The sequence below is a fragment of the Caretta caretta genome, chromosome 10 (genome assembly GCF_965140235.1).
Source record: "Caretta caretta isolate rCarCar2 chromosome 10, rCarCar1.hap1, whole genome shotgun sequence".
Lineage (NCBI taxonomy): Eukaryota > Metazoa > Chordata > Testudines > Cheloniidae > Caretta > Caretta caretta.
In genome coordinates this window covers 39,252,975-39,381,415 of record NC_134215.1, presented here as the reverse complement: position 1 = coordinate 39,381,415, position 128,441 = coordinate 39,252,975, and the positions used below count along the sequence as shown (strand labels likewise).

Here is a 128,441-nt window from a genome sequence, read left to right as displayed (position 1 = left end):
AAAACCTTGAGCAACACAAACCTGTTGTTCTGTGTCTCCATCGAAGCAGTTTGTTACATGGGTACTGCCAAGCTAAAAAAACAACCCTGGGCACCACTCAATTGAAGTCAGTGATGGAATAAATTGATGCATTTATGCAGATTTACATCTGCTGGGCACCTAGATTTCTTTATCTTTATTACCCCGTAAGTCATTACAAATGTCATGGACTTTTCACCATTAATTCTATTAGTTTATCCTTTGCATTCTCTGATTGGGACAATGAAAATAAAGTGGTCAGTTTCATTTATGTAGTAAGTCAGTTTCTAGTCCAATGGTTCTCAACCTGTTTACCACTGTGGGCTACATATGCATCTATATGTTATATGGGCCTCATCCACACAATATGTATACTACCTGTATGCAGTGGTGAGCTGGAGCCGGTTCGCACCGGTTCGCACGCGCCAGGTGTTAAATTTTGAAGCAGTGTTAGAACCGGTTGTTAACCCGCTTCCCTGCAGGGGGCGCTGAGGCTTTGATGGGCTCCGGCCCGGAAGTGATGCAATTCCTCCTCCGGCCGCCGGGGGCGCTGCGCTGCGGGAGCCATGTGGGCTGCCGCCTGGCCCTGGGCACGAGCCCTGTTGCTGCTCCGGCTGCTCCCCGACCCCTGGCCCTGGGGCTCCTGCTGCTGCCTGGTGGGTCCCTGGCTGCTCAGCTGGGCCTGGGCTGCGTCCTGCTGCTCGGGCTGCTCCGAGCCGCTCTCCCCATGAGTACCCACCACCCTGCCTGCAGCCAGCCCCTGCCTCCAGCCACCCCCGCACTCCCTGCCTGCAGCCAGCCCCTGTCTCCAGCCACCCCCGCACCCCCTGCCTGCAGCCAGTCCCGCACCCCCTGCCTGCACCCCCTCCCTTCAGCCAGCCCCTGCCTCCAGCCACCCCCGCACCCCCTGCCCGCAGCCAGCCCCTGTCTCCAGCCACCCCCTGCTGATCCCACCCCACATCCACTGGTGCCCTGCAGTTCCCAGGGCAGTAACCCTGCACACCTGCTTCAATGAGGGGGGTAGGGAGCAGCAGGGACCAACACGTGCACACCCTAGGGTGATCAGACAGCAAGTGTGAAAAATCAGGACGGGGTGGGGGGGTAATGGGACCCTATATAAGAAAAAGACCCCAAAATCGGGACTGTCCCTATAAAATCGGGACATCTGGTCACCCTAGCACAGCCCCAGGGAGTGGCGGGGACCCACACATGTGAAACGGAGCTTGTTTCTAGTTCAGGCCCATCTTTTAAAAAAAGAACTTTAGGCAGGGTTAACATACAGCCGTATTTTCCCGGACAGGTCAGGCTTTTTGGTTCTTAAATCGCCGTCCGGGAAGAATTTTTAAATTTTAAAAATACGGACGTATGGTATGGAAAATACGGACGTATGGTGACCCTGTTGGTACAAAAAATACATACTGTGGCACATCCCTTCTATCAGAACTTTTTATAGGAGCCGGTTGTTAAGATTTTGGCAGCTCATCGCTGCCTGTATGGCCCTGAGGATGTCACATGGGCTGGAGCTGTGTGCTGATTGCGCCACAAGTGCCCCACAGGCCCTGGGTTGAGAACCACTGTTCTAGTCAATTCTACCTGCAAGAGTCCAGTATACCAGCTTTTAGATTGGCAGTGCTGCTGGGGAAGTTTAACTTTAGGGCTGTTTAACATTTAAATGTTACCTCTGCATTTGGACCCATTTCAATGGGTGTTTTGGTCTATGAAAACTAGTTTACAAAGACTAATTCTGGGCCAAACTTGACCTTACAGTGACTATTTAAAAAGAGAGATTTCTGTACTAGCATAGTGTTCCATAAGCAAAATACTACAGGGGAGGGTCTTCTCTGCCTTGCATTATTGTGTCATCATTCATGCCTGTGCTAAGCTGGTATAAAATGTTGAGATCATTTCCAATCACACTGCACAGATGTACACAAGGTGTAAAGCAATGGAGAATTGGGCCCTAAATATAAAAACCTCACAATCACCCCTCTAACTTTTATTTAGAAAAGGAAACTTTAGAGGCAGGGAAGAGACAGCCCACCCAGAAAAAAATAAGACACCCCTGTAATGATGCTGCCTCTGGCAGGACACAACTGAGAGTATCAGTTCAGGACAAATTGCTTAGAGCAGGGCAGTTACAGCCCAAAGCTGGAGTTCCTTTACTATTAAGGCAAACCAAACCAGCCAAACAGAGAAGACTTTGGTTTTACCCCACTGGTTAACCATAAGTCACACAAGCAATTCCTGCAGACACTCCAGTTTCCCAGTATCACCACCAGCAGCCACTCGTTATGGGGATGAATGGTTATGAAAACCAATACCCCAGTAAAAGAAAAAAGGTTTGCCCGATCCCAAAGGACCAAGCCTCAGACCCAGGTTAATATACAAGTCAGATCTTACCCACAAATCACGCTGTTGCCAATCCTTTAGAATCTAAAATCTAAAGTTTTATTCATAAAAGGAAAGAAATATAGATGCTAGCTAGAATTGGTTAAATGGAATCAATTACATACAGTAATGGCAAAGTTCTTGGTTCAGGCTTCTAGCAGTGATGGAATAAACTGCAGGTTCAAATCAAGTCTCTGGAGTACAACCACAGCTGGGACAGGTCATTCAGTCCTGTGTTCAGAGCTTCAGTTTGTAGCAAAGTTCCTCCGGAGATCAGAAGCAGGACTGAAGACAAGGTGGAGGAGATGCAGCTGCCTTTCAAAGTCTCTTGCCATGTGGCTTGTGCTTTCTTTGTTCCAACCACAAGCTACCCAGCACATGGCATGGAAAAACCTTAGAGTTCTGTCCATAGGCATGTCCCTGCATGCCTTGCTGAGTCACAAGGTGTATCTGCCTTCTCTCAATGTGTCAGTTGTATAGCTGATGGTCCTTAATGGGCCATCAAGCAGGCTAGGCAGTGCTGATGTTAACTGGTCTGGGGGGTCACCCAGAAGCATAGCACAAGTTTGAAATACAGACAATATAGAGCCAATATTTATAACTTTACATACAAAAATGATACATGCATACAGATAGCATAATCATAACCAGCAAATCATAACCATGTCTTAGACACCTCACATGACAGCCTTTGTACAATATTTGCTGCAAATATATAACAGTGGTTGCAACAATGATCTATACGGTTACAGTTTATGTCAATAATGTCACAATTCCACCCCACCCTTGCTTCTAAACCCGCTACCTGTCTCTGTTACTGACCTTTTAGGAAGGTTATGAAATATCTGATTTATTCCCCCATATGTTTCATTTCCATGCATTGCTGTATTCTGGCAAGGCTCAAAAGTCCACAAGAAAGCATGCTCTGGTTCTGATCCAAAACCTAGTTCAGTATCATTACAGTCCTTGTCAATCAGCCCAAGCTCGAGATGTCTCAGACCTCACTGAAATTCAAAGCTCCAGAACCCATTTAAGACCAGGTTAATAATAAACCAGCTAGAGTGTTCTGGGTCCTTGCCAAATTCCCTGTTTGGGGATGCCAAGGTGAATGATGGAGGATTGGGCCAAAAGAAATCTGATGAGGTTCAATAAGGATAAGTGCAGCGTCCTGCACTTAGGACGGAAGAACCCAATGCACCGCTACAGACTAGGGACCAAATGGCTAGGCAGCAGTTCTGAGGAAAAGGACCTAGGGGTGACAGTGGACGAGAAGCTGGATATGAGTCAGCAGTGAGCCCTTGTTGCCAAGAAGGCCAATGGCATTTTGGGATGTATAAGTAGGGGCATAGCGAGCAGATCGAGGGACGTGATCGTTCCCCTCTATTCGACATTGGTGAGGCCTCATCTGGAGTACTGTGTCCAGTTTTGGGCCCCACACTACAAGAAGGATGTGGATAAATTGGAGAGAGTCCAGCAAAGGGCAACAAAAATGATTAGGGGTCTGGAACACATGACTTATGAGGAGAGGCTGAGGGAGCTGGGATTGTTTAGTCTGCAGAAGAGAAGAACGAGGGGGGATTTGATAGCTGCTTTCAACTACCTGAGAGGTGGTTCCAGAGAGGATGGTTCTAGACTATTCTCAGTGGTAGAAGAGGACAGGACAAGGAGTAATGGTCTCAAGTTGCAGTGGGGGAGGTTTAGGTTGGATATTAGGAAAAACTTTTTCACTAGGAGGGTGGTGAAACACTGGAATGCGTTACCTAGGGAGGTGGTAGAATCTCCTTCCTTAGAAGTTTTTAAGGTCAGGCTTGACAAAGAATCATAGAATCATAGAATCATAGAATATCAGGGTTGGAAGGGACCTCAGGAGGTCATCTAGTCCAACTCCCTGCTCAAAGCAGGACCAATCCCCAATTAAATCATCCCAGCCAGGGCTTTTTGTCAAACAGCCATCAGTCAGTGTCTCCCTGAGGGACCCCCCTTCCCAGGGCTGAGTGCTGGGGTGGGTAGGATCTGGCAGCTGGGGCTGCAAGGGAATGGATGGGCCAATCAGTTGTGTATGCAGAAGAATGGACCTCAGGAGGTCATCTAGTCCAACCCCCTGCTCAAAGCAGGACCAATCCCCAATTAAATCATCCCAGCCAGGGCTTTTTGTCAAACAGCCATCAGTCAGTGTCTCCCTGAGGGACCCCCCTTCCCAGGGCTGAGTGCTGGGGTGGGTAGGATCTGGCAGCTGGGGCTGCAAGGGAATGGATGGACCAATCAGTTGTGTATGCAGAAGAATGGACCAATAAGCTGCAGACCAGTTTTGGTTAGAATGGGAAAGAGGCAGGTCCCTAATGTGTCTCTCCACTGCCTGTCTTCCATGGCTGAATCACCCCAAGGTTATCACCTCAAGGGTTCCTTGGCAAATTATTGCCACTGATTACAAAGCAGACATTGCATTAGGAATCAGACCACCCCACACCTCAAGACCTCAAACACCTCTGTATCCTTGTCTGGGGTCCCTATTTTGAGAGCTGGTAAATAAATAAACTTGGGCTACATGCTCAATCCAGGAGATCTGTGTATGATACTACAAGGATACCCATTAGTGTGCAGTTCAGAGATGTCCATAGTAGACTCTGCTCCTTGCTTCTGCATGGGTCATGGCTTTTGCTCCCTGTGTTCTGGGTTGTAATTGCTGTCATTGAGATTGCTGCAGTTGTAGAACTGATCAATGAAATTGTTTTTGATTGGTCACTTTATTAATATAACTTCATAAGCAAAGTTTTATGAATGAAACAACATTCATTCATAAAGCTGGTTACCCCAATAACTGGCTAATTGAGTTTCACTTTCAATCCAATTGCTGCTTAAATCGCTGAAACTTGCACTGTTACAACATTGTAACTTCTGCTCACTGTCTGTCATACATTATACTTGTCTATATTGTAACTTCTGTTCACTGTTTGCCATTCCTTACACTTGTTCATACTGTAACTCAAACTCCATTTTAACTTGTCCCAAACTCCATTTTAAAATGCTCACTCCATTTTGTAAAAGCTTGCTGCAACCTTCATTTTTGCAAAACCCTGCTGTAATCTTATTAGTTTAGTTCAGATGTGTGAATGAGGTATGTATGGATGGTGGAATCAACCTCCAGCCCCAGCCTGTCCTGATGAAATAAAGTGGTGTAAACACCCAACAGTTGAAGATGCAGACAACAGCTCTGACAAAGTAAGAGGAGTCCACCCTCAAAAGAAAAGAACAAAAGTGCAATTGAAGAAACATTAAAGCCAGGTCCTAGGCTGAAAGTCATGTCTGTAATTGATGGGTGATCAATCACACCGAACCCAGAGGCAGCGTGACACAGCAAGACCTATAGACTCTGGATTCAAACTAAAGCCTACAAAAAGGATGGGTGAGATGGAAGACTTTGGAGGGTAACATTCTGCTGCCAACATGGAAGGGCTTCGGTGCATGTCCAACAGAGACCCGGCTCTTCCTTGTGCCTGGCTTTCCTGGCCAGCTAGCCGCCACAAGCTATGAACCCAAGCCACAAACTCAAGCTATATTCAGGACTGGTAACTATACAGCAGCTGCAGAACCTGTGTGTGTGTATGAACGAACGTGTGACTGAATGTGAAACTGAATGAAATGTTATAGCTATAACTGACTGCCTACTACGATTCTTTTTGTATTCACAATAAATGTGACATTTTGTCTTATCCCCTTTAATAAGATCCTGCTGGTTTTTATTTCATTGGTATAACACAGTGTGGCTTTACAAAGAGGAGAGTCTTGCAACACACTAGGAATAATGACAGGCTTTGGCGTGGTCTTCCTCTGTGTGCTTATTCAGCAGTTGAACAACTCAGTGGAGAAAGCCTCACCAAGGACTCCACATTGGGCACTGTCAACTGCATTGTTCCAAGGGAGAACAGCTGTCTCGGTGAGATCAGGATGGAGAGGAGGTCTCTGATGCAGCTGGTCCCTGGCCATTCAAGTCCATGGCCTTGAATTGGCACTGAAAGCAGATGTTGATCCACTGGAGAGCAAGGAACCCTGGTGTGAAGAGTCCTGTGCTTCCCTTCCTTAGCTAAGGAGATGGGCTCTGCCTTCTGCACAAACTGGAGATTCAGCGTGGTTTCCATATGTAGGCCCAGCTACAGCACAGTGAGTTATCATAGTCCAGCCTGGAGGAGACCAAGGCACAGTCCCCATGGCTGGATCCTCGTTGCAGAGCAAGAGGCATCATTTCCTGCCAAGCGGAAGCAGCTACGATGTTGGACAGGATTAGTGATGATGGGCCCGAGACCCACACTTAGGGTAGGAGGGTGAAGCACTTTGATGGCAGAAGAGGTCAACATTTTGGCAGCTCTTTGGAGCATTTCCTCATTCCCCCTGCACCACTCCAACCTTCCCTGCAGTCCATTTGAGCTCGTTGCTCTCTGTGCAGGTGCTAAACTCTTATAGACAATTTGCACGTCTCACACAGGTGACATCTCTGTTAATCTCTCATATACCATGGCGATGAGGGCCACACAACCCCATGGAGGTGCCAAGAAGGAGCTATAGAGCTACAGAACTGTGTGTCACCATGATATTGCTCACAGCAAAGCCCACAGGATCTCACCTCCTCTCCAAGAGGCCTCAGAAAGGAAGGGAAGAGAGACTAGACAACACTGAATGGAAACTAATGCATGGTTGAATACTGAATGCGACTGCAGCATACCCCGTTGGACTCCTCCAGCAGGTCAGTGCCTAGTGGAACATTTCCTACAGATGCCCCAGGCCATCCACCCAAAACTTTGCATAGAGGACAGGACAAGCTGGGTCTGCAGCAGCACTGGCACAGCTGTGTGAGGGAATTATAGACGTTTAGGCTAACCCCGTACCAAGATGCAGGATTTATTGTGTCTGAACCATCCAAGACAGATGGCTATCCAGTCTTTTGAAAACTTTCAGCGAATAAGCTTCTATGACCTCCCTAGGCATCTGTTCCATGGTCCTACTGTGCTTACAGCTAGGAAGTTTTTCCTCAGATTTAATCTATATCTGCTAGGCTGTAGTTCGAACCCATTGTCTCTTGTCCTGCCCTCTGTGGTAAAAGAGACCAACTTTTCTCCACCTTTTTAATGGCAGCCTTTCTAGTATTTGAAGGCCGCTATTATATTCCCCCTCAATCTCCTCTTTTCCAAACTGAACATACCCAGTTTCTTCAGCCTTTGCTCATATGGCTTGTGTTCCATCCCTCTGATCATCTTTGTCACTCTCCTTTGGATCCTTTCCAGTTTCTCTACATCCTTTCTATATATTGGCGACCAAAGTTGGACACAGTACTCCAGCTGAGGCCTAACCAGCATTGAGTAGAGTGGCACTATCACTCCTGTAACTTGCATGATATGCCTCTGTTAATACAACTGAAAATTGCATTTGCTGTTTTTGCAACCGCATCACAACTCCCAGATCCTTCTCAACAGTGCTGCTGCCAAGCCCCATTCTGTATTTGTGCATTTGGTTTTTTCCCCTAAATGTAGCACCTTACATGTGTCTTTGCTGAATTTCATTTTGTTGTCTATAGTCCAGTTCTCCAATTTGTCAAGATTTGCTGAATTTTAGCCCTATCCTACAAAGTATTAGCAAGTATTGGTATCCTCCAGCTTTGCGTCATGTGCAAATTTGATCAGTATGCACTCTATACCTACATCCAGGTCATTAATAAAAATGTTGAAGAACTCTGGACCCAGAGTTGGGACCTCTTGGACCCCCACTTGGGACATCTCTCCAATCTGACATCATTCCATTAATAGTTACTCTTTGTTTGCCTTTTTTAACCAAGTATGTATCCACTTAACAGGGCTGCCATATCAGGCCCTGCAGCAGCATTGGCGAAGCTGTGGGGATGTGTTTAAGGCTGTGATTCCCAAGGCAGAGGCAGCACGGGGACAGCTGTGTGCACTCTTCCTAGATCAGGGGTTCTCAAAAAATTTTGGTGGCCTCAGAGTGCAGCCACCAACTCTTGCTCGTGGCCGCACTGACACTTTTTCCTAAAATACTTAAATAACTTTCGGAAAAAAAAAAAGCTATGCATGGACACACACCCAAATCATTGTAATTTATTTATGTAGGGTTTTTTTTCCATACTCAGAAATAAAAATAATACTGTGAAAAATGATATTTGTATGTTTGTTAATATCACTTTTCACAGCAAGGCCTGGCAAGTTAAGACTTGGATGGAGAAATGGGGGGTGAGGCAGCAGTGGCCAAGGAAGATGGATGGAGGGGTGGGTGAGGCAGCAGAGGCAAGGGGCAATGTATGGGGGGCCCCGCCATCGCGTGATTGGGTGTGTGGGTCAGCACCTGGGGTTGGAGGTCAGTGCCCTGGGCCAGCACCCCCTGGAGCCTAGTATCGATGCCTGCAGCTGTGTGGCCAGGGCTGAGGATTTGCGCCCAGGGCTGGGGATCAGCACCCGCTGCCATGCAGCTGGGGGTCAGCATCTGGAGCCAGCACCCAGTCCTGGTCCACGCCTTCGGGTCCACGCCTGATGCTGCCCAGCCAGGGCTAGGAGTCAATGTCCTGGGCCAGCACCCACAGGAGCCTTGGGCTGACACCTGCTGCTGCGTGACTGGGGCTGGGGATCTGCACCTGGGGTTGGGGATCAGAGTCCATGGCCAGCATCTGCCAGAACCCACAGTTGACATCCAGGAGCAGTGCCCGGGGGTAGTGGCCAGGTCTGGGGGTTAGAGTGTGCAGCCAGGGGTCGGCTGCCGCCAGCGTTGGGGGCTGGCATTTGGGATCTGTATCCAGAGCCAGCACCTGCCAGACCCCAAGACCAGTGCCGGGGATCTGCACCCAGGGCCAGCAGTTGCAGCTGGGGATCTTCACCCAGGGCTGCCAGCCACTGGAACCCCAGGGTTGGCACCTAGGGTCAGTGGCCAGGGCTGGGGATTGGGGCCTGAAGCCCCATGGATGGAGCCCTGGTCTGCAGCCAGGTTCCCTAAGTCCCCACTGCCCAACCACCTCAGGGCTGAAGTCCACGAAGCCCCCGTCCCTCCCCAGTTAGAGAACTCACTTTCTCCTTCAGTGTTGTGCCCCACCTGCCTCTGGAGACATGCAGAGCAGTGCATCCAGGAGAAACAGGGAGGGAGGGGGAGGAGCCAATGCGTTCCCTACTCCACATCACCGCTTAGGAAGTTGTTGTGGCCAAATGCGGCCATGATGGCCGCATTTGAGAAATGCTGTCCTAGATGCACCCAGGGCTAAAACCCTTCACTCTTCTGGTCCCAGTCCTCACAAAATATCAGTCTTCTCATAGTGAACAGAGGGGCCCAGCCCAGTGATTCCCCCAGTTTCTGAATCTGAGCAGCCTTGGGAGCTTTGGGGCTTGAGGATCATCCTGTTGGTCCCTTGTGAGTCTCCCAGTCCTCCCAGTCCATTTCACACCTGTTTCTCTCAGAGCATCACCTGTGAGACAGCGCCAGATGGGTGCCTGAATAATAAATTCCATTTGCTCCCTGCCTGAGCCGCCACTGGGAACCCCACTGTGATTGCTTCAAGCTCTACTTGAAGGACATAAAGTTTGCAGGCAAAAGGCAGTGTGTTTTACATGCACAGCCTAGCTCATCTGGCTGGGGATTGAAACTCAGTTCAGATGGAGAATCCCTGCACTGACATCCCCCGCCTGGACTCTTCTCCCAACAAACCCCAAACTCCTTGATCTTTCTTCCCTTGGCCCCCAAGCAGACTCTCCTGCAGGCCCTTACCCCAGAGAGAAGCACAGCACACTGCTGGGTAAACAGGTGCAACCTCATTCACAGTAATGGTGTTATGCCTGCTAAAGCCAGCCGTGAATTTAGTTCAGATTCTCTACTGATTCCTGCTCCCCCCACACCCTCTCTCTGATCCCTGCTTCCCCACTCCAGAACTTCTCTCACCCTCTGATTTCTGCTCCCCCAAGTCCCTTTCTGATTTCTTTTCTTCCCAGATACCACCCCCCTCTGTTCTCTGCTCCCCTGACCCCTCTTTCTTTGCTTCCCTCAGACCTCCTCTCTAATCTCTGATCCCCCAGACCCCATTGTGGCACTGCACCCCATATTCTTCAGAGTGATATTATTATGATATGATTATGACATAATTATGATGCAGTTTGTACAAGATAAATCATGTGACATATCATTGGAAAAGTTTTGATTTGCTGAATATGATTATCGTATTTGTATGCATGTATTATTTTTGTATCTAAAGTTATGAATATTGAATATGTATTTGTATTTCAAATGTAGTTACACCTGTGTAATGCCCACTAGACAAGATGCTTTCAGTCTAGATAGCTGGCTGGAAAGGGCCTATTCAGGGCAATGAGCCATTAGGGAGAACAAAAGGCTTTAGGAGAAGCTTATCTCCCACCTGGTGAGCCTTCCTGAGAACTCCACAGACAACCTGTGAGTGATGGCTGCTATGACTCTACAAGGATATGTGACCAGGCCACATGACGCTGGATTCTATCTTGGGATGTCAGTATTTTTCCACAGATTGGTCTGGGATCCAAGCTTATATGCAAAAGCTATATAAGGCAGGGGAGTGACATCATCAGGGTTTTTCACTCCCCATACAAGAAGACTCCTGGAAACACCTGAGGAACAAAGACTGAACTGGGGGAAGTGCTGCGCCCATGCTAAAGGGATTTCTAGCTTACGCATGAAGACCTGAGAAACCCAAGTTGTAAAGCTAATGCAGCGTGTGCCTTAAGAATCTGTAGCCTGCTCGTACCATCAATTAGGGTGAGAATCTGCTATTCATAGCCAATCTATTTAGTATATTAAGTTTAGTTTGCATTTTTTGTTTATTTGCTAGGTAATCTGCTTTGATCTGTTTGCTATCCCTTATAATCACTTAAAATCTATTTTTTTTGTAGTTAATAAATTTGTTTTATGTTTTAATCCAAAGCAGTGAGCTTTGACTGGAGTGCTTGGGGAAAATCTTTGCTTGGTTACCACAAGTGTGCATTGTTTTCTTCACATTGAGGGAGAGGCGGACCGGGTATTAAACCCATATACTGGCCAGATTTGACCAGGGCAGGATGGTACTGCTCTGGGGTCCCAGGCTCGGAAGCTGGTGGTTATAGAGCCTGCATGTAACTGCAGCTGGGTGTGTCCCTACCTGTGTGAATGCTGGTGAAAGTGCAGGCTGGAGGGCTTTGCAGCTTAACACAGCAGCACAGTGTGAGAGGGAGCCCAGGCTGGTGGGTCAGGGGACTCAGTGGTACCCCAATTCCAGGTGGCACCCCGGGGGAACCTGTCACACCCATTTCTTCTCTGCTGCCCCCAGAACCTCTTTCTCCTCTGCTTCCCCCAGATTCCTCCCTATGAACTTTGCTCCCCATCCCTTCTCTCTGTGATCTCTGCTCACCCATCCCCTCTCTCTCTGTTCTTGGCTCCCCCAGTTCCCTGTCTCTGACCTTTGCTCCCACAATCCCCTCGCTCTTATCTCTGCTCCCCCCACATCCTCTCTATGATTTCTGCTCCCCCCACATCCCCTCTCTGATCTCTGCTTCCCACACATCCTCTCTATGATCTCTGCCACCCAGACCCCACCTCTCATGGACATCTGCTTCCCCTGACTCCCCCTGTCTCCTTTCTCCCCTTGTACTTTCCCATACTCCCCAGATGGATAATACTTGCTGGTTTCATCATAAGAACATGAACATAAGAACGGCCATACTGGGTCAGACCAAGGGTCCATCAAGCCCAGTATCCTGTCCTCTGACAGTGGCCACTGACAGGTCCCCAAAGGGAATGAACAGACAGGTTATCATCAAGTGATCCATGCCCTGTCACCCAATCCCAGCTTCTGGCAAACAGAGGCTAGGGACACCGTTCCTGCCCATCCTGGCTAATAGCCATTGATGGACCTATCTTCCATAAATCTATCTAGCTCCCTTTTGAACCCCGTTATAGTATTAGCCTTCACAACACCCTCTGGCAAGGAGTTCCAGAGGCTAACAGTGCATTGCTTGAAAAAATACTTTCTTGTGTTTGTTTTAAACCTGCTACCTATTAATTTCATTTGGCGGCCACTTGTTCTTGTATTATGAGAAGGAGTAAATAACACTTCCTTATTTACTTTCTCTATACCACTCATGCTCCCAGCTAAAAAACAAAGAATGTGTGCTTTAAAAATCTCCTTCTGAGATCTTTGCTTCTGTTTAAAATTTATTCCACCTCTATCAGTATGTCAGGGTTCCCCCACGTACTCTGAACTCTGATATACAGACGGGGGGACCCGCACAGAAGATCCCCAAAGCTGCCAACTTATGTTAAATTCTGCCACCTTATGTTAAAATTTCCCCAGAGACAAGTTCTTTTCCTTTTCCTTGGATGGTACTGCTTCCACCACTAAATGATTAACACAAAAATTCAAGGAAGGGCCACTTTGAAGCACTATCTCCCCAAAATATCCCTTCAAACCCTTTCCTAGGGAGGCTTGAGAATACTATACCAACCAATTGCCTTAGCAATGTGAGCAGAGACCACATCCTTTGTTTTCAGGGCACTGAAATCAGTCAGGTTCTTAAAAGAAGTACTTTATAAAAAAAAAAATCACATCTGTAAAATCACAATGGAAAGTAATTTTAGAGGGTTATAAAAAGATTTTAAACATAGACGATTCCCTTCTGGGTTCAGCTTCACACTTACAAACACAGAAATAAGGAAAATTCACAGACCAAAACAAAAGATAAGAATGCATTTACTTGCCCTACTTAGTTCTGTGGTTTTAAATGGATTATTCCAGGTATATTTTCAGGAGATGTTATACTGTTTAACCCTTTACAAGTAAGGCAATCCACTACAGCTACCAAGGAAGGATTTTATGTTACTGCATAGATAAAGGCTGCTATCCCCCCCTTATATTGAGGAGATCCCGTCATGGGGCCCTTTTGTCCCCATCCGATGAAGTGAGCTGTAGCTCACAAAAGCTTATGCTCAGATAAATTGGTTAGTCTCTAAGGTGCCACAAGTACTCCTTTTCTTTTTGCGAATACAGACTAACACGGCTGTTACTCTGAAACCTCCATACACACTGCCGCCAAATCACTGTGCTCCCCTCAGGGCATCATGAATAGAGGGGGGGGGCCTAACTAGAAGGACCAATGAGAAATATAGTTCATATACATAGTTCATATGCACGTCCATCACAACTTGTGTTCCATTCTACTGATGAAGTGTGCTGTAGCCCACGAAACCTAATGCGCAAATACACAAATCAAAATTCATGACTGATGATTTCAGATGACAACTTTCTCTGAGAACCTTCATACTAAATCGGTTGAATTTCTCTAATTACCTTCTGAAAGAGATGGACTCTTAGAAATTAAAAACAAAGCAAAACTTATTGCTGGTGGTAAAGTTCTCAAGGAATCTTGATCCTATTGTACTTATACTTCTGTACTCATAATTTCCAAGCGATAGGTTGTTGAAAATAAGAAACAAAAGACTTTTATCACTGAATATCGCTTGTGACAAATTTCTCATGGAATCTTCGTCTTAAAGACCTTCATTTCGGTCCAGATCATTTGGAAGAGAATGGAGAACGTGAAAATTATTTTTAAAAAGTTAAACTCGATTTTCTGATTGCTTGGAAAAACTTTCTCTTTGAATCATTTTAAAGCAATTAGGATACTGTCCTGAGCCTTAGGTTAGTTGAAAAGCTCATCACTGATAAGTTTGTGACAACTGTCAGAGGGACACTTCATGGTTATATAATGAGGATACTGTCCCAATCATTATTTTCACTAACCGATCTCTTCGATATGAAAAGACCAGCATCCTAACTTATTTGGAATTGAGATTCTTCGAGTAATGTGTCACCTGAAATTATGTGAAACGTGTTTTGCTTTGTCTGTGCGGACAAATATCTTCCAAATTATCAGGAAAGTACCATAACTTCTTTAAAATGAAGGTTCCATGAGAAACTAGCCAGCAATGATAAATAACGAGATTTGTTTTGTAATTTTTGATCGCTGATCTCTGCCGAATAATCTCCACAGTATACTTTTGGATTTAGGAGAACGATTACCTGAGAAATTTGCCACAACCTTTGACTAAAATTTTAACTAGCAGATTTAGCCCAAAAGCTGAGGATAGAATTGCTTTATTAATGAAATAAATAAAAATTATAAATATAAATAGAATAAATAAAATAAAATAAAATAAAATTTATAAATATAAATAGAACTGCTTTATAAATGAAGATCTGAGAAATTGTTTCCCATCCATGATGAGTAATGAGTTTTAATTTGCTGGTAATTTTCACAGTCCGATCGGTCCCACACAGTATCTGAAAGGCTTTAAGATGAAGAATCAATGACAGATTTTTCATAGGCACTGATCAGTTATGTTTTCCTTTGTCGGTAATTTTTACCAAACTCCCTGCCCTCAATCTTTTATATATGAAAATTCCATGCGAGATTTGTCACAAGCAGTGATCCGTCTGTAATTGAAGAGTATCATTTTCAATTTTTATATTTTCCATTATATTAGAATCATGTAATTGTCAATATAAATATTTATTTTTATTAGTATCATTTTATTATCAGAATAAAAACCAAACTGCTATAAGAAAAAAAAACTGAAATCCATTTTAAAACATACTTTGTACAGAAAGCCATACCCTCAGTTTCAAGATGTATAGTTCTTTTAAAAAAACGAGCAATATATTTTCTTTAAAAAAAAACACACCCATGTTTGCACAAGCTGAGACACAAACTCTGGCACACGCAAACCCCAGCAGTTTAAAACACCAAAAAAATTTTTAACACCCACATTTATGTCTAGCTTAGACCCCTGAATCACTTACATTTAAGCGAAGTCTTTTAAGAAGATACATATCCCCATTTAAAAAACCCACACCTCTTTTCTTTTTGAAGAATAAAAAGAAAACTACTTTTAAAAACGAATTTTTAAAAACCATTTGTATAGTAAAACACTGTTACAATAAAAGACACCATTTCACAATTTAAATATTACAACTATTAAAGAAAGCACATGCTTTAGGTTGTGGGGGGGCTGTCTTTAAGCGAGGACTGGCCTGTCTCCCAAGGTCTGTGCGAGGGAGGGATCGTCCTTTAGGATAGGTTCTAGGTCCTTCATGATGCGCTAGAAAGGCTTTAGTTGGCAGCTGTCAGTGGCGGCAAGCTGTGTTCTGTTACTTTGTTGGGCCTGTCTCGTAGTAGGTGACCTCTGGATACCATTCTTGTTCTGTCAGTCTGTTTTTTCACTTCACCAGGTGTGTATTGTAGTTTTAAGCCTTTTCAAAATAGGTTCCAGGTACTTTAAGAAGCTTCAAAATCGTTTCTGTGGAATGAGGATAACCCAGAAGTTTTCAAACAGATTTTAAAAGTCCGTAGTTAACAGGTTTATTCACTTACCACAATTTCGAATTAACAAATACTTGAGGACTTTCAGGTACCGCTCCCCTAAGAGTCCCTTTTGTTGATCTTGGAGGGGGCCCTAGGTGGTGTTGGGGCTTCTTTGTTTGTTTTTTAAACATATTTCAGTCATGTTTAAACTTTGGAGGTTGACATTTAAATAAAATAGGTATATAACAACCATAATACCCATAGCTTTTAAATGTTTGATTGTCAGCAGAGCAAATGCATGTTCTAAGGTGTGGTGGAGATTTGTGAAGCTTGAAACATTTCACTTTTGGGTTAGATCCTTTTTTATTTTTGTAACTCTATTTTAAACTTTTAATGATTTTGAGTTGCTAGACACCTTCACCCATAGAGGTCAATCAACTTATATTTAAACTGCCAAATAAAATTCTACCAACTCCTGGTGTTACATTTAAACTGGTCAATAGCGTTTGCGAACTTCTGAGAGTATATTAAATTTCATATTAATTAGAGGTCACCATCCTCAATAATCCATGTCCCTTCCTGTGGACCTCATGGTCCCTTCTGGCTTAAAACTGGTGTAGGTTTGGTTAAGCCTTCCTTGAAGCTCTCCTTATTACTTCTCATCCATGCGACTCGGAGCTCCCACAATTTCTCTGACTTTCTGGGTTTTCTTTCATCAACAATTTCACACAACACATGTAACTGCATGTTAGGATTCACCTTTCTTGGAGCCTTTTGGCCTATGTGATATTTCAGGACATGGTTTGACACGTTCTTACGTTGTGACATGATTTCCACCCATCAATGGCAGTCCGTTCACAATTACAGTAGAAAGAACCAGGAAATCAATTCATTGATTATATGTAATAATAGGTGTTAATTAGAGCTGAACAAAACTTTTCATTTTAAAAGTATTTTGAGGAAATCTTTGTGTGTGTTAAAACATTTGAATTTTCTTGACTTTTTTTCATTATTACAAACTTTTCAACAACACATTTTATTTGGGGGCTATCATCATGTATTGTTTATTGGACTCTTCTCTAGAAAAGAATATGTCGTTTCTTACTCTACACATCACTATATATCAGAATTCCTTCTACTTTGCCAATTTTGAGCCATCAGCTTAGTCACATTACTATATTGGTAATATGACTGTATTAGTAATCATTTTTCTAAAGTTCCAGTTTGATAATAAAAAAATAGTTAAGGCAGCGATACGCCGATTTTTCCTGGGTAGGTAATGGCTCCCACACTGGTCCACGTCCCAGATCCTCTACTCAGGAGAAAAGCTGATCCAGCCCTTCCTCCTGATAGACTCTCTGCTGGCCACCCACACAGCCCAGGCTGGCCCCACTTCCCAACCTCTACTTCCCAGCAGTATCTCGTCGTCGTGAACCCTTGAGAGCTCAGCACCCATGTTTTACACTCAATCCTGTCAAGGTTGTGAGCCACGTCCTGCTGCAGGCCACCCCATTTCATAGAGTCGCCGTTTGTCGGACACCACGGGGCTGACATGAGCTGTGTCCGGATCCAGACTCACAATCGCTGCAAAGAGGGGCAGAGCGTCTCCCAAGATCTGTGAGAGTGAAGGATCATTTTTCAGAATAGGGTGTAGACCTTTGATGATGCGCTGGAGAAGTTTTAGTTGGGGGCAGAAGGGGACAGCCTGACAGTAAAGTGAGTGCAAAGCTCAACAAAGGTCCGATAAAGCCCCCGACCTGTTTTACAATTAACTTTTTCCTTTTATCGGTCAGCTTTTTAATAATCCCCCGTTTTCTTTTTAGGACGCTTATTTGTCGGGGTTTCAGAGGAACGTTTCCTTTTAAAGTGTTGAGCGCTATTTCTGAGATGGCCGCTACTAGGTCATCAGAAGCTGAGCAGAGAAGAGCCTTCCTTTGCTGGGGCTTGGCTTTGATGAGAAATCTTAAAAGAGCCAGGTTTTGCTGCACGTAGCTAGACATGTTTGTCAGGGGGAATGCTCTTTTTTAAAATGGAAGTTTGATTAAAAATAAGTTTTTATGGTTTTTTTTAAGGAATATACAGAGGGCCAGACGGGGAAGGGGGGAGGCCTGTTCTTAAACTGAAGGCTTCACGCGCTGAAGCGTTTAAAGCCACCAGCAGATACCTATAGGGTTTTTTAGTAGCGTCCTCAAAAGCCTCCAAAAAGAATTATGTTTTACCAGGGTATATTTGCTGGGTTACAGTGCAGTTTATCGCAGGGAGGGTTAAACAAGAACTGTACACTTACTATTGAAATTAATCAGCATTTTTTGGTCTGACAGAACAGGTTTTGCACATAATACTTAGGTTTCTGTGGTGTACATATTTTGTAAAGGCTTTTTCAGTTTCGCCACTTTGACAAGCAGACACCACTAGATCATCTGTAATAAACATACTCACTTTTTTTACTAGGAAATAAATGTTCATCATAAAATGTATTAGGTAAACCTTCCAAAACCTTAATGCATGGATATTTTTGCAGCAACTCTATACAATGGTTACCAACAGCTCTAACACCACACAAAATTTTCAGCCAAGCCCAATAACACCTTATTGTCATTTTCTAACAACTGCCTTATAAAAATGGTTTTCTAGAATTTGAAGGACCAGAAAGCAAACAGGAAAAGGGGTGAACAAACTGAACGTGGCTTTTCATCCAAGGGTGCCGAGAAAGTTGGCTGATGTGATTGCAGAGCCATTGGCCACTATGTTTGCAAACTCGTGGTGATCGGGGGAGGTCCCAGATGATTGGAAAAAGGGGAACATAGTACCCATCTTTTAAAAAAAAGAAAGAAAATCCGGGCAACTACACCCTCACCGCTGTCCCCAGAAAAATCATGGAGCATGTCCTCAAGGAATCCATTTTGAAGCACTTGGAGGAAAGGAAGATGATCAGGAATAGTCAACATGTATTCACCAAAGGGCAAGTCATGCCTGACCAACTGATTGCCTACTATGATGAGATAACTGGCTCTGTGGATCAGGGAAAGCAGTGGACATGTTATTCCTTTTTAGTAAAGCTTTTGATATAGTCTCTCACAGTATTCTTGCCAGCAAGTTAAAGAAGTACGGGCTGGATAAATGGATGAATGGACTATAAGGTGGATAGAAAGCTAGCGAGAGTGTCAGGCTCAATGGGTAGTGATCAATGGCTCCATGTGTACTTGGCAGCCGGTATCAAGTGGGGTCTCCAAGGGTCAGTCCTGCGGCCGGATTTGTTCAATATCTTCATTAAAGATCTGGAGGATGGTGTGGATGACACTAAACTGGGAGGAATGGCAGATATGCTGGAGGGTAGGGATAGGATACAGAGGGCCCTAGACAAATTAGAGGATTGGGCCAAAAGAAATCTGATGAGTCCTGCACTTAGGAAGGAAGAATCCCATGCACCGCTACAGACTAGGGACCGAATGGCTAGGCAGCTGTTCTGCAGAAAAGGACATAGGGGTTACAGTGGATGAGAAACTGGATATGAGTCAACAGTGTGCCCTTGCTGCGAAGAAGTTTAACGGAATTTTGGGCTGTATAATTAGGGGCATTGCCAGCAGATCGAGGGACGTGATCGTTCTCCTCTATTCAACATTGGTGAGGCCTCATCTGGAGTACTGTGTCCAGTTTTGGGCCCCACACTACAAGAAGGATGTGGAAAAATTGGAAAGCGTCCAGCGGCAATAAAAATGATTAGGGGACTGGAACACATGACTTATGAGGAGAGGCTGAGGGAACTGGGATTGTTTAGTCTGCAGAAGAGAAGAATGAGGGGGGATTTGATAGCTGCTTTCAACTACCTGAGAGGTGGTTCCAGAGAGGATGGCTCTAGACTGTTCTCAGTGGTAGCAGATGACCGAATGAGGAGTAGCGGTCTCAATTTGCAGTGGGGGAGGTTTAGGTTGGATATTAGGAAAAACTTTTTCACTAGGAGAGTGGTGAAACACTGGATTGCGTTACCTAGGGAGGTGGCAGAATCTCCTTCCTTAGAAGTTTTTAAGGTCAGGCTTGACAAAGCCCTGGCTGGGATGATGTAATTGGGGATTGGTCCTGCTTTGAGCAGGGGGTTGGACTAGATGACCTCCTGAGGTCCCTTCGAACCCTGATATTTTATGATTTGTTTTAAAGTAAGACGGATTAGACGGTGAGGTTGCTAAAGAAAATTTATTACTCTCCTGGAGAAGTTGTGAGTTTCGGAGGTGTCACACCCTTATTTCAGTGTATTAAAAGGCACCATAAAACTTTGAGTAGAAAGCAGGTTGCACCTTAGCTTGAGGATCAAGATGCTTACACTTTACAAAAACCGTCTAGGATTAAATTTAAAAGGAATGAAATGGTTGTGCCTGATGTGGACGCGCAATGGTAGGCGGATTTGGTTGCCATGACCTCCTATTCTAACCACAATGACCCTGCAGTGACCAGATGGTTCCTGTCCCTACAACCTTTCCAATTCACCACACAACACCGGGCTGAAAGCCACCATGGCAATGCAGAGACTTGTCACGAGTACACTGCCTGACGTCCAAAGTTGCCCAACCCCGTAGTGTTGAGTAGAGGGGGGGATATGTGACAGGGTCGGGCCAGATGGCTATAGGAGAGTAATAGAAGGCAGATATATTAGCCCCAGGCTAAGTAGGTCCCTTCTCCCTGGGTAAGGTAACAGGGAAGGTTGCAGAACAATCAGGAACCTTCTGGAGACAATTAAGACAGACAGCCTGATTAGAACAGCTGCAGCCAATCAAGAAGCTGTTAGAATCAATTAAGACAGGCTAATCAGGGCACCATGGGTTTAAAAAGGAGCTCACTTCCGTTTGTGGTGTGCGTGTGAGGAGCTGGGAGCAAGAGACACTAGGAGCTGAGAGTGAGAACGTGGACTGTTGGAGGACTGAGGTGTATCAGCATTATCAGACACCAGGAGGAAGGTCCTATGGTGAGGATAAAGAAGGTGTTGGGAGGAGGCCATGGGAAAGTAGCCCAGGGAGTTGTAGCTGTTGCACAGCTGTTCCAGGAGGCACTCTAGACAGCTGCATTCCACAGGGCCCTGGGCTGGAACCCAAAGTAGAGGGCGGGCCCGAGTTCCCCCAAATCCTCCCAACTCCTGGTCAGACACAGAAGGAGTCAACCTGGACTGTGGGTCAGAAAAACGGCCAAGCTGAGGGCTGCCATGAAGCTCCAAGGCGAGCAAATCCGCCAATAAGCGCAAGACCTACCAAGGTAGAGGAGTAACTTTTTCACAGTATTGAAATAATGATGGATCAGAATAAACACATTTTATTTAGTTTTGGGAAGGTGATTGTTAAACTACATTTGCGCCCCAGGTTGAAGAATGGTGACTATAAAAAACTACCGGGATCCCTTTTTGTATAGGAACTACTACAAGGCCGAGGCTTGTTATGGCTTACCGGGATATAAAGGATTACGCATCATGTACGGAGCTGGTTTAGGAGGGATATTCGACAATCTTTTTAGAAAAGCCACTTTTGAAAAGGGATTTTGAAATTATTAAACCCCACATGAAAATAGCCGCAAAAAATATAACCAGAGACGTAGTGAACCACATGTTTAGCGCCGTTATAAACAAAAATAGGAGTGCACATGCCACAGGATATTTTAAAACATTAAAAACCCTTTAGCGGTGATGAGGAGAAAAAGAACAGTGTCGCACCAGCCATTTCAAGCGCCTCCTAGGCCCTTAAGAAAAAAAGCTGCCAGAAGACGCCTCAGTCATAAACCTAAAAGGCACCCTAAGAAGAGGTAGCAGAGCGTCGCCCAGGGTAAAAGGGATATCTTTTAAAATAGCTTTTATTCATCATGGCGCTGACAAATGCACCAAATTAGAACTGGATTTATTTCAAATAGCCCCAACACAAACCAGTAACGAGAACAGCTTTTATGTAGCGGTGCTTCCTTTGGCCGCTTTAACGGTGAATGCCCCTCTAGCATTTTGTGTTTCAGGACACTTAGACCTTAACAACACACAGCTGTACATGTGCTGCAAGCTGGTAAAAGAAGATGGGTCAGACATTGACAACAATGCCAGTGTTACCCTAACAAACTACCCCATCGCCACCCTTTTTAACCAGCTGGACATCACTCTAGGCAACCATCTTATCAGTCAGAGCAACAATTGTTACCCTTACAGAGCCTTGATAGAGCTGATTCTGAACTACAGCCATGACACCCTTGCTATGCAGTTTTCGACAGGAGGGTTTCATAAAGACACGGCAGGGGCCCACGAAAGCACTGTTTTGGGTCGGGGTTGGTAACAGGGGTTTATGCGCAGGGCCAGACTAATGGCCGGCAGCAGGAAGCTGGATTTGTTGGGGCCTCTACACAGCAATTTGTTTTTTCAAAAAAAACTATTGCTGAACGGCGTGGACTTGAAAATTAAAATTAGCAAAGATGGTTTTTGCCTCACGAGCGGGAATGCCAACCAGAATTATAAAGTTCACATTATTACAGCATCCCTGTTTGTAAAACGGATGATAGAGACCCCGGGGGTCCGTTTGGGGCACGCTGAAGCTCTAATGACCGCCAATGCTAAGTACCTGGTAGACAGGATGGACATAAAGGTGTTTAGCATTCCGGCCGGCAGTCGTGTCAGTATCATAGAATCATAGAATCATAGAATATAAGGGTTGGAAGGGACCCCAGAAGGTCATCTAGTCCAACCCCCTGCTCAAAGCAGGACCAATTCCCAGTTAAATCATCCCAGCCAGGGCTTTGTCAAGCCTGACCTTAAAAACCTCTAAGGAAGGAGATTCTACCACCTCCCTAGGTAACGCATTCCAGTGTTTCACCACCCTCATAGTGAAAAAGTTTTTCCTAATATCCAATCTAAACCTCCCCCACTGCAGCTTGAGACCATTACTCCTCGTTCTGTCATCTGATACCATTGAGAACAGTCTAGAGCCATCCTCTTTGGAACCCCCTTTCAGGTAGTTGAAAACAGCTATCAAATCCCCCCTCATTCTTCTCTTCTGCAGGCTAAACAATCCCAGCTCCCTCAGCCTCTCCTCATAACTCATATGTTCCAGACCCCTAATCATTTTTGTTGCCCTTCGCTGGACTCTCTCCAATTTATCCACATCCTTCTTGAAGTGTGGGGCCCAAAACTGGACACAGTACTCCAGATGAGGCCTCACCAATGTCGAATAGAGGGGAACGATCACGTCCCTCGATCTGCTCGCTATGCCCCTACTTATACAACCAGGAAAACCTCCTTTTGTGACAGTTACCCAAGCAGCTCATAATCAGTTTTATAGATAACAAAGCCTTCAGCAGCAGCTACGTTAAAAACCCTTTTAACTTTAAACATAACATTAATTTTGTGGCCTTGTATGTGGATGGCGAACAGGTGCCAGCAAAACCCCTACAAACCAATTTTGAGAATGGAAACTGTGTGAGGGAGTAAATGCAGCTCATGCAGGTGACTGGGAAATATTTAAAAGACCAATCGCTCCTGATTGACCACAGTGAATTTTCCCAGGGCTATACACTGTACATCTTTGATCTGACCCCCGGACCAGGAGGGCGCCAATCCTTATTCTCTGATTAAAACTGGAAACCTGAAAGTGGAAATTCAATTTGCAATGGCACTGCCCTCTACAGTTAACATGATAGTGTATGGGGTGTTTGATAATATGCTCGAAGTGAACCATAGAAGAAATGTCCCGTTTGATTATATGTGATTATAAATACTGGGCAGCTAAGGTGTATTTTATCAAAGGACGCTTCTTTTTCAGATGTTTTTCCTAGCGACTTGCTCCCGAAGGGTTTTGTGTCTGGAAGACCTTTGGGGCTTATTGTTAACAAGCACCCCCCATGACTTACCCAGGGAACACTGGCTGGCTCTCTATTTACCAAAACAGGGGCCTGGTGAGTTCTTTGACTCCTTCAGATTTCCCCTAGACAGTAACTTTTTTCTAAATCTATTATGACTTTTTTAAACTGTAACTCTAGTAACGTTGTGTTTCATCAGAGACAACTACAGGACCCTCTAGCTATAACCTGCGGTTATCGTTGTATTTTTTTTTAAGCAATGTAGTAGGGGTTTATCTTTTTATCGCATTTTAAATTGTACACCAATGATTTACCAGAAAATGACCACCTTGTGGTGCGGTTTGTAAAAGGGAAGAGACCAGCCATGCCCAGACTTGTCCCAAACATGTGTAAGCAGAGTCAGAATGAGCTCTACCCTGACATCTGGTGGTGAGCTGTGGAAAAGGACTTCAGGGGCTGATCTCATTTGCATTGGCACTCTCGTTTGTATGGGCACACCCACCCTGCCTAGCATGATGGACCGCTTGCCCAAATGGTCACTTTGGCTGCTGTGGGATCTCCAGTCTCTCTGTTATTGGGGCAGGAGTAATAAAGGGTTGTTATCCTGATTATGTGAATCAAGGACAGTAGAACTGTACTTGGCATTTTATGACGGAGGGACTCGCCCTCAACCAAGTAGCACTCGCTAGGCAAGGGACATGGGTTCCAGGTATGTGTACCTGGTAGTGTGGGCCCCTTCTGAGGCTCTAAACACTATTTTGATCCTGTCTCTCTTCACAGTGTAATAATGAGAGCTAAATTTGGCTCCATTAGGAGTCTTGTTATATTCTGCAGAGCTGAAATCACTGTTGCCTAGGTCTAAGCATTCACTGTACTTTGGGCTAATGGTGCATCAGCACTGAAGTGCTCCCTACTACCTGTTTAAAAACCACTGAGAGCTGAAATCACTAAACAGCTGACGTTGCTGAGAGCTGTGTTATGGGGGGACCTGAGGACAAGTTGGTGAGTGGACAGCAGGACAACTAGCACGGAGAGGATAGCTGGGTGGCTGGCAGAGAGGAGTGGACAGCAGGACAGCTAGTGGAGAGCGGAGTGGAGCGGATAGCAGGGCAGCTGACAGAGAGGTATGGCTGGTGGTGAAGACTGCAGCAGAACCCCACGGAGAGGGGTGGTACTTGGTTGTCGACCCGAGCAGCGGAGCATGTAAGATGCCCCCCATACCTCCCTCCACTTCCATCCAGGCTGAGAGGTAAACTCTGCAGATGAACTTCTGAACTCTGGGGGACTGCACTGACCAAGGACAGGAAACTGGGGAAGAGGGGGGGTGACTATTGGGTTGCTGGACTTAAGACCCTGAGGGGAAAAGGACACTGCCAAACTTATTTGGGGGTGGGTCTTTTGCTCATAGTTGGTGTTATGAATTCTGTTTGTGGTGTTTCCCCAACATAATTCTGCATTGTTTCCCTCCTTTATTAAAAGGCTTTTGCTGCACTCAGACTCTGTGCTTGCTAGAGAGGAAGTATTGCCTCTTGGAGGCACCCAAGGGGGTGGTATGTAATTGTCCCAGGTCACTGAATGGGGGCTCAAGCCGGTTTTATACTGAACCCGGCCCTTGTTGCTGCCAACTCTGATGGGCAGAAGGGTTACACGTTTCAACTTGTCCAGACATGTTTGTCTTGTCGTGAGTTTAAAGAAGTGCATCAATAAAGCACACATTGAAATTTGTTTACGTCTTTTATTTTACACCATTAACCATTCAATTTTTCGTTTTCTAGCCAGTACATTTTTAAAGGGTTGATGCTACTTATGGTCTTGGCAGGCTCTAGACCTGTTTTTAGATGTTCTAAAAACTCTTTATTGGTAACATGCCCTACAATGGACTTAGGCACATTCAGCTCCGCCAAGGCTTTCATAAAAACATTCCACCCTTTCGGAGTCCTATTGTTAGCAAAAGAATAAGAGCTGGTTACCCCCCTGACTAAATCGAGCATGAGAGACCCCTCAATTGCTTCCCCCCAGTACACAAAACTTCCATTATTGACCCAAGAAAAAACAGCTTTACGCAGTCTGAGTTTATTTAACAATATATCAGCTTTTTTCTTATAGTGAGGATTTACCCCCTCCATTACCTCCCGAACAAGAAAGTCCAATGAACCCCCCCTCCTTGACTTCAGGAGGTCGAATTTCCTCTTGTTCCTGCTTGGGGAGAATGAGGTTTATTGTGGTCTTTTCCATTTCACCATGCTTGGCCAATACCAGGTATCTTTGCAGGACCCCTCATAAAGTTTAGCCTTCTTGTAGTCAGATAAACCAGATCTTTGAAGAATGTCTTTCATCTCTGAATCCAATTGGTGAGTGGTTGTGGTTCTGATATTTTCTTCACCACTAGAGGCACGTTTTATTTGTTCAAACTGATGGCTAGGAACGAGGTACAATTTTTCAGCGTGTTCCACTATCTGTTAATTAAAAGGACTGACAGTAGAAAGAGTGCAAAGCTCAACAAAGGACCAATCAAGCCCCCAGCCTGTTTTACAGTTAGCTTTTTTCTTTTGAGGGATAGCCTTTTATCGCTCAGCTTTTTAATATGCTTATTTTTCAGGGTTTTAGAGGACCATTTCCTTTTAAAGTGTTGAGTGCTATTTCTGAGATGGCCGCTACCAGATCGTCAGAAACTGATCAGAGGATAGCTTTCCTTTGCTGCAGTTTGGCTTTGGTGAGGAATCGTAAAAGAGCCAGGTTTCTCTGCACGCAGCTAGACAAGGGGATGCTCTTTTTTAAAATGGGAGTTTGATAAAAATAACTATTTTGTGGGTTTTTTTAAAGGTGTATACACAGGGCCAGTCTGGGGGGAAAAGGCCTGTTCTTAACCTGAAGACTTCAAGCATTGAAGCATTCAAATCCACCAGCAGGTATCCATAGGGATTTTTGGTAGTGTCCTCAAAAGCCTCCAAAAATAATTGTGTTTTACCAGGGTACATTTGCCGAGCCAGAGTGGTGATTTGCAGTTTCTCGTGTGGGTTTTTTAAAAGAACCATATACTTAGTATTTAAATTAATCATTCGGCTTTTTTTCTCCCTGACAAAACACGTTTCGCACAATGTACATAATGCTTAGGTTCCTGTGGTGCACGTATTTTGTAAAGCCTTTTTCGATTTCACCGCTTTCAGAAGCAGGCTCCATTACATCGTCTGTAATAACCATATTCACTTTATTACTAGGAAATAACTGTTCATCATTAAAAGTATCAGGTAAACCTTCCAAAAACGTAATACATGGAAATTTTTGCAACAACTCTTTATACAGTGGTTACCAACAACTATAACACCACACAATATTTTAGGCATCCACGATAACATTTTGTTCTCATTTTCTAACAATTGCTTTATAAAAAATGATTTTCCAGAATTTGAAGGACCACAAAGCAAACAGGAAAAGGAGTGAACAAACTGAATGTGGCTTTTCATACTAATCAATACCCATATGGCAAGGTTTTAAAATCCACCTCGAGGGCTCTTTTGTCGTAAACGACTTTCTGTTTTTCCCCCCCAGAGTTCGCATGTCTAACAACCAGTGCTTTTTTACCCCGAAGGTTCCCTGGCTGCTGTACCACAATTCCTTTTGGGACCTCTCCCGTGGGGTAATCCCAGACAAGTTCTTTTAAGCTTTCAAAATTAATTTTATTGCTATTCCCTGAGTTGAGCATGATTCCTTTTACGTTCATTCAGATCTTACCACTAGACAGTTTGTATCCATAAGTTTTAGGCCCGGCAGACACAAACTCCGCGATGTGTTAATCTGGTGGTGTTTCGCTGGTCAGATCCCCTAAATAATCCCCTAGAGGTAGGCTCCATGCCCCTTCTTTACTCACAAAAATCACAGAATCCATATCGTGGTAAAGACACCGCTCCTGTAAGAGATTTAACAGACGGTAGAGCTCTAGACTGGCATAAGCGGTGGTAAAGCATGCTATAAACACATTAGTGTTGCTGGAATGGGTGCAGTGTTCTTTTGCGTACTTCCAAGACACCACGGCTGTGTCATCGTCGATAAACTCTCACAATGACACATCGTAATAAGGTACAAAGACGTACTTGAAGAGCTCGTCAGTGTCCGCCACTATACTGGTGTTAGTCAAATTTGTTCTCTGACCAAATTTTCCCCACAAGGAATTTAAAAACAGCTTTGAGATTTGTGGAGGTTACCTTAATCTTGTTTAGACGCAGACACATGCCTTCTCTTTCACGGTACTCTTTAACGTACTGGTTTTTTTTTTTCAACTTGTCCGTACACCAGTGAGGGAAGCCCTAGGCCTCTTGTTTCTGTCTCAGGTGCGTTTTAATGTAGTCTGGAAACGGAGCATCTTAAGAGCAGTTAAAGTGCCAGACTTCATAAATCTCAGCGACCCTGTACCCGTTGTCTAAAGCCTCTGCCAACTCTATTGTGCACCAAGTCCCTGTTAAAGCCTGCTTCTCCTGACTGTGCATGCAGGGGTCCTTTTGTCTTGTTTCTGCACAAAGGGCACACAGAGGGAACATTAGTTCACCACCGACTCTGTATGGTAATACGGGGAAATACAGGCTTCTTGGAGGGTACACTTTAACCTTGGCGATGCCAAAGTACTGTCTGATATCCCCAAAACCCTCATACACAATACGGGGGTGCCCCACAGGGTATTGTTTAGTCTTGTTAACAAAAGGGTAGAGGCTGGTAAAATCATAGTAGTGCATCTGCTCCCTGGGCTGTGGTTTGTAACAAATCCATGTGAAAGTTATATTAAGCTTATATTTACTTAAACAATTTTAATTTTTGTGGCATTATCAGACTGGTTTTGGTCTTAAATGTTTGCAGACCACGGACTGAGACACAGATACATGCTTCTGTGTTTGTTTTGTGTTTAGAAGCTGTATTAAAAATAATGCATAGCCTTCCATTCATGGTCCTTACCTCAAACCCCTGTCTTTTTAGACATTCAGCCTTAATCATGGTTCGGTTGTAAAGTTGTCCAGAGATCGCATTAAGCAAAGGATTGTAATCATTTTCACAATAGCAGACGGGGCAGCCGTGAAAAAAACAATGGTAAAATTCAAAGGCCATAGGTTTACCTGCTATGTCGGCATAAATGTCCAAAAAATAGGACCCCACTTTAAACTCCCCACCCTGCAAAGCATGTTGGATGTAAATGTTCTGTGTGGGCTACGTACAACAACCATTGAATGGCCGGCGTGGAATATCTCTTCTGCTGTTTGTGGTAATTGTCTAATGGCAAAAGGGCTGTGGTTCGCAGTTTTAAAAAATTAAACCGGTACATGGCCATGCAAATCAAGGTTAATGTAAGGTACTGAAAGAGGTCTATACACTTAGTGGTCACCTCCTCGTCTTCCTGTCCTGGGATTTTAACAATCTGCTTTTTTGTCATTTTTATGAGTTTTCTGAACCAGTCGCAAGCCTCTCGAAAATGTCAACATCTTTTTGACAATAATAGCGCAGTTCTTTCTGGCGATTGTGTTGGTACCAGTTCAGAAATTCCATTTTTTCTTCAGACATCATGTATTCTACTCCAAAGTACTCTATCCCGGGCATAGACCGCACATAGTCCTGATTTTCAGCAGTGTTAAAAAAGTGCGGAAAGTACCCCTTGACTTCCTCAAACCCCATAGCTTTGGGTAACTTGCTGAGTTTCATGGGAAGAAAATTTAAAGAATCTATAAATCTGATGTCCAAGTTCACCACCATTATGCACATTAGTTTTCCGCCTTGCGTTACGGGGCTGATTTTTTCTTTAATCAATTTTCTAAGGATGAAATAACAAAAGTAACTTTTAGCATTATGAGCAATAAAAGTGTATCCCTTAAAACGCTTGTCTACAAAGGTTCGAACAAATTCACTGATGCATTCTTCCCCCTTAAATTCCCAGCTGTTTTTTTTAATCTAAGTGCAAGGCATAAACATAATTTGGCATGTGTACCCCCATTTCTTGCATGCATTCAAAATCATAAAACACATAATCCTTCCTCTCTTCTGGAGACCAGATATTACACATATTACACTCATGACCATCTATGATATCGGTCTTCTGAGAACACTGGGGACACTTTTTGCTTTTACACCTGTGATTTTTAACTTTGTAGAAGTCGCACTTACTGCAAAGACTTCTGTTTTTACAGTCAACTTTACCGTCTTTTGCCAGCGTGCTGTGCCTTTCTAAACAGGCCTCGGACTTGCAAAACAGCTTACAACCGGGGCGTCTCTTTTTTTCCCCTTGGCCACTTCAATGCACTCTGCACTATTACACATACTGCAGTGGTTTTTACAGGCGGGCTGGTGTTTGTGGCTGTATGTGGCGTGACAGTAGTTGCACAAATATGCTGCTCCTAGAAAGGCTTTAATATTTCGGATGCCATAATAATGTTTGTCATGTAACACAACAAAAACAGTTTTGAGGTGATGTACACCAGCTGTTGGAAAAAAGCGGCAATTCCCATTTTCATGATACATGATTGTAATAGTCACACCTAAGCACTCTTCAAAAGAGCTCACATCTGTAAAGCTAATCATTTTTTGGTCTGAAAGCCCCAGCTCCTGTTGGAGATGTCTGGTGCGCTCTAATAGTTGGGCATCTGTCAGTTTTTCATTTGATAAGAGACCCAGCATGCTACCGGCAAAACACAGGTTGTCACCCTGGTTATTTAAATCAATTAAATGTTTTCTTTTTTTTCGATGATTCTACTATATGTGATAGTCTTTAAGGGTCTTACAGAGCCAACTTCACCAGCCCTGCTTCTAATAATCATGACAACCAGTCTTAGAGTTCCGGAACCCACGATCTCTGCGTTACTCTGCAACACCGTAACCAAGTTATTTAAAAAAATCAACAATGTTTAAATCTTCCCAAGACCTCTGCAGAGAAAAGAGCGGGTGATTTAGCCCCAGGGCATCTAAGCATAGCTGAACAAAATCTTCAGGCCCCACCTGATTATTAATATAATCTAGCAAATTTTGAATAGCGGTTTCAACAGCCACCATGGCTTCTGTGAACCCCATTACTCTGTCCAAATTAGCGAAACAAAATTCTTGAAAATATTCATAAGTGTTAAACTCTCTTCAGGGTCTTATCTAGTGTCTCACATGTTCCAAATACACCTGAGGAGGTGTATTAGGAGCAGGAGAATCTGTACCTTCAGAAGAGGGGGTTTGGGGGGTCTATGTCTATTTCCCTTTCTTGGTTGGGGGTCATTTTCATAAAAAAGCTCTGGCTTTTTAAAGTTTCTTGGCCAAAAGCCTCCTCAATCTTTTAGATTTCTTCCACTTTTTTCCCCAACCCCTCTTTACGTTGTTAGGTATCATGTTTAGTCACACCCTCCCTTCTCCCTTCAAAACGCTTTCCACCTTTTCAGACAGTGCACATGTATCTGTTACTTTTTGGTCTAAAACCACCCTTTCTTCTGGAGAATGTTGCTTTTGAAACACCTCAAGAATTAGCTTCGAAAACTTTTTATCTATTAAATGCTTAAGAGATGTACAAACACTAAGCAGCTTATTACAAACAGCAACTGATGCAGCAAGACCTGCAGGTAGGTTGTTATTTGTAGCAACGGTTCTTCAGCGACCAGAATCAGGGGGGGCTGACCCCTTGACCCTGCTCAAGCCCACTCCTGGACACTGTTGCTGCTACAGGGTTCTTTGCCTTTACCCTTTTTAAAGCTGAGTCCTTCTGGGCTATGATGGCATACGGTTCCTCAGAACTAGGGGCTTTGACCACTTCGCATCGCTTACCAATGTCCCTGGAAGCGGCAGAGGTAGATTTCTTGGCTCTGGAGGGGCAGGGCTGTTCAAAATCGGGGGGGTCTGATCCCCTTTTCCCACCCCTGGAAACTGTCACTGCTTCAGGGGAAGATTTCTTGGCCATTTTTAAGGATGGGACCCTTGCTTTCAACACTGGAAATTGCAGCTGCCTCAGAGGGAAATTTCTTTGCCCTCTTTAAAGGTAGTTGGCTCTGTGTAATGAAGGTTTTGGATGTGCAGGGCTGTTCAAAATCAGGGGGATGGATTGCCTTGTTCCAAACTGTAACTGATTTAGGGGGAAATTTCTTTCAACCTTTTGCTCTAAATGTATCAAAGTACAAGCACATGACACTCCCCCTCGTCAAACATAACATTTTTTCAAAATGGCCAACGGCGCCAAACTTCAGTGCCAAGGAAAATGAGGATGGAGAGTGGGACATAAGCCCTAAATGGGGCATGGAAACCTGTCAAAAATGCATTATGATGAATGCTATCGAGCCGTATACTACTGCCATTAACAATTTTCATGAAAAGATTTTCCTTGAATAATGAGGGAGATTATCTGAGAAGTTTGGAGATCTGAATTATCATCAGTGACTGTTTGCAGTTAAGGTTATTTGCAATGAAGGCTTTTCATGAACGAATGTCTTCTGAATTATCAGGAATGATTTCTAACTGCTTTGCAGTGTAGATACTCTGAAAAATTTCTTGCCCTGGAGGATTAGCATTAGCTTCTTGTTTGGCTACAAAGAAGAATTTTCATGAACCAAACACATCTGAATGGTCATGAGAAATTTGTAATTAGGTTCTAATGCTGATTTTCAGAGAATCATTGTTCTCGTTGTTCTTTTTGTTTGCCGAGACGAATTTTCACTATAACTTCTGCCCTGAAATGTGAACAGCGATTCCTAACTGGTTTGCAATGTAGATTCTCTGAGAACTTTTCTCCCTGAATGATTAGGAGTCACTTGATTTGTTGCAATGAAGAATTTTTACTAAGCAATCTCCCCTGAATGGTCTCCGGAAATTCCTAACTGCTTTGCAATATAGACTGTTTCATCCTGAAAGATTAGCAGTGAGTTGTTCTATTGTACCAAATGAAGAATTTTCACAACAGCTTCTGGGAAATGCTGCGGAGTGGGGCTCGGGGCAGAGCAGAGAGAAGACATCTCCCAGGCAAGCAGTGCCACTCCACAGCAAAGTCAGTGCCTCCAATCGGCAGCTCTTCTGGACTTCTGCTGCTGGCAGTGCCACCCTGACGGGAGCTGGCAGCAGCAGACACTACATCCCCCACGGTGCCGTGGGCCCCATGGGGTGGTAACAGGGTGGATGGTGGGGCTTTTGGAGTGGAATGGGCAATTGGGATGCTGGGGTTGGTGGTAGAGGTTGGAAGGGATTGGGGTGTGGGGGCTGATTGGTAGGGATCTGAGGCGGACTAGCAAGGTGCTGTGCGGCCGGGCATGAGGCAGAGGCAAATACCTGGGGGAGCAGAGCTCAAGCAGGTTAGAAACCACAATTCCTGTGATGCATTGGTTCATTGATGGAGTGGCTTGCTGGGGGATGAGAGGGAAGGAAAACAACTCCCATGATGCACTGGGACTGAAAAGAGCTGTGTGCAAAATGGTTGTCCCCACCCCTCAGGTCACCCTTTCATCTCAGTGTCAGCCCGCACCACTTCCTCTTCCAGTAACTTCCGCTTCCTGGCCCGCAGAAATAAGAGGCACATCCTCAATAGCATCCAATGGAAAACAAGAGGTGTGTCCTCAATTGAAGGATAAAGACGTTGTGAGAAAAGAAGTCAGAGAGAAGTGAGAAAATAATGGATTGGACAGGACATAATATAAATAAATTGCAGATGTTTTTAATTAATGCATTCCATAAAAGAGTATAAATGATGGTGGCTTATTGTTTGTACTTTGGAGAAACTGATGCTCTCTGTCAGCTGTATTTCTTCCCTGGCAATTGCCTGAAATAAAGCTGTCTTGGATTTTGTTGCATTCCAACCTGAGAGTGAGGATTTATTTTCTTCCACACCTCCATATGACAGGTTTCAGAGTAACAGCCGTGTTAGTCTGTATTCGCAAAAAGAAAAGGAGTACTTGTGGCACCTTAGAGACTAACCAATTTATCTGAGCATAAGCTTTCGTGAGCTACAGCTCACTTCATCGGATGCGTACTGTGGAAACTGCAGAAGACATTATATACACAGAGACCATGAAACAATACCTCCCCCCACCCCACTCTCCTGCTGGTAATAGCTTATCTAAAGTGATCACTCTCCTTACAATGTGTATGATAATCAAGTTGGGCCATTTCCAGCACAAATCCAGGTTTTCTCACCCTCCGCGCCCCCCCCCACACACACACACACACAAACTCACTCTCCTGCTGGTAATAGCCCATCCAAAGTGACCACTCTCTTTACAATGTGTATGTACAATCACTCTGGATAAGCTATTACCAGCAGGAGAGTGAGTTTGTGTGAAACCTGGTGAGAAAATCTGGATTTGTGCTGGAAATGGCCCACCTTGATTTTCATACACATTGTAAGGAGAGTGGTCACTTTGGATAAGCTATTACCAGCAGGAGAGTGAGTTTCTGTGTGTGGTTTTTGGAAAAAAAAGGGTGGGGGTGAGAAAACCTGGATTTGTGCTGGAAATGGCCCACCTTGATTATCATACACATTGTAAAGAGAGTGGTCACTTTGGATGGGCTATTACCAGCAGGAGAGTGAGTTTGGGGGGGGGGGGGCGGGGGGTGAGAAAACCTGGATTTGTGCTGGAAATGGCCCAACTTGATTATCACACACATTGTAAGGAAAGTGATCACTTTAGATAAGCTATTACCAGCAGGAGAGTGGGGTGGGAGGAGGTATTGTTTCATGGTCTCTGTGTATATAATGTCTTCTGCAGTTTCCACAGTATGCATCCGATGAAGTGAGCTGTAGCTCACGAAAGCTTATGCTCAAATAAATTGGTTAGTCTCTAAGGTGCCACAAGTACTCCTTACCTCCATATGAATAATATTTTGGAATAGGGCATTTGACTTTGCTAGATAATACCTTCTTATGTTGTACATTTGACTATGAAAGATAGTTCAAAGATTTATATTAAAAATTATGCCAGAGACAGGAATATTAACCAAACCTTGTATTTTTTAAAATTTTTAATATATATTTTTATAAACAAGTCACGTGATAAAATAGCACAAGAAACACATACCAAATATAAGATTATATCTTCAGAATATACAGAAGAATGAGGTCGTATGTACAGTAAGAAAATGTTTTTCAGATTTTTTTCTCTCCCCATCTATTTTCGTTCTATAGTAATTTGAAATATCACAATGTCAGAAACTTCAGTAATACTTTGGCCCAGTGGACACCTAACTGGGGTGCTAAAGAGCTTGAATCAGAACCAAGCCAGTGACAGAACCCTGTAAGGATTGGGATGATCTGTGTCAGCCAGTTTAGGAACATTGGGACAGATCCTCAGCTGGTGTAAATCTGCATAGCTCCATTGCCAATTTACACCAGCCCATCAATATTTCCTCCCCTGATTCTTTTAAATATTATATTTTTAAACTCATTGTTCCAATTAGAAATTAGTTGCTTTTCTCTTGAATTCCCTCATTGCCTCAGCACTGTGTTCAGGCTCATAAGAAAGCCTTGGTTCTTTTATGATTGGTGTCAAACACATTCTCTGACCTCACAGGTTTTTGAAAAAGTCACCCAACTAAAACATCATAGTTGCTTTGCCTGGGTGAGTAACGTCTCTTTGGAAAGTTCAGAATTAAAAAAAACAACTGGAAAGGGTCATACTGTTGGGAATAATCTTGGGACGTCTCTCCAGCTCATAACCTGATATAAATCAGTAAGACCATGATGTCATGCCAGTTTACACCAGTTAGGGATCTTGTCATATAATGTGTATAACATAATACATATAATGTATTTCTGTAAATTATTTAAAAATCAAAAGTACTTTCTACTGCAGAATGCTTCCTGGTTTTTGCGTCTCACACTGCTTGGACAATCCAATTGAACTCGTTTCCCTTTCTGTTTAAAGTCAGTTTCATTCTCTGGTTCTCCTGCCTTAGTACAATGCTCTTGTGTTGAGTCTTTCAACACTGCAGGAGACAGTTTAAATCCCAAGCTGCCCCCCCCCCTTGGTCCACCCCTGCAATTGGTTTCTTGTGCTCCCCTTAGTGCACAGACTCTGTTAGGTGCTGACACTGATCCTAGTCACTCCAAAGAAGGCAAAGAGGGGTAAGGGGGGCGTGTTATTATGCCTGCTCCTATTGCACTACTGACTACATTGTGCCAAAACAGTTGTGCTTCCCAGAACTCTGGTAGGCATTGTGCCTGATTAAGAGCCAATGCTTCTGGCAGCTCCTGCACTATAGGTGTACCACCGCATAACTCCGAGTCAGAGGTTGCCCTAAACGCACAGTGTAGCCCATATAGTTTTATAATTATCCTCTCCCCTCTTTTTTAAAATAAAATGTAATAGCTTCTCACACCCTTTAGAAGCAAGACACTCTCATTGTGCTCAGTGCCTCATGTAACAGAGCTCCTGTGTATCAGCTGTACCATGACTGCAAAGAAAGGCTTTTCACTTTGCAAATCTGCATCTCTGTGCCCTTCCAAGGTTGCCCTCCCTGCAGAATACTAACTTCTTGTGTGACACTCCCAGTTTGGAGGCCTAGCCACCGGTAAAGTTCGCTTGATTGTAAAACCACAGTGGAAGCAGCAACCATACTGTTTGCTTCACTCCGATGCTGGGCTGCCACACAAAGTCACTTTGTCAGCTCCTTAGCCACCAGCAGGAGGGTAAAGACGTGCCACATTTTAAAATCTGACATTTTATTTTCCATCTCAGCTGAAGTTCCCCAGGATAAGTTTTAAGGGCAGTAAAATGAATCACCTTCTTGGAGGCACTATGAAATGAGTATGGAAAGGAGAGAAGCATAGAGTCAGGCGAATAAATATAGTTACTAAACAGAATGATCATAAGGGTTAGAGGTAGAAAAGACTTAGTAGTTGATCCAGCCCATCCCCTAACACAGGATAGCAGGGGAAGACTGGCTGACACCCATACTATAGAAGTTCCAAGATCCTGTCCTGATTCTGCTCCACAACGTAAGGAAGGTCCTGTCACACTCAGGTCCAAGAGCCAACCTCATGAGTTCTCCTTTCCCTTAGAAGAAAAAATACACCATTTCTTTCTGAAGACACGCTCTGCTTGCTGGCTTCTCCAACATGCCCAAGCCTTCCTCACAACCCCCTTCCACTGTTGAGAACTCCAGTGAGCAGATGGAAAACTCTGGACAACCTGATGCATCAGATTTATGGGCAGGACTAGCTTTTGGGTGTAAGGGGTGGGAGAGTCCCATTCTCAGAGTTTCATTCAAAACCCCTGTGCATGAGGCTATCTTCTACCTGGTCCCTGTAGCAGTATCACTCCTGAAATGATACATAAAAACCATCTGCAATGGCAGATTGGTGCCATGGAATCTATGCCACAATAGCCTCTTGACCACGTTATAACATGGTTTGGTCTTGCCTGCACAGATGGGACCAAAGCATGGTATCATCACGTTACAGCTCTGTATAGACCAGAGGCCAATTTCAAATTCAAATTGACGTCAATGGTGTTGCACTAGGGATGAATCTGGTACATAATGTGATTAAAAGCAAATGAGCTTGTGAGATTAGCACAAAGTTGCTGCACTGATCAATTTCTACATCACTTTGCCAGATGGATAGGCCCTTCATTTGGCTCTTAGTCCTCAACCATGACCTCATGCTCAGCCATTTCCAGTAAAACTCGAGCTCCAGGAGAATGGCACTAACGCAGAGGGGAAGCATACAGGGTCCTACACAAATAAGAGGCTTAATCATCGCAATACAGAGAAGCAATTGCTAGCTCAGTCCCCAAAAGGAACCAGCCTAATCCACCAAAGTGCCAACTGCCCTCAACTGCAATTGAAGACAACAGCTCCGCTCAAACAACTACAGGATTTTAAGGATCGGGGACCCAGCCCACACCAAAATATATTTCAATAAGACCACATGGCCAAATTAAGCATTGTAAGAGCTCGTGGTGGAAAGACAGCTAATGATAAACTAATCTGGGAAAGAGCTGGAGAAAATTATAGCAATACTATTTATAACAATTTACAAACCCAGAGAAGAACAGCCAACTCTCAAACTGATGATCTTCTGGGTCAGGAAGGCGTTTACCCTTGCCCACCTTCACAGGCACCATTGCACAGTTAGCCAGGCACATTATGGAGTCCCCTTCTTTGAACCATCAGGTTTTAGTTGCTGTCAGATGCAGAATATTGGACTTGGAGCAATGGTCTGACTGAGTATGGCAAATCCTGGGTTCAGATAACTGCAACCTCCTTGAAGATGGAGTGTCATCCAGTGGGTAGAGTACTGGATACAGATTCAGGAGACCTGGGTTTTATTCTCTGCTACTGATCTGCTTTGTGTCCTAGGGCAAGTTACTTCATCACTCTGTGCCTCAATTTCTCCTTTGTCTGCCTTGTCTGTTTAGATTATAAACTCTTTGGGGGAGGGATTGTCTGTTACAATATACAGCATCTAGCATGTTGGGGCAATAGCAGTAATAATCCTTGTGTCCTTGTGGGTTGTCACCTTTGTCCCGTGCCTGCTCACTTACGGTGAATAAGGTAACACATAAAGCTCTCTACTAACATTGAAGAAAATGGGAGTCGCAGGGGCTCAACACCTGACAGGATCAACTCCATAAAAATGCTTAACCTGTCTTCTCTTGCCTATCCTTCGGCCAACAGATCTCAATTTACATGTGCAAAATTTACCAGCTGGGTCTGGGACAAAGTTTAAGCAAGAAGGGAAAAAACAATGGATTGTAAAGTGCGGGCCTCTGGGCTGCTCCAGTTTACCAATCAGTATCTGAACTCAGAAGGGAAGAGAGTTAAATATAGATCATGGTGGATGACGCCATAAGTGTCCCAGGGCAGACAAGTCTGTCTGAAGAGAACCTGAGGAGCAGGAAATAGTTCAAAGGGCAGGGAACTCCTTTAGACATCTCCATGGACAAGTAAACTCTGAAGGTGACCTCTGGATTCCTGCTTGATCAAGTACACAGAAGCAGTCAGAGCTCAGTGTGGGAGGCTGCCTGCAACAACCTGTGTGATCTGATGGCTTATTAACTGAGCAGCAGTGAGATGCCAGGTACTGTTGACATCCCTGTCCTAGCAGTAGCAGCTTAGTAGGGAAAATGTAATTGGGGTGGAGTTGGGGGGATGCAGAGATTCACATGGTCCATAGTTGCACAGTGAGTTCAATCTGCAGGTGGCTGCAGGGGCAGCTCTAGAAATATTGGCACCTAAGCAAGAGAAGGCTTTAATACCCTCCCTAAAGTCTTCCTGCTCCCTTCCTCCCTCCCGCCGATCCAGCTCTACAGCTCACCTTTCTCCAATGCAGTCTCTCTTTTCTTGCAGAAAGAACGAGGAATACTTGTGGCACCTTAGAGACTAAAAAATTTATTTGAGCATAAGCCTATCTTCCTACTGTATTTTCCACTGCATGTATCTGATGAAGTGGGCTTTAGCCGACAAAAGCTTATGCTCAAATAAATTTGTTAGTCTCTAAGGTGTCACCAGTACTCCTCGTTCTTTCTGCTGATACAGACTAACACGGCTACCACTCTGAAACTTCTCTTTTCTTGCTCATTCATCTGCACTAGGCCCTCTTTGTTTCCAGACATGCCTCAGGACCCTCTGCACTTGGTTGCAGTGTTATTTCTGAGGAGGATCGGGGCTTCCAGGCCCCGTGTAAGAAGCAGAACCCCGTGTAAAAACCCATCACCATACAACTGAGCAGAAGTAGCTCTAGGAATTCCTCAGTTAGAGAAGACCATCATGAGAAACAAGCCTCTTGGGGTGATCCCTGAGGTTCCAGGCCTAGCCCAGCAGCACCTTAGACCTGCTTACCCTATGTCCACAGCTGCTCCTCTTCAGAGGCCTTGGGAGTGGGTATCCCAGCAGGTGGGCTGGCATAGCTGTTAGTCCCTGTGGATTTCCTGGGAATGGTCAGAGTTTTCCAGTGTTTCCACTGGGAAGACTGAAAATGTCAAATGAACAAAGCTCCAGCTGTCTAACCAGTGGTTTTGGCAAGTTGAGCAAAGGACCTGCCTATAGTGCAATTAGCAACCAAAGCTACAGCTTAGCCAAGTTAGTGGCTCCCCTGTCATGCCCCTCATACACCCAGAAATCATGCAGTAACTGAGAGGGCGGAGGGAGGGAAGGAGAGGCCAATGGAGCAGGAAGTTGCAAAATAGCCTAAAGATCGATCACTTAAAGCTTACAAATCTTTATGGCAATGAAAGTTTGTAATAAAAAAGTGATTACTAAATCAGTTCTTTCTTGTCCACTAAGAAAGCTGTGTCCATACATATTTATTAGAAACAATTAAACCAGTTCATTACTGAGCAGCTGAGCTGTAGTCCGAGGTGTTGTGGGTCATCTCCCCTCCTCTGTGGTGCAAGTTGTGCAGTTGCACCAGGGCCCAAAAGGTTATGTGGCCACAACTAACCCAGGGAAAGGGGGTAGCCCGTCCGGCCAGAACAACCGTAGGTTCCAGGTGGGAGCAGACAGCAAGGGTGTGTGGAGAAGGCATGAGGGAACTGCAGCATGGGGGACGGAGATGGGTAACACACTGTCCCAACTCTCCATGCTGCACAAGGTAAAAGCATCAGCTGTTTTGCATAGGGCTGAAAAGTTGGGGGGAACTGGGGATGGGCAACTAGAGGGGCTAGGTAGGAACTGGGTGGAGCTAGGGGGCTGGATTGGAACTGTTAAAAGGAGGGGGTGTCAGAATGGAGCTTGGGGGGGTCTAATTCAGAGCTGGGGAACAGAGGGGGGTTGGAACAGAGCTGGAGGGGACCAAGGGAGGAGCTGGGGTGGCTTGTGGGGGCCTGAAACAAGGTGGGGTGGATCAGGGAAGTGGGGGGCAGCAGGGAAGCTAAAAGGGCCTAGAGGAATCATTGGATAAGAGCTGGAGGAACTGAGGGCTGGACTGAAGGAGGATGGAGGAAGAGCTGGGTGGGAGGCTGGATCAGCATGGAGGGGAATGAGGGGGACCGTGGAGGGATCTGGGGGCCTGTAGGGGGCCATGAGCGAGCTGGGGAGTCTGAGGGTTGGATGGGGGTTAAGGGAGAGCTAGGCAGGAGCTGGGAGGTTGGATGGTAGGGATTGAGGCTATGGGGAAGATGGAAGGGACAGATTTCAGAATCGGGAAAGGGGCCCCTAACCTTTTTTTGGCACCAGCAGAGAGTCTCCTGGCTTTGTTCAGCACATGAGAAAGCCCAGTGGTCTGGGATCCAGACCGCCCTGCCTGCTGCAGTGTCTGGTACCAAATGCATGTTGGGAGTGGAAGTGGATGTCATAGAAACAGCATAGAGTCCAGGGGCACTAATCCCAGCTAGTAATAAAGACTCCATGACAAGCCCTTCCAGTTACACCCCTGGCTTCACCTAATCAGCAGCTGTTACCTACTGCCCTATGCTGAAACCAGGGTGCCTATTAACTGCTAGACTGTAAGGGCCTTAGGGCAGGAACCAGGTCTAGTTTGCAAAGCGCCATGTCCATTTATGGTTCAATACAAGAGCTTCTAACAGCAACAGGGCAGATTGCTGCTGAGCAATGCAAGGCACTCCTTCCCTTCTTAGGCTGTGTGTGCTGCCTCCTACAGAGCTCCTGGCCCTGCCTGCTCGAGAAGAAGGGACTGAGATTAGGACTGAAAGTGTCTAACCACGGGAACCTTCAAACAACTGCTGTGGTCAGCACCCTTCCCTTCAGGCCATTCCTGGCTGAGGTCAGGGATGAGGCAGTGTAGAAAGTGCTGATGATGTTGGGAGGACTTGTGAGAAGAGACACAGAGCGGTCACTGCCTGGACTCTTTCTGCTGGTGTCTGGGAGATGGCTTTAGATGCTGGAATAGCTACACTGGCATTAGGTCCTGGGGCTGCTTCTCCTGCATTGCAGACTCCATTTTTCCACACCACAGGAGATGGATTTGCTCTGGCTTTTGATTACAATGGGACAGGAGACTGTCAAGGCACCCAGGAACTGTGAGTCAGCCACAGGGTATGAATGAGTGACGCTCCTGACACCACCCCTACAGAATCCCAATCTCTTCATCACACGTTCCTGCATCCATCCCTAGAAAACAACATGCTCCTCTCTCCAGCCCAGGAGCTCCACCCAGCTGGCTGTATTGCCATCAACTTCCTTCCTGGAGGAGAGGGGAGGCCCAGATGGTGACTGAAGAGGGAGGGGGGGCATCCCTCCAAAGCAGTAAATTCAGTCTGTTGGGGGACATGCATGGGATGAGATATATGCAAGTACATGAAGCTGGGAGTGGGCTTCCTCCAACCTCACTGCAAGCAGTAAATGGAGCAGAAATGCACCAGCACAAGAATGAGCAGTGATGGGAAGAGAGCCTGGCTCCCCACAAGCTGTTGGCTTTCCCTGGCCCTCACTTCCCCGCAAACAAAACCAAAACAAAAGAGATTTCATCCCCAGAAGACTAAAGAGCCCAGCTGATGAGAGCTGGTTTGGGCTGTGGACAGTACAGCTGAGCCGGTCTTTCCTCTCTCAGATCCCCCCTGCCCCTCCTGGACTGGGACCTGAGTGCAGCACAGGGGACATTCTCCAAGCACCCAGGTGCTGCTCAGGCACTGGAGCCCTAGCCACCTCCTGATGCATCAGGGGTAGGGGACTCTGCTGGCAGCTTCTGACGGTGGGTAGGCCACAGGGAGATGTAAAGGGGTCCTTTGAGCCAGGGCCCAGCAGCAGGTCAAAGTGGTAGCTGCCTGAAAGCAGCATGGGAAAGCCTCCCCCTTGGAGCCACAAGTGGTCTGGAGGGCAGAGTAGCAAGAAGGGAAAAGCCAGTATCTAGGGTGACCACCCTGTCCTGAATTGGGCAGGACAGCCCAGAAATGCAGAGTTCAAGACCCGGTACTGGGCTGAATGACTCTGGGACATTTGTCCTGGATTCCCAGCAGTGCTGCTCTGCCCCTGCCTGAGGTTCAGGGGGCAGTGCCAGCCTCTTCCCAGGAGCTGAGATGGGCCTTAGCCCCACCCCACCGTGACGTCCCGCTCCTGCTCCTCCTCTCCCCCCCGCCCTCTGAGGCTCTGCTGCTGGCCAGGCTGGGCAGTAGTTAGAGCCGTCCAGGGAGTCTGGGCTGCTGTGGATTCCTCTACCTGCCCTGAACTGCATGCCCCAAGGAGGTGGGGACACAGGCCCAGGGCTCCCCACAGCAGCCCAGGTTGCCTGGGAGGCTCTTACTACTGCTTGGCTCTGGCTTCTGGCCTGCCCAGGGGGTGGGGCCTCAGGGGGAAGAGGAAGAGGAGGGGCTGGGGCCACTGAAGGGGGTGGGACCCCTGCATGTGTTCCATTGTTGCATTTTGAAAAGGTGGTCACCTTCGTACAGTAGTCTCAAAACTTTTTTGATTGCATCGCTCCTTACTTGGTCCAGGGCCCCCAGGGGGTGGGTGAGTGAGGCAGGACAGGGGAGGGGAAGCCATGCTCCGGGGGTGGGGAATGAGTGGAGCAGGACAGAGGCGAGAGAGCCATGCTCTAGGGGTGGGGGTAAGTGGGGCAGGATGAAGCAGGGAGAGCTGTGCTCTGGGGGTGGGGAATGAATGGAGCAGGACAGGGGTGTGGGAGCCATGCTCCGGGGTGGAGGGGTGAGTGGAGTAGGACGGGGAAGCCTCCAGTACCTCTCTTGGCTGGAGCGGGTGCTGAGTGCTCCTCCAGGCTCCAGTAGCAGCTGCTACTCTTCCTGCCTCCACAGCCCCCCCACCCCCCAGTGGCAGAGGCTTGTTACTGTGAATAACCTGGTAACCCTAAACTGGGGCTGGGGGCTACAACTGGGGCTGGGGCCTGGGTGGGGCTGGAGATGAGCTGGGGACAGAGCAAAGGGCACCCTGGAAGTTCCTCCGCACCCCCCTGGGGACTGCACCCCACAGTTTAGGGCCCACTGCCTTCGTAGGATTCCAGGCTGGTCTGATTGATGTGCTGCCAGCCTTCCCTCTGTCCTAGAACTGAGCTGGCCTCGAGGTGAGCCTGGGGAAAGATGCTGCCAGGCATACGGCATGCTGCCACAAATCAAGCCCAGTAGGACGCCATAGCTTTCTCACCCCTTCTCGAGCCTGCAGCTCTAGAAGGGAGATAGTTGAAGGAGGCTCAGGCTGGTGAAGGAGGCGGAGCTGCTTTAGGCTCCTAGCTCCCACAGTTAAACCTGTACTCCAATAAATGTATGTGGATTGGATACAAAGCCACACCAGCTTCACACTGGAAGAGAACTGGAGCTGGGCAGAGGGCTGCCCCATAGACCCTCCCAGTCCCTACGCATTCCAGAACCTACCTTACCACAAGACTGAAGCAAGCTAGCATGCGAAGGCTGCAGGTTGTTCTGAGAAGAACATCTTATTAACAAAATGAAAACAGCAGTAGGCGACCGTCTACCCCAGATCATGTGACCTTGGGGCTATTGGGTTTTCAGAGGATTGGGTGGGGAGTTGGGTTTGTTTGTTTCTCAGGAAACTTGCTCACGGATCCATGTTTTCAATGAAGACAAGACGATCATGGACAGCATATCAGCTCCATCTTCGGGAGCAGAAGACACCCCGCCTGCCAAAAGCCTCAGAACGGGCCCTGTGCTTCTCTTTCACAGCGTTGGTCGGTTTATTTTTTAAAATGTCTCCAGCGTGGCAGACCCTGCAGTGTCCCGCTGAAGTAATTAAGAGACAGAGCAAACACATGGCATCAGGAATTTCATCCTTTCTCCTTCGAGTCTCTCTGTCCCTCAGGATTCTCCTCTTTTCTTCTAAGCTTTCTGTCTCAGCTCCTGCCAACATATGCCATGATGGAAACACAGAACCCAGAATGGGGAGGGGCTCCAATCAGGCCCCTCCCCCAGACTCACCGCCAAGACCCCCAGAAGTGTGGGGGGTCTCAGAAGGAACTTCTAACTGCTGTGACATGAGACATTGGGCAGAAACCACATGGGATCCAGCACTGAGTGGGACACCATGCAGGACATGAAACCGTGCCAACCCACCCCAACTCTCCAATCATGGTCATTCATTTGCTTTGTTTTGTTTGCTCATTTTTTGTTGGTTTTTTGTTTGGCTGTGTTTTTTAACTTTTTTTTTTCAGGACAGACCATTACAAAGAAGATGAGTGATGATGGAGGCGTGGAAAATTTACAAACTTTGCAGAGAGATTCTTGCAGGAGGTTTTGTCTTATGGAACAGATGGGTGCCCATCTCTACGGAGATCGCAAATACCCCTCTCTCTAGGTGTCCTCATCCAGTGCGTTGATGTGATTAACTAGCTCTTGATTGCTGTACACATGGTGAGTGGTTTAAATCAACATAGTCGTTAGCATCTCTCCCAAAACATAACAAAATTAAAACAAAATGATAACTCTGGTTGGTTGACCAGTGTTGGGTTGGGATTGAAGGAGACAGCTCCAAAGGTTGGCCAATCCTTGGGGCTGCTTATTCGATTACCATGCAGTGCGGCAGGTGCTGGGAGAAATACTTGAACAGCTCCGGGGTGGCACCAGGACAGTTGGTCAGCTCCAGCTCCTCCAGATCTTGAAGTTGAACAAGGCCTGAGAGCCCAGTGGTGGTCAGCAGGGGGCAGCCTGAAACCAGAAGGTGGAAATGCCCAGTGAGCAAGAAGCTATGATGTACGGTAGACATGGAAGAACTTAGCCACCCCTCTGCTTTGTGGGGTGTGGGTTGGATTGCTATCAGTCAAGCCCATCTCAAAATACCAGCTGCAAAAGGGAGAGTAATGCCATCAGGCTCCATCACTTGTCCCCTGCATGTCGGCCCTGTTAGGATCATCTGGGTGTATCCCACTAAATCAATTTCCTACCATCAAAGGAGCTTAGGGCAATGGTGAACCTCAGTCCTTCCTATTCTCTGACTTGGCACACAATAGTTCAGTCTCCTGAGGGCTCCAATGATTTGATCTAATGCTGGTTGCTGAGATTGGTGTGCAGGTGCTGGAGGGTGTTGGTGGCCTGTGAAAGACTGGAGGGTGGGACAAGATGATCTGGGGGTCTCTTCTGGCCTTAAACTCTAGGGGTACGTCTACACTGTAAAACCCCCTCACGGCAGTGAATCTCAGAGCTCAGGTCAATGGACTCGGACTCGTGCTACACAGCTAAAAATAGCAGTGTGGACATTTGGGCTTGGGATGCAGCCTGGGCTTCAAGACCCTCCACCCTCACTGGGTTTCAGACCCTCCAGCCTGAGCCCAAACATCTATACAGCTATTTCGAGCCCCACAGTGCAAGTAGTCTTTTTTTACAGTGTAGACATACCATATGACAGCAGAGATGTCTGTCGGGGGAGACAGCCTGAGTCTCTGGGGCTGGGGAGGGCTGCTGTATCATGCTCTCCCATCTGCAGGTAGCATGACCAATCCACCCAATTAGACCTCCTCAGCAGCACTGCATCCATCCACTATAGGACATAAGGCCAGGATCTGATCTCCTTTATGCTGGCATAACTCTGTGGACATTAATGGAGTCACTCCTGATTTGCACCACTGTAAGTAGCGCAGAGACCATTTGTCCCCAAGTCTCATTCAGAAAGCCAGTAAACTTAAAGTGACTAACAGGAAACCTTTTGTGCTATTTTCTTATTCAGTCATCAGGGTTTGAATGATGCTCAAAAGTGCTGCTGCTGTTTTGATTCAGAGGGAAACATGTTTTTTCTCTTTGCAGAAACCAGCAGAGGAAGCAGTCAGGTGAGCCATGGAGTAGGAATAGCTCTGCTGAGAGCATAACAATGGCTCCATGATCATACCTCACAAATGCCCTCTTGACAGAGGCCAGCCCTTCTTTTGGACCCAAATCTACCATCATCTCACAACTAAACAAATGATCTAATCTCACAATGGTTATTTTAAGTAATTTATATTAGAAAAGCTGATTCATGAATGTGAGATGCAAGCAATTATTGTTGTGCCAAAGAAACTGACCTGCGGTTGTTCCTAGCTTCCTAGCACGATTATCTCAGTATGAGTCTTTAACTTATGCTGTCCTCCGCATCTGGGTCCTGGGCAGGTTGAGCAGTAGCTCTGTTAGCAGAGCAGAGCAAATGAGGACATAAATTCAGTGAAGGGGCATGAGTGGCATAAACCATGAACAGATGGGAGGGCAGGTCACTGCAGGGTGGTGTTGACACAAAAAATGTCACATTGCTATGACGCTCACTGGCGGGGAGAACAAGCTTGCACGAGGGTTAGCACCAGTGGGATGGACTAGGTGACCTCTTGGGGGCCCTGCCAGCCCTAATTTCTAGTATTCTCCATTGACTTGTAGCCTATGAGAATCTTTAGAATCCATGGGGTCTGCTCTGAGATGCTCATACTCCTGATTGACACCAGTGTCAGAGTGAGGAGAATGAAGCTCAAGCTTCTCCATCAGGCTTTCCTTGATAATGAAGGAAAGGTCTCGTGATGGAGCAGGGCAAACACAATTAATTCACATTGGTACATCCATTCCAGTCAAACACTTTCAGGCAACTCAGAACTCTTTTGAAGAACCAGGACTCCAATTCAAGCTGCTTGGAAAGGTGGTGGTAAAAGTCATGCCTTGAAGCCTGAGGTGGGTAGCAAGAAATGAAGCCCTCTGGCTCAGTCCCTGCCCTGTGTGGAGCTGTCAGGAATTGTAGTGACTGGGCGCTCTGCAGACCCTAGGGTGGAATTTGGCCCTTTGGGTCTGATTTTCAGAAGTGTTGAGCACTTCTTCACTTGATTTCAGTCTGACTGGTGGGTGCTCAGGACTTCTGACAACCAGGCCCCATGAGTTCAGAGAGAACTTGGGAGTGCTGCTGTCCAGAGTGGGAGATGGGCTCTAGCTGGAGTATCCCAGGGAAAGAACAAACAGGACACTAGATAAAGCGAGTGGGGTGACAGTAATTGACACAGCCAGTGGGAGACAGCATGGAATGTCCAGGTGAAGGAAATCCTCCAGCTGTCTGGACTGGCTTCCTCCACTGTCTCCTTTCGTCAACAGAGAGAGTAGGAGGACGGGTCTTCTCCTTGCCCCTCTGCTTTTTACAGGGGCTGACCTGCTTCCTGCAATTGCCTGTCACCAGCCAATTTTACCCTCCACAAAGGGTAATTCCAGGCTGGAAGATCATGCTGCCAGCCCACCATTGTGTCATGGCCCAGAAACATTCTCCCATGACATCCTAGCGGTCATTCACGAGGCTGTGACATGGCCAGGATTATCCCTTGTGTCATGGCCCTGTCCCCAAGCTGAGGCTTCCCCTTCTTTCAGAAACCAGTCTATCATCTCAAGAATAAACCAGTGTTTGGATCTCACCAGCAAGAGACAACAGACGCAAACTTCTCATGCCCAGGAGATGCTTCAGACCAAAGTCTTGCACCTAAAATGACAGAATAGGGAGGAAGGCATCCTGGACTGTCAATACAGAACTAGAAAAATGAACTCTACTTTGCTTTTCACAAGCAGCTAAGCACTGTGTACTCACCTCTCGACTGGGATCATTCCCCTTTGACTGATGGGGAAAATTAGGCAGAGAGGTTATATGTCTTGACCAAAGTCAGAGCTGAGATAGACCCCACATCCCCTGACTCTCAGTTCACTGCTCTAATCAATAGACACCAATACTCGCTACTTGCTAACTTACTGAGTATCTACTTGCAGTGAGCCATTTTGCTCTGCATCAAATGCCATGTATTCTACAGGCTCCACATGCATTCCCCGGAGAGGTTTTGGGTAGCTTTATCCACACTTGATAATAATAGTGCCCCAGGCAAGTTGCTGTTATCTTCACAATCATGTTACTTATCACTGACACAGCATTTTTCATCCATTGATCTCAAAGCACAGTAGCTGAGGCAGCCATTGCAGAGAGAAAGCAGAGGGGAAGATTTAATAGCAGAACCATGTTCCAGTGGGTTAGTCGCTTCCTACTGGGGAGATGCTTCGAAGGAGATGTAACCCTAGCATTGCATTGTCCTTTTCTGTTCACCTACCTGGCAGCACCAGCGGAGGTACAGGCTCCTAAGGGATGACATGGTGGATAAGTAACTGAGTCCAGTGTCTGTAATCCGCACACACCTGCAGACAGAAGCACAGTATTACAAGAAAGATGCCAGTAGGGAAGGGAGGCGGAAACCTAACATCTACCCCAAACAATTCATACCTCCTGAACTGGCTCCTCTGTGTTACTAAGCAAGAGGGGTCAGACAAATGGAACAGACACTCCCCACTAGCTTTCAGATGCACAGGCATCTGGTGGAGAACAGAAGTCCTCCCTGTGTTCTGATGCCTAGCTAACAGCAAGGCCTTCAGCCTCAGATATCCTCAGTATCAGGTGCTTCTTCCTCTTCCTTCACCTCCTGCACCTCCTACCCTCTGCTTAAAAGAATTACAGGATTGGGGGAACTGGGGGTCTTAATGAGCCTTTTGCCTCTAGCTCACATCACCTACAATACAGATCGTAGATGACTGTTTGGTGGCCCTGGGTAAAGTGAGTCTCACACAGAGGTGTCCACTTCACAAAAGCTACCACCGCAATTGTCAGCTTCTTTGGCTGTCTCATAAGAGAAGCTCAGATGGGCTGTGCATAGAGCCTGAACTTCATACCCATGTCACAGTGGTGTCAGTGATGTTCTCCTGGTATTATCTGGACCGGTGATCTGCTAGGATGCCAATCCTCGACTCTGGGAGCCAGCCTTACCCTGCTGCGCTGTGAGAACTCCCACTCCTGGGCTGTTCACGCACAGCCTCTATCATGTAAGCTTCTCCCAGCTAAGTGAGTGAGCACTTTTGGCCAGCTGCTGCTTGGATTGTGCAACCGAATGACATTAGCCAATATCTCCTGTCCCCAGACACAACCCTAGAAACCTCTGTCTTGCAGTGTCCAGTTATGCCCACTGGACGCTGCAAGCTTATATGAATTCATCAATTTAACAAAGAAATAGATATCTACTAGGCTTGTTGTCCTAAGGGGAGTCTGACAGGCTTCAAACCAAACACACTGCTTCAGGTAGAATAAACAGAAAGATTAATTAACTACAAAGATAGATTTTAGGTGATTATAAATCAAAAAACAACAAGTCATATTTGGTCAAATGAAATAAAAGCAAAACGCATTCTAAGCTGATCTTAACACTTTCAATGCCCTTACAAACTTAGATGCTTCTCACCACAGGCTGGCTGGTTGCTCTTCAGCCAGGCTCTCCCCTTTGATCAGCGCTTCAGTCACTTGGTGGTGGTGTCTGTAGATGGAGGTGGAAGAGAGAAAGCATGGGAAACGTCTCTCCCTTTTATCATGTTCTTTCTTCCCTCTTGGCTTTGCCCCCCCCCCACCACCACCTTCAGAGTCAGGTGAGCGTTACCTCATCATAGTCCCAAACTGACCAAGGGAAGAGGGGTGACTCACTTTAGAGTCCAACAGATCCTTTGTTGCTGCCTAGGCCAGTGTCCTTTGTTCCTGTGAGGCTGGGCTGGGTTTGTCCCATACATGCCCTGATGAGGTGTGAATTGCCCCTCTGCTCCTGGAGAGTTTTGCCTTGTTTTAAGCCATGAGGACACATTTTCAGCCTCATAACTACATATATGAAATTACAACTTATAAAATTACTAGAACAATAATGCTCAGTGCATCATGAGCCTTCCGAAGACACCCGACATCACAAACTTTGCATTGGATACCACACAATCATATTATAAGGATGAACATGGGGATGCAGAGTGTTCCCCCGAGGTACAGAGTGCCACAATGTCTACAGAGCAGTGACCAGGCAGTGTCCAGGGAAGGTTGCACTGATGATGCCCATGCCCTCCCCAATCTGTGGGGAAACAGAGAATTCATTCCCAGGGCTCTCTAATCAGCACTAGGCTCACAAAAAAAAAAAAAAACCACCACTAGTCAATAGCAACCTCAGTACTGGTTGGCTCTCTATGGTCTCCACATAAGGAACTACCTGAATTCTACTTCTCCAATGCTGGGGAAAAGCAGGATTCTATGGTGACATATCCACTGGCACTTGAGGGCACACACACTGTGAGACACAGAACAGGAAGAACAGCCATGACTGTAGAGGGAGGGCCAGATCCCCAGGAAGTATAAGAGAGTGTAGCCCTCTGACTTCACTGGTGCTATGCCAGTTTATGCCAACTGAGGATCTGGATTAGAGAGGCTGTTGGAGAGACTCTATGACCCAAATCAGGTCAGACCAGGCAACCACAGCAGGTGCTTGTTGTTGCAGGATGACTGGTGCCTTTAAGGAGAGATGGGACCCACTATTAGTTAGCTGCTTCTCAGTTTGAGTGGGCGGGACCTATGAAGGGTCAGATAGTAGTTTACGGGACACCTGGGCCTTATAAAAGGACTGAGAGAGATCAGTTTGGGACCTGAAACCACAGGGAGTAAACAGGGGTCCCCTTGAGCCAGGGTCTGAGAATGGTACTCCAAGGGAACCAGCCTATGTGCCTAGTGCTCTCTCCCAGAGCCAGAAAGACTCACAAAGGTAACTCAGAGGGCAGGTTGAAGAGAAGCCCCAGTGCCCAGAAGAACCTTTTGTTTGTTGGGACTTTTACATTTAGACTTTTGCTCTCTGGGGAGGGAATAAGTTTGTCTGGGACTTGGCCAGAGAGCTAAGGCATATCCCCAGCACAGACCAGTGCATGGAGAGGTGAGAAGACCTATCTTGGGAGAAGGAAACTGAGGCAGGGAGTGCGGGCAGTGCCACATTCAATAGCTGGGGGCATTTTGGAGTAGCCACACCCTATGATAGTCTGGCATTCTTTACTTGAATTTTCTTCCACTATACTTACTGGTCAACACACTCTTCTCTGCCCATTGTCACCTGCATCTCCCTTTGGAGATGAGCCCTCCATTCAATAGGAGATCCTTTCTTTCTTTGAGATACTGGCACTGGATGCTTTATACCATCAGGACTGGCCCATTTCCTGGCTTAAGGAAGAAGTCTCCAGGAAGCATCCCCGTACAAGGGAGTCCTGTGGCTAGTGGGAGGAGGAATCAGGTCAGGTTGGGCCTCCAGAATGGGGCCAATCCTAAACCATCCTGCTTTCACTCCCCGGCAGGGACCTCCTTCCTGCCTCAGAGGCCTGTGCCCTTTTCCCCTATGTTACACAAGAAAGCAGCAGGGGATGGGTGGCTCAGAGAGCAGAGACTGTGAGAGGTAGGGAGCATGGAAGATGTTGCATGTGGAAGAAGAGGCTGGCAGGATAGGTGTGGTGGGAAAGGAGCATGCAGCAAGCTGCCTGCTGAAGGCTTCTGACATGACATAAAAGTGAGAACGGAAGAGCAGGGAGGGAGGAAGGAGACTGTCCAGCACATATAAACTTGCTCCCATCCTTCACCTTAGCAACCTCAAGTCCAGATCCTCAGCTGTTGTAAATCAACAAGGCTCCACTGAACAGTGTTCTGATAGCTTACAGCAGCTGTGGATCTGGCCCCGGAGCTCCAAGGATCAATGGGATTGACAACATTATGCAAGGCACCGCATAGTGCTCTCAGCATCATGCACAATCTGTTTAGCAGAGGTGGGCTAGTGGGTGCAGAGCAGATGCAAACCAGGCAACTGCACGACTCCAAACAAACCCAGGAGGTTCAACAAGTTTGGTTCATTCCCCCTCCTCATCCCACCACTTTTTCATCATGCTCTTTGCATTGGCATGAACTAATGCACAAGAACTCCATGAGGAAGGCTCTTTAGATACTTCTGGCCTCAGAGCAAGATAGCTAGTGAAGATAGCTGTGCTCTTTTTGAGTTTCCAGGTCCAGGTCTGCTGGCTCCAGAGGAGGTTCAGAGAAGTGAGGGTTGAGCCTTCACACTTGGAAAAGATGGGGATCAATATGAAAATTGAAAGGTGAATAAGGAATTGGTTAAAAGGGAGACTACAGCGGGTCATACTGAAAGGTGAACTGTCAGACTGGAGGGAGGTTACCAGTGGAGTTCCTCAGGGATCGGTTTTGGGACCAATTTTATTTAATCTTTTTATTACTGACCTTGGCACAAAAAGTGGGAGTATGCTAATAAAGTTTGTGGATGATACAAAGCTGGGAGATACTGCCAATTTAGAGAAAGACTGGGATATCATACAGGAAGATCTAGATGACCTTGTAAACTGGACTAATAGTAATAGGATGAAATTTAATAGTGAGAAGTGTAAGGTCATGCATTTAGGGATTAATAACAAGAATTTTATTTATAAGCTGGGGACGCATCAATTAGAAGTAATGGAGGAGGAGAAGGACCTTGGAGTATTGGTTGACCACAGGATGACTATGAGCTGTCAATGTGATATGGCCGTGAAAAAAGCTAATGCAGTCTTGGGATGCATCAGGCGAGGTATTTCCAGTAGAGATAAGGAGGTTTTAGTACCGTTATACAAGGCACTGGTGAGACCTCATCTGGAATATTGTGTGCAGTTCTGGTCTCCCATGTTTAAGAAGGATGAATTCAAACTTGAACAGGTACAGAGAAGGGCTACTAGGATGATCCGAGGAATGGAAAACCTGTCTTATGAAAGGAGGCTCAAGGAGCTTGGCTTGTTTAGCCTAACCAAAATTGAGAGGAGATATGATTGCTCTCTATAAATACTTTAGATAAGCTATTACCAGCAGGAGAGTGGGTTTGTGTGTGTGGGGGGGGGGGTGAGAAAACCTGGATTTGTGCTGGAAATGGCCCAACTTGATTATCATACACATTGTAAGGAGAGTGATCACTTTAGATAAGCTATTACCAGCAGGAGAGTGGGGTGGGAGGAGGTATTTTTTCATGCTTTGTGTGTATATAAAAAGATCTTCTACACTTTCCACAGTATGCATCCAATGAAGTGAGCTGTAGCTCACGAAAGCTTATGCTCAGATAAATTGGTTAGTCTCTACGGTGCCACAAGTATCCCGCTTTCCCACTTACCTCAGGGCTTTGGTCTCCTTCCCCCGGTGAACCTAGTTTAAAGCCCTCCTCACTAGGTTAGCCAGCCTGCTCGCGAAGATGCTCTTCCCTCTCTTCGTTAAGTGGAGCCCGTCTCTGCCTAGCACTCCTCCTTCTTGGAACACCATCCCATGGTCGAAGAATCCAAAGCCTTCTCTCCGACACCACCTGCGTAGCCATTCGTTGACTTCCACGATTCGACGCTCCCTACCTAGGCCTTTTCCTTCCACGGGGAGGATGGACGAGAACACCACTTGCACCTCCAACTCCTTTATCCTTCTTCCTAGAGCCACATAGTCCGCAGTGATCCGCTCAAGGTCATTCTTGGCAGTATCATTGGTGCCCACGTGGAGAAGCAGGAAGGGGTAGCGATCCGAGGGCTTGATGAGTCTCGGCAGTCTCTCCGTCACATCGCGAATCTTAGCCCCCGGCAAGCAGCAAACTTCTCGGTTTTCCCGGTCAGGGCGGCAGATAGATGACTCAGTCCCCCGGAGGAGAGAGTCCCCGACCACCACCACCCGCCTTCTCCTCTTGGGAGTGGTGGTCGTGGAACTCCCAACCTCAGGACATAGCATCTCATGCCTTCCAACCAGCGGAAGTATGGGCTGGATGAATGCACTACAAGGTGGGTAGAAAGCTGGCTAGATTGTCAGGCTCAACGGGTAGTGATCAATGGCTCCATATCTAGTTGGCAGCCGGTATCAAGTGGAGTACCCCAAGGGTCGGTCCTGGGGCCGGCTTTGTTCAATATCTTCATAAATGATCTGGAGGATGGTGTGGATTGCACTCTCAGCAAATTTGCGGATGATACTAAACTGGGAGGAGTGGTAGATACGCTGGAGGGGAGGGATAGGATACAGAAAGACCTAGACAAATTGGAGGATTGGGCCAAAAGAAATCTGATGAGGTTCAATAAGGATAAGTGCAGGGTCCTGCACTTAGGACGGAAGAACCCAATGCACAGCTACAGACTAGGGACCGAATGGCTAGGCAGCAGTTCTGCGGAAAAGGACCTAGGGGTGACAGTGGACGAGAAGCTGGATATGAGTCAGCAGTGTGCCCTTGTTGCCAAGAAGGCCAATGGCATTTTGGGATGTATAAGTAGGGGCATAGCGAGCAGATCGAGGGACGTGATCGTTCCCCTCTATTCGACATTGGTGAGGCCTCATCTGGAGTACTGTGTCCAGTTTTGGGCCGCACACTTCAAGAAGGATGTGGATAAATTGGAGAGAGTCCAGCGAAGGGCAACAAAAATTATTAGGGGACTGGAACACATGAGTTATGAGGAGAGGCTGAGGGAGCTGGGATTGTTTAGCCTGCAGAAGAGAAGAATGAGGGGGGATTTGATAGCTGCTTTCAACTACCTGAAAGGGGGTTCCAAAGAGGATGGCTCTAGACTGTTCTCAATGGTAGCAGATGACAGAACGAGGAGTAATGGTCTCAAGTTGCAGTGGGGGAGGTTTAGATTGGATATTAGGAAAAACTTTTTCACTAAGAGGGTGGTGAAACACTGGAATGCGTTACCTAGGGAGGTGGTAGAATCTCCTTCCTTAGAGGTTTTTAAGGTCAGGCTTGACAAAGCCCTGGCTGGGATGATTTAACTGGGAATTGGTCCTGCTTTGAGCAGGGGGTTGGACTAGATGACCTTCTGGGGTCCCTTCCAACCCTGATATTCTATGATTCTATGATTCTAAGTACTCCTTTTCTTTTTATCAGAGCGATAAATACCGGAGAGGGAGAGGAATTATTTAAGCTCAGTACCAATGTGCACACAAGAACAAATGAATATAAACTGGCCATCGGGAAGTTTAGACTGGAAATTAGACTAAGGTTTCTAACCATCAGAGGAGTAAAGTTCTGGAATAGCCTTCCAAGGGAAGCAGTGGGGGCAAAAGACCTATCTGGCTTCAAGATTAGACTCGATAAGTTTATGGAGGAGATGGTATGATGGGATAACATGATTTTGGCAATTAATTGATCTTTTAACTATTCATGGTAAATAGGCCCAATGGCTTGTGATGGGATGTTAGATGGGGTGGGATCTGAGTTACTACAGAGAATTCTTTCCTGGGTATCTGGTTGGTGAATCTTGCCCACATACTCGGGATTCAGCTGATCGTCATATTTGGGGTCGGGAAGGAATTTTCCTCCAGGGCAGATTGGAAGAGGCCCTGGGTTTTTTTTCCTTCCTCTGTAGCATGGGGCACGGGTCACTTGCAGGAGGATTCTCTGCATCTTGAAGTCTTTAAACCATGATTTGAGGACTTCAATAGCTCAGACATAGGTGAGAGGTTTATTGCAGGAGTGGGTGGGTGAGATTCTGTGGCCTGCATTGTGCAGGATGTCAGACTAGATGATCATAATGATCCCTTATGACCTTAATATCTATGAGTCTATGAGTCTATGCGTGGGGTGGGATCCCTCTGAACTGAATTCTAGAGGGTGTAGAGACGATCCTGAAGAGCAGAGTTCTGATCCAGATTTCCCAAAATTTGGGGGAAGGAGAGCAAGAGCTTGGATCTGGGAATTTGGTTCAGGCCCACCTCCAACCTCAGGGCCAGAAGCAGGATGTATCTTCCCCCAAAGGCTGGAAGGTATAATACCTCACCTTCCCTTCTCGCTCTTTTCCCCACCCTTCTCTCTTTGCCATTTCTCTCCATTTCTCACATTGCCCAGGAGGAAATGTTACATTGTGAGAAGAAACCATGTTTGGAGTCTTAATGCCAGTTTTAGTTCACAACTTTCCAAATGCTTTTCCATGTGCCACCCTCACCCTCTGGTGGGGACTGAGGGTTATCCATAACCGAAACACACCAGTGACATTTCCTTATGGTTAGGGCCCTACCAAATTCATGGTCCACTTTGGTCAATTTCACAGTCATAGGATTTTAAAAATTGTAAATTTCATTATTTCAGCTATTTAAATCTGAAATTTCATGGTGTTGTAATTGTAGGGGTCCTGACCCAAAAAGGAGTTGTGTGTGTGTGTGGATGGGGGGGGTGTCACAAGGTTATTGTAGGGAGTAGGGGTACTGCTACCCTTCTGCGCTGCTGCTGGAGGTGCTGCCTTCAGAGCTGGGTGGCTGGAGAGCGGCGGCTGCTGGCTGAGAGCCCAGCTCTGAAGGCAGAGCCGCCGCCAGCAGCAGCACAGAAGTAAGAGTGGCCTGGTATGGTTCTGCCACCCTGACTTGTGTGCTGCTGCTGGTAGTGGCACTGCCTTCAGAGCTGGGTGGCTGGAGAGCGGTGGCTGCAGGCCGGGAGCCCAGCTCTGAAGGCAGAGCCGCCGCCAGCAGCAGCACAGAAGTAAGGATGGCCTGGTATGGTTCTGCCACCCTGACTTGTGTGCTGCTGCTGGCGGGGCACTGCCTTTAGAGCTGGGTGTCTGGCCAATAGCCACCACTTTCCAGCCGCACAGCTCTGAAGGCAGCATAGAAGTAAGGGTGGCAAGGACCCCCAATTAGAGAAATGCTGGTCTCCCCTGTGAAATCTGTATAGTATAGGGTTAAGCAGGGGTTCTCAAACTGGGGGTCGGGACCCCTCAGTGGGTCGCGAGATTACATGGGGGAGTCGCAAGTTGTCAGCCTCCACCCCAAATCCCGCTTTGCCTCCAGCATTTATAATGATGTTAAACGTATAAAAAAGTAGTTTTAATTTATAAGGGGAGGGGTTGCACTCAAAGGCTTCCTATGTGAAAGGAGTCACCAGTACAAAAGTTTGAGAACCACTGGGGTAAAGGCACACCAGATTTCATGGGGGGAAACCAGTTTTCACAGTCTGTGATGCATTTTTCACAGTCATGAATTTCGTAGTGCCCTGCTCAGGGTGGGAAGGGAGCACAGTAGCATTTCTGACCACAACTGTGTGACGTTCTGTACCTCAGGGGAACACCCAGCACCCACATGTTCATCTTTATAATATGATTGTGTGATATCTAATGCAAAGTTTGTCATGTTGGGTGTCTTCAGAAGGCTCATGATGTACTGAGCATTGTTACAGTAATGTTGTAGGTTATAATCTCACGTATATAGTTATAAGGCTGAAAATGTGTCCTCATGGCTTAAAGCAAGCCCAGGCAAAAACTCTCCATGAGCAGAGGGGCAGTTCACACCTCATCGGGGCATGTATGGGACAAACCCAGCCCAGCCTCCCAGGAACAAAGGATACTGGCCTAGGCAACAACAAAGGATCTGTTGGACTCTTGAGTGAGTTACCCCCTTTCCTTTGGTGATTTTGGGACTACAATGATAATGCTCACTTGACTATGAGGTGGGGGACGACAAAGCCAAGAGGGACGAAAGGACATGATAAAAGGGAGAGATGTTTGCCATGCTCCTTCTCTTCCACCTACATCTACAGACACCACACCAAGCGACCGAAGGGCTGATCCAAGTGGGGAGCCTGGCTGAAGAGCAACCAGCCAGCTTGTGGTGACAAGCATCTAAGTTTGTAAGGGCACTGAAAGTGTTAAGATCAGCTTAGAATGCATTTTGCTTTTATTTCATTTGACCAAATATGACTTGTTATACTTAGATTTTAAGTGATTATAAATCAATCTTTGTAGTTAGTAAATCTGTTTATTCTACCTGAAGCAGTGCATTTGGTTTGAAGCATGTCAGAGACTCCCCTTGGAATAACAGCCTGGTACATATCAATTTCTTTGTTAAATTAATGAACTCATATAAGCTTGTAGCATCCAGCGGGCATAATTGGACACTGCAAGATGGAGGTTCCTAGGGTTGTGTCTGGGACCGGAGATATTGACTAGTGTCATTCGGTTGCACAATCCAAAGAGCAGCTTACATGCCAGAGGTTGTGCATGAACAGCCCAGGAGAGGGGGTTCTCACAGCAGAGCAGGGTAAGGCTGGCTCCCAGAGTCGAGGATTGGAGTTACCTAGCAGATCACTGGTCCAGACAACACCAGAGGGAAATGTCACAGTGGTGCAGCGAGCAGGGTGTATGTGCAGCTTGTTACTCCAAGTGGAGTTCACATTTTAAGTACTGATATTTTTGATTTTAAGTGAGTCTGAAGTGCAGTGGCTAAGAACAGTCAGGAGGAGGTCACAGTTTTGTTATTTTCTGTTGCTTATTTTAGGAAAGGAAACTAAGAACAGGACAGCAGGAAAATGAGTGAAAGCTGTCCTCAACACAGAAACCCCCCCAAGCTATTGAAACCTATCATGTTGGTTTTGTGAGATTAGCCTCTGCAGAACCAGACCTTGAGCATGTTAAGGTTGTCGAAATTAATGGCAGGGAGTACTTGGGGCAGAAGGATACGGGGGCCCAGATCTCGCTGGTTAAGCAGAGTGTGGTCTAGAGGCCAGTATGCTATCTGGCCAACTGGCAGAGATTGTGGGGATGGGCGAAAGCAGATTCCTCATACCACTAGCTAAAATCCATGTGGTGTGGGAAGGTTTGGAAAGTGTTTTGACTGTGAGGGTAATAGAACGCCTCCTGTTTGACCTGCTCCTTGGTAATGATTTTTTCCATGTAGCTCAGGTTAAAGTATTTGCCTGCAGCAGGAGGGAGCTTTATGCTGGGACCCCTGAGGGAAAGGGTAAGGTCTCAGGAATTGCTGAGAGAATGGGAGAGAGTCTCCTTGATTCTTCTGCAGCAGGGAGAAGCCACATGCTTCCAGGTGGGACAGTGGTTGAGACCAACTCCTGCATTGCAGCTGGAGGCAACACCACATCAGGAAGGGATGGGAGTGTAATGCCTGCCAGGGAGAGAACTGTCCAGGTTGTAATGCCAGCAGGTCACAGCTGAACCAGAGGCAAAATCAGCTCTAGGGAGCTTAGAGGAATGTGTCCCAGAGGAGAGCCCAGAGAAGGGGCAGGGCATCTCAGAAACCACTGAGGTGGGTGAGGATTCCTGTGATTCTGTAACACAGGGAAGTGGGGTGCTTCCGAGTATGGGAGGGGCTGAGACTAGCTCCTTTCCAGCAGAAGGCAACATGCCCTCAGGCGCAGGGGCAGGAGAGGTGTTGTCAGTGATTAAGGAAACTGTCCCAGTTGTTAGCTGGCAAAGTTTTGCAGATGAACAAGAGATAGAGCCCTTCCTAGGGTGCACAGAGAAATGTGTCTTAGGAGGGGGCCCAGAGGGGGAAACTGGGGAAGGAATAGTGGGGGTACAGGAATGTCTCCTCACTGGTCACTTGGGACAGGATGCCCAGGACACTAGGAGAATGGCTGAATCAGCATCTGTGCACCCAGGCACTCAGCCTGTGACTCAGGTTTTGAGAAGGAACGGTGTAACTGACCTCCTGGAGGGGAGCAGTCACACAGCTGACTTCTCAGGGACAGGGAAAGGGATGCTGGAGGGTACCCCAATCCAGGTCTCCATTTTTCAGGATGCTATTTCTGATAATTTTTTGGAAAGTAACTGTGTCTCTTTAAATCAAGATGCAGCTCCAATGCCTGTGACAGGAGAGGAGTTGGGACCAGGAAATTGCCAGGGTGGTAGTTTGCCAGAATACAAATGACCCAACCGGCAGAGAGGGGGGTGTTTTCTTCCAGGCTGGTGAGACACAGAGAACAGTTATGGGAAAGCTGCTGGGAAAAGGTGCATCTGATCAAAGAGTAAACACACCTTGCCCACAGAGCACAGATCATAGTCCTCTAGGAAAAGGGGTCAGGGAAGGAGTCAGTGCTGGGAAGGGGAAACACAGGGTAACCCCCAAAGGGAAACTGGATTTTCTGCATATGTACAGTCCTGGGGTTGGGAGACTGCTCCACAAAGGGCCAGCCAATGTGCAGGATCCCCCTGAACACCTATCTTGCCAGACCCTGAGGCACCAAAATTCCAGAAAAAATGATTAAATTAAGAGCCCACAAAGATGGGAACACTGGAGGGAAGGAAAAGCCAGTGACTGATTACATGGGAGAGAGTCAAAGGACACCATGGGTAATGAATAAACCACCCTCAAACTACACTATCTGAACAGAGGGCGTGGTGTCATAAAGATACTTGTAAATACCATCTGTGATAAAAATGTTGGTATTAATGTTAAGTTTTGGGATAAGAATTTTGTTACTGATGTTAAATCTTATGTTAATGCTACTTTTCAATTAATATCTGTAAACAGGTTTAAAGCTGATCACAGCAGAGAAACCATAAAAAACCTGGTTTGCTGTGTCTGAATGGGGAAACTGAGGCACACCGCCTCATGGCCTTAATGGCTGGATGCCAAAAGAACTATAACACAAACTTTGAAATAGTCAGTGACTAAACCTCTTGCAGTAAACTAAGGGGGAGGGATAGTTCAGTGGTTTGAGCATTGGCCTGCTAAACCCACGGTTGTGAGTTCAATCCTTGAGGGGGCCATTTAGGAATCTGGAGCAAAAATTGGGGATCGGTCCTGCTTTGAATGGGGGGGTTGGATTAGATGACCTCCTGAGATCCCTTCCAACCCTGAGATTCTATGATTCTAAGGGGGGAGGTGTGATGTTCTGTACCTCGGGGGAACACCCAGAACCTCCATGTTCATCCTTATAATATGATTGTGTGGTATCTAATGCAAAGTTTGTCATGTCAGCTGTCTTCGGAAGGCTCATGATGTACTGAGCACTGTTATAGTAATGTTATAGGTTGTAATTTCATGTACATAGTTATGAGGCTGAAAATGTGTCCTCATGGCTCAAAGCAAGCCCAGGCAAAAACTCTTCAGAAGCAGAGGGGCAGTTCACACCTCATCGGGGCATGTATGGGACAAACCCAGCCCAGCCTCCCAGGAACAAAGGACACTGGCCTAGACAGCAACAAAGGATTTGTTGGACTCTCGAGTGAGTCACGCTCCTTCCTTTGGTCATTTTGGGACTACGATGAGGTAATGCTCACCTGACTGTGAAGTTGGGGGCAAAGCCAAGAAGGAAGAAAGGACATGATAAAAAGGAAAGACGTATGCCATGCTCTTCCTCTCTCTTCCACCTACATCTACAGACACCACCCGCCAAGCGACTGAAGTGCTGATCAAAGGGGAGAGCCTAGTTGAAGGCCTGTGGTGAGAAGCATCTAAGTTTGTAAGGGCACTGAAAGTGTTAAGATCAGCTTAAAATGCATTTTGCTTTTATTTCATTTGACCAAATACGACTTGTTATGCTTTGACTTATAATCACTTAAAATCTATCTTTGTAGTTAATTAATCTTTTTGTTTATTCTACCTGAAGCAGTGCGTTTAGTTTGAAGCGTGTCAGACTCCCCTTGGGATAACAAGTCGGGTACATATCAATTTCTTTGTTAAATTGACAAACTCATATAAATTTGTAGCATCCAGCGGGCATAACTGGACACTGCAAGTCAGAGGTTCCTAGGGTTGTGTCTGGGACCAGAGATATTGGCTAGTGTTATTCAGTTGCACAATCCAAGGAGCAGCTTACATGCCAGAGGCTGTGCGGGAACACCCCAGGAGTGGGGGTTCTCACAGCAGACCAGGGTAAGGCTGACTCCCAGAGTCAAGGATTGGAGTGACCTAGCAGATCACCGGTCCAGATAACACCAGAGGAGAACATCACAATTCTTGCTTCTCAGCAGTGATGAGAGGCAGCTTGCTGCTACTCCAGCCCCAGCCTCTCCCATCAGGAGGTGCTGTAGGGAATGGAGCAGGATCTTGAGCTGTATTGTCCTCATTTCTCCCTCTATAGGGGAGCTGACAGCTATTCTAATCCCAGCCTTTCCCAGCAGCAAGCTCTGTAGGGAATGGTGAGCAATGCTAGTTGTGCTCCCAGCTGTTCCTGTCTCAGCTCGACACAGTAGGGGTTATCAAAGCTACCCACCTACCTGTCAAGAACGAGCTCCTCCAGTTTATGCAGGTCACAGGCGATATACTCCAGGGCCATGTCAGTGATCCGAGGGCACCATGAGAGATCCAAGCTCCTCAGCTTCCGCAGGTTCTCAGCCACGAGCTCCACCCCATCATCAGTCACCTTGGAGCAGCCAGAGAGGCTCAGCACGGTCAGGTTGGGCAGGCTGTGCACCATGTTGACCACCCCATGGTTGGTGATCTCCCAGCAGGAGCTGAGGCGCAGGGTGTGGGTGGTATAGCCCTGCTTGGCAGTGAAGTAGGCTAAGGCTGTGTCCGTCACATGGTAGGCCTGCAGGTTGAGCTCAGTCAGGTTGGGAAGCAGCTGGGAGATGGCGGCAATGGCATCATCAGCCACATTGATGCAGTCGCTGATGCTTAAGGAGGTGATGCGAGCATTCAGGCTCGACCACAGGCCGGCTTCTGTGAAGTCATTGCAGCCAGAGAGCTCCAGGCGCACCACACCCTGCATCTGCTCCAGCATCACCTGCCAAGAGACATGCTGTCAAGCCCATGGGCACTGGGCAATCCCTCTGCCACACTTCATAGATTCATGGAGTTTAAGGCCAGAAGGACCATTACATCATCTAGTCTGACCTCCTGTACTTCACAGGTCACTACATTCTACCCATGTGTTGAGCACAATAACTGGGGTTAGACTAAAGCTTTTCAGTTCTCAGGAGACTAAACTACTGTGTGCCACGGGTGCACCAGTGCTCAAGGCCCCAGTAATGGTAGGGAATTGTTTAGGTGTGACATGCCTGGATGATCCTAGAAAGCAACACATGCCCCACGCTACAGAGGAAGGTGAGAACCCCCAAGGTCCCTGCCAATCTGACCTGGGGGAAAATTCCTTCCTGACCCCGACCTGGAGATCAGATGGACCCTGAGAATGTGAGTGAGATACACCAGCCAGCATCTAAAAGAGATAATTTTCTGTACCACCTCAGAGCACTCTTCCAATCCACGTGGCTGTCCCATCCCCGGCTGTGGCCAATCCCTGCTGCTTCAGAGGAAAGCACACACACAAAAAACTGCACCCCAAAACCCAGAACACACCTGGCCAATTGTTCATCAAGCTACAAATCCTTCCTGAGCCCTGCAGGTGACTGGCTGAAGGCCTCAAGTATGATATTTCTCCTGAGCGGCCTCTGAATCTCAGTTATATGCTGCAACATAAAGACGTGAAGATCCTAGCCTCTCCTTGGTTAGTCTCCAGCCCACCTTCTTCCCTCCCGCCACCCTTCCATGCTCAATTCCTGCCTTTTCTTTTCCTGTGTCACCTGTTGTTTGGCCATGGAGCCAGGCCTGTCCTGTTATGTATCCTCTTCAATTAATATGGCTCATATGGTCTCAGACATACAGTGAAACCTAGTGAAAATGAGCCCCACTGAACCAATGCAAACACTTCCCCCAGGACTCAGGGGGCTACCCTCTCTCAGAGCCTCTGCTCTGCTGGAGACATTAGGCACAACAGATTAACAGAGGACCCTGCCAGCAGTCCTGGGTTCTGCCCCCTGTGAGATCCTTGAGACCTAAGCTCTGCTGGAAAGTGATACGCCCCCTCAGCACATCCTGGTGGAGTTTGTAACACCTAACTTTAGGAAGACCTGTGTCGTGGGGCTCATGGTGCATACAAGCTCAGGCAACTATACCAGTGAAGTTTATAACCTCTTGGGGCACTCTAACCCAGGCTTTCTTACACCAGAGGCATGCCTGAGTCCTGTAAGAACTGCACGTGAGGCACAGTGGGTGTTCTAAGCACCCAGAACAGCACGTGGAACTTTCAATTTCCATGAGTGCAGCTGACAAAAAAAACCCTGGTCTCCACTTAAAATGTAGGACAATATAACTATGGCCCTCCAGGGTATGAAAAATCAGTGCCTTTCAGTGCTGTAGCTACATGGACCTAACCTCTGGTGTACACACAGCCACTCTAGGTCAATAGAAGAATGCGTCTGTTGACCTAGCTAGTGTTGCTCGGTGAAATGGTGTTTCTACAGCAAAGAAAAATCCCCCTCCATCTCAACAGAAGCTTGTTAAAGTGAGAGAGTATGTTGGTAATGCTCACATGCTCACAGATGTCTCTCAGCGACAGTGAGCTCTGTGGCCATGTCTACATTACCGGGTTATACTGGCATAGCTACAGTGACATAACTAAGCCACTATTGTCTCCATAGTGTAGACATTGTCACAGAGGTCACTGCAGCTGAAAAATATCTGTGAGCATGTGAGCATTACCAGCATACTCTCTCCCCATTTAACAACAGCTAAGAAAATCCCCAGACCAGCGGTTCTGACCCTGCGGGCCACATGCGGCCCAATTAGCACATAGCTGCGGCCCAGACCAGCTGTGTGCTAAAGTCTGGTCCACATTTCCTGGGTCTGCCAGATTCCTCGCTGGCAGGCATGGGGGGGTTCGGGCTGCCCTGCCACCCAGTGGGGTTGGGGCTGCCAGCTGGCCCCGTGGGGTTAGGGGCCTGAGGTATGGGGCAGCCACCCAGCCCCGCAAGCTCTGGGGTCCAGGGCAGCCACATGGTGGAGGTCTGGGGTCAGGGCAGCTGGCCGGCCCTGCAGGGTTGAGGGTCCGAGACTGCTGGGTCCCATATGGTTGAGGGTCCGTGGTCTGGTGCAGCTGCCCAGCCCTGTGAGCTCCAGGGCAGCTGCCCGGCCCCAGTCTGGGGCAGTTGCGTAGTGGGCATCCAGGGCAGGGGTCCAGCGCACCCCATGTGGCAGGGGTCCGGAGTCAGGGCAGCTGGCCCACCCCGTGTGTGTGTGTGGGGGGGGTCTGGGGCTGCCGGCCCACCCCGTGGGATCCAGGGCAGCTGCCTGGCCCTGCAACCTCTGGGATCTGGGGCAGCCAAGCAGCGGGGGTCCAGGGCAGGCAGCCAGCCAGCCAGCCCTGAGTGGCAGGGGTCCGGGGTTGGGGTCCGGGCTGCCGCTGCCTTGCCACCCAGCCTCTGTGGCCTAGGAGGTAACACTTTGTGACCCACATATGTGGCCAACAATGTGTAGTAAGTTGAGAACCACTGCCCCAGACTAAAGCTCTCTGTTAAGGCAGAGACACTGTCAGGAATATATTGCCTTCAAAACAACACGTAAAACACAAATGCTTGATGTACACACCTGAGCCTCCAACATAACATTAACTCTGCTCCTGGGTCCCCACCCACATGCCACCTAGACGTCACAGTCCTCTTCATTCACACTTCCCCTGTTGGCTGTAGCTCACCACCATCCCCATCCAGACACTAAATTCTAACCAGCAAACTATCCATCCACCACTCAGGCTAGAGCATCACCTTTCTCCAGCCTGCCCTCCTGCTACAGCCCAGATGTGAAGCCTTGTCACACCTTGACCTTCCCATGTATCCCAGTGGTCACACCCTGCCTCACCTTGCCTACCATCTCTGCTCTGCAGTCAATCCCATGTGCTTGAGGGAGGGATGGAGGGAGGGGGAAGGCCTTCTTGGGACCTCCAGCAAGATGTCATTTTGATGTCCCCCTTCCTCCTGTATCCCCTCCCTTTGGGTTAGTCACCAAGTCACATGATGCAGGCTTAGGGAGCCAGGATGCAGCCAAAGGATCTCCCCTTCCTCTGCCTGGGTCCTGCACACTGCTCTGGCAGCAGCCACCCTGGCACTAGGGGGCACCAGCTTACAAATCTGGGGGACTCTTTCCAGCATGGCACTCATATCCCAAGGTTTACCATCTTGTAATCCACCCTGACACCCTCCTGATGGGTGGAAGAGATTCCCTGCCCTGTAGCTGATGAAGGCTGGAAGACTGGGAATGGGCTTTACCAGCACACATCTACGGAGGGCTCTGCTGGAATGGATACACACAGCAGGGTGGACTTTCTGCTTATGGAGCATTGATGAGGAGTCTCCCGGCTGGAAGGGCAGGGGAAAATGGGGTTGAGTTAAGGTTAGCCTTGGAAATGTAACTACACCTTTCCTGTGTGTGTAACAGCAGTGTATAGAAAGATGATAGTATCCCTATCCCTTCTTGTGGTGCTCACCATGCTCTCCATTTTAGATGCCACCAGAAACCAGCCAGAGCAGCAGGATGGACATAGCTAGGCCCGGCATGCTTGTGTATGGTTATTTGGAACCTAACTGTGTGTCTGTGTTTGCTTTATATTATTCTTGTTGTGTAAAGAGCAAAAGACACAACAATCCTGGGGGCATTGAGAATTTTGTCCAGTGGTGCAGGTATTGCGCCAAGACTCTGGAGACCTGGGCTCTATTCCCAGTTCAGCCCCTGGCCTTTTGGATGACCCCTGGGCAATTCACTTAACCTTTCTGTGTCTCAGTTTCCCCATGTATAAAATGGGGAGAATAATACTTGCCTCCTTTGTACAATGCTGTGGGATATGTGGATGAAAAGTCCTGCAGAAAAGCTAGGTAGCAATATTATTATGGCCAGATTGTTTTAAAGGGCAATGGAGTAAAGGGTCTTTACTCTGCGCTGTCAAAGGTTTGTGCCCGGGGACAGATTTCACTTGGAATGCAGCAAGGAAGTGGAGGAGAAGATGGGGAGTCATAGAGTTTAAGGCCAGAAGGGACCACCAGACCATCTCGTGACAATCTGACCTCCTGTCCATAAGTCCGCTGACATCACCCAGCACCTGCACACTAAATCCAACAACTGAACTCAGCCCAAAGGATTACAGCTCATGGGAGACTAAAGGATTATGTGTCACAGGCAGAGAAAAGTGGGGACTGAGGTGTACCAATGCACAAGGCAAATGGAATGGCAGAAAAATGATTAAGTGAGATGCATCCAGATAATCCTGCAAAGTGACCTTCACCCACATGCTGCAGAGGAAGGCAAGCACTTCCCAAGGTCACTGCCAGTCTGACCTGTTCGAAATTCCTTCCCAACCACACACAGGGTGATCAGCTAGACCCTGAGCACATGAACAAGAACCAGCCAGCCACACACCTGAGTGAAAGAATTCTTGGTGCCACCTCAGAGCCCTGCCACTCTGGCTAGTGTCCCATCTCCAGCTGTGGCCATCAATGATACTTCAGAGGAAGAAGATCAACTCCCCACCTCAGCATACATTGGAAGGGAAAAAAAATCCTTCCTGGCCCCTGCAGGTGCCTGGCTAAAACTCTGATGCATGAGCTTTTAGGAAGATAAGCCAAAAAAACCAGAAGTGAGTCCCAGGGCTGTTGAGTCCTGCCCCCTGGGGAGAATGAGGGGACCTCAGCATGGGGGCCTTGCTCACCTCCTTAATGCAGAAGTGCTGCTGAGTGCGGAGACTAAGGAGTGATGAGTCTGTGCCCTGTCCATAATGATCCACTCAGGCTGACTCAGTTGCCTGGGGATGAATGTTGTATCATATCATGCAGGCTTTCTCAGCTGGATCCCAGACCTCAGTAGGGGGCAGCGAATCTAGTATTCCAACTCTGAGGGAAGATAGTGAGGCGGAACTATGGGAATGGCTAAAGGAAGCAATCTCTTTAGCTGACACAGATCTGTTTAACAAGCTCCCAGCCTCCCAGGGAAGGGAAGAATCATGGGAATTTGTAGCCAATATATTTGGATACAAAGCATTCTGTCTAGACTGTGGCTACAGAATTAAAGGAGCATGTTTTCTCTTGCACTGCACTGCACTATGGCAAGTGAGAGTCCGGGCAGCGTAGGCAGAGAATCACACCAGCAATCAGAGTGGTGTTAGGCTGATCTTGTGGGTAAGGCACTGGCCTAAACCTTAGGTCAGGTGGATTCAATTCCTCGCTCCACCACAGCTTTCCTATGTGATCTTGGACAATTCACTTAAAATCCCTCTGGGCCTCAGCTGCCCATACATAAAATGGACATAACAACACTTCCTTCCTGTCTCTTGCCTGAGATTCTGAGCTCTTTGGGGCAGTGATGGAGTATCTATACAGCACCTTCCACAATGGGGCCCTGCTCACAGTTGGTACCTGAGGTGCCACTTCTGTAATAACAACAGCCCAGCTGTGGTGCGACTGACCCAGAAATACCACGCTTAGCTCACCAGAGAGAGATTGGATGGAATTCAGACCCCCAAAGAGAGGTAGGATTGTTTCAGGGTCACAAGGAATAATGGGATGGAATTCAGCAATGGCAAATGAAGTGAGTTCTATGGGGCTGTGGAAAAGGCTTCCTAGGAAGCACTGGGAGCACCATCATTTGAGACATTTCAGACCAGACTGGAGAGAACTCTAGAAAACATCCTATCAGGAAGAACCCTGCCTTGCTCCCGGGAGCTGGACTGCAGTGAACAGGAGTCTTCCATCACTCAGCCGCATCTCGGTGGTTCCCGGTAGCCAGACTGGGGGCAGGAGACCTACCTCGAGCCCTGCGTCCGTGATGGTCGATCTCTTAAGGCTCATGGACTTCACCCCTTTCTTGGACAGGGGGTAGTTGTCAATGAACTCACAAATGTCCAGGTCTGAGACCCCCACCAGACAAAAGCTGTCAAAGCCCCGGACAGCAAAGCCCTGGAGGTTAACAAACTCCTTCTCACCGCTGGGCAGAGTGTTGTAGAGCTCTTTGGTGTGCAGCACTGGTGTCAGGCCTACCCAGAACTTGGACTGGTACAGGACCCGCCTCCACACCTTACACACCTGGGCCAGGACACATTTCTCACAGGCTGAAAAGTACCAGAACAAGCGGTTGAGGATCTTTTCATCCACAGCAAGCTGCCTTTCCGTGGGGGAGCCAGGGAGCCTCTCTGGGGAGGGGTGCTCATTTCTCAGGGAGGCTTCACTCAAGTTCAGTCCCACCATGGAGGTGCTGGAAGGGGACGGCACCCCTGCCAGAGTCGCCAAGGACAGTGGTGATGCCAGACTGGGTATGGGAAGGTCACTGTGATTGGGTAAGGCTGGGCTGATGATAGCAGGCACGGAAGAAGGCTGGCACAGCCGGTTTTTCACTGCTGGTGTCCCTTTGGTGATGCTGGCAGAGCCAAGTCCATTGGGCTGGGTGGGGATCTTCACCAATCCATTCCGGGGTAAACATGGGGGCTTGGTGTCACCAGTACTCTGGTTCGACATCTTCTACAGTCACTCTGGAACACAATGGGGAGAGGTTAGGGGGCAGTTCTCTCTCCCGGGTGCCTCTCCGGAGACCCGTTGGGAGAGGGAGGAGCCTGAGATGTACATGGAAACCAAGGGCAAAGCTGAGATGCAAGGCCAACTGAGTCTAGAGGTGCTCTAAGAATCTCACCTTGTCCTGCCCCCTCCCTGTGTACTTACATCTCCAGAAACCCCCACTGACCCTGGCCTTAAATGCTCCATCTGGTCTGCAAATGGTGGGGCTCTGGCCCAGGGGGAAGTGTCATTCAGTGGACCTGCCCCTCAAGGGCAGTTGGGATATTAATGCTCCAGGACTGCAGTTACCTGGCTGAAGCTCTTAGTTAAAAAAAAAGGCCTGAACATGCAACTGATGCCCAAAGGAGAATGGTTTTGTAGGTAAAGGCTATGGCTGAGAGTCTGGAATTCGGGGGCCCAGTCCTGCCCTGATTCACACAGTGTGCAGCCTATCTCAGATTTCCTATGGCATCCATCTCAGTGGGCTCTAAGCACTGATTTGAATTTCATTGGGGTTGCAGAGGGTGTAGATTAGGGCAGTCCATGTATCTGAGAATGATATAGATCAACAGCTTGACCTTCGCAGCTGAGAAAGCAGTGTGGTCTAGAGGTTTGAGCACATCCCTGGAACCACTGAGGTTCAGGCCAAACACTCTCATTTTGGTCTTGAGCAAGTCACCTTTCTGCCTCAGTTTCCCCCTGTAAAACTGAGATAACTATAACTGGTAGGGATGTATCTGATTCTGGCCCTCTGTCACAGTAATAACAGGCATGTTTCATTTTCACAGCACTTATAAGATTCACAATCCACCCAGAGAGGTACAGGAGTGTTATTATCCCCTTTCTCAGAAGGGGAAACTGAGGCAGAGAGGTTAGGTGATTTCAGAAGACACCAGTGTGAGTGTCAGGATTAGAACTCAGGTTAGGAGTTCTGCCAGTTGACACCAGCCCTGGATCTGCCTCCACAGTGCTAGAACCATAACATTTCAGCTGCGCTACATCAAATAACACTGTAAGTTGTCATCTGCCCATCACCTCCCACAAAGCAAGGTGGCTCCAAGACTGTCAAAAAGGAAGTGCTGCAGAAGAGCTAAGGTCATTAGAGGGATGAGGGGACGCTGACCCTAGATAACACCATCATCACTCATTGCAGGAGGCCCCTCCATCAAGAAGGAACTTTTTCTTTCTGTCCCTTCCCAGCTGCATCACTCACTTGACCATCAGCCCTACAGTGCGAGTCACAACTCTGCAACAAAAGGAACAGGGATTCCATGACTGTAACTGCACAGTGTAGGGATCCCTAGAAGGAAACATGACGCCTTGTTCTATTTCCACACATAAGGGGAGCTTGGGTGGGAATGGGACAATCCGTCTTGCAGTTTTACTTTCAAACTGCAGCAATCCTGGGTCTCCAGACAAGCCAATCTTCTCTTCCTGTGGCAAATGTTTATCCCAGCATGTGCCACTAGAGGCCGCCATTCTCCTCTGTATATAAGCAGACCCAGTGCAATTCAAAAGGCAAGGATGGGACAATAACATGAATCTCTAAATCTGGTGTGTTTGTAGTGGAAGGGGTGAGGGCAGGGGTGTGTGGAACTCTGAAAGGCCTCTCTCTCTCTCTTTCTCTCTCCTTACATGGTCCTCCTCACTGTCATATCTGGAACCAGCACACTGAAAACTCAGGAGCAGACTCTTTCTTTCGCTGGCAAAAGCCATGATATTCAAAAGAATGCTTGCCTCACCATCCTCAGCTCACCTCGATGAGACCACACAGCTCTTTGGCTCTGCACCAGCACCACCACAGCACAATGGGGTGTAATGCTGGGTGCAGAGGGGGTACTGCTCCCTCTGCCACCCTCAGGCAACCTCGCTGACTCAATGGGATCCCTCAAGAGGGGAACTCAGGGCAGAATCTGGCCTAAAATCAAACAGTCTTTCCTTCCTCTTTACAATCAATGGAAGGCAGCACTTTAAATCCCTTTAAATAGCCCCATGAATGCAAAGCATCAACATCTTCCATTGATGTAAACATGGCCTTTGATCTTCTTGGGTTGGAAAGCAGCACCCCTGTCTCTTTGTTATATGTTTGTACAGTGCCTTGCATACCAGTGCTAAGGACTACTGTAGTCCACACAATAAATAATAGCATTCTGAAGACTTCATTCCTGGTACAAAATAAATCTGTAGAGGAATAGGGATAGGGTTAGCACAGTTTGATGCTCTGGAGGGTGTGGGGTGGGCTGTTTAACTAAGATCTGATCCTGCTCCAACTGGAGACACTGGCAAAACTCCAATTGGGCCTGATTCATCTCTACCAATGCACAGTAGGTGTAAAACACTAGAGGTGAAATCCTGACCCCCACTGATGTCAATAGGAGCTATGTCATTGACATAATGGGCTGGGATTTCACCCTCTATCCTGAATTATTATTTAACCCAAGGCTCTTCACACCACTCTGGACAGTAACCTTAACGTGGGTGTGAATGGAACTGACCCCACTTTGCCCCTCTAGAGCAGTGTCAAGGGGCTTTAGTATAGATGAGAAGCTGGCCCTATCCTTCTAATTTGGTAGCATTTTACACCTATCTTACAATGATATAAATGCCTGCCCCAGGTGCGGGGGCGATGGAGAACTGGGACCATTGACGTATGAATGTTCATAGTTGTATTAGACACAATGAAAATGTATATGGGCTATGAACCATCATGATTCAGGGCACCAGCTGAGTCCCAGTCATGTTAATGCATAGCTGTCCATCAAGAGCTTTCTTGCACCTTCCTGGGGGCAGCTGGTATTGGTCACTGTCAAAGAGTGGATGTTTGGTTCGATCTGTTATGACAAGCCCTATGTTCACTGGGCGCAGGACGGGGGCTGGATGCTGATCCCAGCCCTCCTTCATTGTAGGAATGTGTGTGTCACAGGAGAACAGGAGCAAGAACCCAGGGCAGTTGGATTCTCAAGTGGGGCAGCTCAATAAGATGAAGGCTGGTGAGTAGCAGCTGGTGAGGGAGGACTGCAAACTGAACCTTGTTAAAAGGTATGAGAGTGACTGCTGATGCATGTGCTCCTAGCACCTGGAGGCATCGTGCCTGCCCATTGTTGTAGGTGGCTAAAAGCGGCAGTGGAGCCCGGAGTTGGCTGCCTGTAAGGTTTGCCGAGTGTTATTCTGCATGCCAATCATCCTGTGTGCATTACAAATGAATAAACAGGTATTCTGTTTAAAAATCACATGATTGCATGGCTAAGGTGCCAGACAGTGCTTGGGAGAGGGGTGAGGACAACATGGCAACAACACTTTGTTACTAAAAATTGTTGTTTCCAGCCAAAATCTTACTTTAATTTGCCCGCAATGCATTAACATGGCCAGAAGGGAATTTCCTTCCTGACCCCAAGCGGCTAATACAACTATGAACACTCCAATGTCAATAGTCATCGCCCCGCACTTGGGGCAGGCATTTACATCATTGCAAGATAGATGTAAAATGCTACCAAATTAGAAGGGTAGGGCCAGCTTCTCATCTACACTAAAGCCTTGTCTACACCACAGTGTAGATAAAAAGTTATGCTGCTTTAATTAAACCACTGCTGCCTGCCCACACTATGCTCCTTGTGTCTGGAGCAGAGCACATCCACACTAGCAGCTCTTGCATCAATACAAATGCACTCACTGTGGGTAGGTGGCTATTCCACTGTGCAACTGGCCACAGGGTGGTTTGGGAAGGGTTTGCAATGCCTCATGGGACAGTACAGTGTAACATGATGCAGATTTCTCAAACCCATCATTCCATGGGCTGTCTACTAAATTGTCAGCCACTTTTCAACTAAAGTGTGTCCGGGGAGGGGGAGGGAGGGTGTGATAGGAAGTGTGTGTGGGGGGGGAAGAGACGGCAACAGAATGTGTGTTGGGGAAGTCTGTGTATTGGGGGAGAGTGTGTCGGCTTGCTGTCTCTTTAAGTTCAGACAGCAGCCTGAGCAACCAATCCTGGGGGAGGGGACACTCCCCCACATCAGCCCCCGGCTTTGCACAGTACAGCAGTTTCTCCCCCCTTCCTTCCGCCCTCCCTCATTCCACCCACCCCCTGCAGCAGCAGCCCACTCTGTCTGCATATGGTTCTGTGATTCCCTCCAAGTTCTCCCACAGTCTCCTCAGCTGCTGGCAGTGGCATCCTCAGCAGCTCTGTGAGCCCTCCATGCTGAGGAATGTCAAAGCTTCCTGGAGTTTTAAAAGAGGAGGGGTATGTGACAAGTTCACCCCTCCCCGCCCCCGGTGCCACCTGGAACTGGGGTACTGCTGAGCCCTCTGACTCAGCAGCCTAGGCTCCCTCTCCTGCTGTGCTTCTGTGACAAGCTGTAGACATGTTCCTAGTCTTACACTTTCACCAGTATACACACAGGTAGGGACACACCCAGCTGCAGTTACATGCAGGTTCTCTGACCAGCCACTGCATGTGAACCAACCATAGAGAAGCTACAGCCAAAATAAGCCCCAGCTTTCCAACCAAGGACCCCAGAACGATATCATCCTGCCCTGGTCCAAACCCCAACCAGTATTAATTTATTATTCAGTTCTCCTCCCACACAGTGTAGAGAGGAATATGCAACAGCCCCTCTGAAGTAAGATTCCCACAGACTTCACTCCAAGCTCACTGCTTCAGATAAAGCAAAAACAAGTTTAGAAGATAGATTTTAAGTGATTATAAGTGATAGCAAAGAGATCAAAGCAGATTACCTAGCAAATAAACAAAAATGCAACCTAAGATTAATATACTAGATGGACTGGATTTGAATTAACAATCTCTCACCCCAACTGATTATACAAATGGGCTGCAGATTCTTAAACTCAAGCTACACTTGCTTTGTAGCTTGCAATCCCCAGGTCTTTCATACACCAGCTAGAAATCCCTTTAGCCCAGGTCCAGTACTTTCTGCGTTCAGTCTTTGTTCCTTGGATGTTTCCAGGAGTCTTTTTGTGTGGGGAGTAAGGAACAGATGATGTCACTCCCTGCCTTATATAGCTTTAGAATATGGCAGGAACCCTTTGTTTCAAAACTTGGTTCCCAGATCAGTTTGTGGGAAAATACTGACTTCCCAAACATGTAGTCTGGTCCCATGCCCTTGCAGTGTTATAGCATCCATTGCTTACAGGTTGGCCAAAACACCCACAGGAAGGTTAAGCTATTCCACAGTCCATAGTCTTTGCTGATGGGCCATCAGCACTGTCTGGCTTCTTCACTGTTGTACCTGAGAGGCTGGCTGTGGGTGTTTTCCAGAGTAAGCCCATTTGAAATACAGATCCCTAGTCAATAGTCATAACGACAGATACAAAAATGATATATGCATACAAATAGAATAACCATATACAGCAAATCAAAACTTTTCCAATGACACCTCACGTGACTTATTGTACAAAATGCATCATAATTATGCCATAACCATATTATAATATTACTATGACAAACATGGGGTGCAGTGTCACAGGGCGCATGCCTGCAGAGCAGCTGAGTTCAAAACAGTGAGTAGAGGGGGCACAATGGGCATCATGGAATACTGGGGAGGGTCAGTTATGTTGACATAACGAACGGTAGCGTCTACACTGGCTCTTTGTTGACAAAATTTTTGCACAGAAAGCTCTATGCTTCTCGTCGAGGTGGTTTCATTTTGTCACCAAAACTGAAGAGTTTTTTTGCCAAAAGTGGCATTGCAGTATGTACATCTCCACTGTTTTGCCACCAAAAGCTGCCTTTTGCCAACAAAACTCTGCAGTGTAGACAAGGCCTTAGGTCCCTTGACACTGCTCTGGAGGGGCAAAGTGGGCTCAATTCCATTCACACTCACGTTAAGGTCACTGTCCAGAGTGGTACAAAGGGCCTTGGTTCAGATGATAATTCAGGACAGAGGGTGAAATTCCAGCCCCATTAAGCCAATGACAAATTGTGTTCTATACAGCCAGGATTTTGCCCCTAATATATTACACCTACAGTGCACAGGTATAGATGGATCAGGCCAATGGGAACTTTACTACTGACTTAAGTGAGAGCAGGATCAGGCCCTATATGGATAAACAAGCTCAGTAGCTCACCCCACCTGCTGTGCTCATGTCCGTTTTTAATTCGTTTAGCACCAGATGGATTTTGTAGCAAGCAAGGTTCAAAGAGGATGGAGCTAGGCTGTTCTCAGTGGTGACAGATGACAGAACAAGGAGCAATGGTCTCAAGTTGCAGTGGGGGAGGTTTGGGTTGGATATTAGGAAACACTATTTCACTAGGAGAGTGGTGAAGCACTGGAATGGGTTAACTAGGGAGGTGGTGGAATCTCCATCCTTAGAGGTTTTTAAGGCCTGGCTTGACAAAGCCCTGGCTGGGGTGATTTAGTTGGGGTTGGTTCTTCTTTGAGCAGGGGACTGGACTAGATGACCTCCTGAGGTCCCTTCCAACCCTAATCTTCTATGATTCTATGATTCTAAGGTTATTAGCATGAACAAACACAGAATCAGGGCGGTTTGCACCACTGTGGGACGAGTGCATCTAGAATTTGTGATCACAAACTTATTTTAGGCTCATCCATTCAGGGAGCAGGACCATTCAGTGGGAGTTCCAGCTCCACCCAGCTTGGAATTGCAGACATGCACTGAAGCACTCACCAATGAACATGGACCAAGAGTTGGCCACAGGTATTAATGAGAAGTGCTGGACACTGGGTAGACTAGAGGCAATTGGGATCTGCTCATGGACACTTTGTGGAATAAATCAGAGGTTCTCAACATGTTCTTGTGTGACCCCCCCTCTTAATAATGAGATTGACCGGTGCAACCTGCTCCCATCATTGGGCATGGCCCCACCTCTGTTCCCATGCACAGGGACCTGCCTCCCTCCAGTTCTTCATCCCCTGGCTTCACCTTCTGTTTCCTTAGGATTAGTACGGCTGTGTTAGGCAGCATGATCCAGGTGATGGAGGAGGCGTCTGGAAACCAAGAGCTGCCTAAGCCTAATCCTGGCCTGTGGTGTTCAGTCATCAACAGTTTCAACTAGCTCTTCCCAGAGCCTATTAAAGGTACAGTGCTCTACATGGCGCTACATGCTGCATTGAGCAAGTCATTCCTCCCTGTGGCTCATAAGAACATAAGAACGGCCACACTGGGCCAGACCAAAGGTCCATCTAGCCCAGTATCCTGTCTTCCAACAGTGACCAATGCCAGGTGCTCAGAGGGAAGGAACAGAACAGGCAATCATCAAGTGATCCATCCCCTGTCGCCCATTCCCAGCATCTGGCAAACAGAGGCTAGGGACACCATCTCTGCCCATCCTGGCTAATAGCCTGTAGCGGGGTAGTTACCCCGCTCTGGTGGAAAAAGCATAGGCTGACTGGGGAAGCAGCCAGAGCTGGGGCCATGCCCCAATCAGGCCACACCTGGCCCCGTTATAAGGGCTCAGGGAGGAGCTGGGCAGAGTCTCACTCCAGCCTTGGAGTGGGAAGGACCTACCTGCCTGGGAGCACAGGGTACCTGAAGCAGTGCAGTGCTGGGGAAGGGCAAGAGGAGCTGGGGAGCTCCAGCCTGACAACTCCCCAGGGTGAGGCCTTGTTAAAGGCCTAGGGATATACTGGGGTGGCAGAGGTGCAGCCCGGGGATAGGCAGAAGCAGCTGGCCCAACCCCATTGCCTATGCTGAGTGGCCATTACAGACTGAAGTTTTCCCCAGGGAAAGGGGGCTAGATGATGACTGGCAGTGGCCACTGAGGTAAGGTGGGCTTAGGGGCAGGAGGTACCCTGATAGGGGAGACCCAGAGTGTGGGGGTACTGCTGGGGCAGAGCCCTGAAGTAAAGGGCACCAGGGTCCCGGAGGGGCACCGGGGCCTGAGGCAGGCGAGACACCGGCCACCAGGAGGCGATCCGAGTGTTGGATGAGCTAATTCCCAAACAACCAGCAGGAGGCGCCACGCTGGTGAGTCTTCACATTGCTACATAGCCATTGATGGATTGATCCTCCATGAACTTATGTAGTTCTTTTTTGAATCCCGTTATAGTCTTGGCCTTCACAACATCCTCTGGCAAGAAGTTCCACATGTTAACTGTGCATTGTGTGAAAAAATACTTTCTTTTGTTTGTTTTAAATCTGCTGCCTATTAATTTCATTTGGTGACCCCTAGTTCCTGTGTCATGAGAAGGAGTAAATAACACTCCCTTATTTACTTTCTCTACAGCAATCATGATTTTATAGACCTCTATCATAACCCCCCTTAGTCGCCTCTTTTCCAAGCTGAAAAGTCCCAGTCTTATTAATTGTTCCCCATATGGAAGCCGTTCTGTACCCCTAATAATTTTTGTTGCCCTTTTCTGAACCTTTTCCAATTTCAAAATATCTTTTTTGAGATGGGGTGATCACATCTTCATGCAGTATTCAAGATGTGGGTGTACCATGGATTTATATAGAGGCAATATGATATTTTCTTGTCTTATTATCTATCCCTTTCTTAATGATTCCCAACAGCAGGCTCAGTGTGCCTGAGTGTTAGAGTGGCACAGTATCACTCATGGGATTTTGGGAGGACTGTAATGTGCTGTACAAGCAGGAAATGAGACATGATAGAATGAGCATCAGGATCTAGGGTTGTCTCCATTGACAGGAGGTGATGGCCCTTTCTCCATCTCACAAACAACAGAGACATGCACCTGCAGTGTCAAGTGTGCCAAGCAAATAGGCAGTAAGGTGCCCAGAAGATAGGATGAGCTTCCCCCTGGGATCAGATCCTCCTCCAATTCTGATCTTGGCACCTCCCACACTCTCCAACCAACACACCCGGATTCAGGGGCCCCACGGCTGTGGTCACTCCAGCCCTGAAGGGAAGAGGCTGAGGAGAAACTCTAGGGTTGGACTTGCCCCAGACTACGGAGTTCTTAGGTCAGCCCCCAGCTGTTCCCATCCTTGTGTATGGAGCTGTCTTCTGCTGCAGAGACCACTCTTCTGCAGGCACTGGTATTTGGGCTCAGCTTGGCTCAAGATGGAGCCTGGGAGAATGCAGCTGAGGGCAACTGTGATCTGCTTCATTCCACACACACTAATAGTCCTTGGTCTCCTGGCAAGCTGCTGCCATGGCCCTCCATTGAGCAAAGTCTGGCTGCCCTTGGTGTGGGGACAGATTGACAGAAGACACTGTCCATCACAGAAAGGGATATCTCAGTGGTTTGAGCATTGGCTTGCTAAACCCAGGGTTGTGAGTTAGAATCATAGAATCATAGAATATCAGGGTTGGAAGGGACCCCAGAAGGTCATCTAGTCCAACCCCCTGCTTGAAGCAGGACCAATTCCCAGTTAAATCATCCCAGCCAGGGCTTTGTCAAGCCTGACCTTAAAAACCTCTAAGGAAGGAGATTCTACCACCTCCCTAGGTAACGCATTCCAGTGTTTCACCACCCTCTTAGTGAAAAAGTTTTTCCTAATATCCAATCTAAACCTCCCCCACTGCAACTTGCAAAGTTCAATCTTTGAGGGGGCCATTTAGGGATCTGGGGCAGAAACTGGGGAATGGTCCTGCTTTGAGTAGGGGGTTGGACTAGATGATCTCCTGAGGTCCCTTCCAACCCTGAGATTCTATGAAAAGGGAATGGCCTGGGTCACACACTGTACAGTATGTGGTAAATACTGTCACCTGCCTTTGTGAATGGAACACTAAGACATGGTTCATGACCTGCTTTTTTCTGAACTTGATGGAAAAGGCTCCATCTGATTCAGCACTCGTGTTCTGCCCAGTTGCCAACGGGACTGGTTCGTTGGTCCAAGACCAGAGGGGCTGCATGGCAAATAATTGAGCAGCATCTTAGTGGCTCCTGCCATCCTCAGGTTTTTACTGCCGGATACACAGGGCCTGAGATTGATCTCACCTACACTGGGGTAAATCAGGAGTAACTCCACTGAAGTTAAGGAGCTTACCTGTATAAATCTAGTGGCAGAGAGATCACACTGAGTCCTAATGTCTCTGTGAAACAGTGGCATCCACAGGCTGGCAAGCTCCATCCAAGAGGTGTGCAATGGAGCATGTCAGCCCCGTGGTGAGACAGTGATTAGTTAGGTTAACCTGGGGGGCGGGGGCAAGGGAGATGTTTCTGATGCTTCTCATCCATCCTCCCTGTTGAAGGAAAAGGCCCAGGTAGGGACCATTGAATTGTGGAAGTAAATGCATGATTTTGCAGGTGGTGTCAGAGAGAGGGCTTTGGATTCTTCCACCATGGAATGTTGTTCCAGGAAGAAGGATTGCTAGGAAGAGATGGGATCCACCTAACAGGAAGAGGGAAGAGCATCTTTGCAAGCAGGCTTGCTAACCTAGTGAGGAGGGTTTTAAACTAGGTTTGCAGGGGGATGGAGACCTAAGCCCTGAGGGAAGTGGGATACTGGGAGGAAACACATGGAGGAGGGTGCAACAGCAGAGGCCTCCTGATTCATACTGAGAAAGTAGGGCAATCGGCTAGTTATCTTATGTGCCTGTACACAAATGCAAGAAGCCTGGGACACAAGCAGGAAGAATTGGAAGTCTTGGCACAGTCAAGGAACTATGATGTAATTGGAATAACAGAGACTTGGTGGGGTAACTCAGATGACTGGAGCACTGTCATGGATGGGTATAAACTGTTCAGGAAGGACAGGCAGGGAGAAAAGGTGGAGGAGTTGCACTGTATGTAAGGGAGCAGTATGATTGCTCAGAGCTCCAGTATGAAACTGGAGAAAAGCCTGTTGTGTCTTTGGATTAAGTTTAGAGGTGAGAGCAACAAGGGTGGTGTCGTGGTGGGCATCTGCTGTAGACCACCAGACCAGGAGGATGAGGTAGATGAGGCTTTCTTCGGACAACTAACACAATATAACCTGTTTCAGAGTAACAGCCATGTTAGTCTGTATTCGCAAAAAGAAAAGGAGTACTTGTGGCACCTTAGAGACTAACCAATTTATTTGAGTATGAGCTTTCGTGAGCTACAGCTCACTTCATCGGATGCATCCATCCATGCATTCATCCGATGAAGTGAGCTGTAGCTCACGAAAGCTCATGCTCAAATAAATTGGTTAGTCTCTAAGGTGCCACAAGTACTCCTTTTCTTTTTACAATATAACCTATGGACTATTTCTAAAAAGACTTTTGGCAGCTGCAAACTCATCTGTTATGTATCTGAACCTCAAGAATTGAATTCAAGTCTGTATGCATATTGATCTTTTAACCAACACTCTCTGTCTTTTCTTTTTTTAAATACATTTTAGTTTAGTTGATAAGATCTAAGTTATCATTTGACCTGGGTGTGTGGCTGATTCTTTGGGATTGGGAGAACCTTTTATTTTATATGATGAAATAAGATTTTCAGAATTTATCATCATATGTTTGACGTGTGTCTGGATGGAGGCCTGAGGCTGGATACTTTAAGGGAAATAGGGTGTTTGAACTTCTGAGTAACCAGTGAGGTAACACGGAGGCTGTTTTGGGCTGGCATGGTAAATCTAAATATTGAAATAGCTACCAGTGTTTGGGGTTAATCTGCCCCGTTTTGTTTGCAGTTCACCCTGATTGAGTGACCTCAACCGGTTCCCACGGGCAGCATCGTTACAAGGAGTATAAAAATATTGCTCGAGCATTCAGGGATGTAATCAGGAAGGCCAAAGCACAATTGGAATTGCAGCTAGCAAGGGATGTGAAGGGTAACAAGAAGGGTTTCTTCAGATAGGTTAGCAAGAAGAAGGTGGTCACTGACCTCCAACTAGCTGCACCCAGATGCCCACCCCACCAAGCCCCACTCTCCCAGCGCCCAGTGTCCCCTGCTGAGACCCCCCCACAACCAGATCCCTCCGGTGAGCCCCAACCACCTTCACCTGGAAGCCCCAGCAGAGTCACATTGCCCCTTTCCCCTTGAACCCCCCCCCACAAGCCTCTGTGCATCCAGATCCCCCACACCTAGACCCCCCACTGAGCTGCCTGCACCCATATTGTCCCACACAGAACATTCTCACCCTACACCTGGCTTCCCCACACTGAGACCCTTCACACTTGGATCCTGCCTGGTTGAGCCTGCCTGCCCCACACCTGGTGTACCTGGTGCAGAGGGGCAGGACTCCAGGGTGTTTCTGGGACAGCCCAGGCCTCACCTCTAAGTCTATGTCCCAGGGGTGGGGAGGCTGCAGGGTGATCTCCCACCTTTGTGCAGCCCGTGGCCTGTGCTCCCCACTGCCATGCTGGAGCCTCCATATTTATTTATTGATAAATAAAACTTGAAGAATTTTGCAGAATTTTTAATTTTTTTGGCGCAGAATGCCCTCAGGAGTAATGAGTGCAGAAATACCAGAGTTTAGATTGAAGCAGAACAGGAAAAGCTAAGGATGGTGCAGCTGGCTTGACAAACACTAGGTCTATATTCCTATGGACATCCCAGGGGATCTACCCCATTCCTGTTTTCAGGTGGGTTGATCCTACGAGGGGGTGGCTTTAATCGCTGTCAAAGCAAGGAGCTGTTTAGGGGCTCTTCTCTTCTGGGAGCCATGCAGCCCAGGCAGGATCTGCTACTTTTAGGGTCTCCCTATCATCCTGTCCCACAGCCAGATGATGATCAGAGATGGAGTGGGGGGGGGGGGAGGAAAGAGCTAATCTCCAGACTCCAGTCCTTTGCTCCAGCAGCAAGACAAAAGAGGGACACAACTCAGGACTGAACCCCCCCACAAAAGCCCACTCCAGTTACTTGGGACCTTGCTCTCATGTAAGGCCTTGCCAGCTGTATGGATGATCCCAGATGATCTCCTTTTGGAGATCTCAACTGATGGTCCCATGATCCTCTCTCTAATTGTCAACAGCATCCCCCCAATTCAGCACCTCTCTTGTCATTTCAGGGGAGAGGTAAGACACCCAGTGAGATAGATGCCCTGGATGGATGGATGGATGGATATTAAGGCCAGACTATACCATTCTGATAATCTAGTCTGACCCCTTGCATAACACAGACCACAGACACTCTCCCAGTAATTTTTCCATCAAGCCTATAACTGCTGTTTGAGCAATAGCAGAACTTTTAGAAATATGTCCAGTCTTGGTTTAAAGTCTTCAAATGATGGAGAATCCATCATATTCTGAGGCAAGATATTCCAATAGTTAGTTCCCTTCACGGTTAAAAACATGCACCTTATCTCTAGTCCAAATTCATCTAGCTTCAACATCTAACCATTGAATCTCTTTATGCCTTTTTCTGCTAGATCAAAGAACCACCTGCTTTCAGAAACTCCTCCCCTATGTAGGTACTTGTATATGTGATGATAAAGAGATGAAAGAGAGAGATGGGGTATGCAGGGGAGAGAGATACAGAGCTAGATAAAGCATGGAGATAAAGAGACAGATGATAGAAAGATGAGGAACAAAAAGAGAGAAAGAGCTGTATATATAGGGATATACAGATTTATATAGCAATAGAAAGCAGAACCTCATGCCAGGCATGAGGCCTGGGCCTGCCTTAGAATCATCCAAAAGCCCAGAGCACGCTGATGTGAAGTGACAGCAAGGAATGAAAACGAAACAGGCCAATAAATATTCCATGTTTCGGAGAACCATGCTCCCATACCTCTCCCCCTCTGAGATGTATTATTTAAGTGCATTTTCTTCTATAAATGTGGCCATGAATAATTGATAGCCTGTCTTGAGCCCCTAAACTGCCTGAGCCTCTGTCTCTCCTTAGACTCCTCCCTTCTGCAGTGCAGCTGGTAGGCTCCATGTCACCTCTGAGCCATCTCCCGTGTGAGACGCAGCCTCATGAATGCACAGAGAGCTGTATCCCAAGAGATCCGCACACTCAGACATGTTGAAATGAGGCAGGGAATAGGGAGCTTCTGTCTGGTTTCTGGGCTAATGCTGAGGAGGGTCACATGCCAGCCCAGATGACTGGCTGCATAGTGCCAGCTGGCTGGGAGAAACACCGTGCACCCAGCAGTGGCTTCTCCTCCCTGCCAGCAAACACAACACTTATCGAAAGAGCCTTCATTACCCAGCCACAAGCGGACCTCTGGCAGGGAAACACTGTGTCCTCTGTGCACACGTACTCAGGGCTGTTTGGAGTGGGGTCGGAGAAGCCTTACAAGAGAGGAGGTGAGCGGCAGGGGCCCTGCAAGCTTGCCACTCAGAATGGACAGGGTATAGAACCTCTGTCTAAACCCAGACAGCAGCAGCAGAATGGGCCCTGGGTTCACAGCAACATGAGCCAAATCTAGGAGTAAACCTGCTAGTTCACTACCAGGCTGCCACACAGCTCTGCCTATGCCCCTCAGTCCTGACTTAGGCCTCGTATACCTCTGCACTTCCCTTTCCTTTGTATTGAATACGGAGCAGCTAGGATTGCAGCCTGAGCTGCAGGAAGCTGTCAGGCAAGGCCCAGCCCTGGGTTCCACAAAGTCACATGTATGAGAGCTCCAGATAGCTCCCTCTTCACTTCTAGGAACCACATCTCTACCAACCAGCCACCCCACTTGTCTCTGACCTCCCTCCAGCTGAGCCACTCCTCCTCCCTCAGCTGCTCAGGTGGCCAGTGGTGACCACACTCATGGTGGGAGAGGCCAGGAAAGGAAAGCCACAGGGGGACAGTTAGTCACTCACCACTAGGCCTACTGGTGCCTGAGTCAGACATCATCCCCCAAGGTGGTCCAGGGCAACTACAGACAGTAAATAAATAAGTCAGCATTCATCTGGCTGGCCTGTTAATTTGGGAGCAGCAGCAGCTATTGGGCCCTGAGCATGCTTTCAGCAGCCCAATTCCCATGGGCTGGAGATAAAAGCAGGGAGCGAGTTGAGTCAAATATTTTATCCACTTGATTTGTGATGGAGATGTCCCAGTCCCTAATGGAGGGAGGAATCCGGCATAAATAGCTGCTTCTCATGTGTTATCCTGCAGCCTCATGCGGAGTGGGGCGGGCCCCATGAAGCCTCCACACATCACTCACATGGAGATTAGCTGGTTGGGGATAAAACAAGGCCCAATGTCCCTCTTCCAAAGGAATTCAGGGTCAGGCTAGCTCATTGCTGTACTGGGGTCAGCATTTTAATGGGGAGGGCACGGGGCTGGGAATCAGGAGACCTGGTTTCTTTCCCCAACTCTGGCATGGACTTGCTGGATGACGTTGGGGAAGTCACTTCCCCACTCTGTGCTCAGTTTCCCCTCCCACCCTTCGTCTGTCTTCTCAACTTAGAGTGTCAGTTTCTTGGGACAGTGTATCAGGGATCAAACCCAAGATTCTTCACTCCGAGCCCTGAGCTTACCTATCATAGAATCATAGACTATCAGGGTTGGAAGGGACCTCAGGAGGTCATCTAGTCCAACCCCCTGCTCAAAGCAGGACCAATCCCCAATTTTTGCCCCAGATCCCTAAATGGCCCCCTCAAGGATTGAACTCACAACCCTGGGTTTAGCAGGCCAATGCTCAAACCACTGAGCTATCCCTTACATTGCTTGACAAACACTCATGGCTCTGTCCCTCCCTGGGCAGCGTGCTTCTCACCTCAGCAAATCCTGCCGCTGCAAGGTTTCCGTACTGGCCTTGTGAACTCCAACCACCTGAGTGGCTAACAGAGAGTCACCACAGCCATGTGAATGGGGCAGAGTCACCTCAGCAGACACCAGTCCATAGCTCTGTCAGGACTTCATTAGTCAACTTGCTCCTGCCCAATGGTACTGATCCATTCCATAGCAAAGCAGGTTCCAAGCAAATATCCCTTCCTCCTCCAGAGGAGGAGGAATCTGCACCTGGCCAGAAACTTTCCCAGGATCCTGAATGCCCAGGGTGCTTCCAATATCTCAGCAGGCCCAGAAGCAGTGCAAGAGTGTAAGTGACGTTCCCTGCCCCCCTCCCCAATCACCCACAAGAACCCTTCTTTCCAGCAGACCCAGGTGCTCTTTCCTTCTGCTGCCTTTATGAGGGGCCTGGGCAGGCGACAGCCTTCCACCCACTTCTGGCTGGTTCAGGCTCCCTCTATTCTGCTTGGGGAAGGGTTGATGGGCTAACTCCTCCTAAATCCCAGGTTAAGCATCTCCTGGGAGCATGAGGCTGGCCCATTCCCTCACTCGCCTCTCTTCTAAAGTGGGACCTGGGAACACTCCTCTAGTGTCTCTGCCTTGCGCACTGGCCTTTAACACTCTGGATGAGATGCTCCTGGGGGCTAATAGGTAACCCCCCTGCTTCAGCCAGCCATCTGAGCTTTGGGTCCCAACCCCCCAACATTGGAGGTTCCGTCATCCCTAGACAATCAACACAAACCAGTTGCCTAGTTTTTTTATGCTTTATCAGATGGTTGCAGAACTTGTCCACGTGCTGACTCTGCCCCTCTCTGCTCAGGCATGGTACCCCATGATGGCATGGTAGCTCATTGGCACAGCAACACCAAAAGCACAGATGGGCTCAAGTGACGTGCTGTGGAGATGGATCTGGATCAGAACTTTCCTGGATCTGGGATTTTGTCTTAGGACCATCACTGCTTATTTGAAAGAAGAGCAATCATCAGTCTTGAAAATCATTTAGAACTGCTGGGGGCACCCACAATGTGCTCAACCCAGGGCCATATTGGCAGCTTGCAGAAGCCCTTACAGTGGCATCTAAATGCAGTTGATTTCAGCTGCCCCCATCTTCATTACAGCTGTGTGGCCTGAAGAACCTACAGGCCTGAGTGTGTTTGATGGCTGCCATCTTGGCCAGCACGCCAGGCACTGAAACAGGGACAACCAAGCGCTAAAAGCATGAGCTGCTGCAGCGTGAGCGAAAGAGCCAGGCTGAGGGAGCTGTACCGGATTGCCACTCCCTATGGCTCAGGCTCAGAGCAGGATCAGAAAACACCCTAACCAATGACCTACACAGGCAAGCTTCCTTCTTGACCCAAGATGTCCAGGTCTCAATTAATTCCCACCAGGGCCAGGCTTAAATTTCCTGGTGCCCCAAAAGAACAGGTCCTAGTGCCTCCTCTGGGGACCATAAGGCAGATAATTTATCACCAGGATTTGCACTATCTGGGTGAAAGCTTTAGGCTCCTACTTCAAAGGGCGGGCACTAATTAAGCCCTAGCTGCACTGGTAGCGGACATCACTGACACACCTGCATAGAGCTGGAGTTCTAGGGACCTTGCCTGTGTGACATTAAAAGCATATGTGCATGGGCCCATGAGACCTGATCCACAGCCCACTGAAGTCTGTGGACAGATTCCCAGTGATTCTAATGGACTTTGGATAAGGTCCATGGTGATGAGTGGGGTACAACTCATGCAGAGCTTAGATGGATTCCAGGGATCTACAGCTTCCTCAAATGTAAGGGGTCATATCAGCCAACATCCTGGTACTCCTGCATCCTCTCTGCCCCAAAGCCCTGAATGTGTCCAAGATTGATCCTTTAATCAGCTGCACATCCCGCAACTGCTCCACTGAGCTTGACTTCCTTTTTCCTCCCTGGGAGCACTTGCTGTACCCACTCCCTGATGCCTCCCCACAGAAACCCTCCATGCTCTCTCAGCCATTTACCAGCTTGCCCTGACCCCAGGCTCCCTGGGACTGTGTGTCAGCAGAAAACTGCCTGCCTTGTCCTTTGATTACTCAGCAGCAGTCATCAGCTCAGGGGCTAGAATGGCTCTTGCCCAGCTATTCTAGGACCAGGGTGAACTAGAAGTGACTCAGCCCAGCCTCCCTAAAGCCTTCACTGGAGAAAGGAAGTTCCTGTGCCATGGGGATGTATGCTCCATGCTTTCACAATGGCTCCCATGCCTTCCCCTCTGCTAGCTGCTCTGTTTAAGCTTTTAAAGGACTCGTTCATTGTGGTCTCCTGCAGGATGGCAGGACAGATGCACATCTTGGGATGTATGAGCTACACAGTGCATCTGAAATGTGAATGTTTATTAAAACCAGCAGCTCTGAGCTATGCAGCTGTGGCCTCCCAGCATCGTATTTCATATATAACCCAGTTTGCTTGAAGATCCTCAGCTGGTATAAACTGGCACAGCTCTACTAAAGCCAGTGGCACCACTGATGATTCACATCAGCTGAGGCTCAGGCACTGTGTTAATAATATACTTCATTACCATGTTCCTCTCTTATGATCTCAGAGGCCGACACCCAGAGATGGGACACACTGGGAAATATACTGGTGTGGATAGCTTATCTCTTTAGGGCCCAATACCGCCATTGTCATTCAGGTTGAGTAGCCCCAGGGAAATCACATGAGGAAGGGGGGCCAAACCAGGCACTTCAGTATCAAGATCTTTGCGGCAGGGACTGTGTCTGTTGTTGTGTGTTCTGGAGTGGAGAACACATAGCCAGCAACCACTAGACAAATAATCATCACAACAATAACTAGCCACTAGCCTGGGCATCTGTCAAAATGGCATGCACAATCCTTTTAATTGCACGCTCACGGCAGGCACACAAACAAATAACATGCACACATTTTGCATCTGCATTGTACACATGTAACCCCAACACCTGGGTCTAATATCTTGCCAATCTAGTGAGGCAATGTTGACTAATGGTTAGACTAAGGGACTGGGGGTTAGTTCTACAATTAGTTCCACTCCTACTTCTGCCACTGATTTGACACGAGGCTCTTAAGCTCTGTGCCTCAGTTGTCCTCCTCTGCAGACTGGGGAAAACAACACCTACCTCTGATGACTGTTGTGAGAGTTATTGCTTTAATGTCTATTTCCTCTGCAGATCTGAGCTAAGTGACAGCTATGCAGACTGAGATGGCAATGGGTTAATAACTATAAATACAGTTGTATATGGCTATGTTGCAGATGTTATTGCTCTGAGAAATCATAGCACTGAACACAGCACATACATCCATTTTTAATATTAAGATTTATGGCCCAAGCTTGCAGGCCAAATTCCCACTGACTTCAATGGGAGTTTGGCCTGTGAAGGGAATACACCAAGCGCATCTGTACTGCCTGCACCACAGGGCTGAGCTCTGTATTCCTCCTAACAGACATGCAGCCCACACGGGAGCGCAGCACCTTAGCTGACCTACAATAGCACAGCTGAGCACAGGAGTACACAAGCTCAGCTATGCAGAGCAGGTGGAGCTAGCTGGAGCATGTGTTTCTTTTTATCTCACATTGCTGATGCCTTAAATTCTGCCTCTTACTGTTTCACAGACTCTTCATTCCCTGCTCTGACTAGAGCTCTTAGTGGAATTTCTTAGCAATAGGTCCTGAATCAAATCCCCAGTGTCTATATTCCTTTCCCTGAATTTAGGAGTTGGGATCAAGACCAGTGGCTATGATGGCAAAATCATCTTGGGCCCCCAACCAAGCTGGGCTTGACACAAGTGCGGTGGGGATGGGAACATCTGCACTTGGAGCTGGAAGTGGCTAGCTGCCTCGAGTACAAGCACGCCTGGGACTCAAGGTATTTAGCCAGGGTCAGGCTGATTCCTGGGGTAAGTCAGAGTAGCCTCAGGGCTGTTCTCATTTATACCCTCTATGGCCCCTAGGGGCTGTTCTGGCAATCGGCGGCTTCCAGGGCATAAGGATGCCTTGGCCACTCCCTATTCCTCCTGCCACTAGGGTAAGGCCATGAGGCAGTATTGGGTAGAAGCCAACCTGGCAGTTTTGTGACACTCAAGGATTCCGCCAGCACTGGGGCCCTGAGACTGGTAAGAGTTCAAAAGGACTGTGAGCCCAGAGAGGTCTCTGAAGCATGGGCAGAGATGCCCTTTGAGGTATTAGTACCCAGACACCAGAGGAAGGGACTACTAGATGAGATAAGTGAGATGGTGCCAACTCTGCCAATAACAAGGGGAGGGTTGATGAAGAAGTTCCAAATTGGGTTAAAAATGACTGGTGTAGGGACAATCTTCCTCTCAAAACCCAAGTAAGTGGGGATCCTCCTGCAGAACCTGGAGCCCAGGCATGTAGCAGAGACATAGCCACCCAGCAACCTCCAGGCAGCAACAGCCAAAGCCTGCTATGCCTCATCCAGTGGCTATGCCTCTCCAGCCCTCTCCTAAACTTCCCCACAGCACATAGGGGATGAGGTGACCATGGGAGTCCTCTCCACAGCTTGGCCATCTTGTGTGTAGTGGATCTGCAGGTGTTCTGCTTCTATTTGAGCCTTGCATGTCCATCTAAGAGGGAGAACGGTCTAGCCCTTAGTAACCTAGCCCAGAGTATGGTAGGAAATAATTATAGACCATGTAGAACAGAAGAGGCAGGCAGGGAGCCACAAGATCATTCTGAGGTCCAATCTTGCTCATGCCATATGGTACTTCAGTAAAGAGTAAGCTGCCTGCTGTGAACTTTTGCAGATAACATGAAAAGACAAGGGCTGGTCAGTATAAAAGAATGATGGAATCCAAAGAGACCCCCATATAGAGGGGCCTGGGCTGATATGGCGCTACACCATTTCTAAGGGTAGAGATGAGCTCAAGGCACAACATTCAGCTCTGGATCCAGATTTCAAACACCCTAAATTTGGGGGAGAGATTAGATCTCAGTTTTTGTTTCAGTCCATTATAAAGATCAGAGGCATTCACAAAATGTGGATGCAGTTCCAGGCTCAGATTCTGAACTCTCCTCTGAAGTTGGAGGGTGTTTGGGCTAGGGGTCCAGCTCTAGGTAAAACTCTGAAATAATGAGGGACTGGGTCAGAAAATGGCAAATGCAATTACACCTTTAATGTGCATTTGTTGCAAGAAAGTGATTAGGAGAAAACAGAATGGACACTAACTATAAATTCGCAAACGGGGGGAATTGGCAGTTCCAGAGATTTGTAATGAACAAGATTCAGAGTTTCCATCTCCAAGTTTGAATCAGACCAAATTGGTATAGTCCAGAATAGTCGTTATCAACTACCAACAGTTCAGTAGCCTTTAGGGAATCATTTGGTGCTCTCAGTCCTTTCTTTCCTCAGCACACAAGTGGACACATCACTAAACAGCCACAACTGCTGGCATCTTTCCCTACCTGCTCTGCAAGCCCATCCCAAACCTGCTCACAAGCCCATCCACTATATAGAATCCAAACTCACCTTTCCTGGAGTTTGGCTTTGTTAGCAAAGAAAAACAACAATAAGATAGCAGAGTTCAGCTCAAGCCTTCTGCCTGGGGTTTGCCGCTCCCATAGCTCTTCCCTCAGGACAGCTCAGCCCACACCCTAGATCCTCTCTTCCTCAGAAATCCATCTTCCTTCAATCCAGGGGGAAAGCCATCTGACTCAATGAGGCAGCCGAACCCACTTAACTGTAGCATAGATGTGGTGGCATGAGCTTCAGTAACATGGGTAGGTCTTCAGAGTCTCCAGCATGCTTGTCCAGACCACGCTGAAGCCTGTACGGTCACATATTCATTGCCATGTGTAGCCGTGCTTGTGAAAGAATGTGTACATGAGCTGCAATCATACCACAGATTGCTGGTACACATACTGGAACTCAGCAGACACTCAGCTACGTGACTGGGCTTTATCAGTGTTATTTTCACTGTGGTAGTGCCTGGGAGCCTGCGTCCAGGAGAAGACCCCCATTGTGCTGGGTGCTGTACACCCACAAGGATGGTCCAGACCCCATGAAGACTACCCTGCTCCAGGTCAAGGTTGAGGCACAATGGAAGGGCAGTGCAAAGGAGCTGGCTCTGCTCCTGCCCATGCCGCACCTGCTCTGCAAATACACAGAGTACTCGAGGCTCTGGTGCTATCAGTCTGGCTCCTTTGACACATGCTAAATTTTCTTTAAAGAAGAGGGGGAAAAAACCAAGAGGAAGGAACTTAAAACCATCAGCACAATGCCTGACAGCTGTTAGGGAAGCAAGCAGAACACACACTGGGATGTCTAAAGAGAGAGATCAACACAAGTCACAAGAGAGAATTACAATACAAGCACTGAAGGCTGGTGCCCTGGTACCAAGAGAGCTTTGCACACAATTAATTGCTGCTGCCACTTCACAGGGAAAGGCCAAGCATTTGAGTCAGGGACAGTGGAGGGCCGTCTGGCTGAAAGAGCAGCAGAAGCTAGCAGGAAAGTAAGGTGAGGGGTTTGTTTCTGCAAAAGGGGGATGAGTATAGAGGAGACACATGCAACAAAACAGTCTGAATGAACCTCAGCCAGCAAGAGGCATTGGCATCGATCAAGTCCCACTTTGGGTATATCTACGCCTAGTGTGTTCCTGTGTGCTAGGTCACACGTTAGCGGAGCCCAGCCCCAAGAGCCCACATACCACAGCTAGTGGAGCTGCAGCCCCATTAGCCACACTGGTATTTTGTGCTAGGATTTTGGGGTGTGTACCCTTGGGTCCTCAGCACCTAGCCACTCGAGTCATTGGTTTAGGGTGCATCGTAGCAGAACTTGTCAGTCCTTCCTTATGCTCCTCTGTGGATGTTTTCAGCCCACCACGTTTTTACTGAGCCATTTCCAGCTCTGCACACTCCTCTATTCATTTGGTACAACCATTCATTTGGGATGAGCCTGAGTCTGTTGGACAAGCTGATCCTGCTTCCGGCTGAAAGGGTTATGAAGCAGAGCAGATGCTGGGCAAGATGCTGGCTGGCATTTTGGGGAGCACTTTGAGATACAGAAAATGGTGAGATTCAGAGGGGGATACATTCATGACTCACTGGACAGACATGAATGCCACAATTGCTGCTTATTATCCAGTACAGGTGGAAACAGCCCAGAGGAGTGCTCTAAGTTGACCACTGTGGTCTGAGTGTTAGTCTTCACTTACACATATGCATGCTCAATTGTGAACTGATATAGTCCCCTAATCCCCTCAAATATGCCCATTCCACATGGTGTTTAAAGCAGGGGTGGGCAAACTATGGTCCAGGGGCTGCATCCGGCCCTTCAGACATTTTAATCTGGCCCTTGAGCTCCTGACAGGGAGTGGTGTCTGGGGCTTGCCCTGCTTCGCACGTGCCGTAGCTCCACGCAGCTCCTGGAAGTAGCAGCATGTCCCCTCTCTGGATCCTATGCGTAGGGACAACCAGGGGCCTTCGCATGCTGCCCCTGCCCCAAGTGCCACCCCCATAGCTCCCATTGGCCGGGAACCAGGAGCATTCATGGCCCACCATACAATTTCCATACCCAGATGTGGCCCTCAGGCCAAAAAGTTTGCCCATCCCTGGTTTAAAGAGTAGTTCCCTCCTCTGGGCTCTGTACAGCTTTAGACTAATAGCCCCTCTGAGCTGGGAATGATACAGCAGTGTGAAAATGTGCTGAGTGAGATGCCCGGAAATAGAGGATCAGGCACATAGGTAAACACTGTGTACGCACACATAATTAGGAATTAATTGATTTGCATATAGGAACTCAAAATATCCCCACGCAAACCAGTGCTGCTAGGTGTATTAATGAGAGAAGGTTCACAGCTCTTGGAAAGTCACTAAACACGTCAACTGGCTATCAAAATGGGGAGCTCAGAATAAACACTTGTGAGTGATTGTTCTACCAGCTCTGGAACATGCCTGCAAAGCTGCCATCTCAAAACCAACTCAAGCAATGGGAAGGACCAATGGCAATAGTTTAGGGACCCACACATGAGGTTACAAAGAGCCCAGGTTTGAAGCTCAGCCACCCAGCCCTTCATCTTATTGAGGCAGACCAAGTGTGATTCAATCAAGTGTGGCCTAGGGCACAGGACCGGGAGCCAGGAGTTCCAGTCCCAGCTCTGCCACTGACCTGCTGGGTGAACTTGGGCAAGTCACTTGGGTCCAGATCCTCAAACATGTTTAGGTGACCCAATTTCCTGTGCTGTAAAATGAGGATAGCAATACTAACCCTGCTTTACAAAGCCTTGTGCACACTCAGGTCAGACTGTAGGATCGCAATGGTCCCTTCTGGTTTTGAAATCTATTAACTGTGTATTGGCCAATTACATGCTAAAAGTATACTGGGTACAGCCCTGCAGTGTAAGATTCCTGCAGTCCATGACACAGTGTCCTGGATTCTAACACATGCACACAGGGGAAGGCTCAGTCTGGAATCACTGCAGAAAACTTCAAAGCAGGGCTGCTGAGTTTAGAAGCTGCTCTGCCCACACTTTCACGCAGGAAATCAGGGCCAGTCAGTATAAACCAATATAGGGTCAATGGAGCCCAAGTAGAAACAGCAATTTACATCAGCTGAGGATCAGGACCTTGGTGTTTAGCAAACAGCTGCTCCAGAAATGGGCTGGATCAAAGGCTGAGGGTTTTGATCTAGGTGGCGTATCTGCTTTACCTGCAGGGAATGGTAATATAATAGCCACAGGTAATAGGTAATAGCCACATTCACAATGGCACATGCCTTGGGAAAGGAGGAGTCTGTTCAAAAAATAATGGGGAAAACAGGGAAGCTCCCCAGTGGGGCCTGTCCCCTGAAGTTCCTGCCCCACCTCTCCCTCCCAACCCACTGTTGAAGGGGGAGCTTCTGCTGCATGTCAAGACTCCACCAGAGTCACTGTAGCTCCAGAAGCTGGTGGTTCTCCAGACCCAGTGCCCCTCCTGCCACCAGCACCAGCCAGGATCTGCCAGCTCCTTCCTCTGCGAGGAATCCAGTCTCACACCTATGGGGTTTCTCTCTCCAGAAACACTTAGTATGAAGCACAGAACTGCCCCCTGTCATATCTAAATGCCACCCCAGCAGAGGGCTTCAGCAATGACAAGTGCTGCAGAAGGAGGCTTTCTGGTCGTCTCACAGAGGGTAACAATGGGGATAGGCCAAGGGCAGGTCCAAGGTATCTGTGATTATTTGGATCCAGTCATCCCATAGGCTAGAATAGGAGCCACAGGGGGATGTAGTACAGGCTCTGGCCTTGAGTTATGGGCTGAATTTCACCCTCCCAAATCCCAGGCACTTCATCTAGCTAATGCATGATTACTTGATCTTTATCCCACAGCTGCCTCCTGCAGTATCCGGTACTGGCCACTGATCGAGACAGGATCCTGGATGGACCCCTGGGATGATACAATCTGGCAGTTCCTATGTTCACATGCACATTAATTTCATGCAGTGTGAGGAAGGCAAAGATTCAACACCCCAGGAAGTGGCTTTGGCGCACTCAACAACACAGAGAGAATCAGCACCTTGGAGAGCAACCCAGGAAGTTGCCGAAGGCTCGGCATCGGAGCAGCAGGTCAGAAACAACTTCAGATTCAATTACAGCTCAGTTAGTCTCAGACTCCGGAAAAGAAATCAGCAGGATCAGAGAGGATAAACTCTGTCTGAGGCATACAGGAAAGATCTATTGCTTGGAAAGCACCAGGAGCGGTTTCTGGATACTGAGAGCCAGATTCTCCTTTACATGAAGGCCCCTTTACACTGTAGGCGTATTTACATTCACTTTAAAGCCCCTTTACACCATCAGATTGGTGTACAAGGTTTGTGTAAATAAAAAACTGGTCCTTATTATTTGACGCACACACATACCCAATATCAGTCCTTTGGATCTATTTCAGCTGCCACATACATTAATATATTTATGCACTGAAACACACCCCACCCCCACAGAGAGTCACATCCACTAAATTCATCATACGAGCCATTTTTGCTAATGCAAGCAAATCAAGTTGCTCTAAACGGGGGAAAGAGGGGAAGGGAAACCTAGAAGAGCCTCTGTGTAATAAGGAATAAACAAAGGCTTTCTCCTAAAGTCCTGGGGAATAAAGGCTCCATTGAACATCTTGATTTATATTCTATGGATTTAATTAGCAGAGCGGTTACACATTCAGCTTGCTTTGAGTGTTGAACCTTTATAACTAGGCATATGGTAATAATAAAGACACCACACAATAAATAATGGAATATACCTTCTGCAGACAGCACTTAGTATTCTGAAAACTGAGTCCACATCTTGATTTCATCAGGCCAACCTCTGCTTGTGTGTGTGTATTTGGCCAGATCAACACATTATTATCAATTTAAATGGCAAAGCCCACAATAGATACTATGGTGATGTTAAGAGATGTATAAAATATCTGGATAGACAGGTAGATCAATCTGTGTGTGTGTGTGTGTGTGTGTGTGTGTGTGTGTGTGTGTGTGTGTGTGTGTGTGTGTGTGTGTGTGTGTGTGTGTGTTTGTTTATACAGATAGTGATTAGATTAGACTAGACTAAATAAGACAGATTTTTTGAACACACTATATATAGGTGCTGGGGTGTGTACACATACGTGTGTGTTCACAACATTTATCCATCCATCTATTCAGCTATCCACATATACACAAAACTCACATGATTAAGAACCTAAAAGTTCAGCCACTAAGATACTCTGCTATGTATCTCCCCAGAGCATGCTAAGCCATTAAACCAAACTGGAAATGACAGCACCGGCTGAGGTTTGCCTATCATTTGGATGATGGAATCATTTTAGTAATCAGAGATATAGGTAGCAAGGAAACCCATTTCTTAGGTGCTGGCATCTCCACCATTCATTGAGATGCCAACAGATTACAGGGACCAGCAGCATTAGTGTCATCCTGCCCTTATTTCTGAGCTCAGTATCGACTTCTTGCTTTGTATTCACTAAACAGAACCAAGCCACTATAGAGGTGGGGAGAAACAACTGATTTCAACACCATTTCCATTATTTGCATCTTCCTTCCTGCCATAGCTTTGGTCCAGGGCTGTAGGCCTGCTCTAAGAGTCAGAGAATGGATCTCCACCAGCTAGAGTTCTAGGGAAGGGTGCATGAGGGATGGACAGATTATCTGGCTGGTGGAGCTGGAACAGAAAGGTTAGCTGTGATTTTAGGTCTAATATATTTGGTAATTTATACCATTTATTTGTACTGCAGGAGTACCTGGGAGCCCCACCTGAGGTCAGGGCTCTCCAGTATTAGGCACTGAACAGATGAATACTTGAGAGACAAATCCCTGCCCCAAAGAGCTTCCAGACAAAGGGAAGCAGAAGGGGAAATGAGTTGTCTAAGGTCACATAGCAGAGTCAGGAATAGAAGCCAGGTTTCTGGACTTCGAGGTTTGTGCTCTAGCCAGTAGATCACACTGCTTCTCTAAGAGGTCATACACAAGGAGGATTGCATTCCAGTGTCCCACCAGCCACCTGCAACATGTCGGACACACCCACCTGATCCAAGCTCAGTGCCCCCAAGAGGAACAATTAGTTTCACAATAATTTGATGTTAAAAAAAAAAAAAAAGCATTGCGTAGTCCCCAGCTGAGCCTGATGGATGGCTGCTACTTAGGGAGGAGAATATTAATGGGCTAGAAATTAGTCACAGGATAATTGTCTCCTGCTGTTACATAGCTGACAGAGCACTGGCATAAGAAAAGGCAAAGCAAAGCTGAGAGGCCAGAGCTCAGCTGCAACTGATCAGCCATTGATGCAGGTGAAGAAAAAGGGTGCCCATAGCTTCCCTTTGCTCTCTCGATCCTGGGCAACTCTACACCAATCCAGTCCCCCTGGCATACATTACATCTGCATCAGCTGCCAGAAGCAGCTAGCGATCCCTGGATGCAGTGGAACCCCAGCCATGCCCCGTTTTTCCTTGGAAGATGCATCCCTTATTGCCCAGCTGCCTTGCAAAGGGCTTTGATGGCAAAGTAGATGGGACAAATTTCTAAAGAAAGTGAGCACTCACTGCAGGGTGCTAACCTCTACATGCACAGATCGGGCTGGTGTGCACCTTATTAGCCATTTACAGCTGCCCCAGTGGGTTCTTTATTATTTATTACTATCTGCTAAGTGCCTGTCTCAGAGTGAGAAGCAGAGATGACAGGGGCTGCATGGGGAAGGCTGAAGAGAAAAAAATCACTGGGAGGCATTTGTTTCATTTGGCTGGGTTCATATCTGAATTGAAAGCCTGGCCCCATTGAAATCAATGGCAAAACTTCCACTGATTTCAGTGTGGCCTGGGTTTCACCCTGGCTGGCATCACAAAAGAATTGAGACTTGAGGAGGGATTTGCATGTGGGGAGAGTGCTGGCTCCGCAGTGTGGGCTGGGTGGAGATTTCTATGGAGAGGGCGGTGGCAGAAAGAGACAGCAGGTCATTGAGGCTAGCACTGGCGGTGGAACAATTATCACAGCCTGATCCAAAGCCCATTGAAATCAAGGTGAGTCTTTCCATCAGCTTTGATGTGTTTTGGTTACGGCCTGCAAAACAAGGTTTGAGATGCAGAAACAGAGCTGCAAGGCCCTGAAGGAGGTTATATGTGAGTGATGCATGAGCACCCTCACCCCACTCATGCTTCAGCCTCTCAAGAGACCAGATTCTTCCATGTGTCTTTTCTTCAAAGGACACTGTACTTCCTAAACAATGAGGGACATTCACTACTAGGCTTGGCTGAATAGTGCAAGCACACGTCTGCAGGTGTCTGTCCTGCTCTATTTGAGCTGCACATTGAGGGTTACTCTGTGAATCAATGCAAGTATCCAGTATGTCTTGGCCAACTGAGATCTGCTCATAGACACGAAAAAATGCAACATTCACTGGACAGACATTTTTTTCAATGAATCCCTCCCCAGATTCTTGTTGTTACCATTTGGGGTGGGCTCCAAACCAGTGATCTAGAGGTGAAAGGCTCCATAGTAAAAATTTCTTGAGCCATCCAGTCCCCCGAGAGCAAGATGAGAAATGAGTGCCAGCATTCAGAATGATCAGCCATCTGTTATCTCAGACACAGGCTTCCAGTGAGGAAGGAAAAGAGGAAGACAGATCAGAAACTCTAGGGCAGGCAGGGAGTCAGAACTCTTAGTGCTTTGGTCCTTGATAACTTGTTCTGTCTGTTCCTCCGAGAGACCGATGATCCACTGAATTGCAGTGGAGTTAAGCAGGGCAGGCAGAACTCTTCTGCCTTAACCCTCAAAGACAGACCTGCTCATCATCTTTAAGCAATGTGGTTTTCAAGTAGAAGGATATACACATCATAGAAGGCACACTTGAAAATCCAGGGATCATCTTGCAGCCAGTTAAGGACTCTGCCAGCAGATCAGGACGTGGTCTCCATTCACACTGGGCTTGGTTTGCTGGCTGTGGAATTGAGCCCCGTGGTAAGAAATGGCCAATAAAAAATAAAGATACTAATAAAAAATAATCTTCCTGCCCTAGGTTTGCACTAGCACTGGCTGCAAGGTCTCTCTGCCCCTTCTGCTGCCCAGCCCCACATAAAGGGATCTGTCCAGGGATTTTTGTGCTTCCCAACATTACAAGTGCAGCCTCTAAAGTAGAGGAGGGACATTTCAGATGCTTCAATGCCCAGCGCCACAATAGATACACATATCCATCCAAAACCCTAACAACAGTAGTGGAAGACCCAGGCCAGACTCAGAGACAGACCCCATCTGTAACATCTCCCTGGCTGAGTCAGCAGCAGGGGTTGAATCTGAGATAGCTAGCTACAAAACACACTTAGCTAAAGGGCTTATGTCTTTCACTATGCACGAACTTGTAGTGATTTTGTTCTCCCAGGGCAAACCCCTGTGTGGACACTTCTTGTGGTTTAAGCGTGGCTTGCCTCAGTTTAGCTTGACCCTGTTCCCAACTGACTTAGGCTAAAGCAAAATAAAAGCATCCACATAGCCTCTTGCACCAGTTTATCTAAATCAATTTTAAATCACCTGTGAAGTTGCCCCAGTGCATGTTGACAAGCGCCATTTGCTCAGAGAGGTAGCAGGCAGCTCACCTCTGTCAGTCAGATGGGAACAACACACACTTGGCCAGGGTATTACATAACCCACATTCTCCCAGCCCAGTCAGGCTGCTTGCAAAGAGCCAAACAAAACAACGTTGGCTAATGGCTCGAGCAGAGCTCTGAGAGCCCCAGGTTTAAGACCATGTCTTAAAGCTACTTGTTTGCTCAATTCCCAGAGAATTCTGGAATGGGTCCAAGAGCATGGTGCTTTTAGTGCTGGCTAGTTCCATGTCTGCTATGACCCAGATTGTACCCTGACTTCCCAGACCTCCGCATGACAGCATTTGAATGTTGCCTCATGCCATACATACATCCACAAAGCCTTGACTGAGTCCCCCCTATAGCTACTTTACCATCCTCCTCTTTGCCAGGACCAGTTTCAGCCTTAAATCAACCTATTGTTTCTCCTCCTCCCCCTTGGCAGTTCTGAGCCAAGATCCCAGACCTGCACTTTGGGCTCGAAATAGACTGAGCCTTGACTCCACCCGTCTCTTGCTGGCCACACAGCTGGTGCATGGGCATGTTATAATTTCCTGCTGGTATAGAACCACAGCACATTACTAAGCCTTCCCCAACTAAGTCAGGAGGAAGCAGGGGAGGCACAATGCCCCCAGGGCTAGTCCTTGGGCAGAGCAGTGTCTACACCACCCCTTGCTGTGCCAGAGGAAACATGTCAGCCCTTGGTTTTTTCCCCTCCTCTACCATGTGTTTCTGTATAGCACTCCACTTGTCTTCTCCCTTGAGATCCACTTCACTCCTCCACCTCTGCTTTCCGCTGCTCTCCTCACATCCTTTCCTCAGGCACTTACCTCCAGCAGGCATGCTGAGGTGCTGGACATGAGGTGCTACCTCCCAGCCCACCCCTCTCCATAGATCATCTCCTGAGGCATGTGGTTACCAGCTCCTCTTGTTTTTCTCACCCTGTCAGCCATAGTTCTTTCCAAAGGATGCTCATCACTGGTTTCTTTCCCCACTTCTCATTATGCCTTGTGGTCACTGGCCCCCAGGGGTTCCCCTGCTTTCACCCACCTTAATGTTTCCTTGTCATTTCATAAAGTTAAATCAAGGATTTTTCCTATCTGCTTGCTGCCATTACTGTTTTTTCACTACATCTTGAGCATCTTTGCTCTCCCTTCCACTACCCTGTCTAGGCACAAGCCTGGCCACAGCCTCCATGGGGCTATGTTGTACTAGAGGACCCAGAAGCAGGACCCCCTCCTTGCACACTCTTGAATGGTATGTTGGACTCATGCCCTGCCTGTTGCCCACCTCACCACAGCAGGAGAAAGGATTTGGCCCAATGAACACAGTCAGGCAAATGACATTTTTAAGGGTCAACTTCAGAAACCCAGAGCTAAGACAAGGGAAGTCCCCATGATGTTACCAATGATGGCAGAGGTGACCCTAATTACTCCACAGAGCTGCTTATGCATGCTCCCAGAGGGTGGGTTGGAAGAATTAAGATCTTCCCCATTCTCACACCAGAGCTCACTGGGATATGGATCCAAAGGGTTGCAGGAGATACTTCAGACTGAACCTTGCCAAGGAACAATCTGGCAATCAATGTACCATTTGGTGCTTTCCATAAGAAGATGCATTTTGAGACCAGATCTCCAGCTGGTGTAATTCAGCATTGGCTTCATTGCTTCCAATGCCAATTTACACCAGCTGAGAATCTGGCCCACTGTATTTATCTGCTCTGTAGGGTAGCCCCTCATGCAGTCTTGCTCATTTTGCAAGGGGTAGGAGTTACATATCCTGTATAGAGAGCACTGACTGCTCTGGATGACTATGACCCACCAATATAATAAGAAAAGGAGTACTTGTGGCACCTTAGAGACTAACCAATTTATTTGAGCATGAGCTTTCGTGAGCCACAGCTCACTTCATCAGATGATGAATCTGATGAAGTGAGCTGTGGCTCACGAAAGCTCATGCTCAAATAAATTGGTTAGTCTCTAAGGTGCCACAAGTACTCCTTTTCTTTTTGCGAATACAGACTAACACGGCTGTTCCTCTGACACCAATATAATGTGGCTGTGAAAAAGGCTAATGCAGTCCTAGGATGCCTCAGGCAAGGTATTTCCTGCACAAACAGGGAAGTGTTCCTATTAACAGTTGCAGCTGAGTTTTAAGATTGAGCTTGATTAACCATCAGAGGAGTGAAATTCTAGAACAGTCTTCCAAGGAGAGTTTGACACCTTCTCCTAATTTTGAGCCTAAACTTGTTGATGACCTGTTTATAGCCATTTGTTCTTATGTCCACATTGGTGCTTAACTTAAATAACGCCTCTCCCTCTCTCGTATTGATCCCTCTGATGTATTTATAGAGAGCAATCATATCTGCCTTCAGCCTTGGTTTGGTTAGGCTAAACAAGCCAAGCTCCTTGACTCTCCTCTCATAAGGTAGGTTTTCCATTCCTCAGATCACCCTAGTAAGCCCTTCTTGGCACCTGTTCCAGTTTGAATTCATCTTTCTTAAACATGGGAGACCAGAACTGCACACAGTATTCCAGCTGAGGTCTCACCAGTGCCTTGTATAATGGTACGAACACTTTCCCAGGTATCTGGCTGGTGGGTCTTGCCCATGTGCTCAGGATCCAATTGATTGCCATATGTGGAGTTGGGAAGGAATTTTCCCCCATTTCAGATTGGCAGAGACCAGGGAGTTTTTCACTTCTTCTGCAGCATGGGAAATGGGTCACTTGCAGGTTTAAACTAGTGTAAATGGTGGATTCTCTGTATCTTGAAGTCTTTAAACTATGATTTGAGGACTTCAGTAACTCAGGCAGAGATTAGGGGTCTATTACAGGAGTGGGCAGGCTTTTATACAGGAAGTCAGACCAGATGATCACAACGGTCCCTTCTGGCCTTCAAGTCTATGATGAGACATTGTCTCAGGTACTGTACTGGTTTTCTTGATGCTATGCTGTGACTACAGCAAGCCTTTATTTAAGGTTTGATAACCAGATTTATGTTCTCAGGACTATATTATTACTGTTATTATTTGTGTTACAGTTAGGAGCCCATGTCATGGATCAGGACCCTGTTGTGCTAGGTGCCAAGTATCAGAGGGGTAGCCGTGTTAGTCTGTGTTCACAAAAACAATGAAGAGTCCAGTGGCACCTTAAAGACTAACCAATTTATATGAGTGTAAGCTTTCGTGGGTAAAAAACCCACTTCTTCAGATGCATGGAGTGAAAATTACAGATACAGGCATAAATATATATTGGCACATCAAGAGAAGAGAGTTACCTTACAAGTGGAGAACCAAATGTTGAAGGCCAATTTAATCAGGGTGGATGTTGTTCCCTCCCAATAATTGATGAGGCGGTGTCAATGCCAAGAAAGGGAAAATTGCTCTTGTAGTGAGCCAGCCATGCCCAGTCCCTATTCAAGCCCAAATTGATGGTGCTAAGTTTGCAAATGAATTGTAGCACTGCAGTTTCTCTTTGAAGTCTGTTTTTGGCTACTTTTATATCTGTTACTGAGTGTCCAGGGAGATTTAAGTGTTCTCTTACTGGTTTTTGTATGATATCATTCCTGATGTCCGATTTGTGTCCATTTATCCTTTTACGTAGAGACTTTCCGGTTTGGCCAATGTACATGGCAGAGGGGCATTGCTGGCACATGATGGCATATACCACATTGGTAGATGTGCAGGTGAATGAGCCTCTGATGGTGTGGCTGATGTGGTTAGGTCCTATGATGGTGTCGCTAGAGTAGATATGGGGACAGAGAAGGCAACGGGGTTTGTTACAGGGACTGGTTCCTGGGTTAGTGTTTCTGTGGTGTAGTGTGTAGTTGCTGGTGAGTATTTGCTTCAGACTGGGGGGCTGTCTATAAGCAAGGATTGGCCTGCCTCCCAAGGCCTGTGAGAGTGAGGGATCATTTGTAGATCGTTGGTGATGTGCTGGAGAGGTTTTAGCTGGGGGCCGTACGTGATGGCTAGTGGTGTTCTGTTATTTTCCTTCTTAGGGCTGCCCTGTAGTAGGTGACTACTGGGTACCCATTTCACTCTGTCAATCTCTTTTCTCAATTCCCCAGGTGGGTATTGTAGTTTTAAGAATGCTTGATAGAGATCTTGTAGGCATACTGTGGGGCCATGCTGATACCCATAGCAGTGCCGCTGACTTGAAGGTATAAGTTGTCCCCAAATCTGAAATGGTTGTGGGTGAGGACAAAATCACAAAGCTCAGCCACCAGGTGTGCAGTGGCCTCATCAGGGGTACAGCTCCTGACAGCTTGTAGTCGATCCTCATGTGGAATATTGGTGTAAAGAGTTTCTACATCCATGGTGACCAGGATGATGTTTTCAGGAAGATCATCAATGCATTGTAGTTTCCGCAGGAAGTGAGTGGTGTCTTGAAGATAACTAGGAGTGCTGATAGTGTAGGGTCTGACGAGAGAGTCCAAATAGCCAGATAATCCTGCTGTAAGAGTGCCAATGCCTGAGATGATGGGGTATCCAGGATTTCCCAGGTTTATGGATCTTGGGTAGCAGATAGAATACCCCTGGTCAGGGCTCTAGGGGTAGATTTGTCTGTGTAGATTTGTTCCTGTGCTGTAGCAGGGAGTTTCTTGAGCAGATGGTGTAGTTTCTTTTAGTACTCCTCAGTGGGATCAGAGGATAGTGGCCTATAGACTGTGGTGTTGGAGAGTTGTCTGGCAGCCTCCTATTCATAATCCAACCTGTTCATGATGACTACAGCACCTCCTTTGTCAGACCTTTTGACTGGAGACTCAAGGAATATTTTCAACACACCACTGAACAAAGCACTGACCTACAGGAACCCTCCTACCAACACTACAAGAAGAAGAATTCTGCGTGGACTCCTCCTGATGGTCAAAAAGACAGACTGGACTTCTACATAGAGTGCTTCCCCATAACCTCAGCTTTACAGAATGCAACACCATCCACAACCTCAGAAACAACTCTGACTTTATAATCAAAAGGGCTGACAAAGGAGGTGCTGTAGTCATCATGAACACGTGAGATTATGAACAGGAGGCTGCCAGACAACTCTCCAACACCACATTCTACAGGCCAGTATCCTCCAATCCCACTGGGGAGTACCAAAAGAAACTACACCACCTGCTTGAGAAACTCCCTGCTATAGCACAGGAACAAATCTACACAGACACATCCCTAGAGCCCGGACCAGGGGTATTCTATCTGCTACCCAAGATCCATAAACCTGGAAATCCTGGACACTCCATCTCAGGCATTGGCACTCTTGTAGCAGGATTATCTGGCTATTTGGACTCTCTCCTCAGATCCTACGCTACCAGCACTCCTAGCTATCTTTGAGACACCACTGACTTTCTGAGGAAACTACAATGCATTGATGATCTTCCTGAAAACATCATCCTGACCACCATGGATGTAGAAGCTCTTTACACTAATATTCCACATGAGGATGGACTACAAGCTGTCAGGAACAGTATTCCTGATGAGGCCATGGCACACCTGGTGGCTGAGCTTTGTGACTTTGTCCTCACCCACAACCATTTCAGATTTGGGGGCAACTTATACCTTCAAGTCAGCAGCACTGCTATGGGTACCCGCATAGCCCCACAGTATGCCAACATTTTTATGGCTGACTTAGAACAACTCTTCCTCAACTCTCGTTCCCTAGCGCCCCTTCTCTACGTACGTTACATTGATGACATCATCATATGGACCAACAGCAAGGAGGCCTTTGAAAAATTCCACCTGGATTTCAACAATTTCCACCCCATCATCAACTGCAGTCTGGACCAGTCCACACAAGAGATCCACTTCCTGGACATTACAGTGCAAATAAGTGATGGTCACATAAACACCACCCTATACTGGAAACCTACTGACCGCTACACTTACCTACATGCCTCCAGCTTCCATCCAGGACACATCACACAATCCATTGTCTATAGCCAAGCCTTGAGATACAACCACATTTGCTCCAATCCCTCAGGCAGAGACTAACACCTACAAGATCTCTATCAAGCATTCTTAAAACTACAATATCCACCTGGGGAAGAGAGGAAACAGATTGACAGAGCAAGATGGGTACCCAGAAGTCACTTACTACAGGACAGGCCCAAAAAGGAAATTAACAGAACACCACTGGCCATCATGTACAGCCCCCAGCTAAAACCTCTCCAGTTCATCACCAACGATCTACAACCTATCCTGGAAAATGATCCCCCACTCTCACAGGCCTTGGGAGGCACGCCAATCCTCGCTTACAGACAGCCCCCAAACCTGAAGCAAATACTCACCAGCAACAACACACCACACCACACCACAGAAACACTAACCCAGGAACCTATCCTTGCAACAAACCCCGTTGCCTTCTCTGTCCCCATATCTACTCTAGCGACACCATCATAGGACCCAACCGCATCAGCCACACCATCAGAGGCTCATTCACCTGCACATCTACCAATGTGATATATGCCATCATGTGCCAGCAATGCCCCTCTGCCATGTACTTTGGCCAAACTGGACAGTCTCTACATAAAAAGGATAAATGGACACAAATCAGACATCAGGAATGGTAACATACAAATGCCAGGAGGAGAACACTTAAATCTCCCTGGACACTCAGTAACAGATATAAAAGTAGCCATTCTTCAACAAAAAAAGCCCCTTCAAAAACAGACTTCATAGAGAAACTACTGAGCTACAATTCATTTGCCAACTTAGCACCATCAATTTGGGCTTGAATAGGGACTGGGAGTGGCTGGCTCACTACAAGAGCAATTTTCCCTCTCTTGGTATTGACACCTCCTCATCAATTATTGGGAGTGGACAACATCCACCCTGACTAAATTGGCCTTCAGCATTGGTTCTTTATTTGTAAGGTAACTCCCTTCTCTTCATGTGCCAATATATATTTATGCCTGTATCTGTAATTTTCACTCCATGCATCTGAAGAAGTGGATTTTTTACCCATGGAAGCTTATGCTCAAATAAATCGGTTAGTCTTTAAGGTGCCACCGGATTCCTCTTTGTTTTTGTGTTAGGTGCTGTACAAACACAGAACAAAAACAGAATTTCTGACAGACTATATCATGACCCCCTCTTGTTAACTAGCTTACCTGCAAAGTGATGCACATCCAGAGATGGCAATCATTCCTCTCCTTAAATATGAATGAAGAAGTCATTTAACATGTCATGTTTTTAGGTATTCGAGTAGTATTCTCACAATCTGCTACCCATAACAGACAGCCTGATTGGTGGACATGTGTTTGTATGGATTGTACAGGATCTGTTTAAACTAGCTCAGCAGAAAGCTTGCGTTTCTTTCTGATCTGACTTATAGCCATGTATATCAGCAGTGACTCTACTGAAGTCAGTGGGCAACATGGATGTAAATCTAGTGTACAGGAGAGAAAGATCATAGAAATGTAGGGTTGGAAGAGACCTTGAGAGGTCGTCTAGTCCAGGTTCTGAGCTGAGGCAAGACCAAGTAAACTGGACCATCCCTGACAGCTGTTTAACCAGCCTGTTCTTAAATACTTCTAATGATTGGGATTCCACAACCTCCCTTGGAAGCCTAGTCCAGAGCTTAACTACCCTTAGAGTTAGAAATATTTTCCTAATATCTAACCTAAATCTCCCTTGCTACAGATTAAGCTGATTACTTCTTGTCCTACCTCCAGTGCCCAAGAAGAACAACAGGTCACAAAGTCCTCTTTATAACAGCCCTGAACATATCTGAAAACTGTTATCAGCTCCCACCTCAGTCGTCTTTTCTCAAGACTAAACATGCCCAGTTTCGTTAACCTTTCCTCAGACCAGGTTTTCTAAAGCTTTTATCATTTTTGTTGCTCGCCTCTGGACTCTCTTTCCAATCTGTTCACATCTTTCCTAAAATACGGTACCAAAAACTGGACACATTATTCCAACTGAGGCCTCACTAGGACTGAATAGAGCAGAACAATTATCTTCTGTGATTTGCATACGACACTCTTGTTAATACCCCTCAGAATATTAGCCTTTTTCATAACTGCATCACACTGTTGACACATATTCAATTTGTGATCCACTATAACTCCCAAACCCTTTTCAGAAGTACTATCACCTAGCCAGTTATTCCCCATTTTTGTATTTGTGCATTTGATTTTTCCATCCGAAGTACAGTACTTTGCACTTGTCTTTACTGAATTTCATCTTGTTGATTTCAGGCCAATTCTTCAAGTGTCATTTTGAATTCTAATCCTGTCCTCCAAAGTGCTTGCAACCTCTCCCAGCCTGGTGTCATCTGGAAATTTTATAAGCATACTCTCCACTCCATTATCCAAGCCATTTATGAAAATATTGAATAGTACCAGATCCAGGACTGACCTGTGTGGGACCCCACTAGATACACCCCCCAGTTTGAGAGCAAACCATTGATAATTACTGTTTGAGTATGGTCTTCCAACTAGTTGTGCACCCACCTTACAGTAATTTAATCTAGCCCACATTTCCCTAGTTTGTTTATGAGAATGTCATGTGGGACTCTGTCAAACCTTCCTAAAATCAAGGCACATCATGTGTACAATTTCTCCCCCACCCACTAGCATAATAACCCTGTCAAAAACGTAGTAAGAATCACAATATCAAAGACTTGCAAAGGGCTAGCTCCTCTGCTGGTGCTAATCACATAGTTCCATTGACTTTAGTGCCACTGTACTGATTTTACACCAGCTGAGGATCTGGGCCCAAGTGTTTAACATACCCAATATTTTCAGTGGAAGGTGGAGCTGAGATGCCAAGTTTGAAACCAGAATCAGGTCTGAATCTGATCCTTCTTCCCAGCGTTCCAGAGCATTCTGGATACAAAGGTCTAGGCTGGTTCTATTGTACAAATAATAGCAAACTGCCAAATCCAGAGTGGAACGTCCTATGAGTTCAGGGGTCTCTATTCTGGTACTGGGGCTCAGCATCCACTGCTGTAAAGCCATCTGCTAACCAGCTGCCTGGAGAGCTCTAGATTCACGCCGATTGTTGCACTGGGGATGATTTAGCCTGCATTGTACTTCGCACCCTGCAGACCACCATGGGAACGGCACAGCAACTGTAGTAGAGGCAGCTGACAAGACTCAGAGTGCTGGATATTAAAAAGTAGACAATTCCCAGACAAAGCGTGGTTGCCAGAAAATGTCTGGTAGCTCATACAACTAGTTACAGAAATTTGGCTGACCAGAAAATCAAATCTTCCAAACTCAATCCATGCCTTGGAAATAAGGCAATTCCTCCTCCACCCTTATGCACAAATCACTCGCCCAATGCTCAGACGAACTGGATCAAATGGCTCATTTGAGGGGAGTCTTTTAAAAAGATAATCCTTTTTTCTTGTTCCCCACAGTCTTACCCTGTTGTCTGTCTTAAGCTTACAGTGTGAGGTAGCATGGTCTAGTAGCTAGATCAAGGAAGTGGGACTCAGAAATCCTAGGCTGTAAGTAACTGACTCACTGGGTGACCCAGCACAAGTCATTTACCAACTTAGTGCCTCTGTTTACCTATCAGTAAAATAGGCATAACAAGGGTGATGTCAGCATGATGCTGGGGCACTGTGCTGACAGCAGTACAGTCCTTTGCATAGAAAACTGAGGTCCAGGCTACAAAATCTCCCTCTTTAGTTTCAACTCAATAAGGAACCCCACTTCACTTCCTGTCCTAAACTGTTGTACAGGATTGCCATGTGCTGTTAAACAATTGTGCTTCATTGCAGATGGGCCGCACATTGCTGGTGGAAGAAATGAGCTTCATGTATAGTGTCTCTCACTCTCGGATCCTTTGGATCTGTAAATGCACTATCATTATATCCATCCACATTAACCAGCCAGCCCTGCCTCTGTAACCACTGAGCCAGCCAGCCAGTCACACTTGCATTCAGGCTGTGATCTTCCATATTAACTAAAACCCTCTAGCTCACCCTGCAAGTTTGCCATGATTCCTGCTTTGCGATGAGGAAACTTCTGATCATGTGATATCCTACCTTCAAGAGCTAGACTACATTGATTGTCCAGTTCCTTCCCTTTACCTTCTGCCCATAAACCATTTTGTCCCATCCTTTCTGTTCCCATGACTGGTGTAATACCCCTTTCAAGACTTTCCCTAGTACCTTCTCTTTCCAGTTTAAAAAACCCACCTAGCAAGGGTTTTGCCTATTGGTTTGAATCAGGGGAGGGGTAAATTCTCCGCTGGTGTAAACATCCATAGCTCTGGAACTTCACCCATTTGCACCAGCAGAGAATTTGGCACAGGCAGATGATTCCCATGTGCTCCAGTGGCGGTAATTCCAAACAGTCCCCTTCTCTCCAGGAAGAAGCCCAGTGGTCCATTCATTCAACTGTCCCTTTCTTCTCCCCAATCTGTACTTGTGGGGATGATTTTTTTATAGTTTCACCTGACTGCCACCCAGATCTTCTCAGTCCATCCTCTTCCCTTCTGGAGAACAGCTAATGTACTCCTCCATGGTGGAGGAGAATCCTCTGGAAATCCCCAGGGCTCCAGGAGAGACTGGCAACACCAGGAACTAGCAAGGGTTTAATCTGCAGCCCAGTGGTAAAGTCAAAACTCAGCTTCCCAGGTCTGCCCTGGGAGCCCTTTCCATAGGGGTTGTTATGAAAGGACAGAGCATCAAGAGAGAAATTTCCAGCAATTAGATCAGGCTGGCCATTGCTGGTGGGGTGCTGCAGAAACACTAGTCAAGTTCATGTAGATCTGCCCAGCTGGATTCTGGCTAGCTTGCCTCTTGAGGGATGGCTCATATGAGCAAAGGGATTCACATGGGTCAGGGGTATACATGAGCAAACAAGAGTATCTGCTATTAGTTAATCGCTATCCATTAGTCATCATTCATATCCTTCACTCTCCTATTTAAAAAGATTCCACATGTCCAGTCGGGTAGCAGAGGTGATACCACATGACCTAACAGCACAATGAGAGTAGCAAACAGTTTTGTAGGCTCAGAAATCATCCATCAAACTGGTCAGCAAATGCTATTGAAGAATGAAGAACAAAATCTGGGTGATGATTTGCAAAGACCCAGGGGAAAAAAAGGTGATGTTTGACAGATAATGTACTTGCAGTGAACAATGCCGCTACCTCTAATGTAGACCTGGTGTCTGTGTGTGGAATGATACTGACTTCAGTGGAGTCATACCCACTCCCACAGGGTCTGAAATTAGCCCCAAAAATCCTCTTATCCCATCTCCACCCTCACTCCACTTGCCTCCCTGTGCGTTGTTCACTTGGTCCTTCATTCTCTCTCCTGATCTGCCTGCCTGGTTTTCAGTCTGTCTGTCAGTGAACTCAGAACCCTAACCACTGTGTAAATGGAGATCCAGATCTGAACTCAGCCGGTATACTCCATCTCTAGTGTGTGTGTGTGTGTATATACACACACACACAGAGGTATGGGGTGGCATGTCTATGTGTGTGGAGGTGTATGCACAGACTGTGGAAGGGTTTCTGCACCATGGAAGGTGTGTGTACATGGGGAGGAGCGAGATGGGATGGGGTGTGGTTTCTATGTGTTTGCATGCAGGTGGATGCATGCATAAGGTGTAGGGATGGATGTGTATATATATACATATGCATGCAGCGGGTATGGGCACTGTGTGTGTGTGCATACATGCAGTGGGAGGAAGGTGCATGCACACATGGGGGTTGGGGAAAATTCTCTGTCCCCGTCATTATTTACATGAATGAGTACTTCTTTGCTTCTGGCCCTCCTCACAGACAGCCATAAAAGTCACATGACTAAAAAGGCTTTAAGAGAACCTGCAAAGAGTCACCCCACTGCTAACTGATCAGACTGACAGTCTAACCTAGCCAGACAGCACTACATACAGATCCAGCCCTCTTCTCAGCTGCTTCCTGTCTATCTACCTACCTACCTTCCAACCAACCAGTCCATTTTCTACTGTGCCCATCACTGAGGAACTGCCTGGCACCTTGGAAATAGCACATTCTACATTTCCCAGTTCCTTGGAGCCTACTTGCAGAACAGGGGCTGCTGCATTCACTTCCCATGGAGACCAGACAATTTCTTCTCCCACCGGGGGTTTGGGGGAGGAATAAATAAATCCACAGCCAGCACTAGAACCAAAAAGGTCCATTACCATAGGCAGGAGCAAGCTGGTCTTCTGATCAAAGGACGGAGTCTGCTTGTGGCTGCCTGCTTTGAAGACTTGCAATATGCTTCTCCATGTGGCTTGATTTGGTTCAGCTCAGCAAAATATCCAAACCACAGAGAGGTAAATAAAACTTCCAGAAATTAATAGGAATCGCTGCTTCTTCATAGCCTGATCCTCCACTGCCTCATACCTTGTGGACTCACATGCCCATGGCTTTCCCCTCCTCAGAGATTCCTCTAGGTGCTGCAGCACCAGCCTTTTCCTCTACTATTACTTCTTTGGATAAGGTAAGCAAATGGCTTGTTAGTCTATCAGACGTCTTAAAGGGACACTGACAAGGTTGATTGGACCAAAGTATAACCTACCTCTCTGTCTCCTTGTGGATTCCATGCAATAATTTATATGTGCCTTTTATAATACTACTTTGCACATACACAGCACCTGCCTCTAGTGGAGCTCGACACACTTTTCCAGGCACTAATCAACAAAGATATGCAACACTCTTGTGAGATGGGGAAGCAGGATTATTCCCATACTACAGATGGGAAAACCAAGGCACAAATCAATTAAGTGACCGAGCAGGGAATCCATACCAGAACCAGGAATAGAATTAATGACTCCTATCCCCACAAAATCATCCTTCTTCCCTGGCCTTTTTAAATCAAAGCCAATGCTTTTTTCCTACTACAGAGAGGGAGAGAGAGAGCAGTTCCAGGAGCCCTGAACTCATGAGAAAACCTGCAATGAATCCATGTGTTTGTATTTGACAGACGAAACAACATTCTAGGCCAGATCCTCAGCTGATGTAAAGAGGAGTAGCTCCACTGAAGTCAGTGTGTGTGAAGTCAATGGAGCTACACTGATTTACAGCAGCTGGGGTTCTGGCCCTGCATTTGGAAATTAAATCCAATTTCAAGCTCCCAAAATGGTCACTCTCCCCCAAGTGGGGGTGGAAAGGACAGAATGCTACCAGCATTTCTGAACTGTGTCCTTCTCATACCTCCACTTCAAATATCTCAAACAGTTCCAATCTGCTGTGGATCTCCAGAGAAAAAGCTAGTTTACCTCTTCACTGGAGTCATTCAGAAGTCCAGCAGTGCTACAGATTCCAGCACTGAAGTCAGCAGGCTGGGGCCCACCCACAGGTACTCTAGCAAGTCAGCAGTGTTCATAAAATATAACAGGGAGAGCACAGCTGTCATACTGCTGACATTTCTAGATAGTCTGCAGTGAGTGATTTCAGACAGGTGACACATTTCAGAGTAGTGTAGGAAAATGCACTTCTATTGCAGATGTGTCAGCAGGTCACTGGTGGATGGGACCCTCTAGGTGTGATGGCAGTACTTTGCCAAGATTAATTTGTTACCTGTTCCAGAACCCCTGTGGAGCTAGATAAATATTATTGTCCCAATTCTACTGATGGGGAAATTGAGGCACCGAGGGCTTGCTTCCCCCTATGTGAACATCAGCTCTCTGTCTCACAGAAGGACTGGCCCTTCTAGCCCCATATTTACCATCACCGTGCAGAATCAGCCTGTCCATCCTGTCCCTCACACAGACCCTTTCCTTCTCCTGGCACAGAAGCCCACTAAGATGCATTGTTTCCCACGACTCAGTCAGACGGCAGGGATTATAGTCAGAGACGAGAGGGCCAAGATGCTGAAGCACAGATGATCTCGAGATAGGAGGCCAAATTCATCCCTGGTGTAACTCCTCTGACTTCAGTTACTGTTGGGGTAAATTTAGGCCCAATCAAACTAACAAGGAACCAGCTGTCAGAGGACAGCTGAGAAGGAAAATAATGAAAAATGGATGCTAACAAAATTCCCACCCACTATAAAGCAACGTCCCTCACCCTCCTTGACAGTGAGCAAAGATTTACACCAACAGTCCGAGAATGGGAGCTTGGCTAGTCCTTCCGAGTGTCACATAGCAGAGCTCGTTGTTTGCCCAGCTGGGAAGCCAGCAGCAGGAGATTCCACACAGCAGTGTCCTGTCCTGGGATGTAGCGAGAGCTTCCCCACCGCAGCACCATTGCCTTGCAGTAGCAGCTAGAATGCCAGCAGCCTGAGCTATGACAAGAGCATCAGCTGATTTCTCAAAGCAGCCTCCAGTCAGTGTCTGCTACCACTAGCAGAAAGTGCCCTGCTGCAGCTCCTAAGATTTCCTCCTGCCCCAGCAGTGCCTTGGCAGAGTCTACATGGATTCCAAAAGGAATACTGCCTCATCCTCTCCAACACACCACCTCGTTCCTGCATGTAAGCCCTGGGCAACTCAACAGCCCAACCTCAACTGCCCAGCCTTGAGCACAATGCAAATCACCAGTGTAGAGATTGAAAGCATGGGATCTGCTAGCGCAGGGCCCGCAAAAGGTGAGGATTAGAATACCAGGATTCATAACCCAGAATCTACACAGCAGGGGAAAACATCCGTGGGATTTGGATGCCAGCACTGGGGTCCAGCAGGCTCCACCTCTCAATGCCACCCTCTCTGAGTGCAGCAGGTCCCCAACATCACTGGCTTTGCATTGGCAGGCTCCAAGTGCAACAGAGAATGTGGGTGTTTGAGTGCCCCTGGGATGTCTCTGCTGGAGCTGCCTGTTGATTTGAGAAGCCCTCAGGCTCACTCCACTCCTTGCTGGGTAGATGAACTGTGCCCCCGGGGGCTGGGGGTGTGGATGGTGTGTGTGTGTGTGTCTGGGAGACACTAAGTCACCTGCATACACATTTCACCAGAAAGTTGCACAGCTGTGCGCCCATGGTGGGGGTGGAGGGACGATGACCCAGGATGTTGCTGATAACAATTAGAGCCAATTAATAATAGTACTTGGCTCTCAGGTTATACAAGCATGAACTGATTGATCCTCACCCATGGCAGAAAGGAGCTAGCGTCACCCCAATTCCGCAGTGCGGAATCTGCTAAAGCGCAGAAGAAATGATCTGGGGATCTGAGTTCCTGACTCTGTCGTTGGTGGCCTGGGCCAAGTCACCTCCCTTCTCAGTGGCACTCACCAGCATCACAGGAAGGTAGATTCGCTGCTGCTTGTAAAGTGCTCTGAGATCCTCTGGGGGAAGACACTAGAGATGGGAGGGTATTATTATTATTATGATGAAGTGACTTGCCCGATGTCCCACACCAAATAATTGGCTGGCCTGGAACTCAAACTCAGGAATTCTTGGCCCCCAGCACTATTCTCAGTCAACTGCCCCAACCCTGGCTCTTTCTACTTCTCCAAGCATAGCCAGCTATGGGAGAGAAGTGGAACTCTCCACTCTGGCCCTGCACTCACACATGTGTGGTGCTAAGACTTCAGGGGCATGCCTCCTAGTTCTTTGCTCTGTGGAATCGTGTCCACTTTGGGCACATGGAGGGGAGCAGCAAACCCGGAGCTAGTGGGAAGGCACTGGAGGTCACTCAAGTGGCGCTAGCCTGCAGCCACATTGCAAAGTGGTCGTGTTAGCTGCTGATGAGCTTTAGCTACATCTCCCAATGGGCCAGCCATCATCACACTTGAGTGAAGGGGTTTAGTGTGTGGACAGGACTGGAGGTAGGGGCAACACTTGAGTTATAACTCAAGTTGCAGTGAAGACAAGCCCAACACATCCAAATGTTCCTGCCTCTAGCCTCAGAGCCAAGTGGAGTAACTTGCAATTACATCATGTATATACAGGGAGTAGGGGAATCAGAGGCACAAGCTGAAGAATAAATGTCTTGGTGCTCCTGCTTGAGACAGACACGCCCAACCCCACAAGCCAGTCCTGGGCCTAACAGAATGTTGCTGTTTTGCCTGACCTCCCAGCATACCCTGTTTGATTTTCCTTAGGGACTTTCCTATGCCCCTATAATGGCACTGCTGACACTGCCCATCATCCTGCTGACATCACTTTCAATGTGCCTGCAGGTCTCCTGCCTCCTTCTCCAGCCTTGACCCTTTCAATGGGTTTGCATCTTTGCTGTCCAGGGCTGGGCTCCAGTGGGGACAGCAGAGCTGGGCATGACAGGGCTGAAAACACCATGGACCCAGGGCAGCTGGGGACCTTCTCATACCAGAAGGTCCCCAGAGAGCAGAATGTGAACATCATCCCAGAGAGCAGAATTATCTCTCTCTTCCTGTCACCCTCCCTCTGTCTTTCCCTCTCTTTTACCTTCCCCCTGCCTTCCCTTCCACGCCTCAGCTGCTCCTGCTCTATTCAGCATTTGCCCTGAGCTCCCAGAAGGTGGATTTCCCTTTAGGTCAGGAGCAAAAGAAAGGGCCCCTGATGTCACCCTCCTGGATGATGGCTTCAAGCAAAGAGATACAGCAGACACGGAGACTGAATGCAAGCAGCCCTGGATCTATGGAAGTAGGATGGTTACAGAAAAGGCCGCTGCTTTATCAATCACCTCTGCTCCCCGCACTACACCCCTCCATACACAGTGGCCTGTTCTTAGTTACACCCATTACAACTACATGGGTTTGACTGGGCTCGCCCAGATGTTACTGAGAGCGGAGTTATCCTACAGCTAATCTGCAATTGTGCATCTAAAGCAATGTGCTCTCCAACAGGGGGGAGGATGGGGGAGCTGGGTGGGAAGGCCAAGCCACTGGGACCCCCTGTGGGGATTAACACCAGCACTTTGAATGGAATGAATCTGCAGTAACCAGCTGCACTCACAGGAAGGGTCCAGAGATGAATTAGCAAGAAAGGCTGGCTCAGGCTTTGAGCCATGGGGATGAAGGTCAACCTGTGGAACTCTTTGTCAGAGGATTTTGTGAAGGCTAAGACTAAAACAGGATTAAAAAAAGAACCAGATAAATTCATGGAGGATAGGTCCATCAATGGCTATGAGCCAGGATGGTGTCCCTGGCCTCTCTTGGTGTCCCTGGCCAGACACTGGGAATGGACGACAGAGGATGGATCACTTGATGATTACCTGTTCTGTTCATTCCCTCTGAATCACCTGGCATTGGCCACTTTCGGAAGACAGGATACTGGGCTAGATGGACCTTTGGTCTGATCCAATATGGCTGTTCTTATGTCTTTCTCTCTCTCTCTCTCTGCCACCATTTCAATGTGAAAAGTTATGCCAGGCCAGTGGCACAACAGCTCCTGATGCAGCTGCCAGTAGAGGAGGAAAAGGTTCCATCTTCCCATGCTGCCAGTTGGCAAGCCTCTGACTCAGTGTGCTACAGCTAGGCTGGGGGCTGAGTCCCTGAGCAATCTTTCTGCTCTTACAGTCCTCCGCAGAGTTTGTTCCAGAGCCCCCTCCCCACAAACAAAACTTTCTAGTGCTTCAGTGGGCCAGCTGCACAGACACAGACTTCCCAAGATTTCTATGGCCTGACAGCCCACTCCACCAACAGGAGTCACACAAGTCAGCCAGCCTCCAGCCTAAAGCCTGCAGCAATGCCCCAGCCTTTCCTCTGGGCCCAGATTTATCTTCAGCCATCACACCTCCAGCTCCTCCTCCCTGAGACCAGAGAGAACAGTGAGGTAGTGGGGTCCATAACAGCCAGCCAGGAGGTTGATTCTCCGCCACTCTCTCTGGTTCACTGGCTTGAGCGATTGCCACATCAACTCAGAGCCAGAGCATAGCCGAAGGGAACAGCACAATGGACAATGATCCTGAACAAGGCTGGGGAGCAAGGGAAATCCCCTCAGCTGGGAAAACTGGGTCTCCCACTAGCATGCTCTGAGCCACTGGCCCAGCTAGCTACTCTACCCCAAAGGATGCTAACCCAAATGCTTTCGGGGGGCTGAAAAAGCAAAGCATTCAGCACATTGCCAATCACAGGAATCACAGCATCGGCCTCAGGTCTATGGAGCAAATAAATAAATAAATAAATCAACCACACACCACTGGCATCTGGGAATTCAGTTTCCACCATTTCTATTCAATGCAGAGAAAAAAAGAGGCTGACACCAAAGCATTTCTCCCAGCCAGTCAGAGAAGCAGCACGGGGCAGAGCAAAGAGCATTGTATTGGATGGAAATGAATGGAGCCTAGTTCTACTAGAAAGGTGATGCTTGCCTGCCATTATATAACCCAAGCTCTATGATGCAATGATCATCAAGGAGGGCTATAATTACAGTCCTTGTACCTTCCCTGGTTCTCATTGTAGCACTGAGCCGCATCCCTCTGGGTGGGATGTTTTCCTAGGGACATCAATACAAACTGACATAGGGGGCTTTGTGAGTCAAAGGATCTGCAGCAAGATACAGCCCTTACCTCCAGCGACTGCTTCCAGCTCATGCCATGCCTCCTCGGGAGCTGCTCCTCCTTTCATGTACAGAACAGCATCCGGAGAAGAAACAGAACAAATCACCCACTCTGATCTACACCAGCCCCCAGCCGCAGTCAGACACAGGACCAGGGAGCTAGATTCTCCCACACTGCATCGTTAGATCAAGTCTTTCAGAGAAAAATCCACGACTCTGATGTTTTGCAAAATAAGGGTGGGAGAGAATTTGTCCCACCAAAAAAAAAAAGCAAGACAGACAGACAGCAATCTCAGGGGACTGAAATACACTTCCCCTCCTCCCCAGCAAACCCGGAGCTGGTATCCAGAGAGCACGATCTGAAAGATGCAAGCTGTCTCACACGCACACGCTGGCATGCGTGCGCACACACACACACACACACTGTCGTAGACCAAACCCAGTTAAAGAGACACAGCCATTATTATCATTAATGCATGACTGCAGGCTGGCTAGTCTCCCCAACTCCTGGCTAGGATACTCAGAGATTACAACCATTCACTGTGGGAAACATCCAGGATTAGGATTCTTATTGGCTTCCCCCCACTTTTCTTATTGCCCTCTTGAGGTCAATCATATGGACTTGCATTTGCAAAAAGACAAAACAGCTAGATAGGAGAATACTAAGGCGATAGGCAGAATAGAAATGTGATAGATATTTTAACTGTGAATATTTGGTTTTGGACACAAAGCACGTGGTGCTCCCCTCTCTCCTTTTGGGGCACCAATGTAACCCTTCCCTGGGTAATGAAACAGGAAGCTTGTCATGAGCTCCCGTACACAGCGGGGTTAGTGGCAAGTAGCTGAGCTATTGTGACTCACATGAAATGTATGAAATATTGCTGCTCCTGATGAGTCCTTCCGGGTTGTCATTGGCATGACATGCTCAGCTGTGCCTTTCACCCTTGATCCACATTCCTGCCACGCCGCCAGTGGGTATGAACATCAGGCTAACACACCTGCTAGCTAGCTTTCCGGGCAATCCGGGTCCAGCTACGGATGAGCTTTGAATTCAGGGAGATGGGGGAACCAGCTGAATTCCTACCCCGGGCACTGGGAAAGGAAGCAAATGCCCTCACTCCCACATGCTCCAGTGGTCGTCTGTGCCCATAGGCTGGGGGCCTGCATGGACATCTCTCCTGATCTGTTGCCCAAGGGACAGCAAACTTCCCCAGACTCAGAGTTAGCAAGGCCAGAGCTGGAGCTCTGAACCCCACTAGCTGTCCCTTAACAAATGGAGCATGCCCACTCCCTCACCCCACCAGTTTCCTTGGGCACATGTGCCACTGAACTCAACTAGTGTCCCTACTAAAGGGAAGGGAACAGTCAGCAAGCATGGGGGCAACCCCCCCTTACTCTCAAGCCAGACACACTCGTTAAAGGTTCCCTACCCCAACTGCCACTGAAACCTGCCTCACCCACCTTCCCCAGCCCTGCAGAGTCCTGGCTTCCTTGCTCCCTTCTTGATTATTTAAAAGGCAGGTCAGGTTTCTCAATCTGGCAAGCATGTAATGTGTTGTGGGGGGGAGGGGTGGAGAACAGGCCACATGTCTTAAAATAGAAACATCCCTTTCTCTGTCTCTCTCTCTCACACACACACACACAACCTCCCCCCCCCCCCTTGCTCTCTCTGTCTATAGAGTCCCCACAGCCTCTCCATTTCCTGCTTCTGTCCCCCTCTCTCCCTACTGTGCTTTACTTGAAGATGATCTGGTTTCCCTGGTACCATACTTTCCAATGCAATGGGCCCTTGCAGGCTTGGGAGGCTCCCTGGAGATAGGCACGGCAAGCTCCCAGGGCTCCACAGATTCTGCTCCAGCGGGAAGTGTGGTCACAGTGGGCCAAGCTCATCCCAGATACACTAGGGTCAGGATGCATTTGGCCCATTGTGCTGATTGTTCGTGTTCTGTCCCTGCATCATGAATGAGTTCCACATTCAGATCATACAAACACAATTGCCTGGGCAAATCCAGAGAGGAGGCCAGATCCTCAGCTGGTGTAAATCAGCGTAGCTACATTGAAATAAATGGGCCAGATCCTGAGGTAGTATAAACTGAAGTCTCTCCATTGAAGCCAATGGGATTATGCCAGTGTTCACCGACTGGGGGGACTGGCTCAGAGACCACACCCATACACAGAAGCATGCACGACACCACAACTGAGGCAAACAAGGTTTATGATACAGGCAGACAAATGCCCCTTCACCCACTGAAGAGGAGCTTTGGAGTTGCTGTTCGGATAAGGATCAGGCTACCTGGGGTTCAGGTTTCAGGCCTGAGGATGAAGCAAAGTTCAGGATGGTAGCCATGAACTCCCACAAGCTGCAGAGTAATTCAGATGTGCCACTGACTTGCTGGTGACCTTGGGCAAATCATTTCACCTGCTTGTGCCTCAATTTCCCCTCCCACGCTTTGTCTGTTTTTTCTATTTAGGCTGTCAGTTGTTTGGGGCAGGGACTCTCTCTTACTAGGTGTGTCTGTACAGTGCCTAGCACAATGGAGTCCTGATCTTGGTTGCGGCCTATAGGTGCTACATTACACTAATCATAATAAAAGCAACTGGTGTTGGCAGTTTCCAGCCTCTTGTCTGATGGAGAGCTCACTAGGTTAACTCACCTGCAGAGATTTCTATCATCTTGGCTGCAGTCTCCTGGGAACAGCTGCTCCTGCCAGATTTCTGCACCATTCAGAACCAGCACTTTTTGTACATACACAAATGTACAGGAACACCCAAACACAAACACGTTAACATAGACCCATAAGGAAAGCAGATCCCAATCCTGCAAACCTTTCCTCCTGCATGTAGCGCCAACTCCCACATGTTAGGCTATGCACGCAAGTCAGTGTCTGCAGGATTCAGCCCACAGGCACACAGAGACACATGGTCAGCCTAGTGGTCATACTTCAGCAGCAAAGTGGGAGAGCCAAACTCAGTTCCTGGTCCTGGCATGCCAGTTTTGGGGCTGGGGTAGGGACACTGTCCTGGTAACACACAGAGCCTGTGGCAGGAAAGAACATGTCTTTCTCTGCTCAGCAGTGATCTGGTTAAAGGGTCTGATCTAAATCTTCCTCAAAGGGAAATACAATAGGGGAGGTGCGACGGATTTCCAGAGGAGCACCCCAGGGGAAAATAGCATGCAGCCCTGAAACACAGACACAGCCCTCAATGTCCAGAGTCTGAACCACAATGAAGCAGCAGGACTACAGAAGCACCACTTTGCTGCTTCCCGACTCAGGCTTTACTCACCTGGTAGAGCGTAGATTTGCCTCTTGTTTATGCTCCCTGCATCATTGCTGCAAAACTGCTCACTTCACTGACAATCCCACAAAGGAAACCACTGTCCTAGGTTAAACCCCGAGGCTGGGGAGATGGCGAAGAAACCACATGGGATGGCAAGGGCAAATCATTCTTAACGGTGGCTGTAGGGCAGTTCTGATGGCCCAAAGACAGCACCATGTCTTGCCAATCAGCATGGTTGATGTGAAGTCCCGGCCTCTGTTCTCTGCTACTTGTGCAGCTGCACCAACGTTGATCTGGCTGCAGGCGTGTGACTATTGGTTCAGCTCGAGAGGTGCTGAGCACCCACATATGTCACTTCAGGCAATACTCAGCAACTCATGGGGCAGGCCAAGGAGGAAAACCAAACCCTCTGTCTTTCTTTTCAGAGCCGACTGAACTGAGAAGAAAAATAGCTGAAGTTCATCCAAGGATCAGCCTTGCGTTGCTCCACAGTGTCCCCTTCTGGCTGATTGGCCTTAAGCAGTCTCAAAAGGCAGTTTGGGTCTACTCTCAGCAAGAGAGGACATTGGTTTGCTTTTGTGATTAAGGCAGCAGCCTGAGACTGAAGAGATCTGGTTCTAGTCACAGTTCTGGCAAAAGCTATGAGCTTGGACACGTTGTTTAACTGCTTAGTGCCTCAGCTTCCCCAGCTGTAAGGACAGGGAAGGGAGAATAATATTGCCCTATGTGGCAGGGACATTGTGGAGATTCAGTCACTCATTCCTGTGAGGTGCTTAGACACTACAGTGAGGACTGCCCCAGAAATGCCTGTAATTAAATAATGACTGGTCACTGTGATGCAGGGATGTATCTATATCAGGGGAACATACATGCAGCACAGATCCCGTGCTACCTAAGGCCTCAGATTTCTTCCCTTAACCAACTTTCCCTACCTGAGAAGGCTCCAGCCTGTTGGCACAGAGCCAGATGAAACAGACATGTGGCAACAGGTCAGCTTTGCAAGCTGGCCCACGATAGGCAATTGAATAGGCCATTTGAAATGCAACCAATTCCACTGTAGCAATATTTAGTATATGTGATGCATCCCCATTAAAAGGAAGAGCTATGAAATGTTAATGAGCCACGCGAGAGGTTCTAACGGAAATCCAGCATGACTGTAAATAGATTAACTGTCAAGAACTGGAGAAGAGCTAAAAGGCCCCCACATATTGCAAATGGCAACACTGGTCTGAGTGACCAGGCAATTCACAGAAAATTACCTCCCACCTAACCAAGAGAGCTTAGGGCTATGAAACCACTTGGTCCTGTTTTATCGATATACATGACTAAGAACAAGAGGAAATACCTGCTAGTGCTATATCTGAACTCTGGTGCGAGCATTCGGGAATCCTCGGGACCCAATCTCAGTGACGCAGGTGTAAATCTAGAAGAGTTCCACTGATGTCAGGTACAAGCACCATATAAAAACAAAGAACACTGAGATCAGCAGGTTTCAGAGTAACAGCCATGTTAGTCTGTATTCGCAAAAAGAAAAGGAGTACTTGTGGCACCTTAGAGACTAACCAATTTATTTGAGCATGAGCTTTCGTGAGCTACAGCTCACTTCATCAGATCATCAGCTGGCTCAGCAGAGTTGCATCAGTGCAGCTGAGCACTGAATTTCGTCCTTACTGTCTAATTCTCTGGTGTGAGAGGTGTGTACATCACAGCTCTAGGGTCCAGTCCCACAAACACTAGTGAGCACAGTGCTGAAGCCAATGAGATTGCTCACGGTTGGTAAAATCAGACCCTTTCTTTGCACAGCATCTACAGTCCCGATTCTACAATCAGATTCATGCAGACAGTGTCCCAGTGAAGTCAACAGGGCCCCACAGAGGTGCAAGGGTCCATACACATGGAACCAAAAACAGGATAAGGGCCCCATTGCAGCTGCGGGCAGACTTTGCCAATCATTCCAACCTGTATCACTATTATCCAGTGATAAATAATGCACTTACAAAGTCACAGTCAAAATATCCTAAGAGGTAGGGATAAGAGATCATTGCAAAGCCCCTTTCCATGAAATAACTCTATTTCAGTCACCCTGCGCAAAAAGCCTGGTATAAATGATGCCAGCTGCAGAACTCCCATTGGATTCCAAAGGACAAGATTCACCCCTTAGCTCCAAAGAACATCATCTGTCTCTCCTTTGGAAAAAAGTCTTTATCATTAGTGTTAGAATCAACACACACCAATCTTTTAAAGGTGAAGGTGTAGGAGGCACAGTTCTCTAATGGCCACAAAGGTCAAGTCTCAGGGAAAGCAGCCTGCTGCTGTGCAAGCAGTAATCTTGAGGTATCCAGGACATGGCACTAAGCAGCTCTCTAGAGTTAGAGGTGCCACCTCTTTTGAGCTCCTCATCCCTCTGTGACTATTACAGATTCCACTGCACTTTGTTCAAATGCTGTCCAGTGTCCTGGCCAATTTGAAATCAGGGTAATTACATTCTGCTCCCTAAATTCTACCCTGAAGTTTCAGTTGAATGCAGTAGTCTTCACTCCTTGCCTTCAACTGTTGTGCAGTGCTGCTGTGTGCTGCTGAACAGCTGCTGCGCTCCAAACTAGAGGTGGCTGCATTTCAGTGGTAAATGAAGTGATTCCTCTGCATAGGCTACAATCCTATAAGGAGCTCTGTGTGCATAGACCCTTGAGACCATGCAAAACTCTCTGCAATGTTGGGAGCCATAGTTTTTAAAATGCTTCCGAGCAGCACAGTGCTTTTGTTCTTGTCTTTCTTAATCCTTCTGGATAGCCTCCATTCACATATATCAATGCTGCTATTCGTTTCTCAGCCAGCTTGGCCCAGCTGTCCTGTGAGCATTCACCTTTGCATCCTGGAAATGGACATCACTTACCCAGACTCATTCCCCTCACTCTTTCTAATCCTTTGAGCCCCAGTGTTTCCTATGGCCCAAAGTTTCTTCCAAGCCAGTGAGGAGTGCAAATGGGCAGAAGGGAGAATAGAAGGCAATCAGACCTAGAAACTTGCTTGAAGCTCCCCATCAGCCCAGACAGCACCCCCTTCTGGACGACAACAAGAGACGCATGAAATGTCAACCACCAACAACAATTTGCAGGAGGAAAGAAGAGAAATCACTCCCTGGGGTCAGATTCTGCTTCCACCCCCACTAGTGTAAATCTGGAGTAACTACAGGAAAGTGAATGGGCCAGATTCAATATTGCCCTGCATAAGAACGGCCATACTGGGTCAGACCAAAGGTCCATCTAGCCCAGGATAAAGTCTTCCAACAGTGGCCAATGCCAGGTGCTTCAGAGGGAAAGAATAGAACAGTTAATCATCAAGTGATCCGTCCCCCATTGCCCATTTCTAGCTTCTCACAAACAGAAGCTAGGGACACCATCCCTGAGCCAGCTTTATACTACCCCCTCAGGAGCCCCTGGTGCAGGGAGCACTCCAGGATGGCGGAGTGTTAGGAATTGGCTAGAAAAGGGGAGAGGCATGGTAGGGGCAGCCCTGTGCCCTGGAGATTCTCTGCTCTTGCAAGCCCCATCAGTCTTATGGCAGCAAGAAGTGCAAGTCAGTGCAGCCCTCAAGCTCTCTGAACTTGAACAGTCCCCATATAAGGGAAGCAAAACTACTTCCTCTGAATCTCTGACCAATGTCAGGATGCATCTGTCCCAGTCGTGATCAGAATCACGTCCATATTCCTGATGAAAGGAGGGAAGGGGCTGAAGGAGGCTATGAATTCTTCCACGCCATACAGAGTTACAGATTTTCATAACCCCTATTTAATTCTATCAGCTCAATCATCTCTCCCAACCTGGGACAACCCAGGATTTATCATCATCTCCATTTATTCTCCCCTCAGCTTCTGCAGTGGAAATAGTTAATACACAACATTTATGGTGCATTTGACTGGTTCATGTCATTGGTTATCCCAAGGTATTAGCCTTTCTTCCTTTGCTTTAGCTAGTGAGCATGAAAAAATGACACTGCCAGTTTTATGCTATCACGGTCTCAAAGGCCCTGTAATGCACTGAGTACTTCCAAGCTGCACCACTTTGCATGAGGTCAGTATGATGTAATCTCTGCTATGGACAAGGTGTTTCATCATCATCAGATGAGGATGACTGAAGAGTTTGCAAATTTACTAGTCTTTAAGAGGGGAATCATACACTTGAGTGAACTTCCAAATCCATCAAAGAGAAAGCCATTTACCACACACACACACACTCTCTCTCTCTCTCCCCCCACCCCGCATTAAAAGAACATTAAGGTTGCAAAGTCAAGCCCTCAAAAGTTAGGAAATACCAGAACTAAGGTTGCTTGTGCAACTTTAATTCATCCCACCTTGCCCATATGAATTATGATAGTCTTTAATTACACGATCACAAACTCCTTTTCCAAAAGCAGCCTCCTACGAGATTTCAAGTCCTTGCTTCACAGCATGGAAGCACTAAAGTTTCTTTAAAAAATTCTCACAATTTGTTAACTTTGTTATCACAATCAGTTTTTCCCTAATCTTGTTCTTGGAAATGGCTAGACCATTTTTGCTGAAACTTTCCAGACCAATGCCAATATCTGGAACGGAAAATTTCATCCTGAACAGTTAGTTTGGCAAAGTGATAAGCAAATGAAAACAGGGTCTTACAATGGAAAGTCAGGCAACCTCAGCTATAGGCATTTCTACCTTAACTGCTGATAATAACTGTGTTTGCTGATTAGCAATGGCCCATCCAGCCTGCACTGAAATCAATGAAAAGAGAGCTGGATTGGGCTCCAAGAGTATTTTGAGATCTTGCTCTTCTATAGTCCCTCTTCCGTTCTGATCACCAGTAATGTCCTACCACCTAGCGGTTTGCAGCACAAAATAAACAGGCTCCACTACCTTTGTTGCTCACTTGAGGCAGCTCAGAGGAGCAAGAGCAGCAATGATGAACCAGTTGGCAGTACTCTTCGCTCCAGGATAGCGCTCCAAGGCAGTGATGGGATTTCTGTGCTGCAGGAGGCATCCTCTGACTCCACAGATCAACAGCAGTGCTGTGAAGGCCAGCTCCTGGAGCACTGATGGGCAGAGAGGAGGAGCTGGCCTCCACACCCCTCCATAGTCTTTGTTGGTTTAGAGATCTAGCAGGAAATCCCACCCCTGATTTCCTGCAGCCCAGTCTCCTCGCCTTGGCCAATAGGAGTGCACTGTAGAAGAGACCACATGGCAAGGGCTGTAGGATAGAATATGTTCCACTGCTGCAGGGACACCACAAGTCCAGAGTCTGAGCTCATGGTGGAGATATATATGGTGTAAGTGAAAGAAGAATAAGGCCCTTTCTTCATATATCATAAAGAAGCAAAATTAAAAAGGCCACAGGTTAGTGCCTTTGAACTCACCTTTACAAACCCCTCTGAGATAGTGCAATAGCATTATTACTACTTTGCAGATAGGGGAACTGAGGCACAGAAAGGGAAGTGATTTACCTGCTTGTCACATAGTGCCAGGATTCAAACCCTGATCTGCCAGCCCCTTACTTTACCTTAAAGCCCCCTTTCCTCCCAAGGCCTAGCACCATCACCAGTGAGATGGGGCATGGTGTGTAGAGCCTAGAAAATCTGCTGAGCAAGGCCAGGAAATCTGAGGCAGAGACTGGATTGTTCACTTCAAGAGGGAGCCCTGCTAAGTTCTGAGTGAGCATGGGTAATTTCTATCTACTGCTAAATTAAGACATTTATAGGGCTAATGCATCATAATGGAGATTTCAACCCCCCTGCGCAGCTTCAAATGCAGCACAGCAGCTCATTTAGGGCTTCATCCTTCACCCAAAATCAGTGGTAATGATCCCATTGACTTATGCAGAACTGAGCCTGTAGGCCAAAGCCTGATTGGGTCCTGTAATACTGACACTAGGGCTAGCTGTCTATCTAGGTACCACATCTACTACAGCTGTAATCCCAAAGTAGGAGAGGAAAGGAAGAGGATTTAACATGTCAGTGAAGGGGTGGGTCCCTTCCTCTCAATCAATGTGCTTGGATCTAGGAGGAGGACACAAATCTACTTTATAGGTTCATCTTTTTAATTACTGGCATTTAATTGACCCTTGCAATACTCTCATCCCAGCAGTCACAAGCATGCTTGGAGCATTTGAAAGCAAAAGCAGCTTCATTTCTCCCCTTAGCGGCTTTATTTGGTCCATTTATTTGTACTTATTCAAAAGCACAATCCCGCTCTCCCTGGAGCTCCCTCCCCCACACCCTTCTCAACCAGAAACAAATATCAACAGTACATGGAGCTGAGCTGTCAGCTGGAACCCCATCACTATTTGACCAGCCTTTGCCAAAGATAGACTGCACTGCAGATGACTCAGGCCCCCAGCTGTCACCAAGGCAACCAGTGTAGCCTAGCAATGTCTGTCTCCCGGTAACCATGGTCTCCTAGCAATAGAATATTTTTCACAGCTCTGGATGAAGAGTTTAAAGTTATTTTTAGCCCTGCTGCAAATCAATAGGCAGCTCCATTCGCCATTGGAGAAGATGTTCATTTGGAGGCTGTTTGTTTTGGTTTGTGTTTGGTCATTTGTTTTTTTTGTCAGACCAGGTAAAAATAAATATTTGGATGACAAACTCTGTTGCTAACTCTCAGTTCGGTTGTGTGAATCTGCAGAGCTCAAATCTCTCTCTCTCTAGGCTGATGGTGCTTAGAATTCACATTAAGAAAAGAAAAGAAAATTAATCAGGGTTAGTAGAAAGAGGGAGTAATAAATTGGTGGCCAGTGTCACTACACTGGAAACTGTGGCCACTTAGAGCTTTGAGGCAGCCAAGTGGTTAGAACCCAGGCCCTCCTGCTCCAAAAGCCCTTGAAGAAGAGATTGCCTTTAATTGTTGGCAATAAAGGGCTCATTACACAAAGTTGAGCAGTTCTGATTGCATCCAGTAGAAAGCAGTGGTACACGACTAAGCCAATTCCCTATCATTCACTAAGGTCTGTGAATGTGGTAATGTAGGTGGTGAGAGCACAGAGCAGGTGACCTGGACTGTATAAGCTTTGCGCTAGAAGAGAGCAGACCTCACACACCAGGGATGCCTGTCCCTCCCAGTAAAGGGTGATATTCTTAAAGGGGTCTGCATGAGTGGAGCCATGCTATTCTACTTGCAGCTCTTCAGGCCTCAGACATAGCTGCCTTCCATAGGAGTGCTGCGGCTGAGGAAGGCCAGCATTGAACACTCTGGGGTGGGAAGGGGAAGGCCCTGAGCTATGGAATTCACTCTAGTCCATTGTCCAGTAGGCCAGGGGCAATGTAAAACTCTCACTTTGCAAGCCTGCTCCACAAATGGTGGAAAGAACCCAAGCATTGGACTTTAGGTAGCTCACCAAAACAAAGCATGAGTAACTGAGCAGCCTGCTGGGAATTCCCAGCATGACTGAGCCAGATCCTTCTCCCGGGTCAAGAAGTGGAAGTGAATCCACTACCTAGCCGCTATGGAGGGTCAGGGCAGCCTGAGCCACTGCTCACCCACTCCATGTGGCCCTGTTCCAATAACAGAAGCTGCAGGTCAGGACTGAGGTGATCAGCAGACCTAGGGATGGGGCTGGAGGCAGGACTGGAATAGCAGTGGGACTGAAAGGCAGGAGTGAGGTCCACTGGCAGAGCTATATGATGAAAAGGCAGTTCACCCATGTCAGGAGCACAGCTAGCTCTCTGACTGCTTGCTAGGCAACCCAGCAAGCTCAGCTGGGTCCAATGAGCCTTCTCCAAACTGCAATACTTTCTGCATGGACAGGAGAGTCTGTTATTTGAGCTCTACAGCAGCCACTTAACGCATATCATGCCCACAGCTGTGCTTTCCCTGCTCCTTTGTTCCAGCCTCATTATAGCCTTGACTCCTGTCCACTCTAGTCTGGTTTTGCCTCCCTGGTCTGCTCCCGATCCTGGCTTCACCCTCATTCTGGTGCCTGATTCCTGGATCTATGCTCACCACTATCCCGAACTGCCACCACAACCACCAGACACGGTCTTGCTCCATCCACTA

General features: G+C 47.4%; 1 protein-coding gene across 4 annotated transcripts; it reads right to left on the bottom strand.

The window, feature by feature from the left end:
- Positions 1–25,279: 25,279 nt before the first annotated feature.
- Positions 25,280–117,538, bottom strand: FBXL16 (F-box and leucine rich repeat protein 16). Of its 4 annotated transcripts, none has more exons than XR_007358776.2 (8): positions 117,153–117,538; positions 68,492–69,210; positions 62,141–62,649; positions 48,430–48,514; positions 47,753–47,816; positions 43,766–45,052; positions 27,291–27,465; positions 25,280–26,746 (listed from the first exon to the last, which is right to left on the bottom strand). XR_007358776.2 is itself a non-coding variant. In XM_048866637.2 (7 exons), the coding sequence occupies exons 2-7, from the start codon at positions 69,194–69,196 to the stop codon at positions 27,349–27,351; spliced, it is 1,617 nt and encodes a 538-aa protein (XP_048722594.1). In that variant the 5' UTR covers positions 69,197–69,210; positions 117,153–117,538; the 3' UTR covers positions 25,280–27,348. The 4 variants fall into 4 exon arrangements, 2 of the variants coding, with proteins under 2 accessions (XP_048722594.1, XP_048722595.1); XR_012670184.1 differs by having other exon boundaries at positions 44,916–45,052; XM_048866637.2 differs by having other exon boundaries at positions 25,280–27,465; positions 44,916–45,052.
- Between the last annotated feature and the right edge of the window lie 10,903 nt (positions 117,539–128,441).

Excerpts from the sequence above, each read along its gene's own strand:
- FBXL16 (XM_048866637.2), bottom strand. The coding sequence starts at position 69,196 with ATGTCGAACCAGAGTACTGGTGACACCAAGCCCCCATGTTTACCCCGG. Across the intron at positions 48,515-62,140 it reads GAGGAGCTCGTTCTTGACAG|GTGTGTGCGGATTACAGACA; the intron begins GTAGGTGGGTAG and ends TTCTGTCTGCAG. Across the intron at positions 45,053-47,752 it reads GCGTCTGTTGTCTCTTGCTG|GCTGCCCCCTGCTGACCACC; the intron begins GTGAGATCCAAA and ends TTCTGGTTTCAG.